At 42.2% G+C, this 144179-nt stretch overlaps 1 pseudogene; it reads right to left on the bottom strand.

Moving 5' to 3' along the window:
* Positions 1–31298: 31298 nt before the first annotated feature.
* LOC149991181 (TLE family member 5 pseudogene) lies at positions 31299–131333 on the bottom strand (annotated as a pseudogene).
* Positions 131334–144179: the final 12846 nt, after the last annotated feature.

The following is a 144179-nucleotide window of genomic DNA, read 5'->3' as shown; positions in this document are numbered from 1 at the left end:
TTTGTCTGTCTCCTTTAATTGTTAATCTATTCAATCTGTGATTAGCTGTCAGGCTTAAGGACCGTGGGCGTGGGAGCTTAATTCCTGTAGGCAGGGCCTTTGCTTCCCCTCAGGCTGACGCCACTTGGACGGGAATGGTCTGCCTGCAGTGTGGGGATGAGTCAGCCCAGGGACCCGGCCGGCCGCTTCCCCAGTTCTCCCCTCAAAGCCACCACACCATACTCTCCCCAAGCATCTCCAGTCCTCTCTGCCTTTCCTCCGCTTGAGCCCAGGGTAAGTGGGGGCCAAAATATTGTTGTATGTGATCCGCTTAAGAGCTCTTTTTCTCCAGCTGTTTCTCTCCGGCTAGCAAGAAACCCTGTGGCTTTTCACTTTTCTCAGCTGGATACTATTTTACTTTCCACTCTGTTGCTGTAGGCTGGGAAGCTCAGCTGGGGGTTTAGACCCTGCCCTTCTCAGGGGGAATCCCCGGCTGCTGAGCTGTTTCTCAGTCCCTTCAGCTGCCACCCGTGTGACGCCAGCCAGCCCTTCCGGGTCTCCGCACTCCCTACCGGTCACGTTGTGATGTAGCGGCCTTTTTTGTCTCTCCGTGGTTATAAGACTTCTCTTCAGTTGGTGTTCGGTTGGTTATTCCAGATGATTTCTCCAAAATTGCGTCGTAAATCCAGACTAGTTCTGGGAGGAAGTTAGTGTAGCTTCCACTTACTCCTCCGCCATCTTGTTTCTCCTCTAAAATATTTATTAATTTATTTTAAAGTAACAATAATAAACTCATTACATGTTAACATAAATAACTATATTTCCAAAACACAAATGATCGGTGAGAAGAGTGACGTTGGTTTGCATTTTTGCAAATCCTTTTAAAGTTAGGTTTAATATAGAAGACAGCCGGATTCTTAAATCTGCTTCTGCATTCAATCTGTTGTGATGTCACATTGTAACGGGGTACAGAGCATGGGTCCCCTGAGGGCTGGGGAGCCCCACCATCACCCCCAAATCCTGCAGAGGGGGCAGGAGTGGGGCAGGAGGAGTGCCCACAGAGCGGCAAGTATAGCATTTAAGACACATTGCATAACAAAGTCACGCCTTCCTGAAACGAAGATCTGGGAAGCTGCAAAATTATATTTGTGACTGTGAGAACATGCAGTGACTTGCAACTTAGCCAGGTGGGGAGCTTATACAGTGGCTGTGTGACCTGTGGGGAATGGGAGGCAGATGCCCTGGGAACTCTTGCCCTGACTAAAGATGGAAGCCAAAAGAGGGCCAAAGACACTGGGAAAATGACATAAATGACAGGCACTAATGCATCATAGAAAGAGCCGGATATTAGGTCACTCAGCAAGTTCTGAGCCAAGCATTTAAAATTGGAGCAGGAGGTCAGAAAGTCAGTCAGCCACGAGGTCTACAGAGGAGGCTGCCAGGAAGTCGAGGGGTCTGCCTGGAAGACTGCCTGGAGAAGACAGCAGCAGAGGTAATGGTGCTGCGAGGATCTGCCTGGCCAATGACACAGACTTGAGAGATGCTTGGAGCTGAACTGTGACTGGGAAGCTGAGCTGCAGACTCTCCTTTTCTGAAAGATGGTACCGCTGAGTGGCATATTCTGAAATTGGCTTGGTTTGGCAAAGGGAAGCAGGAATATGTGGGGTTTTTTTTAAAGATTTTATTTATTTATTTTTAGACAGAGGGGAGGGGAGGAAGAAATAGAGGGATAGGAATGTCAGTGTGTGCTTGCATCTCGTGATCATGGTATCTCCCCTGCCAGGTAAGTATGTGTGCTTGCATCTCATGTGCCCCCAAATGGGGACCTGGCCTGCAACCCAGGTATGTGCCCTGACTGGGAATCAAACCAGTGACACTTTGGTTCACAGGCTGGCACTCAGTCCACTGAGCCGCACAAGCCAGGTTGTTTTTGAGTGTTTTTGAAGGGAGTGGGGCATAACGGCAGAAATCTGCCATTATTCTAAACCCATATAATCTTTAAATACACAACCCCTTTTCTTTTTCAACAAACTCTTGCCTTGAGAGTCATGTTTCTTGGTAGTGAGCAATCGAACCCCATAGCTGTTTCAGAACAGCACTGGCTGGTTCTGCAACATCATATCGTGTTGTATCTAGAAAATAAAATCACTATGTAATTGTGAGAGAAGGAAATAAAAAACAAACATATCTTGGTATTATTGTGAGAAAAGTTTTGATCTTGTGGGCCCAAAAATGGGTCTTAGGGACCCTCATGGGTCTCTGGATCACATTGTGTGAACCACTATTCTAGAATCACCAATATTGTGTTTCTATGTTACTACATTATTGAACTCTGCACCCCTTCCCCTACTTCAGATCAAGTTCTAGACTAGGTGTCCTGCTCCTGGCAAGGTATTTATACATTGATGCTTGAGCTTTTTCTGGGAGAGGACAGCTTCCCTACCTCCAAACACTGAGAGAAGTGAGTTCTTTTATTTCCAGAATCCTTACTTGCGTTAAGGATGGGCCACACAGATTAATGTGTTCCTGTACCAACTCAGGGTCTGTAACTGGTGCTAAATTGCCTTACACAGTTCACAAAGAAAAAAAAACCCAATAGAAACAAGCTAACAAATATGCAAAAGGTATATTCAAGTTTATGTTTGAGAAATAGAATACCTAAGTCATACATCAAGGTAATTTGGCACATCATGTGGAGTAGGCCTTTGAAATGGTGGGGCTGCTCTAAAATGGAATTGTATTCAGAATGCACCTACAGGAGAGTAGGCCAATAATGCTTTTGCAAACACTACTGTGTGGCCTCCTGCATTTGGAAAAACATGAAGTGCTTCATCAAGTGCTAGACTATGATCCAAAGTCTTAGGTTTGGGTGGTGGGCAGCGAGCTGCTGTATCCAAGTATGTGTGCATCCTGGGCAACTTAATTCCCCTTGGCTCCAAACCCCCACTTGTAAAATGGAAAGTGTCATTGTACTGCTCATATTTAGGGTTGTAGGGCACCCCCACAGTAAAGTGGCTGGAAAAGGCCCTGGAAAATGGTGGTATTCTCTGATGGTGTCAAGGCAACCTCAGAAAGAGGCCACAGATCAGGACAGGAAAGCTACCAGTCTGGCTGTCTTGGGGAATGATAACTAAGTATGGTGGAGGTGCCTCGCACACCCTAGGCTCATTGGAAGTTGCTCTGTCCAACAGAGGCTTCGTGACCACGGTGGAACAAACTTTTGCTCAGGACATTTCATTATGTCTGGGGGAAGGAAGGTGGCTGCCTCTCTAGTGGAGAACAGCGATTAGACCTTCTTCCCTTATGCCTTTTATTGAGGAGGACACACATGAGAGATATAAGATCAAGATTCATGAATCATCAATAGTTTGGAGGCGATAGGATTACAGTCGACAGTGACAGATTACATGTACTAGTACAGAGGGTACAGTGACCAGTCTGTGTCAGGGTCTATGAAGCATCTTACACCACACTGGCATTAGGTGCAAAGTTTCATACATTTCTTGCTAGAGATTGTTTATGTTATATTAAGAAATAAGCAGAGTAAGTTCTAAAGCATAATAAGCATTCTTTAAATCCAATTCCGATGGAAACCCTCTGAGTGGCTTTCGGTTATGTCTCCCATGCAGCCTTATGTTGAAACTTAAAGACAAGCACGGTCAGAATGCTGGCAGTAGTCGCGCTCAGGCCGGGGCTACAATTCCCTAAACCACAAGGAGTGGTTCCCTACAGCTAAGTTCCCCCTACAGTTCTCCTCGTTCAGCCCTTGCTTCCTATGGATCCAGTCTCCATACTGGTATAATGAGGGTGTGAGAAGGCCATGTTGAGAAAGGGCCTTTCTGGTCTCAGTTTCTCACAGGCTTAACTGAAGCTCCCCCTCCTCCTCTAAGGTAGTATCAGATGTGACTTTCCTGGGTTTGGGTACAGGAATAAGTGATTGCCTTTGAAAGCTTGCTGGTAGTCTCCATGGTCTCTGACAAGCCCCAGGAACCAGCTTTGGCCTTGAGCCCAAGTAGTTTTGCCAATCTCTCCATTTGGAGCTTTGCTTCCCCTTGTCTACCTCCTATCAGCTTCTGGACAAAAAATGGTGACCTGTCCCTAGGCAGGTTGGCCAGATGAGGCTGACAATTGGGCCTGATCCATCAAAGTGACTGTGGAAAACAACTGGCAGAGGGCTGAAATGGCACCAATGCCAAGGCTGCATGCCATGATCTTACAACATCTTGAAGAGGAAGAAGTAAATGATGGTTCCAGAGGCAGCAAAAGGGTGACAAGCACAGACCGCTTTAACTACTACTCAGAAAGTACTTACTATGGGCCATTCCCTCTGCCCCAAACACTGTTCTAAGACTTTTATACTTAAAATCCCATTTACATATACATGGATCTCACTGGAACCACCACACAGCCAAGTGGGAATGGAAATATTGGGTAATTGAGACAATCACTGGCCTGTGCCTGGGATCAAAGCCAGAATGGCTGCCAACCACCCAGGGACATTCCACCTTTCAGTGTCACTCATTGGAACAGGGTGTGAGGAGAGAGCCAGGTTAGGGACAAGTTCAACTTGAAGAGTGTTTGTCAAGATATGCTGGAGGAGGTCTTGGAGACAAAGTGCCTGGGCTGTGGGTGACTGAACTGAGGGGACCTTGGCTTCATAGGAAGGGCAACAAGAACCAGTCTCAGTGGTGGAGGTTTTCACTCAGCAACCTACAAAATGCTATGACATCTACCATCTCCCTGGGACCTCCCATTAAGTCCAAGAGGTCAGTGGGGCAGAATCATCATCCCTTTTGTAAAATGAGGAAATTAATATTCAGAGAGGTTTGGTGACTTAGTTTCCCAAAGATCCATGCTTGAGATGGGAGGCTGAATACTGGCCCCAAAAGATATCCACGCCCTGGTTCCTGGAACCTGTGAGTGTTGTATTGCAAAAGAGACTTTGCAGATGTGATCAAATTTAGAATCTTGAGAAGAAGAGATGATCTTGGATTTTCCAGATGGGCCCTAAATGCCATCACAAGTCTTCTTATAAGAGGGATGCAGAAGAAGATTTGACACAGACAAAAGAGAAGGTAGTGTGATGTAGAAAGCAGAGACTGGACTGATACACTTAGAAGATGAAGGAAGGGGACATGGGCCAAAGAATGCAGGTGCCAGTAGAAGCTGAAAACAGTGAAGAAACAAATTCTATCCTCAGTCTCCAAGAGCAACCAGCTTTGCTGATACTTTGACTTTTAGCCTTGTGAAACTGACTTGAGGCTTATGCCCTCCAAACCTGTAAGAGAGTAAATTCACATTGTTTTAAGCCACTAAATTGGTGGTTGTTTGTTACAGCAACTATAGAAAACTCACATAGGAGGCTAGTGGCAAAGTTGGGACAGAAGGCAGCCCTCTCATTACCCAGACAGATGTAGAAGCCCTCCTTTGCTCTTGGCAAATCTCCCCCGGGCTTGCATGGGTGGGAGTTTTGGGGTCAATACATGGCCTTTCCCCATCCCATGACTGAGGGCTGGTCAGAGGGTCTTTGGCCAGAAGGAATGTATTGTTATGGGACTGGATTGTAACTCCTTCCTTATCTCCTTCTGGGAGAGGTTTCTTGACCTGTGACTGCTTCTTGACCTTTTCCACCTGCACATGCACACTGATGTAATGTAGCTCTGTACCACCTGTAGGTTTGTCCAAATTTTTACCCTTTTTTCCCTCTGCCCAGTACCCCTCTTGCCTCCAGCAATCCCTGCCTTAGTTTATGTCCATGGGTCATGCATATAAGTTATTTGGCCACTCAATTTCTTATATTATTCTTAACATCCCCCTGTCTATTTTTTCTTACTAATTATGCTTCTTAATTCCTGCACCACTTCCCCATTATCCCCCTTTTACCTCCCAGCTGATAACCCTCCAAATGATCCTCATACCTATGAATCTGTTCCTATTCTGCTTGTTTGCTTAGTTTGTTCTCTTTTCTTGATTCAGTTGTTGATAGTTGTAAATTTGTTGCCTTTTTAATGCTCATCATTTTGATCTTCTTCTTTTTCTTAAATAAGTCCCTTTAACATTTCATATTATAATGGCTTGGTGATGACGAACTCCTTTAGCTTTACTTTGTCTGGGAAGCACTTTATCTGCCTTTTCATTCTAGAAAATGGATTTGCTGGACAGTATTCTAGGTTGTAGGTCTTTGCTTTTCATTACATTGAATACTTCTTGCCAGTCCCTTCTTGCCTACAAAGCTTCTTTTGAGAAATCATATGATAGTCTTATACACACCCATTTGTAGGCAACTCTGTTTTCTCTTGCTGCTTTTAAGATTCTCTTTACCTTTCACCTTCGGTACTTTAATTATGATGTGTCTTGATGTGGTCCTCTTTGGGTCTAGCTTCTTTGGGACTCTTTGTGCTTCCTGGACATGTATGTCCATTTCATTTCCTTCACCAAATTTGGGAAGTTTTCCTTCATTATTTTTTCACATAAGCTTTCAATTTCTTGCTCTTCCTCTTCTGCTTCTAGCATCCCTATGCTTTGAATGCTGTCACGTTTAAAGTTGTCCCTGAGGTTCCTAAACCTCTCATTTTTTTTCAGTTCTTGTTTCCTCATTCTGTTCCAGAGTGAAAGGGGGTTCTTTCACGTGATGTCTTGGTGTAAAACCCAACAACTAGTGTTGAGGGAAACAGATATTTATTTACAATACTCCAACCTGGTAAGGGCAGCGAGCACTTCAGCTTAGAGCCCTATTCTCCCATGGGACCCAGCACTTCTCTTGCTCCCCAAAAGGCTGTAAGCCAAAAACATGCCCAGAAGTTCCCCATCCCTTATCTGTCAGCTGTTTCCTTCAGGATCTGGGGTACAATGTCATCAGCCTCCATATAACAGTCCAGGAAAACATGTGCCGTCTTGCATTGGATCATGCATGGTTCTCCCTTTGCCCTTTCAAAGCCACATGGATCTCCTCTTCTACCTCCCTGAAAACTGCGTGGATCTCTCCTCTCTGCAAACTGCATAGTTCTTCCTCTCTCCCCTCTCTCCAAGAAAAAAATGGCTGCTGCCTTATTTTTAAATCCCTGACTGTGGCCTGAGATGCAGTGGGCGTGGCAACCAGTTTTGACCATTCACAGAACCTTGCGCAGCCCCTGTTTGCTCTTTCCTCACCATTCCATGGTCAAAACCCCTCACATCTCCTTGGTGCCTTGGAAGAACTAAATCCATTTCCATAACTAAGATATTAGCTGCCAGCCATAGATATACAAAGGTATCTTGAAAGCTGACCCCTTCCTCCATTCCCCAACTGCAGGCTTTGGGGATTTTGGGGGGACCTCGCTCTGTAACAATTCTGTATTGGTTGACTGTTTTTTCTTCCTCATGTTCCAAATCATTGATTTGAACTCTGGTTTCCTTCCCTTTACCATTGGTTTTGTGTGGATTTTTCTTCATTTCATTTAGTATAGTCTTCACTTCTTCCTTTTTGTGTTTGTCATACTTAAGCATATATGTCAAGTTTGTGAGCATCTTTTTTTCTTAGATTTTACTTATTTATTTTTAGAGAGAGGGGAAGAGAGGGAGAGAAACATGAATGTGTGGTTGCCTCTCACACGCCCCCAACTGGGGACCTGGCCCGCAACCCAGGCATGTGCCCTGACTGGAAATTGAACCTGTGACACTTCAGTTCGCAGGCTAGCACTCAATCCACTGAGCCACACCAGCCAGGACAGCATCTTTAACAACAATGTTTTGAACTCTACATCTGTTAGGTTGACCTACCTCCTCATCACTTAGTTCTATCACTGGGACCTTGATCCATGCCCTCTTTTGGGCCATATGTCTCTGTCTCCTCATCTTGACAGGCTTCTGTATTTCTTTGTCTCTGTGTCTTAGGTAGAGCTGTCACACTTGTTACATTGTAAGGGGCAGAGCCTTAGGTATTCATCAGTATGGGTGACCCATTCACCACATTATGGTACTGTATGTGGGGGAGGGGACTGAGAGGGAACAATGCTGCTTGCTCAGCACTTGCCCCTTTTCCAGGCACTTCCCCCACTTCTGTATGGAACTGGAGCCTCCTTAGCTGTTGCCCTGGCCATCGTTCCTAGAGTGGGTGGGTCTGCGGACGTTCTAGGACCATGAGGGCCCTCTAAACAAGTGGACTCTGCTGAGAGACTGGTAGTTTCTTCCTCTACCCCATCCCCTGCTGGTTTGCACAGTCAGAAGCAATGAGGCTCTATTTTCCCTGGTAATGGAACCATGAGCTGTGTGGTTTGGTCTGGTGCTGGGAGTGCTACTTTTAAAAATGTGTGACTGCACTTTCCACTGGTCTGCCACCACCATACTTCTTCCTCTCCACCCTGGCTCCACCCCTCTTACCTGTCTGGATGAATATTTCATCTTTATATCTGTTTATTGGACTTCTATGTAGCTCAATTTTCTGGAATTTCTGTTGTCTATAGTTTTGAGATAGTTGTATTTCTTCTTAGTTGTGGAGGGAGATTCAGAATGTCTATCTAGGCCTCCATGTTGGTCAGAATTTTGGAATTTGATTTCTTCACAACAGAATGCATAAAGCCAGTTTCCAATTTTGATTTTATTAACGAAGACTTTGACTGGAATACCATGCCTAAAGGAAGATATCTGAATGCTGGTTGTTACCAGAAAGTCTTGAACAACTGAGATTTATTCTGAAGCCGATAAAAGCCTACTGGAGAAGTAGCCTGGTATGCCTGTGGTTCATGTCAAGGTAAGGAGCAAAGGTTGCTTTCCTGAAAGATGGCAAGGGGGAACCTTAAGACATGATGGGAACCTCAAGGACTTGAGGAATGTAGGTACTTACTGCCAACAAAGCCTGATGGCAGGTGTGTGTGGGCTGAATGAATTCAGTCTAAAGGTTCCTTGCATAACTTCCAGCAAAGGAGTCTTAAAGAGTCTATATGATCTATTGCTATTCCTGTTGTGTTTATGCAAGTAATTAGGCCAAATTGAAACTGGACTTAATGCAATAAATGAATTGTTCTTGATTTGGGTCTTTGATAAAAAGGAGGGTGATTTTAGGGGAAAATTATGTTTCAATAAAATCTATTATACATAATTATGGAAAGTAGACTCTAATTCAGTGAATTGTCTGTAGAATTTTATTTCTCACCTATGAAACTAGACTGGATCCTGAATTTCTCCAGTTTTCTTTCACCCTAGCATTTCATTTTTCCTTCATCCTTTGATTTGGAATTATTGAGAACTGCTGGTGCAGTATCAATCTTACAGAATTTACCTGAGCACCTGATGATGTCAACAGAGACATTTAAACTACAGATAAAGAGAATCTATTGGATTTTCACTGCTTAATTTCATTCTATCAAAAGCCTTGTATTTTGGAAGTCTTCTCATCTGACATTCTTGCAGACTCAGAAACTGGCTTATAATTTGCTGTGTTCATTAACCTTTGTGTTCTTTCTGTTTTCATAGAATGTATACTATTACCTTGTTTACCTGGTTTCTCTGTCAAATTCTCCGGAGTTGTCTGGCTGGATCTGCGGAAACAACACCTTCCCTCAATGGGTGGTAATGTTGGCTGCTGAGAATAACTGCTCAGACTGTTGGATCTGTACAGAGTCCTCAACCTTGGCCTGCCATGGTGGATTCATACTGCAAATGAGACACACTGGGACTGGCTGCAGGACTGGAAGGCTTCTGATCCCTTCTTCAAACAGACACTGAAAAGGTATTTTCCACCGTGAGAAAGCAGACTAACTGCACCAAGCCATAGCTCACATACACAGTTTGGAATGGTGTGGGATGGCTGTCAGCATCTTGGCCCATACCTGTATGTATTGCCCATACCCCTATGTATTAAACACAGAAACAGGACCACAAATGAAACTGTGCAACTCATGAGGTGAGTGGCAGCAACCTTGTGCAAGAATATTATGGTACTGACTGTTACACACTATTGGTGATATTCCCCCCTCCTGGGTCTCTTTGGCTTCTGTATTGCACTTTTAGACTTAAGGTTTGGCCTTTACTGTATCTGTAATATATGGATGTAAAGTACCAATGTGCTCACCACACAGGTCCCCTATTGGAAGAATTAACATAAAGAATGTGAGGTGAAAGAGCAATGTTGGAGTGCAGTGTGGGGTCAATACATGGCCCTTCCCCCTCCCATGACTGAAGGCTGGTCAAAGGGTCTATGGCCAGAAGGAATGTGTATTGTTTGGGGATTGTAACTCCTTTTTCATCTCCTTTTGGGAGCAGCTTCTTGTCCTGTGACTGCTTCTTGACCTTTTCAAGCTGCACGTACACACTGATGTAATGTAGGTCTGGGCTACACATAGGTTTATGAAACCTAGACCTATGCTGCTTTTTTCTGAGATTTCTTATAATGAGCCTCAGATTGCAGGAGGTGCAGTCTCTCTCACACTAACCTGCCGCTGTCAGTGCACTCCACTGTAATGTGAGTAATAGACGGCATGTCCACACTGGGTAGTCCACCGTGTGTTTTTTTGTTTGTTTGTTTGTTTTTGTTTTTAATATCACAAACACTTAAGCAGCTCCCTAGTTTGGAGATCCTATGCTACAGAAGTGGAGGACAGGAGAACTTCAGCAGGAAATGATAATGTTTCAGGAGCAGGAAGCTTCTGAGAGCCACCAGCTTGAAGTCCCTTCCTTGAGGCTTGTCACTTGACTTCTCTGAATGCTTCAAAGGAAGGGACTAGAAGAATAGAAGCCACAGCCCATGATGGGATTGTCAGTCCATTGCTGAGTAGATGTGAATCCTGCTGACAGAGATTGCACCAATGACATCTGGATTCTGTCACTGCCTCTTACACTGAATCCTAGGTGCCCCTGTCAACCTGAGGCGGCCTCTATCTGCTTCCATTCTCCTGTGGCAATGAGGTAAGTAAAGTCCAGGAGGGAGTTTGGGGCAGCACTTACCCCTCAGTGGGGGTAAAAATCAACCATTCCTCTAGAAGAGAGACTGATGGTAACTTCTGAGGGTCTCTTCCCTCCTTTGTGGCCTCCAGGTCAGGCCAGACCAGGAAGGAATGAGTTCTACATTCTTCCCTCCTCAAAATTACTTCCTGTAGTCATAGTAGGCAGCACAGGAAAGCATAATTGAACCTGGAAAAGCTGGTGTTCATGCTGCCTGTCTCTACCAGAACCAAAAAGCAGAGACAGCGATTGAATCTTTTTTTTATTCTATTTTTATTGTTTTTCTATTACAATTGTCCCACTTTTTCCCTGATTGCTACCCCCCACCCAGCCCAGCCCTTCTCCCACAGTCCATCCCAACCCCGTTGTCCATGTTCATGAGTTATTTATATTAGTTCCTTTGTTAAACCCTTCCCCTACTTACGGCCTTCTCTCCCTCCCTCCCCTCTCCCCCCTGATAACTGTTACTCTGTTCCTTGTTCAATTTTGTTCATTTGTTTGTGTTGTTCATCAGTCTTCTGTATTGGGTGATATCTTATGGCATTTTTCTTTCTTTGTCTGGCTTATTTCGCTAAGCATAATTCTCCCTAGTTCCATCCATGTTGTCGCAAATGGCAGGAGTTCCTTCTTTCTTTCTGCTACATAGTATTCCATTGTTAAATGTACCACAGTTTTTTAATCCACTCATCTACAGATGGGCACTTAGGTTGTTTCCAGCACTTGGCTATTGTAAACAGCACTGCTATGAACAGAGAGGTGCATAAGTTCTTTTGAATTGGGGTTTCAGGATTCTTCAGATGTAATACTAGCAGTGGAATCACTGGTTCAATAGGGAGTTCCATTTTTAGTTTTTTGAGGTAATTCCATATTGTTTTCCATAGTGGCTGCACCAGTCTGCAGACCCACCAATAGTGCAGTAGGGTTCCTGTTTCTCCACATCCTTGCCAACACTTGTTATTTGTTGATTTGTTGATGGTAGCCACCCTGACTGGTGTAAAGTAGTATCTCATTGTGGCATTTATTTTCATCTCTCTGATGGCTAGGGATGTTGAGTATTCTTTTGTATGCCGATGGACCCTCTGTATATCCTCCTTGGAGAGGTGTTTGTTCAGGTCCTTTGCCAATTTTTTAATTGGGCTGTTTGTCTTCTCTATGTTGATATATGTAAGTTCTTTATATATTTTGGAGATCAATCCCTTATCTGATGTATCATTGGCAAACATGCTTTCCCAAAGGGTTGGTTCCCTTTTCATCTTGCTGATGTTTTCTTTTGTTGAGCAGAAGCTCTTTAGTTTGATGTAGTCCCATTTGTTTAGTTTTTCCTTTATTTCCCTTGTCTTAGAAGATGTATCAGTGAAAATATTGTTATGTGGGATATTTGAAATTTTCCTGCCTATGTTTTCCTCTAGGATTTTTATGGTGTCACAGCTTACATTTAAGTCTTTGAGCCATCTTAAATTTATTCTGGTGTGTGCAGTAAGTTGGTGGTCTAGTTTCATTTTTTTACCCTTCCCTGTCCAGTTCTCCCAGCACTATTTGTTGAAGAGGCTCTTCTCATTCCATTTTATGTTTCTTTGCACTTTGTCGAATATTAGTTGACTATAGAGGCCTGGATTTATTTCTGGGCTCTCTATTCTGTTTCATTGATCTATATGTCTGTTCTTATGCCAGTACCTGGCTGTTTTAATTGCAGTGGCCCTGTAGTATAGTTTGGTATCAGGTGTTGCGATTCCTCCTATTATGTTCTTCTGTCTCGAGATTGTGGCTATTCAGGGTCTTTTTTGGTTCCATATAAATTTTTGAAGTATTTGTTCTAGGTCTGTGAAATGCATCGCTGGTATTTTAATAGAGATTGCATTTAATCTATAAATTGCTTTGGGTAGTATGGACATTTTAATGATGTTGATTCTTCCCATCCATGAACATGGTATGTGCTTCCATTTATTTGTATCTTCCTTAATTTCTTTCTTCAAGGTTATGTAGTTTTCTGAGTATAGGTCTTTTACCTCTTTGGTTAAATTTATTCCTAGGTACTTTATTTTTCTTATTGCTATAGTAAATGAGATTTTTTTCTAGTTTCTATCTCTGATATTTTATTGTTGGTTTATAGAAATGCCTTTGATTTCTGAATATTGACTTTGTACCCTGCTATTTTGCCAAATTCACTTATTAGGTTGAATAGTTTTTTCGTGGAATGTATAGAGTTTTCTATGTACACTATCATGTCACCTGAAAATAGTGACCATTTTACTTCTTCTTTCCCAATTTGGATGCCTTTTATTTCTTTTTCTTGTCTGATTGCTGTGGCTAGAACTTCCAAGACTATGTGGAATAAGAGTGGAGAGAGTGGACAGCCTTATCTTGTTCCTGATCTCAGGGGAAATGCTTTCAGTTTTTGTCCATTAAGTACGATGTTGGCTTCGGGTTTCTCACCTATGGCCATTATTATGTTGAGGTATTCTCCCTCTGTTCCCAGTTTGCTGAGTGTTTTCATCATAAATGGGTGTTGTACTTTATCAAATGCTTTTTCTGCATCTATTAATATGATCATGTGGATTTTGTCTTTCATTTTGTTTATGTGGTGTATTACATTTATTGATTTGCAAATATTAAACCATCCTTGCATCCCTGGGATGAATCCCACTTGATCATGATGTATGATCTTTTTAATGTGTTGCCGGATCCTGTTTGCCAATATTTTGTTGAGGATTTTAGCATCTATGTTCATCAGTGATATTCGCCTGTAGTTTTCTTTCTTTGTTGTGTCTTGACCTGGTTTTGGAATTAGGGTAATAATGGCTTCATAGAAAGAGTTTGGGAGTGTTCCCTCTGCTTGGATTTTTTAGAATAGTTTGAGAAGGGTAGGTGTTAGTTCTTCCCTAAATGTTTTGTAAAATTAGCCTGTAAAAGCATCTGGTCCAGGGCTCTTGTGTGCTGGGAGATTTTTTATTACTGTTTCAATTTCACTCTTTGTTATTTATCTGTTCAGGCTTTCTGCTTCTTCTTGATTTAATTTTGGAAGATTATATGTTTCTAGAAATTTGTCCATTTCATCTAGGTTGTCAAGTTTCTTGCCATATAGTTGTGTGTAGTAATTTCTTACAGTTCTTTGTATTTCTTTGATATCAATTGTGATATCTCCTCTTTCGTTTCTGATTTTGTTTATTTGGGTTCTCTCTATTTTTTTGTTGATGAGCCTGGTTAAAGGCTTGTGAATTTTGTTTATCTTTTCAAAGAACGAGCTTCTACTTTTGAATTGTTTGTTTAGTCTCTATGTCATTTAATTCTGCTCTGATTTTGATGATTTCCTTCCTTCTACTCGCTCTGGGCTTTGTTTGTTGCTGTTGTTCTAGATCTTATAGCTGTACGGTTAGACTTTTTATTTGGGATTCCTCTATCCTTTTTAGGTAGGCCTGTATTGCTATGAACTTTCCTCTCAGGACTGCTTTTGCTGTGTTCCATAGGTTTTGGGCTGTTGTGTGCTCATTATAATTTGTTTCCAGAAACTTCTTTATTTCTTCCTTGATGTCATTGTTAACCCATTCATTAAGTCCATTTTGTCTAGAGTGTGGTTGAATGCCTTAATATCCTTGGTGTTTCTTTGCTTTGAAGATCTGTCCATTGTTGACAATGGGGTGTTAAAGTCCCCTACTATGAGTCTGTCACTGTTGATATATTTTTTGTAGTCTTCCAATATTTTCCTTATATATTTCGGTGCACCTATGTTGGGTGTATATATGTTTACGAGGGTTATATCTTCTTGACAAATTGTTCCCTTAAGTATTATAAAATGTCCTTCTTTGTCTCTTTTTATGGCCTTTGCTGTGAAATCTGTTTTGTCTGATATAAGTATTGCTACCCCAGCTTTTTTTTCATGTCCATTTGCTTGAAATACATTTTTCCATCGCTTTACTTTCAGTCTGTGTAAATCTTTTGTTTTGAAGTGTGTCTCTTGTATACAGCATATATATGAGTCATGTTTTCATATCCATTCCGCTACGCTATGTCTTTTGATTGGAACATTTAATCCATTTACATTTAAAGTTATTATTGACAGGTAATTTTCATTTCCCTTTTTTCCTGTGTTTCTCTCTCTCTCTCTTTTTCTTCTTTTCTTACAGCATTCCCTTTAGCATCTCTTGCAATGTTCGTTTGGTGGAGATGTATTCTTTTAGTCTTCCTTTGTCTAGGAAACTCCTTATTTCACCTTTCATTTTGAATGAGAGCCTTGCTGGGTAGAGTGGTCTTGGTTGTAGGCCTTTGTTTTTCATTGCTTAAAATATTTTTTGCCATTCCCTTCTGGCTTGTAGTGTTTCTGGTGAGAAATCAGTTGATAGTCTTATCGGAGCTCCCTTGTATGTTATTTGCTGTTTTATTCTTGCTGATTTTAGAATTCTCTCTTTGTCTTTGAATGTTGCCATTTTAATTATGGTGTGCCTTGGAGTAGGCCTTTTTGGATTCATCCTCATTGGGACGTTCTGTGCTTCCTGGACTTGCATGACTTTTTCTCTCATCAAGTTAAGAAAATTTCCTGTCATTACTTTTTCAATCAAGTTTTCTATTCTTTGCTCCTCTTCTTCTTTTTCTTGTATCCCTATGATTCTAATGTTGTTTCGTCTTATGTTGTCCTGCAGTTCCCTTGAAGCCTCTTCACTCTGTTTTCAGTCTGTTTTCATTTTGTTGTAGTGTTTGGGAATTTTTTTCTACATTGTCCTGTAACTCACTGATCCAATTCTCTGCTTCATTTAGCTTGCTTTTGATTGATTCTACTGCATTCTTCAGTTCAGAAATTGTATTCTTCATCTCTTCCTGGCTCTTATTGATAGTTTCTATGTCTTTTTTTATGCTGGTGTAGTTCTCAGTAAGTTCCTTGTCGCTTCCCTGAAGTTCTTTATAGTTCCCTTGGAGTTTGTTATAGTTTTCTTTGAGTTTGTCGAGTTCATTAAGCTTCCTCATTACTATTGTTTTGAATTCCATGTCTGATAGCTTGCTTGCTTCTATGTCATCTATTCCTCCTTTTGGGAATTCCTCCTTTATTTTTGGTGGAATGTTGTTTCTGTTTGATGGAGTGTTACTCCGCGTCCCCATTTTGGGCACTGGTCTTGTTTCTGCCTCTTAGATTGATCTGCTTTTATTTTCTGCCTTTTTGGCGTGACCTTCTTGTATACAGTTGTTGAGCTGCTGCCTCCAGTTGACGCCACTTGGAGGGGAGCAGTCTGCTTAAGTGATTTCTCCTGTAGCACTTGGGATGCTTCTGTACTGGAGACCTAGTCCGCTGCTCTCCCAGCTCTTTCTCAAGAGCCAGCACCCAAAACTTATTACAAAGTGCCTCTAGTTCATCCAGAGGCGAGTGTATTCCCTTGTGAAGGCCAGGGGCAGGTGGGTCCAAGGCAGACTGGTTGCTCTCCTGTTCCGATGGAGGAGGAGGTCTCTACTCGGTGGTGGGCAGGTTTGTTATGGGTCTATTGGGGTGGCTGGCGCATTGGCTTCACCCATTGGGCGGGTCCGGGTGGTGCCTGTGCCCATGTGTGGCGGCTGGTGAGTTGGTTTGGTGTCCGTTGGGGCGGGGCCACGGGCACCTGTGTGTGACGGCGGTGGGTGCCTATGCATGGCTGGTCTTGCACCCACTGGGGCGTGCCCAGGTGGCACCTGGGTGTGGCAGCTGGCATGTTGGTTTGGCGCCTATTGGGGTGAGCCAGAGGTGCCTGGGTGCGGCAGTGGCGGTGTGCACCTGCGCACAGCGTTGTGTGTGCTAGCCTCACACCCGCTGGGTCGCGCCTGAGTGGCACCCATAGGCGGTGACCGGCACATTGGTTTGGCGCCTATTGGGGCAGGCTGGGGTGCTTGTGTGCGGTGCCTGGCGTGCTAGCCTCGCACCCACTGAGCTGAGACTGGGGAGTTGGTTTTTCGCCCGTTGGGGCGGAGCCATGGGCACCCGAGCACAGCAGAGGTGGGTGTCTGCCTGGCGGCTGGCGTGTTGATTTTGTGCCCGTTGGGGTGGGCCTGAGGGGCACCTGGGCTCGGCAGCCAGTGAGTTGGTTGCATGCCTGGGTGGGCGGATGCGGGCACCTCCCTGTGTGCACTCACACGACCCAGGGGAATGGTTGGGGAGTGGGCAAGTGCGCTTCTGTGCCTGCACTCCTCAAGAATCTTGTCCCACCCCTAACCTCTCCTCCCCTCTCTGCACAAAACAAAAGAGAAAAAGGAAAAGGAAAAACACATTCATACACACAGCAGTATGCTATTTCTTGCCTCTTAGTGCCAGATGCCACCTGGCCCACTCCTGGCTCTGCCAGTGGGCAGAGTCCCACTCTCCTCCTGATTGCTCTCTGGGGAAACCTGGGGTTACTAAAAAGTCTTTGTGCACTGCCAGCCTCAGCTTGGGAAGCCTACCCAGTCAGAAATCCCATCTCATTCCTTTCTCCTCCACTATCCTCACCAAAGAGGTCGCTCCCAGACAGTCTTCTCTGATCCAACAGCGCCAAGACTCAACTCCTGCCAGTATCCAGATGTTAACTGAGATGTTCTGTCTGCAATTAGTCCAAATTACAGACAGGTCTCAGGAGCAAGAAAGTGCAGCCTCCCCTCACTCCTTCACCATCTTCTTCTCTCTGGATTGAATCTTTATGGGTGCTTTATTCAAATGGTTGGGGATCTGAGAAAATGGTGAGTTATGCATCCTAAAAGACTGCTTTAAATTCCATTTAAAAATGACCCTTTTTGTAATGAGAAGAAAAGTGTGGGGAAGGGGTTTGGAATTCAGGGGAAAGGTTAATAGATAAAAGCTGCAGCATTCTTTCATCTGTGTCTTGGGGGTGGACAGCTCACCCAGTAGTATAATGGCTCTGATACCATCTTGATTGCAGTCTTCCTGTGGCAAAAAAGTGGAACTGCTTACAGTCTCCTGGAGTCAGATGGGTCATACCTTCAATTCTTGGAACAATAGCATTTTACATGCACTGATTACTAAGCTTATTAACTATTTCCTAAACTAAAATTTTCCAACTCTTGAGCCCCCATCATAATGGTTGACAACTTAGTGTTGCTTTGTGATGTGAAAATTAAAATTACCAAGAAATGTTGTCATTCTCTTTTGTCTCTCTTCCTCTGAGCATCTCTTTCTCTGTTCTTGTTCTTCCTCTATTCCCTTTATTTGCTGGTTCATTTTAAGTCCCTCAGAATTTCTAGCTCTGAGAACAACTCTTCAATTGAGGTGTGGATTTCAGAACTTTAAAAAACCACTTTGAATCCTTAAGGTGTCTACAAGTTGTGGGGGGACAAAGATTGCTTCTCAATTTAAACAATGACAGGATTTGGAAGGGATGAAAAATTAGGGGTGTACAGCCACCAGCACCACAAAGTTATATAGGAACTGCTCTCACCCCACTGTCACCTTCCACCTCCCCACCCCTCCCTCTCAAGAATATTCAACAGCTTTTCTTTGAAAGTTTCAGACAACAGTAGTGAAGGCCTAAGGGAAGGGAGTTGGGAATGAGTGAAGGCCAGAAAAGGGGAGGATAGGGACATCCGTAATAGTGTCAACAATAAAACATTAATTGATTAATTAATTAATGTGCTACTGGAAAAAAAGGGAAAATTAGTTTTAATTTCAAGACTTTATTTCTAATGAGCACTTCCATGTCATTTCTTTAGGTTCCTACTATTCCAAACTAAGATCCTGTTAAATTCTGTGAAACTCAAACTTTGCATTTTGGGAATCTGTTTTTATCTAAATTTCGCAATGCAGGGAAAGTGTTTACTTCCACTGAACATTGATTGGAATGGAAACATCATGGAGTTAACCAAGCTGGTCCCTGAAATATCTCAGCACTTGGCAGGCATGTGCCCACTCAGCATATTTCAGACTTCTGAGTGCTTAGATAGTATGGTAGGTGACTTTAAAAATGCCCCATTTAGAGGGAGACAGGCTACTTTCCCTCCCTCCACATCTCCAGCATCTGTAAAAGGTACAATTTCTAAAGTATTGCCACAAACTTAGTTTGTTTTCCCCATCACCATTATTGTGGACATTATTCAGGGCAATGTTCCTATCCCACTTTATAGGTCAAGGGCATCCCGGGGGCCTCCCAGTCTTCAGAGATTACTGTGTCAATCCTCCCTTGTTCTGTAAATGGGGCCACTTAGGCCCCAAAGACTGAATAAGATAGGAAAGTTGCTGATGGCTCAGCAGGACAGGAATTTGGGTCTCACCCACCCAACTCCTCCATCCCCCCTCATTACCCTTCCCTTCCTGGGATGGGGCACTTGGGCCATTGTATTCATCTTCAAAGCCAGGTGCCAGCCTGGGAAGCAGCGTTTGAGAAATTTCCAGGGCATGGTAAAGAAAGTGTGTGTGCTCATGAACTGGGAGAAAGATGGCTGGTGTCTTTGGCGATACAACAAATGCTGAGGATAGGAGGCAGGTCAAAAGTAAGTACAGATGCGCTGGTTTTACAAAGCAGAGCATGCTGTGCAAGAGTTGTGGGCAAATCACTGTTTTGTAAGTTAAATCTTTATCCCCCTCCCTCTCCAGCCCCAGTACTTCATCTATTGCAGCCCTGGGGAGAACTCCTTTTAGGAAGTAAGGGGTCTTTTTGTAATGCAAATCATCACCCTCTAATTGAACTCCTGTGTCTTCAAGTGCTTTAGGGGGCCATGTACCCTTTGTCACCAAGAGTACTTTTTTATTGTTTTGTACAAAACTGGGAAGGTGCCAAGATCAACTCAGACCTCGGTCAACTCACATCTCACTGCTGCTGCCTCCAGCCCTGCAGAAGGCCCACCTGGACCATGGAGCAGACCCCCTTGGCTTGCCACCTCCCTTCACCCAGCCCGTGGAAGTTTGTGCAAAGCAGTTAATCAGGAAGCTGGGAGTGCAGGTGACATTTTGTACCACCTGGAGCTGTCTCCCTGAGAGTGCCTGTATCCCCTGAAGCTGGTGAAGAATACCAATTGCATGGTTACTGGCCCCTCTCAAGAGCCCAGAAGATGAAATTAAAAGTCATATACATGCCTGGAATAAAGGGGCCTCTTCTTGCAGCTAATCACCAAAATTGGTTCCTGGGATGTCCCCTCCTCCCTTTGGTGAAAGAACGTGGTCTTTCTCCTGTTCTGTTCCATTGTTGCTGGCTCACAAATATGTGAGGTGGGCTAAGGTTTTATATATATATATACATGTATATATATATATATATATATATACATATATACATATATATAATTTCTTTTATTTTTTGGTTTTTCAATTACAGTTGTCCCGTTTTTCCCCCATTGCTCCCCCCACCCAGCCCATCCCTTCTGCCAAAATCATATCCCTCCCCGTTGTCCATGTCCATGAGTCATTTATACACGTTCCTTGACTAGACCCTTGCCTTACTTATCCCCCTTTTCTCCCTCCCCCCTCCCCCTACTGAATACTATTCTACTCTTTGTTCTATTTAGTTCGTTTGTTTGTGTTGCTCTTTAATTTCCTGTATTAGGTGATATCATATGGTATTCTGCTTTCCTTGCCTGGCTTATTTCACTAAGAATAATTCTCTCTAGTTCCATCCATGTTGTCGCAAAGGGCAGGAGTTCCTTCTTTCTTTCTGCTACATAGTATTCCATTGTGTAAATGTACCACAGTTTTTGGATCCACTCATCTACAGATGGGCACTTAAGCTGTTTCCAGCACTTAGCTATTGTAAACATTGCTGCTATGAACATAGGGGTGCATAAGTTCCCTTGAATTAGGGTTTTAGGATTTTTCGGGTAAAATACTAGCAGTGGAATCGCTGGTTCAATAGGCAGTTCCATTTTTACTTTTTTGAGGTAATTCCATATTGTTTTCCATAGTGGCTGCACTAGTCTGCATTCCCACCAACAGTGCAGTAGGGTTCCTATTTCTCCACATCCTCGCCAGCATTTGTTGTTTGTTGATGATGGCCATTCTGACAGGTGTAAAGTGGTATCTCATTGTGGTTTTTACTTGCATCTCTCTGCTGCCCAATGATGTTGAGCATTTTTTCCTGTGCCTATGGACCTTCTGTATGTCCTCTTCGGAGAAGTGTTTGTTCAGGTCCTTTGCCCATTTTTTAATTGGGTTGTTTGTTTTCTTGACGTTGAGTCATATAAGCTCTTTATATATTTTGGAGATCAGTCCCCTGTCTGTGATATCATTGGCAAATATGTTTTCCCATATGGTTGGTTTCCTTTTCATCTCGCTGATGTTTTCTTTTGCTGAGCAGAAACTCTTTAGTTTGATGTAGTCCCATTTGTTTATTCTTTCCTTTATTTCTCTTGCCTTAGGAGATGTATCCGTGAAGATATTGTTACGTGTGATATCTGAAATTTTCCTGCCTCTGTTTTCCTCTAGGACTTTTATGGTGTCACGGTTTATATTTAAGTCTTTAATCCATCTTGAGTTTATTCTTGTGTGTGGTGTAAGTTGGTGGTCTAGTTTCATTTTTTTGCACGTCCCAGTCCAGTTCTCCCAGCACCATTTGTTAAAGATGCTCTTCTTACTCCATTTTATGTTCCTTCCTCCTTTATAAAATATTACTTGACCATAGAGGCATGGGTTTATTTCTGGGCTCTCTATTCTGTTCCATTGATCTATATGTCTGTTCTTATGCCAGTACCAGACTCATTTGATCACAGTGGCTTTGTAGTATTGTTTGATGTCTGGTATCGTGATTCCTCCTGCTGTGTTCTTCTGTTTCAAGATTGCTTTTGTTATTCGGGGTCTTTTTTGGTTCCATATGAATTTTTGAACTATTTGTTCTAGGTCAGTGAAATATGTCATTGGTATTTTAATAGGGATTGCATTGAATCTGTAAATTGCTTTGGGTAGTATGGCCATTTTGATGACGTTGATTCTTCCCATCCAGGAACATGGTATTTGCTTCCATTTATTTGTATCTTCCTTAATTTCTTTCTTCATTGTTGCGTAATTTTCAGTGTACAGGTCTTTTATCTCTTTGGTTAAGTTTATTCCTAGGTATTTTATTTTTCTTGTTGCTATAGTAAATGGTATTTTCTTTTTTGCCTCTGTCTCTGCTATTTTATTGTTGGTGTACAGAAATGCCTTAGATTTCTGTATATTTATTTTGTACCCTGCTATTTTGCGAAATTCACTTATTATATCAAGTAGTCTTTTAGTGGAGTTTATAGGGTTTTCTAGGTATACTATCATGTCATCTGCAAATAGTGATAGTTTTACTTCTTCTTTCCCAATTTGGATGCCTTTTATTTCTTTGTCTTGTCTGATTGCTGTGGCTAGGACTTCCAACACTATGTTGAATAGAAGTGGGGAGAGTGGACAGACTTGTCTAGTTCCTGATTTCAGGGGGAATGCTTTCAGTTTTTGTCCATTGAGTATGATGTTGGCTTCAGGTTTCTCATATATAGCCTTAATTATGTTAAGGTATGCTCCCTCTATTCCCATTTTGCTGAGTGTTTTCATCATAAATGGGTGTTGTACTTTATCAAATGCTTTTTCTGCATCTACAGATATGATCATGTGATTTTTGTCTTCTATTTTGGTTAGGTGATGTATTATATTTATTGATTTGCGAATATTAAACCATCCTTGCATCCCTGGGATGAATCCCACTTGATCGTGGTGTATGATCTTTTTGATGTATTGTTGGATCCTGTTTGCCAATATTCTGTTGAGGATTTTAGCATCTATGTTCATCCGTGATATTGGCCTGTAGTTTTCTTTCTTTGTTGTGTCTTGACCTAGTTTTGGAATTAGGGTAATACTGGCTTCATAAAAAGAGTTGGGGAGTTATCCCTCTTCTTGGATTTTTTGGAATAGTTTGAGGAGGGTAGGAGTTAGTTCTTCCCTAAATGTTTTGTAAAATTCGCCTGTGAAGCCATCCGGTCCAGGGCTTTTGTGTGTAGGGAGATTTATGATAACTGTTTCAATTTCCTTCTTTGTTATTGGTCTGTTGAGACTTTCTACTTCTTCTTGATTCAGTTTTGGAAGGTTGTATGTTTCTAGAAATATGTTTATTTCTTCTAGGTTGTCAAATTTCTTGCCATATACTTGTTTGTAGTAATTTCTTACAGTTGTTTTATTTCTGAGGTATCAGTCGAGATTTCTCCTCTTTCATTTCTGATTTTGTTTATTTGGGTCTTCTCTCTTTTTTTCTTGATGAGCCTGGCTAAAGGCTTGTTGATTTTCTTTATTTTTTCAAAGAACCAGCTCCTAGTTTTGTTGATTTTTTGGATTGTTTGTTTATACTCTATGTTTTTTAATTCTGCTTTGATCTTGATGATTTCCTTTCTTCTTCTTGACCTAAGCTTTGTTTGTTGTTGTTGTTCTAGTTCTTGTAGCTTTAGGATTAGATTTTTTATTTGAGGTTCTTCTGATCTTTTCAGATATGCCTGTATTGCTATAAACTTCCCTCTTAGAACTGCTTTTGCTCTGTCCCATAGGTTTTCAGCTATTGTGTGTTCATTGTCATTAGCTTCTAGAAATTTCTTGATTTCCTCTTTGATGTCATTGTTTACCCATTCGTTATTTAATAGCGTGTTATTCATTCTCCATGAGTTTGGGTGTCTTTGATTTTTTTCACTGAGGTTGATTTTCAGTTTCAAGGCATTGTGGTCTGAAAAGATGCTTGATACGATTTCAATTTTTTAGAATTTGTTGAGGCTTGTTTTGTGTCCTATTATGTGGTCTATCTTTGAAAATGTCCCGTGTGCCTTTGAAAAAAATGTATATTTTGCTTCTTTGGGGTGAAAAGTTCTATATATATCAGTTAAGTCCATGTGGTTTAGTGTGTTGTTCAATGCCTGTATATCCTTGGTGTTTCTTTGCTTGGATGATCTGTCTGTTGTTGATAATGGAGTGTTGAAGTCCCCTACTATGAGTGTGTTGTTGTTAATATCCTTCTTGTGGTCTTCTAGTATTTTCTTTATGTATTTGGGTTCTCCTATGTTGGGTGCATATATGTTTATCTGTGTTATATCTTCTTGATGGATTGTTCCTATAAGTATTATGAAGTGTCCTTCTTTGTCTCTTTTTATTGCTCTTGCTTTGAAATCTGTTTTGTCTGATATGAGGACTGCTACCCTAGCTTTTTTTTCAGGTCCATTTGCTTGAAATATTTTTTTATATCCTTTTACTTTCAGTCTATGCAAATCTTTTGTTTTGAGGTGTGTTTCTTGTAGACAGCAAATATGGGGGTCCTGTTTTCTGATCCATTCCGTTACCCTATGTCTTTTAATTGGAGCATTTAATCCATTTACATTTAAGGTTATTATTGACATGTATTTATTCATTTCCCTTTGTACCTGTGTTCCTCTCCTCTTTTTTTCATCTTTTTTAAAAAACATTTCCTTTAGCATCTCTTGCAATGCTGGTTTCGTGGAGATGTATTCTTTTAGTCTTCCTCTGTCTGGGAAACTCCTTATTTCACCTTCCAATTTGAATGAGAGCCTTGCTGGGTAGAGTAGTCTTGGGTGTAGGCCTTTGTTTTTCATTGCTCGAAATATATTTGCCATTCCCTTCTGGCTTGTAGTGTTTCTGCTGAGAAATTGGTCGATAGCCTCATCGGAGCCCCCTTGTATGTTATTTGCTGTTTTTCTCTTGGTGCTTATAGGATTCTCACTTTGTCTTTGAATGTTCCCATTTTAATTATGATGTGCCTTGGAGTTGGTTTTTGGGGGTTCCTCTTCATTGGAACTCTCTGTGCTTCTTGAAGTTGCATAACTTTTTCTCTCATCAGGTTCGGAAAATTTTATATCAATACTGCTCCTATCAGTTTTTTAATTCCACGCTCCTCTTCTCCCTTTCTTATTCTGATGATCCTGATATTGTTTCTTTTCATGCTATCTTGTAATTGCCTTACATTTGTTCATATTTTTTCATTCTTTTTTTATTTTGTTGTATTGTCTGGGAATTTTTTTTTTACATTGTCCTCTAACTCACTGATTTGATCCTCTGCTTCGTTTAGCCTGCTTTTGATTGATTCTACTGTGTTTTTCAGTTCAGAGCTTGTATTCTTCATTTCTTTCTGGTTCTTGTTAAGAGTTTCTATATTTTTTTTATGTTGGTTTAGTTCTCCATAAGTTCCCTGTAATTTTCTTGCAGCTGTTGGTAACTACCTTGGAGGTTGTCGTAGTTTGTGAAAATGTCAAGTATATTGAGCTTCTTCACCACCATTGTTTTGAATTCCATGTCTTACATTTGAGCTATGTCTATTCCATCTACCTCTCTTTCTGGGGATTCGTCTTTTCTTTTCATTGAGAGGTTCTTTCTGCATCTTACCATGTTGGATTTTTCTTGTTTGTTTTTCGTTTTTGGGTTTGTCTGCTTTGACTTCCCACCTTTGTGGTATGAGATTCTTTATAGGAGATCTGGGGGTTTCAGTGGTGCAGTCTCTTCGATCTCCTGAGCCTGATGTTCTCAGGATACCCTTTATGTTGTTTGTTTATGCTGTCTGGTTATATTTCAGATGCTGTTTGGTAGGATCTTCCCTCTGGCTCGTTGATTGAGAGTCACTCTATCCACTTTGTCTTGAGTTCTTTTGTGGAGATGCTGGTAAAAACATGAACACACAGCCCAGGCAGGGAACCCACACCCTCAAAAATATTCCCCACCCTCTATCTCGCTATCATCAGCCAATGAGCCAGTATTAATATAAATGTAGAGAGATTAGAGCTTTATACTATAGGAAGAATAGATAAGAGTTGTTTTTAAAGAGGAAAAATATGATTCATGAGAGAGGGGATAATTCATTAATAATAGTAGCAAGTAGTGTTGAGACTATGCAAGTCAGTAGGTTATATTTACATCGTATGTTAATAATAATAAAAGAAAAGGAGGGAACAATGCAGAATATAGTAAGAAAGTGGGATTGTATAGTATTAGATTTATGTAGTAGTTATGTTCTATTTATTTAGTGTGAAAGGGAGGCTAAACTAGACAGACAAACAAATAAACAAAAATTAAAGAGGAATGATGAGACGGAGAGACGGTATGAAACAAATTAAAGATATAGTTTTCTAAGGAAAACATTTTTAAAACAATTAAAATTAAAATTAAATTAAAAATTAAAAAGACATTAACATAAAATAAAATACAAATAAAAATACTAAAATGGAAATAAAAATTTAAAAAATATATAAAAGGAAAGTTTTTACTCAGTTCAGCCTTTGTGTGTCATCTTCTTTTTCTGGATCCACAGCTGGTCTAATGAGGCGGACCAGAGGTTCCTGTTCCTTGCAGCAGCAGTGTGCGCCCGCGGTGGCCTGCGCATTCCTTTGGCGCCTGTTGGAGCCGCCCCGGGTGCCTTTGTGTGCGCACCTGTGTGCATGCAAGGCGGTCTGAGTGCTAGCCTCAGGCCTGCCGAGCCATTCTCCGGGAGTTGGTCTCTCGTCACTTGGGGCGGGGCCCCAGACACTTGTGCACAGTGGAAGTGAGCATCTGTGAGTCTACGCCGCCCACTGTTCCCGCACCCACCTGGGCAGGTGCAAGCAGAATCCTAGAAAGTGGTCTGCGTTCCGGCCTGGTGCCCACTGGGGCTGGCCAGGGGTGTTTGTGCACAGTCTTCTGCGTGCTCAGCGGGCCCTCCCTGCACCCATTGGGGCACTAATCTTATGTCTGTTGGGGTGTGTCCAAGGGGCACCTGGACGCGCAGCCTTGCACACCTGGGCCAGTGAATGAGGGCACTTCCCTGTGCGTGCCTGCGTGACCCAAGGGGAGGGTTGAGGAGTGGGTGAGCGCACTTCTGTGCCTGCGCTCCTCAAGAATGTCCTACCACCCCCAATCTTCCCTCCCCTCTCCACAGTTCACAAGAAAAAAATATAAAGGAAATCACGTTCTCACATGCACAGCACTATGCTGTTTCTTGTCTTTTAGCGCCAATGCCACCTGGTCCAGTCCTGTCTCTGTCAGCAGGCAGAGATCTGCTCTCCTCCCAATTCCTCTCTGGGGAAGCCTGTGGTCACCAAAAAGCCTTTGTGTACTTCCAGCCGCAGCTCGGGTAGCCACCCCAGTCAGAAACCCTGTCTCATCCTTTTTTCCTCCCCTTCCTCACCAAACAGGTAATTCCCAGATGGTTTTCTCTAATCCAGCAGTGCCAAGGCCCAACTCCTGACAATGTCCAGCTGCTCACTGAGATGTTCTGTCTGCAATTAGTCCAAACTACCCACAAGTCTCGGGAGCCAGAAAGCGCAGCCTCCCCTCACTCCTCCACCATCTTCTCCCTACTTTCTCTTTGCTATCCTAATGGCTTGGACAGAAAGGACCTAGAGGTCTGAGAGGGGGGAAACCTGAAATATTTCCCTCAGCCCAAACTAAGTATAATGGGCAAAAGGGTTTTGACAGGCGTGACATGCCTGGCACACCTTCCTCCAAAGAAGCCCCTTTTTTCCATAATGTGGGGCATTGAAAAATTAATACCTGTCTTTTTGTCATCTAGTGGTTATTGATTGATGTCTTTTAACCCTGTTGCCAAATCTGTTGCCCCTACAATACAACAAGAATGCCAGGCTGTTAAACCAAGCATGCCATTGTCCAGGGACAGCCAACCAACCTACAGACTGCAAGATCCTTCCCCATGTGGGAAGGCCACCCTCCCCTCAATACCCCCACTATTATTAGGGATTTCTGGACCCAAGGGTGAATAAGAAAATGACCATGCCCAGCTTGAAGCAGCTAGAGGAGCACGAGACCATCACCCATTGCCCTGTATAAGATTATAAAGGATCTTAAGTCTGAGAGGGAGGGATTGTTATAAAAAAAATAATTAATTATTAAAAAAAATAATAATAATATTGGAAAGGGAGAAGCCAGAGAACTTGTATTCATGACCCAGGGGCATGGACTGGGGGGCGGTTGGGACTGCTGGGGGAGGAGGGTGCTGGGTGGAGGGGAGCAAAGGGGAAAAATTGGAACTATTGTTACAATATAATCAATAAAATTTACTTTAAAAAGAAAAGAATCCTAGGTAAAGAAGAAGTGAGCAGAAGCCTGAAGGTAGAGGAAGGTGGAGTATTCTGTGAAGAAAGGGCCAGTCTGGGATACAGATGTGTGTGAGGATGCATGGGAGATGGGGAGAAGAGAGCTACAGAGGTAGATTGAGTCCACCTGACCCTGAGTGCCACACCAAGCAGTTCAGCAGCATATCATAGGCACCAGGGTTGCCATCAAAGGCTTGTCAGAAATGGTGGAGCCAGGTGGCCTTTGGGAAAACACTTCTGGTGGCTGAATGGAGAAATATGCATGTATCCTGTGTAAGGAATATTTTTCCTCTCTTTTATTTTTGTTTCGTTTTTTTCTTTTTGCTGGGGTGTGGCTTGGGGAAAGAAATAACCAACTCAGAGGAAATGCACATTCCATTATGTAACACACAAAAATTCAGGTGACATATGGATTGCTAATGCCACAGCAGTTGTGTGGCAATATGGCCTGGTCAAGCAGTAGCAGCAAGAAGACTGAGTAGTGGAAACTGTGTGTTTCCCAGTGCTTTTTTTTTTTTTTTTAACCTTCTCACATCTTTATTTGAAAGACACAGCTAAACCCACCCTTGATATAGCATTTTCACTTCTCTATAGGGTTTAAACAACTGAACACAACAAAAGCTGACAATCTAAATTATAGTGTGGGTGTTGCTTTAAAAACAAAACAAAACATTTTTCTATCTTAAAAAAAATCACAACAACTGTAATAGAAGAACAATAAACAAACAAACAAATAATATATCCCCTTTCTTAAAAGACAAGCTAATATACTGAAAAAAGAAAAAAAATCAAAAGAACAAGACAACCTGAGTACCCTAATCTTTATTTAGGAAAGAAAGAAGGGGAATCTTGGGCTGCCCACCCCCATTCTTCTCATCCCGTCTGGGAAAGTAGAGAGAGCCAGGTTGGCATGAGCGTCTGGAACCAGCAGAGGTGAATGCGGTGGGGGGTGGAGGAAGAAAGGGATGCTCAGGGCATGAAGGGGCAACTAGCATTGTGATTGCATGCAGTGCCAGCATGGGAAGCTGGGGTGTTCCCTGAAGGGGCCCAGCAGGCAGACTGTCACTTATACATGTGGGAAATGGGGAAGTGCAGGGCATGTTAGACTTCGTGAGGTTTTCCCTCCTTCTGACCTGGCCTCCCATTTTCTTTTCTTTTCTTTTTATTTTTTAAGTATATTTTATTGATTATGTTGTTACAGTAGACCCATTTTTTTTCCTTTTGCTCTTCTCTTCCCAGTTCCCACCTTCCTTCCAGCAATCCCACCCCTCTTAGTTCATGTCCATGGGTGGTGCATATAAGTTCTTTGGCTTCACCCTTTCCTATATTATTCTTAACTTCCCCCTGTCTATTTTGTACCTACCAATTATGCTTCTTAATCCCTGCACCATTTCCCCATTTCTCCCCCTTCCCTCTCCCAGCTGATAGCCCTCCAAATGATTCCAATACCTATGATTCTTTTCCTGTTCTGGTTTGCTTAGTTGGATTTTGTTTTTATTTTTTAGATTCAGTTGTTGATAGTTGTGAGTTTGTTGTCATTTTAGTGTATAATTTTGATCGTATTTTTCTTAAGTAAGTCCCTTTGACATGTCATATAATAATAGCTTGGTGATGAGTAACTCCTTTAGCTTTCCCTTGTCTGGGAAGCACGTTATCTGCCCTTCCATTCTAAATGATAGCTTTCCTGGATAGAGTAATCTTGGTAGTAAGTCCTTGCTTTTCATCACCTTGAATAGTTCTTGCCAGTCCCTTCTTGCCTGCAAAGTTTCTTTTGAGAAATCAGCTGACAGTCTTATAGGCACCCCTTTGTAGGTAACTGCTTTTCTCTTGCTGCTTTTAAGATTCTCTCTTTATCTTTCACCTTTGACATTTTAATTATGATGTGTCTTGGTGTGGACCTTTTTTGGGTCTAGCTTGTTTGGGACTCTCTGTGCTTCCTGGACTTGTATGTCTATTTCCTTCACCAAATTTGGGGAGTTTTCCTTCATTATTTTTTCACATAAGCTTTCAATTTCTTGCTCTTCCTCTTTTCCCTCCGGCACCCCTATGGTTCGGATGTTGTCATGTTTAAAGTTGTCCCAGAGGTTCCTAAGCCTCTCCTCATTTTTTTTCAATTCCGGTTTCCTCATTCTGTACCGTTGACTGTTTATTTCTTCCTTATGTTCCAAATCATTGATTCGAACCTGGTTTTCTTTCCTTCACCATTGGTTTTGTGTGGATTTTCCTTCATTTCAGTTAGCATAGCCTTCATTTCTTCCCTTATGAGTTTGCTGTACTCAAGCATATCTTTCAAGCCTGTTAGCATCTTTACCACCAGTGTTTTGAATTCTGCATCTGTTAGTTGGCTATCTTCTTGTCTTTTAGGTTATCTCCTCATCGCTTAGTTCTCCCACTGGAACCTTGATCTGTTCCCCCTTTGGGGCAATACTTCTGTGTCTCCTCATCTTGGCAGGCTCCTGTGTTTGTTCCCCTTTGTGTCTTAGGTAGAGCTGTTGCTCTCGTTACATTTTAAGGGGCAGAGCCTTAGGTATTTATCATTATAGGCTGACCCATTTCACCATGTTGTGGCACTTTATGTGGGGGAGGGGTCTGAGAGGGAACAATGCCGCTTGCTCAGCACTCGCCCCTTTTCCAGGCACTTCTCCCATTTCCGTATAGGACTGGCTCCTCTCTAGCTGTTGCTCTGGCTGTCATTCCCAGAGTGGGGTGGTCTGTGGATGTTCTAGGACTGTGAGGGCCCTTTAAACAAGCACTCTCTGCTGAGAGACTAGCAGTTTCTGTCTCTGCCTCAACCCCTACTGTTTTGCACTGTCAGAAGCAATGAGGCTTTATTTTCCCTGGCACTGGGACCATGAGCTGCACGGTCTGGTCTAGTGCTGGGATTGCTCCCCAGGTGTCCCTCCCAACTTTTTAAAAGGTATGACTGCACTTTCTGCAAGCCTGCCGCTGCCACTGCCACTGCTGTCACCACACTGGGTCTTCTCCAGCCTGACTCCGCCCCTCCTACCTGTCTGAATGAGTATTTCATCTTTATATCTTTGTTTGTTGCAATTCCATGCAACTCAATTTTCTGGAACTTCTGGTTGTCTCTAGTTTTGAGGTAGTTGTATTCCTTCTTAGTTGTGGAGGGAAACACAGTGTGTTTGTCTAGGCCTTCATCTTGGCTGGAAGTAGCCTCCCATTTTCATCTCCTGGCCTCATCTTGCCTTATCTGTGGTACAAACTGGTATTCACCCATTCATGCTGCAGAGGAGAGGAGGAGCAAGGCCAGGAGCTAGAGCAAAGCCATGGGGTGGCATACAAGCAGGGCTAAGACCCCAGCAGCTACCATAAATACTACCAGGAATTTAGCCAGTCTGGAGCTATACTGTCTTATGGTGAATATTCCTGCCTCTTTGTGTCTTGTCTCCTCTTTGCCCCCTCACCCTCCCCATCCCAGCCACCTGCTAATACAACTTCTCATCGTCATCCTCTTGGTTAATGTCACTGTCGTGCCCATTCTTGTCTTCCTTGGAGACGTAGACCTGGAAACCCAGCACAGACAGAAAGAGGAGGCCAGGGCCTGCGCTGACTGCTGACAGTTGACAGTGAAGGCAGCTGCAGCCCCATGGGTAGCTGGGTCAGTCAGGGGTATGACCAAAGCCTGAAGCTGAGGCAGCTGGTGGGCTTGGAACTGCTGTCAGGCTTGGGACTGCTGTCAAGTGATGGAGTTCAGCTCTGGAGCCATGACCTGCTAAGCTCTTGATGGCTCCCAATACTTGCCACTTGTGCTCTTTGGAAAGGTAGGGGAGCACTTGGGCGTAGGTTCCATTCAGCCTCTTCACAATTCCAGCCTCCTTGTGCATCTCAATATTCAAGCCATAGGATATCTATAATATATCACATAATGGTGCAGCATCTCTGACTTCTCAATGGCCAGTTTTTCACATTCGAGCTTCAGGCTGCGGTATTGAGCCTGAAGCAGCAAAAACTTATTTTTGATGTGGTCGCAGGAACAGGAGTTGGAGGTGGTGAATTTCAGTTGTTGTGGTAAGTGTGAGAGCCAGTGTGAGGAACCTGAATGCCTGCTCTGTGGAAATATTGTGTCAGTCCCTCCAGGGGGCTATGGCTGCACCCAAGCTGTGCACTCAGGTTCTGGCACTGGGCACCCAGAGCTGTGCCTTTGTTCAGGTTCCAATGTGCAGCTCTCGGGGCCATGGCCGGAGCAGTTGCTGCTGTGTTCGATGCCAGCCTTCACTGTTTCCTGCACCCTCCCCAATGCTTTTAATGTTCAGGGTGCAGTGCAGTGAATGGTGGCCCCCAAAGATGTGTCCACCTGGAACCTGTGAATGGGACCTTATTTTGAAAATGGGTCTTGAAAGGTGGCATCCACGTAAGTAGCAGTGTTGTCTGCTTGCTCGTATCACAGAAGGACTTGAAGTACAAACATGGAGTGAAGTGAGTGAGCGCAGCTTTCAGATAGGGTGAACAGGGATGGGAGAGTGGGAGCACAGTGGGAGAGGGCAGAAAACATGACCTGCACTCTCCAAGCGCAGTCGTTGGGCTTTCCAGCCCAGCATCTCTGCAGCACCTAAAGGGGCAGCTGCTGACTGGCTTATTAGCTGGGAACTGCTTGGAAACCGCGCCCCCAATGTAGGCGCCCTGACCAGCAAAGACCCAGAGAAAGTCAGCAAGAAGGTTTGGTGAAACAGCCAGAGGCATGGGAAGACAGAGAACAGCTCTAACTATGAGAAACTGAGTGAATTGAGTCTTGGTGGGGACTACCTGGGCTGGCAACCATGCGCCCTCAGGTGTGCACACCAGGGCTCTACCAAACAAAACCGCAGAACTGAACCGCAGAGAAGTGCCTACACGGGGAAAGCTGAGGTGGAACCCCAGACCTGGTGGGGACCCCAGGCAGGCAACTCTGTGCACATGTGCGTGCACCAAGACTCTGCCAAGCAGGGATGTGGGACAGTGCTGTGGTTTGGAGGCAACACAGAGACATTTTTGGAGGAGGAGCAGAGACAGGACCTGAGGCTGGGCAGGGACTATGGGCATGCACACTTGCTCACCAGCAGAGTAGCATTGCTAGACAAGTGCGAGGAGTGCTGGAGGATGCTGCAGAACCAGTGTGTGTGTGTGTTGGGGGGGAGCAAATCAGTGCGGCTCACAGCAGAGACCTGCAACAGAGCCATGAGTGAGAGAATAGCAGCCCCAGAATCCAGCTAGGTTTCCTCACAGACAACCAGCCAGAAAGGAAGATATGAAACCCATGGAATTTTGACCAGGGGCGGATCCAGAAAAAGAAGACAGTGCCCAGAGGCTGTACTGGGGAAAAGCTCTTTCTTTAATCTCTTTCCTACCTTCCCTCCCTCTTGTTTTCCTTCTTTAATTTTTTGGTTTGTTTGTTTTGTTTATCCTCTCTCTCGCTATAAATATATAATGTATAATGGCTGTATAAACCTAATACTATATGCTTCCACTTTCTCACTTCATTCTGCCTTCTTCCCTCCCTTTTTCAGCATACACTGTAAATATTTCTTACAGCCTCTCATTGCCTTGTCCCTACTTGCTGCTATTATTACTCTACCACCTTCCCTCTCAAAAAGCATCTTTCTTTCAGTTAGCCAACTCTTATCTACTTTTTCCTTTAGTATAATAGTCTCAATCTCTTTACATCTATATTAATACTGGCTCATTTGCTGCTGATAGTGTGATTGTGGGTGGGGGATATTTTGAGGGTGTGGGTTTCTTGCCTGGATTGTGTATTTATGTTTTAACAGCATCTCTACAAAAGAATTTGAGATGTGGTGGGCAGAGTGACTCTCAATCAACCAGCCAGAGGGAAGATCCAGCCAAAGAAAAACAAAACAACAACCAAAACTGAAATTCAACCAGACAGCTTAAACAAATAGCATAAAGGAGATCAAAGAGACTGCACCACTGAATCCCCCAGGTCTCCTATTACAGAAGGTTACACCACAAAGGTGGTAAATCAAAGGAGACAAATATAAGAAACAAAAACAAACAACAAGAGGCATCTGAAATGGGGAGACAAAGAAACAACCTCCCAACGAAAGGAAAAGAGGAAATCCCCAGAAAGAGTGCTAGATGAAACAGAGGCAAGAAAACTATCAGACATGGAATTCAAAAGAATGGTTATAAGGAAGGGAGAGAGACTCTGGGTCCCTCAGAGTGGATGAAGAAACTACTCAGGCACTCACCATCTGAGGAAGAAAGGGAGGGGGTTTTCTTTCAGGAAAATCGCCCCAATTTCTTTATTAGCCAGGGTTTTTGTCTACTTTCTACATGGGAAATGCATAAGGAAAAACATGCAGCCCCTCACCAAATGGTTGGGAGTAATAACAAAGGGAAATGCAGATAAATACAGGGTTGAGGCGCCCAGGTATTTTACACAAGTTCGAAACATTTACTCTTGCTCAGTCGTTCTGTTTTTTCACGTCCTACTGAAAAGAATTTGGGGCTGTTTAGAGAAAAATAGAGTAGGTTCCCTTTTCCGTAAAAGCCACTTTGTATTTCTATTCTATTTTTAAAATCTCCCAGAGGGTGGGATTCAGAGCAAGCCTGGAAGACAACCTGCCGGCTAAGGGGCCAGCGGGAGGTGGCTCCGCACAGCTGTCAAAGTCTTTTAAACCAAGCCTGTGTGTTTCCCACATCTCCCCGTGCCTGACTGTCCCCCACATCTCCCTCTCTTTATTAAGTACCTGAGATATTGAGGTAAGGCCAATGAAACCTGCTACTTGTTTTTCATGTACTTTGTCATGAGCAAACAATTTGCAAAGGCATCTCAACACACAGAGTATAACAATAACTAGAATGCATCCAACAGCTCCCATTACCCAAAGTTTTAAATTTAGTTCATTAAACCAGTTTTTAGGGCTGAGTCATTGTAAGTTTTCTTGCAAAGCTTGAAAAATCTTTTGTTCAGTCAGTTTTTTAATATCCTGAAGTTGCTGCTGGAGCTCAAACTGTAACTGGTTTACCTGGCCTTTAAAGTTAGTGGAAAAGACCCCTTTCAGATGACGCTGGACCTCATCCCATGAATGCTGGCTAGAGTTCCATTTTAAAGGGGTGACACAGAGTCTGGAAAACTCTGGATCACAGATGAGCCATTGGCGGGTGACTAGGGCATCCTGCCAGTCCCCAAACCATATCATTGCAGACTCCACGGCTGAAAGCTGGGCAAGGATTTCCTCATCAATCTGTTTGTTGGAGCATTTCCTGTGTGGAGTTAGTAAGGAGAATGTCTATTCTATGAGCTGTCTGAATAGACTCCGTCAGGGCAGTGGCAGCAGTGGCAGCTGTCGCTGCAATGGCAATAGCAGAGACAATGCATGCAATGAGAACACCTAGAAATCGTTGCACTCACACCAGGGAAAGAGCATGGTTAATGGCTGTGAGTCCTCCTGGGTTCTACCATTCTCTGGTGACATTAACTAGCAACCACCCCTCGGCCTGTTTACGGATCATAAAAACAGTGGTTAAATTGAGCTGGGTAACATTGCTGTGAGTAAGGCAGCTGGCATAAATGGAACCTGTTGAGAGAGTAAGGTTATATAAGTTAGAAACATGGTTATAAGCCATTTGAGGCAGTCTGAAGTGGCTAAAAAGAGATATGGGTGAGAAGTACAAACGGTGACCCAGGAATTATCAGTAGTATTAAGAGTATAGGACATATATGGTCCTTCTGCCTCATAATGGGCATGGCCTCTAACACATTCAATAAAGGGAAGGCCAATATGCCACAAATTACTGTGCCAAGGACTGGTATGTTCTGGAGCAACAATTCTAATGATTGGACCTCCCAACCCTCCTTTACTTCAGCCAAGGTCAGAGCATTTTTCTTTTCTTTTCTTTTTAATGTATTTTATTGATTATAAAGTTACAATAGTTCCAATTTCCTCCCCTTTAGTCACCTTCACCCAGCATCTTCCTCCCCCAGCAATCCGCCCCCAAGTCCATACCCCTGGTCCGTAAAAAATAACTATCCCTCCCTCTCAGATATTAAGACCCTTTGCATTCTTGTAAAGGACAATGGGCGAAGGTCTCAAGCTCCTCTAGATGCTTCAAGCTGGACATGGTCGTCGTCCTACCTACCCTTGGGTCCAGAAAACCCTAATAAGAGTGGGGGTGTGGAGGGGAGGGTGGCCTTCCCACATGGGGAAGGGTCGTGCAGACTCCATGTCTGTTGGCTGTCTCCGATCAACGGTGTGCTTGGTTTAACAGGCTGGCATCATTGTTGTGTTCTGGGGGCAACAGATTTGGCAAAAAGGGTTAAAAGACATCATTCACTTCATAACTACTAGATGACAAAAGGCAGGGATTAATTTTTCAATGTTCCATATTACGAGAAAGAAAAAAAAAAGAAAAAAAGGGCTTCTTTGGAGGAAGGTGTGCTAGTCACATCTCACCTGTCCAAAACCCTTTTGCCCATTATACTTAGTTTGGGCTGAGGTAAACAGTTTAGGTTTTCCCCCTCTCAGACCTCTGGGTCCTTTCTGTCCAAGCCATTAGGATAGAAAAGAGAAACCAGTTTTAAAGTGAAGCCCACAGACCACCCCATTCTTCCCCAACCCAGACATTTATTTCAGCCAAACCGTTGAGTCTCAGGAGGCAGCGCTGCAGAGGATTAAGTGAGGCTTATGCGTACAGACAATCACTCAGGTAATGCGATCATAGGCTTATGTCCTTTGAAAACAGAAAACACATGTTAATTTATGTAACATAACCCACAAACAAGTCTCTAAATCTGTAAGACTGTCTTATTGGGAAGACATCCAGTTGCAAGGAACTTGACATTCTACTTGCCTGCAACTTGATTATCTTTGATGATATCACAGACATGGTTTAATTTTCAAGTGAAACCATATTTTAAACGAGAAGAAACTTTTAAGATGGTTAGTTGCCCTGTTTTATAGTCTACTACTGATCATTGTGATTTTCCTTGAATAATGATTTTTCTCCCTAAGATTACCCTCCTTGTCTTTAAAGGGACTACATTAAGTCCATTTTTAATTTATCCTGTTAATTTGCATAAACATAATAAGAGCAACAAATGATCACTTATGATCTTTAGTTCTGATTTGCTGGAACTTACCCAAGGAATATTTAGGGTGACCCTCAGTCTGTTCTTCAGGGCACAGAAGCTGAGCCACATACCTGGCATTCATCCTTGCCTGTACACACCTGTCCTTTCCAAGTCTTTCTGGTTTTTCATTGTGCCTTAAGGTTTCTTCTAGCCATCTTTCAGGAAAACAACCTTCGTTCCTTCCCTGGAAAGATTGCTGTGGACCGCACAACTAACCATGGTAACAGGCTTTTTATCTCACGGGCTTTTATTACCTTTGAAAGTCATTCCCCATTCCTCAGGGCTTTTTGGTAACAACCTGAGCCCAAGTATGTCTCCTTTAGGCTTGACATTCCAGTCAAAGACTTGGTCAAAAAAATAAAAATAAAAAAAAAATAAAAAAGAACCTCTATTAACAACTGGTCTTATTAGTTCTATGCAAAGAAACTTATGTCATTACTTACTTGTTTAGAATGCCAAACTCTGGAGGGATCAAATAGGGAGAAAAATATACAACGTGAAGGAAAATCTTTGTCCTAATATTCACTGAACTGGCATTTCCATTCTTCATATTTTCATTTTTCCCCCACTAAAAAAAAATGTTCTGTTTGTTTTTCCATTACAGTTCTCTCACTTTTTTAGCCCTCTTGTTTCCCTGCACCCTGCCCCTCCCTTCCCCCACATTCAGTCTCCACTCAGTTGCCCATGTCCGTGGGTTGTTTATACATGTTTTTTGACTTGACCCTTCCTCTTCTTACCCCCTTCTCTCCCTCGCACCTCCCCCCTTGTTACTGTTAGTCTACTTCTTCTTTACATAGCTCTGGTCCAATTTTGCTCATTTGTTTGCGTTGTTCATTAGTTTCCTGTAACAGGTGACAGCATAAGGTATTTTTCTTTCGTTTCCTTGCTTATTTCGCTAAGCATAATTTTCTTTTTTTTTTAATGTTTTTTATTGATTATATTGTTACAACAGTTCCAATTTTCTCCCCCTTGCTCCTCTCCACCCAGCACCCCCGCCCCCAGCAATCCCCCCCAAGTCCATACCCCTGGTTCATAAAAATTAACTATCCCCCCCCTCTCAAATATTAGGACCCTTTGTAATCTTGTAAAGGACAATGGGCGAAGGTCTCAAGCTCCTCTAGCTGCTTCAAGCTGGACATGGTCGTCGTCCTACCTACCCTTGGGTTCAGAAAACCCTAATAAGAGTGGGGGTGTGGAGGGGAGGGTGGCCTTCCCACATGGGGAAGGATCGTGCAGACTCCAGGTCAGTTGGCTGCCTCCGGTCAACAGCGTGCTTGGTTTAACAGGCTGGTATCATTGTTGTGTTCTGGGGGCAACAGATTTGGCGAAAAGGGTTAAAAGACATCATTCAATCCATAACTACTAGATGACAAAAGGCAGGGATTAATTTTTCAATGTTCCATATTAGGAAAAAAAAAAAAAAAAAAGGGCTTCTTTGTAAGAAGGTGTGCTAGGCACATCTCACCTGTCCAAAACCCTTTTGCCCATTATACTTAGTTTGGGCTGAGGTAAACAGTTTAGGTTTTCCCCCTCTCAGACCTCTGGGCCTTTTCTGTCCAAGCCATTAGGATAGAAAAGAGAAACCTGTTTTAAAGTGAAGCCCACAGACCAGCCCATTCTTCCCCAACCCAGCCATTTAGTTCAGCCAAACCGTTGAGTCTCAGGAGGCAGCGCTGCAGAGAGGATTAAGTGAGGCTTATGCGTACAGACAATCACTCAGGTAATGCGATCATAGGCTTATGTCCTTTGAAAACAAAAAACACGTGTTAATTTATGTAACATAACCCACAAACAAGTCTCTAAATCTGTAAGACTGTCTTATTGGGAAGACATCTAGTTGCAAGGCACTTGACATTCTATTTGCCTGCAACTTGAATATCTTTGATGATTTCACAGACATGGTTTAATTTTCAAGTGAAACCATATTTTAAATGAGAAGAAACTTTTAAGACGGTTAGTTGCCCTGTTTTATACTCTACTACTGATCATTGTGATTTTCCTTGAATAATAATTTTTCTCCCTAAGGTTACCCTCCTTGTCTTTAAAGGGACTACATTAAGTCCATTTTTAATTTATCCTGTTCGTTTGCATAAACATAACAAGAGCAGCAAATGATCACTTATGATCTTTAGTTCTGCTTTTCTGGAACTTACCCAAGGAATATTTGGGGTGACCTTCAGTCTGTTGTTCAGGGCACAGAAGCTGAGCCACATATCTCGCATTCATCCTTGCCTGTACACACCTGTTTTTTCCAAGTCTTTCTGGTTTTTCCTTGTGCCTTAAGGTCCCTTCTAGCCATCTTTCAGGAAAACAACCTTCGTTCCTTCCCTGGAAAGATTGCTGTGGACCGCACAACCAACCATGGTACCAGGCCTTTTATCTCACGGGATTTTATTACCTTTGAAAGTCATTCCCAGCTCCTCAGGGCTTTTTGGTAACAATCTGAGCCCAAGTATGTTTACTTTAGGCTTGACATTCCAGTCAAAGATTAGTCAAAAAAAAAAAAAAAAAAAAAAAGGAACCTCTGTTGACAACTGGTCTTATTAGTTCTATGCAAAGAAACTTATGTCATTACTTACTTGTTTAGAATGCCAAACTCTGGAGGGATCAAATAGGGAGAAAGATATACAACGTGAAGGAAAATCTTTGTCCTAATATTCACTGAACTGGCATTTCCATTCTTCATATTTTCATTTTTCCCCCACTAAAGAAAATTTTTGTTTGTTTTTCCATTACAGTTGTCTCACTTTTTTAGCCCTCTTGTTTCCCTGCACCCTGTCCCTCCCTTCCCCCACATTTAGTCCCCACTCAGTTGCCCCTGTCTGTGGGTCATTCATATATATATATATTTTTTTTTACTTGACCCTTCCCCTTACACCTTTCTTTTCCTCCCTCCCGCCCCCGTTGTTACTGTTAGTCTACTTCTTGTTTACATACCTCTGGTTCAATTTTGCTCATTTGTTTGCGTTGTTCATTAGTTTCCTGTAACAGGTGACAGCATAAGGTATTTTTCTTTCGTTTCCTTGCTTATTTCGCTAAGCATAATTTTCTCTAGTTCCATCCATGTTGTTGCAAATGGTAGAAGTTCCTTCTTTCTTTCTGCTACATAGAACTCCATTGTGTAAATGTACCACAGTTTTTTGATCCACTCATCTACAGATGGGCATTTAGGTTGTTTCCAGCCTTGGCTATTGTAAATAGTGCTGCTATGAACATTGGAGTACATAGGTTCGTTTGAATTGGTGTTTCAGGATTTTTCAGATATAACCCTAGCAATGGAATTGCTGGTTCAAAAGGCAGTTCCATTTTTAGCTTTTTGAGGAAATTCCAAACTGTTTTCCATAGTGGCTGCACCAGTCTGCATTCCCACCAGCAATGCACCAGGGTTCCCGTTTCTCTGCATCCTCTCTAGCACAAGTTGTTTGTTGATTTGTTGATGATTGCCATTCTGACTGGTGTGAGGTGGTATCTCATTGTGGTTTTTATTTGCATCTCTCTGATGGCTAGTGATGTTGAGCATACTTTCATATGTCTATGGCCCTCTGTATGTTTTCTTTGGAGAAGTGCTTGTTCAGGTCCTTTGCCCATTTTTTAATTGGGTTTTCTGTCTTCTTGGTGTTGAGTCTGATGAGTTCTTTACATATTTTGGAGATCAATCCCTTGTCTGAGATATCATTGGCGAATATATTTTCCCATATGGTTGGTTTCCTTTTCATATTGCTGATGTTTTCTTTAGCTGAGCAGAAACTTTTTAGTTTGATGTAGTCCCATTTGTTTATTCTTTCATTTCCCTTGCCTTAGGAGATATATCAGTGAAAATGTTGATACGTGTTGATATCTGAAATTTTCCTGCCTATTTTTTCCTCTAGGACTTTTATGGTATCACGCCTTACATTTAAGTCTTTGATGCATTTTGAGTTTATTCTGGTGTATGGTGTAAGTTGGTGGTCTAGTTTCAGTTTTTTGCATGTCCCTGTCCAGTTCTCCCAACACCATTTGTTGAAGAGGCTCTTTTCACTCCATTTGATGTTCTTTCCCCCTTTGTCAAATATTAGTTGACCATATGAACCTGGGTTTATTTCTGGGCTCTCTATTCTGTTCCATTGATCTATATGTCTGTTTTTATGCCAGTACCAGACTGTTTTGATTACCGTGGCCTTGTAGTATAGTTTGATATCAGGTATTGTGGTTCCTCCTACTGTGTTCTTCTTCAAAGTTGCTGTGGCTATTCGGGCTCTTTTTTGGTTCTACATACATTTTTGAAGTATTTGTTCTAGGTCTGTGAAATATGTTGCTGGTAGTTTAATAGGGATTGCCTTGAATCTATAAATTGCTTTGGGTAGTATGGACATTTTAATGATGTTGATTCTTCCCATCCATGAGCATGGTATACGCTTCCATTTATTTGTATCTTCTTTAATTTCTTTCTTCAGTGTTATGAAGTTTTCTGAGTACAGGTCTTTTACCTCCTTGGTTAAGTTTATTCCTAGGTATTTTATTTTTCTTGTTGCTATGGTAAATGGGATTTTTTTTTTCATTTTCTATCTCTGAGTTTTTATTGTTGGTGTATAAAAATGCCTTCGATTTGTTATTCTTGACTTTGTATCCTGCTATTTTGCCAAATTCACTTATTAGATTGAGTAGTTTTTTTGTGGGGTCTATAGGGTTTTCTATGTACACTATCATGTCATCTGCAAGTAATGACAGTTTTACTTCCTCTTTTCCAATTTGGATGCCTTTTATTTCTCTTTCTTGTCTGATTGCTGTGGCTAGAACTTCCAAGACTTTGTTGAATAGGAGTGGAGAGAGAGGACATCCTTGTCTTGTTCCTGATCTCAGAGGGAAGGCTCTCAGTTTTTGCCCATTGAGTATGATGTTGGCTTCAGGTTTCTCATATATGGCCTTTATTATGTTGAGGTATGCTCCCTCTATTCTCATTTTGCTGAGAGTTTTTATCATAAACAGATGTTGTACTTTATCAAATGCTTTTTCTGCATCTATTGATATGATCATTACCCTGGCTGGTTTGGCTCAGTGGATTGAGCGTCGGCCTGCAAGCTAAGTGTTGCTGGTTTGATCTTCCCGTCAGGGCACATCAGCGAAGGAAAACTCTGACTCCAAAAAACCTCCGCTGCCTTGCGGCATACCTCTTCAGGGGAAAGGCTAAGGGAGTAAACCCCGACAGAAAATCCGGAGCTGGAGTCCCTAAGGCGGTTTGACGTTGTAGTCAACACCGGCAACTCCTGCGGCGCACCTGAAGCCAAGCTGTATTGACTCCGTCTTTCCCTTGGACCCTTCAGCTGCGAAGAGAGGGGGGGGTCTGCTGCATGGGCAACAGCAGACCCTCCATATCACCCTGCCCAGGCTCTGTAGCTTCAGCTTCACTGGAGAGGACACTCCAGCGTCATCGCAAGATGTCGATTCAACATGGGAGGAGACAGATACCGTGTCACTCCCGAGTTGGACTGCACAGCCATTCTCGGCGGTGCAGATAGACTCTTAAGAAGCTACACCATCGTCTCTCGAAACGGACGGCTGCTGACGACGACGATTTGTTAGGGATATTGCACCTAAATAGCCTCTTTGTTTCTGGGGATTTGGTTTGCCAGCCAAGGCGGGGCATGGGGATTGACAGGGCTGGAACTCAGCAAGGAAGGAAGAGTAGCAGGGGTTGCCAAATTAAGATGTATTTGCAAAGCCCAGGGATGCACCTGGACCGCCTGGTGTTTCACAGCCTTCCTTTGCCTCCAGCGTCCTCTCTCACCTTGGAGGTGTCCAAGGTTTTTTAAGCTCAAGACTGAGGTCTTAGGGGACTGTCCTTGAACCTCAGAGCTCAAAAGCCAAAGATCTGAAGTCAGGTAGATCTCAGAACGCCTCCTGGCTTCTTCATGAGCCAGCTGAGGGGGCTTAGACAAGCCCTATCCTGGATCACCAGTCCATGAAAGCAAGGATGCTGAAAAGAAAAACAGCCTCACAAGGTGGATGGCAGGAAGCTATGACAAGGAGAAGCGAGGCTCAGGACAGGCAGGTGCTGGTTCTGCTGTGCCTGTGACCTGTGCTTGGAGTTGCCTGGCTGCTGGGTCCTCACTCAACTGTGCTGGGTTGAAGGAACCACCTCAGGCAAATGCTTTCTGAAACAAAGGAAGAAAGGTGCCCCTCTAAAGCACTAACGTTTTCCTAGGGCAGGAAAGCTCCTTTAACATACATCTGCTTGGAACTGTATTCATTTTCTTGTTTCACAGTCTTCCTGTTCTCACCATGTATTTGCTGACTGATCTGACAAAAGAGAAAAAGAAAAAAGAAAGCTTCTATACAAATTAACAACGTTTTCGTTTGGTTTGTTTTATTAGTGTGAAAGGTTTAAACATAAAGTATCCATGTTACATGGATTAATCAGATGATTTATGATAAAAAATGCCAGAAAATAAGTTGCAGCTTATAATACTCAGTGAGCTTCGATTTTCTGAAATGTAGCTATTCAAAAATAATAATTAAGACATGAACAGTAAACTGATTCTATACATAAATTAGAGCTATCAAATGCAAATATTTGCCTTTAGATTGTCATGTATGGAGATTTAGTCATAAACTATGAGCTGGAGATGTTAATTGCGCTAAACCTGAGCTTTAATCAGGCACTAGGGCAGGATGAGCCTGGGGGCTAGTGTAGGGCTTCCTTCCTTCCCAGCCAGCGCCACCCGTCTAGATGGAGCAGGCTGAGTGAGCAAGACTATTTAAATTGTCAGGCTCTCCCAAAATCCCTTCTCTAGGAATTGAAATGCATATTGCTGGGTCACTTTAGCAAGGCAAAGAACTCTCCTGGGAGGGATGCCAGGTTTGGGTTGTTTTTCTCCAGTTATGTTCTGCAAGCTAGTCTTGCTCCAGGAAGAACTCAGTTATGTCTACACATGTTCTTAAACTGTCTTTCATTAGTAGGCTGCAGAGACAGCAGCCCATACTCCTAAAACCACAAGTAGGCTGCTGCAAAGTTTAAACATGCTTATTGATAAGCATCCCCAAACATTGCCATTATAGCAGACTAAATACAAGGGCACCTAAAATGCAAAGAGCTTGCTTGGAAACAGCTAAACATTTGGAAGTTTCTAGTTTTCTTTAATACAAACAAGCAAACAAACAAACTAGGTTTAGACCCTTGATAATGTCCCTAAGTCTGAGCTGGGCTGGAGGCAGGTATCTGCAATCCCTTTCCCAACCTCTGCTGCCTACTGCCAGACTGACCCCTTGGTAGCCTCACTTCTACCTGTCATCCCCACTGGGAAGGCAGTGGCAAGATCTGGGTGGATTTGAGCTGGTATGGTCCTCCCTCAAAGAGAGGTTTATCCTGTCAGGTCAACCTTGCTCTGAGAAATCACCCGGAGACCATTGTGGGATTAGGCAATGGGTTTACTGAGGGGAAAGGGGGGGAGGGGAGAGGCAGCTCCCGGACCAACTCAAGGGCCTGTAGGAGCAAGGGGAATAGGGAGAAAGGGAATGGGGAATGCGGACTCCCGGTCCTCCTCGTGGGCCCGTAAGAGTCCCACCTGCACTTCTGCAGGCACCTTTTTTATTTATACTTGTCAACCACACATTTTGGTGAGGGTGAGTTTGCTTATCAACATATTCAGTAGGTTATTTACATCTGATTGCTTGCCCCCCACACACACCAGGTTAGTTAACACATTGGGCTAGGTTCATTACCATTTCCCCTGGGAATGGTTTCAGTCCATCAACACATTCTTTGGGAAATGCTAAATCCATCAGCGTACCTTTGGGAATGGCTAAATCCAGGGCCAGGTTGATCAGCATATACCAAAAGTCCAGGTTTGCATTCTAGCTGCCTCCTTCCTAAACCAACTCCACAGGGTCCTCTGAAGCCCACAGACAGGGGCCTTGGTGTGGCAGCTACACAGAGGGATCTGGGCCAGGGTGGTCTACTCCCCAGGGATGCTTCCAGGGGCTGGGGCAAAGAGGAGAGTGGACTTTTAGGCTTGGGAATGCCACCTTCCTGCATAAAGAGAAGGAACCCCTGCCCTGGCTCTGGTCCCAGCCTGGCCACTTCACTTCCCGTGTGGGCCCCAGCACCTTCTACAGCTGGTAAGGGAGGGGTGAAGAGGAGTCCCCTTGTCTCCAGGTGTGAAATGCTTTTGTGATTGCCCACCCACATTTTTCACAGGCTCTTTCGGTTTTTTGTTTATCTTGATCCTCACCACCAACAGCCCAATTAACATGAGAGAACACAGACCTTGCAAGCTGTCCCATAGCTACTCTCCAAGCCTCTCAGTGCTTCCCCCAACCCCCCAGCCTCCCACCCATGGCAGTCTTGGAGAGGTCTGTGGCTATTGATTATTTCTTACTTTCAAGGCTGGAAATACACCAACTCTTTTTATCCAGAGATTCACAGCTGTCCCTGGAGGGTTAAAATATAAATAGCAGTTTCTGAGCATGCTAATAAATAGATGAAGCCAAGCAAACAATTTGTCTGCTGATCTCCCAGACCCTTGGTAGACCCATTGGGCTGGCCACCTTGCTAATGTGTCCACCAGTTCCCCTGGGCATGCTCTTGTTCTGCCAATGCTGGAATATAGCTGGCAAAGTGGGCTAAAAATAACACGAACAAGAGACAACAAATAAGCAGCCTCCACCCACGCAAAAGATACTGTCTGCTCACAGATTCCTCAGCCCCAGGAACCCACACTTGGAGGTCCAAAAGGGGTTTGGTCTCTGTCTGAGGTGTGTCCACACTGGTGTTGTCCTAGGGAGGAAGGAGGACAAGCTGGAAACAGTACTCTTTATCATCCTGGTGGTAGGAAAGCACCCTGTCCCTTGAGATGTGATGGGACTGAAGTAGGGACAGAGGGATCCAAGGTTGGCATGGTATCTCATCCTTGTGCAGCAGGCAGCCAGTGATGACCCAGGTGGCCCAAGGGGCATTGGTGCACCTGGAGCCCTGAACTGGCCAGTCCCTGGGAGCCTGTGAGTGGGATAGGCAGGGATCTTCATGTCAGCCAGACCCCAGGCCCAAGCTGCTGATAGAGAGACTAGACCCACAGGGGGCAGGGCTGTGCCCAAGGTCACATACAAATCAGGTTCTACCCAGGCTCCCTGTTTCTTTGGCCAGGACTCTCAGCAGGGCCTCCCCAGGCTCCTATAGGCTCTGGAGGACCCAGCAAGTGACATCAAATATCAGCAGGAATAATAGGTCTAAAGCAGGCACTGCCATGAGATTTTCTCCTTGGGTACTCATGGCCTGCTCTGGTAATTCTGGTCACTCACTGAGGTGAAATCTACTGCGCACATGGCCTCCAAGAACACAGGATGCATCTCAGAAGCAGCTACCTTGGCCTAGAGTTGGTCCTAAAGCTGACTGACAGGGCATTTACAGTGGGTGTCCAGGAAAGGCATGGGAAACCTCTTCCTTCCTTCCCTTCTGTCCTTTCTCCTACCTTCCCTGGCTGTCAGAGGACTTATTCCCCTCATCCCCTGGCCCCAAGCACTAGAGCATTGCCATTTGCAGGCCAGTGGCTTTCCCAGCCTCCCCAGGTACTGGTCCTCTCTGTAAAGGAGAGCAGGCCACATTGGTTACTGGCCCACAAGCAGGTCCATGCCTAGTAATGGCACTCGCAGTGTATTTTATGTAACCAGCGGCAGCTCTAATGGCAGAAGTCCATACCACTATATCACAGAGATAGCTCAGCTACATCCCGAACATGGTGTTACAAAGCAGGGTACCCAAGTAGATGGGAGGGGCTTTAACCATAAAATAGAGTTTATGGGGACTATGTAAAATTCTACAAGTAGCTGCAATTAGTCACCCTGCCCACTGCATCACAGGATGCAGTCAGGGATTTAAAAATAAGGCAGCAGGCATTTTGGCTAGGAAATTACCATGTGGCTTTGAAAGGAAAAGAAAAACCCCATGATGTTTACAAGGAGGCTGGAAACTCCACATGGTTCTGCATTAAGAGTTGGAGAGTACTGCGACACAGGCTCGAATGATTAGGAGCTGCATGTAAAACTAAACTGTGTTTGGAAAGTAGGAAAACTGTATCTCTGACTTTTCTAAAACTAGCCTGGTTTGGTAGGGGGAGGCAGAACTATGTGTTTGTGAGTGTTTTAAAGAAAATAAGACTTAATGGCAGAAATCCACCAATAATTTAAATCTATATAATCTTCAAATAAACAATTATTTTTCTATTCACCAAACTCTGGTATTAAGAGTTATGCTTCTGGAGGTGGGCAATTGGGCTCCTCATGACTGAAAAGCTCATGGGTTCTATTAAAATGGCAGGAATGCATTGCAGAGACAAAGCCTGCAGTCCAGACCTCTCCTTCCCACAGAGATCTCACCTGGCCATCCAAGGAAAGCCGGCAGGAAGCAGGAGCCACAGAACAGAAGACAGGCTTTAGAGAGTGAGATCTCCATAGGATGAGTCTGAGGACATAGGCACTAAGGCAGGAAGAGGCTGGACTGGCAGGGGTCCTTGGACCCCACTAGGGGCAGGCAGTTGGACCCCCAGGACTTCTCCAGGGCAGTGGGTGGAGGGACCTGAAGCTCTGGGCACAGGGCTCTAGAAATGTGGTGGCAGTGGTGACAAAGGAGAGGGTGAGGGTGAGAGAGAGAGCCAGCACTTCATTGGACTCTCAGCACAACCTCATCAGCCCTCCCTCTCCTGAGCACTAGAATTGTATATCCAACAGCATGCTGGACATTTCTACCTGGCTGTTTCTTAAGCTCCACCAACCAACTGTAGCCAGCCATGAACTTCAGCCTTCCCTGCCCCCTTACCCCCGCAAATGACCACTGAGTTGGTGCTTGAAGGAAGTTCCCCAATCTCTGTCTGGAGCCCAGAACTGTCTTCCCAACTCCTTCCTGGCTTCTCCCCTAGGACGATCCATGGACTCCTCAGTCTTATAGGGCTCTGCAGCTAGAGCCTGTGCCTTTCACCTCATATTCCATCCCCGCTCCCCATCTAGCAGTGGTACCACTAGCACCAGCACCAAGGCTGATTCCCTGTTGGGTCTTGGCCTCCTCCCTCTCCTCCCACCCCTTCACATCTTGTCCCTCTGCAATGATGGGGCACTTTGAGTTTCAACCTTTAATATATTGAGTGGCTTTGCTGCGCCTCCCTGGTGTTGGCATTCAGCTTGGACCATGCCACAGTCACACTTTTCAGGCAGTGGAATTCAAACTATAGAAATAAAAAATTAGAGTGCATTTGAGGTGTGAATTTATTCTATTTTTCATGACTACTTCTGGTGATTTTCTAGTAATAGTTGTTTGACTGGTCATAGACCTTTTCCCTAAGCTGGTTTCTTCCTAAAGGAACAGCTACAGTGTGAGGAATGAGGCCCAATGCCACAAACCTCCCATGGGCCCCACTTGCTTACATTCAAAAAGGGAAGCCCAGCTGAGCTTTTGGGAATGGGGACTTCCCTTTCAGCTGTTTGTAGAATTGACTTTTGTGAAAACTGAGAGATGTTTATGATAAGAGTGGTGACATAGTCCATTGGGCCACAGCTCTGCATTTCTTTCTTTTTCTTTTTCTTTTTTTAAATATGCTTTATTGATTATGCTGTTACAGTTGTCCCAATTTCTTTTCCCTTTGTTCCCCTCAACCCAGTGACCCCCCTCCCTCCAGTTGTCCCCTCACCTTAGTCCATGACCATTGGTTGTGCATATAGTTCTTCTCAACATTTTCCTGTCTACTCCACTCCCTCTTACTATGCTTCTTAATTCCTGCACCATCTCCCTCCCTTTCCTCCCTTCCCCTCCCTGATGACCTCCCCCCAAAATGTTCCCCATACCTATCATTCTTTTTCCACTCTCGTTGCCTACTTAGGTTGCCTTGTTTTGGTTCTCTAGCTTCTGTTGTTGGTTGTTGTGATGCAGTTTTCATTTTAATGTTCATAGTTTTGATCCTCCTTATCCTAAACAAGTCCCTTTAACATTTCACATAACAGTGGTTTGGATCTGATGAACTCCTTCAGTTTTACTTTGTCCTGGAAGCACTTTCTCTGCCCTTCTATTCTGAATGACAGCTTTGCTGGATAGAGGTTTTTGCTTTTTATTACTTTGAATATTTCTTGCCAGTCCCTTCTTGCCTGCAGTTTCTTTTGAGAAATCAGCTGATAGTCTAATTGGGACCCCTTTGTATGTAATTCTTTTCTTCTCTCTTGCTGCTTTTAAGACTCTCTCTTTATCCTTAATTTTTGACATTTTGATTATAATGTGTCTTGGTATGGTTCTCCCTGGGTCCAGTTTTTTTTTGGAACTCTCTGTGCTTCTTGTACCTGTAAGTCTATTTCCTTCCCCATGTTGGGGAAGTTCTGCCTCATTATTTTTTTACATAATTTTTCAATATCTAGTTCTTCTTCTTCACCTTCTGGCAACCCTATGATTTGGATGTTGGCCTGCTTATAGCTGTTGGATAAGTTTCTGAGCCTCTTCTCATTTTCCTCACTTTTTGTTTCCTCTTTCTGCACTGGTTGACTGTTTGTTCCTTCCCTATATTCTGATTTGTTGATTTGATCCCTGGTTTCTCTTTCCCTCACCACTAGTTTCATATGTGTTTTTGTTCATTTCAGCAGGACTAGCCTTCATTTCTTTCCCATCTTGTTTAAGATCTGATGTTAGGTCTGTAAGAATTTTTATAACCAAAGCTCTGAACTGAGCCTCAGAAAGATTATCTATCTGCTGGTCCATTAGATTAAATGTTTGCTGTCTGGTCAGCTGTGCCACCACGATCTCTATCATGATCTGTGCCATCCTGACAGTTTAGTGTTTACCTTTGCTTCCTGGACAGCTCTGCCTTTCTTATTTGCTTTTTGGGTAGTAAAGTTTGGAAGAAACATGGTCTTTGATTTCTTTTTAGTCTATAGGACATTTCCTCTTCATAATGTAAAAAGAAAAGATCAGGAAGCAAACACCAGACCTTTGTCTCTGTAAAGGCTGCTGTTCTGCATTCCTGAAAGTGCTGCTAACATCTAGAAGCAAATAAGTTCTATGACAGACAGTTAGGCTGATGCAAGCTCTCTGGATTTCCAGTCCATCTCTTTTAAACTGATTCAGTGCCAGCTGAATGACCAGCTCTGGGAAATAAAATTGAACCCAAGGATTTTCCCAGCTATCTGGAATGAAACTTTCACTTCTATAATTAGAGTTCCAGAATGTCAGGGCTGCAAGGGCCTTTAGGATTAGCTGACCCATCCCCATCATGGGACTGACAGCCAGACTAGGAGGTTCAGCTTGAGGTTTACCCCCTACTTCTCTCCCTGATAGGGCCATTTCTGCTATAACTTCTGCTACTAGTTTTTTCCACTATGTTTGTCTTTTCTCACAGATATAGTAGGTACTCACTAGGTCCTTGGTTGGTAAAGGGAATCAGAGCTCTTCTACAGTCTTCCAAGGTACAGGCTTTGGATCCACCAGGAAGTTAGTCTTTTCAGTAAGTGGGTGTCAAAATTCTTTCTCTAGAGACCTCAACACTTACAGGAGAATACACAGCACCACCACCTGGCTTTGAATGCTCTCAGTGATTTGCTTTCAACCTTATCTGGCACCTTCCTCACCTGGTGTCCTATATTCCTCTATGCCTGACAATTCTGTTCCCTTCACACACCATACAATTTCCTACCCTCCCAGTTCCAGCTATTCCCAAGATGCTATTCAATTCTGGTTGTCTATGAAGACCTTTCTTTTTTGTCAAGGCCTATCTTCAGGATTCTCTCCTCTGTGAAGCATTTTTCAAAGAGAGCTCCATCAATGTTTTCCTTTCTTCCTCTACCATTTACTCATTTATATCAGAGATATTTTTCCAGGTACCCATCACCTGGCAGGCACTGTTCTAGGCACAGGGGATACAGCAGTGAACAAAACAGAAGAACCTCTGCCCTAACAAAGCTGATATTCTAGTGGGGAAGAGAGGCAAGGAAAGAGACAGCTAAATGATGGAGAACTTTAGAGGTGAAGTTAATTTTTCCTTCTGCACTCTGTGGATAGTCTTACCTCTGTGTTGCCCTATTTTCTTCTGCCCTGTGGTGTGGTTACTTTGCACTTCTGTTTCATAATCCCAAGGGGGTGACCTCCATGAGAGTAGGTCCAAGGCCTGTTCTGCTCTGCAGCCCCCTCAGCACCAGGCCTACAGCAATCATTCAAGATAATGTTTATGAAATGAGTGAGTAAATGAATGAGGGAGGGAATGGATGGATGAGTGAGTGAGTGGATGGATGAGTGAGTGAGTGGATGCATGAGTGAATGAGTATTGAATCTCAGAACACTTGTGTGTTTTGGCTTTTCTTTTTTAAAAAAATTTATGTTTGTTTGTTTATTTATTTTTAGAGAGAGGGGAAAGGAGAAAGAGAGGGAGAGAAACATCACTGTGTGGTTGCCTCTCACTCGCGTCCCCAACTGGGGACCTGACATGCAATCTAGTCATGTGCTCTGACTGGGAATCAAGCCAGGGACACTTGGCTCGCAGACCAACGCTCAATCCACTGAGCCACAGCAGCCAGGTGTTTTGGCTTTTCTGAAACAAGTTTTCTATGTTGGAAGGTTAGGTGGCTTGAGCATAGGATTTCTGAGACCCAGGAGAAAAGTAAACATTGGCTCTCATACCACAGAAAAAAATGAAAGATGGCTACAAAAACTCAAGATCTCAATTTCATGGCCCATGCCACACTTGAGCCTCATTTGACAGTAGACTCTGTCTTCCAGTGGAAGATTTTTCCAACGGCCTAACCTTACTGACTCAGCCCCTCATGCCCAAAACATAACTGCACAGTGCCTTTGATTTCTTCTGCAAATATCAGTAGTACTAAAAATGAGAGGCTTTTGTATTTTCATATAGAAAAAAAAAGTAAGTACCAATTCTTCCCATAACCAATTCTTTATTTAGTCCTTTGAGTGCCAACGTCGCTGTCAGTGACTTTGACAAATTTTCCCAAAAGTGCCAGCGTTGCTTCCAGCGATTCTTTTTTGATGGCTATAAATGTAAATAACAATGGAATAATTCATATTTTATGTTTTGTTCTTTTTTTGGTACCTGTGATATAACTTTTTCTCATGTTGATCCAAATTTTGAATTAGGCATGGCACTCAAAGGGTTAATATGTGCTAGAATTAACCAGTTATTATGTCACCAAAGTTCTTGAAACTATTTGCCAAAGATTCTCATATCATTTTTAATCAAGTGAATTTTATCCTAAATCTTAATTTTATTTGATGTCTAAGTGATTATGGGAATGATTTTATGAACTAAAATAGAAATGGCTTCTTTTTAAAAATCTAATTGGTGGTGTACTTGAGTTACAAACACTATATTAGTCTTTTCACAACATAATCTGATATGGAATTTTATTTTCCTAAGAGACTTGATTTAGCTGCTCTTCATACATATTCAGTCTTTGTAAATATGTTTTTGGCTTTTCAGTAATATTAGATCTGAATATTTTGGCACATATCAGCAGGGGTAGGAGATTGAGTGGAAGGTTGCTACATGCATTAAACATACTAGTCCAATAGAAAAAATAGCATTTATAAGTATTTACAGGTATTCAATGTATCCTTAGATATGCTTTATAGTTTTCCACGAATTGGCTTAGGTTTAGCTGTTTTATTTCTTTTTTATTAGTTTTTCCTTTAGTTTTTATCACTATCTTTTAGTTGCTATTATTTTCACCTGTTTTTTTAACCTTTTTAAAGGTAGTTGCTTACTATAAAATTGTGTGTTTTAAGATATCCTAAGATCCATCTGTATTCAGACTGCAAAGCAGATCCAACCAACAATGCCCAAGGGGGTCTGAATGTGGCTCAAAGTCTGGATTCAACTATCAAAAGCCCAAAGCTATGGGTGACATGTCACTGTTCAACAGCCTGGCTGAGCGAATCTGTGTACAGTCAGGACTACTTTGATTAATTTTCTGGAACATGAACTGAACTTTCAGGATTGAGTGGCAGAAAACACTCCACCAACTACTTTAAGAGCTTCTTTCATCAAACAAGAATCCTTTCTCAGTTTCTGGGCTGCAAAGTTTGGAATCATTTTTCAGTCTCCAACACCCTTGGTCTTCCACTGAATCATAACAAAGGGTCATCAAGTCAACTTTCTCTTTTAAATGTCTCTTGGATGCATCACTACTTCCTTTCTGTTTCCATTGCTACCTCCTTTATACTGGACCCTAACCCTGATGCTAAACAAAAATTTTCTCAAAAGTGAAAAGCAAGTAAATGGGAGACAATCAGGTCTTATGGGCCTTCATTAAGAAAAATACTCTGGATCATTTCTAACCTGTAAACTATCATGATCCAAGTTTTGTTGTCTATCTTACTTTTCTATATTTTGCATCTAGTTGGAGGGAAGGGATCCAGAACACATAAGACTGACAAGGTGTGTATATCCAAAATACATTTTTAAATATATTTTATTGATTATGCTATTATAGTTGTCCCAATTTCTATTCCCTTAGCTTCCCTTTGTCCAGTACCCCCCCTCCCTCCAGCAATGCCCCCCTGTTGGTTCATGTCCATGGGTCATGCATATAAGTTCTTTGACTTCACCCTTTCCTGTACTGTTCTTAACATCCCCCTGTCTATTTTGTACCTACCAAATATGCTTCTTGATCTCTGCACCATTTCCCCATTTCTCCCCTTCTGCCTCCCAGCTGATAACCCTCCAAGTGATCTTCATATCTATGATTCTGTTCCTGTTCTGGTTGTTTGCTTAGTTTTTCTTGTTTTTTTTTTTGTTTTTTTTTTTTTTTTTTTTTTTTAGATTCAATTGTTGATAGTTTTGAATTTGTTGCCATTTTAATGCTCATGGTTTTGATCTTCTTTTTCTTAAATAAGTCCCTTTAACATTTCCTGTAATAATGGCTTGCTGATGAACTCCTTTGGCTTTACCTTGTCTGGGAAGCACTTTATCTGCCCTTCCATTCTAAGTTATAGCTTTGCTGGAAAGAGTGGGTGGGTTTGTGTATGTTCTAAGACTGTGCAGACACTTTAAGTGGAGTCTCCTGAAAATGTGGTAGTTTCTTCTACTGCCTCAACCCCCACTTGTCAGAAGTTATGGGGATTTATCTTTCCAGCACTGGAATCCTGAACACTGTGGTCTGGCTGGTGGCTGAGATCGCTCACTCCCAAGCATCCCTCCCAATTTTTACCCACCACACATGAATGTGGGGCCATGTGTCCTGCCACTGCTGCCGCCTCTCCTCACCACACCATGTCTCTGCGACTTTCTGCCCATTTTCGTGACTCCATGCCTCCTACCAGTTTGGATTAATGTAACTTCTTTAAATCCTTGGTTGTTGGACTTCCATACAGCTTGATTTTCTGATGGTTCTGGGTGTTGTTTTGAGATCTAGTTGTAATTCTTTCTGTGGTTGTGCAAGGAGATGAATCATGTCTACCTATGCCCCCATCTTGACCAGAACTCCCCCCAATACACTTTTTAAAGTGCTGCAAGTTATTAACAAAAAGATGATTTAATACAAAACTTGGCAAAAAACTTAATAGGTGATTTACAAGCGAAGAAATCCAAATGGCTAATAAATGTATGAAATGCAGTTTGAATTCTAGTAATGAGAGAAATACACATGAAAACTACAATGACATCCACTACTTACCCAATAGAATGACTAAAATTAACAAGTGTTGGTGAAAATCTGGAGTTCCTAGAACACTCATACACTGCTGGTGGGGAGTATACAATGGGACAGGCATGTGGGAAAAGTTTATATTATCTAGTAAAGTTAAATATAGCCACACCCAATGACCCAGAAATTCCACTTCTAGTTATATATGCTAGGGAAATGGGAACATACATGCATTAAGACACACCGACAGCCGTGTTCAGAGTGTCCAAAGCCTGGAACCACCCAACTGTCCATTGCAGTAGAACGGATCAATAGAGTGTCACATTCACATGAAAATTAAACTATGAAAATGAATACTGAAGAATCTTAAAAGCACAACATTAAGTGAAAGAGGGATAAAAACAAATAGAGAAAGCCTCAATCTTCTTAGAGAATATTTAATAATCCTGAATAAAATGTAAGTATAAATACAGATGGTAAAGGCCATTCTGATGAAGTTTCATATGAAAATGAAGAACATGTTATTGGAAATTGAAGAAAAGGTGTTATTTTTTATAAAGTGGCAAGGAAGTTGGCTGAATTGTATTTATGTTCTAGTGTTTTGTGGAAGGTAGGACTTGAAAGTGATGAAAATGAGTATCTAGCTGATGTAAAGCAAAGTGTTGAAGGTATGGCATAGTTCATTTTAATTGCTTATAGTAAAATGTGAGCAGCAGAGAGAGATGACTTACTTAAATATGAAATTGTTAAACAAAAAGGAAGCAAAACTTGAAGATTTGGAAAATTATCCATCCATGATGTAGAAAATGAGAACACTAAGGCTGTGGCCAAGCAACCATTTGATAAAGATATTAGTATGGATGTAAATTATGGACTTAATCAACTATCTCAACAAAGGCCAGGAATAGAGATAGAATTATACCAACAGAAACACTGCCAACTGAGACTAAAGGAGAACATGAAGCAAAATGAAGGAAGAATGTTGGATTTCTTAGGCTCTACAAAACTGGATATAATGCTATTCAGCTACAAATACTGTTCTTCAAAACAAGGGACCTGGCAGTTGATTCAGAGATCATCAGGGTTGCCCAACCAGCACAGGCTCAGAATGTAGAAGGGGATGGATATGGTTGCCTCCACCTAAGTTTCAAAGGATAGTGCAGCCAAACCTTGGAACTGCAGCCCAGGAGAACCTTCATGGAAGCAGAGCCCAGACAGAGAGCTAGCTACTGTGGGCTTGAAAGGCAGAGCATCAAGCTAAAGAAGATTACAGTATTCTGGAGCCTTGCTGTTTATTGCTGTTTGCCTTATTAGATTCGGGACTTACTTGAGATCCATTTACCCCTTCCTTCTTTCCTATGTCTCTCTTTTGAAATGGGACTGTCTACCCTGTGCTTATCCCATCAGTGTCTTATGTACACACAGACATTTGGTTTCACAGGCTCATGGCTGGAAAAGAAGTTGCCTTAGGATGAATCAATTGTGCCTTGAGTCTCACTCATAGATGATTTAGATTTAGATAAAATTAGGTGGGATTTTGGACTTAGACTCTACAGTTGATGCTGATGTGAATTAATACTTTGAGGGTTATTGGGTAGAATGAATGTATTTTGCATATGAGAAGGACATGAATCCTAACCTCCAAGGCTGATGGTATTAGGAGGTGGGGCCTTTGGGAGGTGATTAGGTCATGAGGGTGGGGCTTTCATAGATGGGATTAGTGCCTTTTTAAAAGAGACCCCAGAGAGCTTCCTTATTCCTTTCACCATGTGAGGACACAGCTAGAATACAGCCATCTATGAATGTCACCAGATACCAAATCTGTTGGTGCCTTGATCTTGGACTTCTGAGCTTCTAGAACTCTGAGACATAAATGTTTATTGTTTAAGCCACTCATTCTATGGTATTTTTGTTATAATAGCCCACATGGACTAAGACAATGCACTTAGATACAGTGTAACCTTGATACTCCTGGTTAATTCATTCTGGAACTCATTTTGAGTACTGAAACTGACAAGTACCAAACAATGAAGCATTTTCTCTCATGGTGCAGCATCATGACTCATACAAGTTTTGGCAAGTGTGATGAGTCTCCAGCAAGCACCAGGTGCTGAAACATTTTTTTCTCATCAAAATGTGATGAATATGGGGTTTGATGAGTTCTGAAGCTGACGAGTACCAAGGTATGACTGTATTTTCTGTTATCTTTTAAAAATTTTTGTCACATGTTTCTAAATATATGCTGCTGAAGACTTACTAGCTTGTCCTGTCCAGTGTGGCTCAGTTGGTTGGGCATTATTCTGCAAAATGAAAGGTTGCTAGTTCAATTCTTAGGCAGGGCACCTGCCTGAATTGCAGGTTCAGTCCCCAACTCGGGTACATACAAGAGGCAGCTGATTGATGTTTCTCTCCTTCTCTTTTTCCCTCTCTTCCCCTCTCTCTAAAAATAAATAAATAAAATCTTTTTTAAAAAGACTTGCTAACTTAATTGTAGGACCACTATATGTGGGTCACAGGTAGCAGTTTGAACAGTTCTAGATGCTTCCAGTGCATCTAGGCATCTGCTAAGCTCCAGGACATCGAAGGGTTTTAGAGGCTTGGGCTGATAGCCTACTTCAAAGTGGTTTCCTCTGAGTATGGACCCATGGAGGTGTGTTGTTTCCCCTGTCCTGGGAAGGTAAAAACATTTACTTTTCCCACTCCCAAGAAACTAAAGCAGAATCCTCTTGACTGGTCCCTATCTCACAACACCTAAGACTCCAGAATCTAGAAAGCCAGGACTCCCCAGTGAGGCCAATGACAGTGCTCACTTTTGACCATTGTTTACAACTGATGTGACAGGACAGGTGCTGGCAGCAAGGAACCATAAGCTGGGCGGAGGATCCCTGGGTAAGTGTGTCACTCTGTCTACCTGTCTACCTAAAGGATCAGATACTGAGCTCTGGGGTTCAGGGTCCTTTCTAGCTGAAAACCTGACTAAGGCCTTCTTGGTTGGGGAGGCAGAAGAACAATTACAGGGGATTCAAGTGGTCAAATAAGCCAGTGAGGCCTGACCTTAGCCAATGTGGCATGGGTAACATGATGGTTGGAATATAGTCCCCAGTTACTCAATCACTTATCTGAGTGTTGCTGTGAAGGTATTTGTAGTTGTAGTTAATATCTACATTCTATTGTCTTTAAGTAAAGAACACTATTAATCCTAGACAATGTGAGGCAAGCCTCACATTAGTTAAAGACCTTCAGAATGAAGAATGAGGTTTTCCAAAGAAGACTGCCTCCAGAATGCATCATCAAACCTTTCCTGAGTTTCCAGCAGGCTGACCTGCCCTATAGATTTGGGACTAGTCAGGCCCCACAATTGTGTGAACCATTTTCTTTAAATAAATCTATCAATTTATTTCTCTATCCATCTCCATTTGTCTATCTAATCTCCTATTGGTTCTGCTTCTCTGTGGAACTCTGAGCCAGGTGATAACTCTGTGAACATTCCTAGGGCACTGATTATAACCCCGTGACCACAGCTTCACAGTTCTATGGAGGTTTGGGCAACCACGGTTCTAATCAGAATTAGTGGTTAACATTTAGCTGCACTGTTCCAACACTTCAGCTCTCTTCCCAGTGACCTGGAAATAGCTGAGGAAGATTTCAGGCAAAGATTGAAGGCAGGTGGAGGAGGCTTTCCTCTCAAGTGTAGGGGCTTCTCTGTCTGAGGTCTCCTTCGCAGGAAAGTGCAGTGAAATGGACTTCTTATTTTGAAACCTCAGCCTCTTTTTGTGGAAAATTGGGGGAAATTCACCATTCTGGCTACCTTTGGAACTTGGTGGTAGTGATCAGAGTCAGAAATGAGATGACAAATGGGAAAGTGTCTTGGGAAAGGGCAGAGCATATGTCCATATCAGACATTTTCACTGTTCAGGATGTTAGTGGACCCTGGGCACTTTTTCCTTTGTGGGCCTCTTCCTCAGTAAAAAAAAAAAAAAAAAAAAAAAAATTATATTTTGATTGTGTTGGTATAAAGATGAATACATTAATTCATATTAATATATTAATTCACAGTAATAGTATATATTAAAATATTTTCTGCCTTCTAAAAATTCATTTTTTCTTCTGATTTTAAAAGAAATTTAAATATTTTCATGAGCCTTTAAAAGTATCATGGCCCTAGTTCCTACTGAGCCTAATGGAGAAGTCAGCCCCAACGAGGTCTTGGCCTCACTAGCACACAGCCCTGGGAGGAGATTAGAGAGTGTCCAGGCCTTGAGGGAGCAGCCTTCTTCCATGGAATAGCTGAGTCAGTCCAAAGAAAAGGGTGGATTGGTTGCTTTTCTTCTTTGTCATTAAAAATAAGTCCGTTGAGTTCCTTAGAAAAAGATAAAGTCTTACAATATATATGACCAGTTATGTGGGAAAGAAAAAGATCCATGAGAATAACCAACACTGCTTTTTTATTATTTAAAATAATATTGTAATTATAGATAACTTTACTGAGCACTTATTATAAGCTAAACACTAGGCTAATCCTCATTCATTAATCTTCGCATGAAACCTATTTTAGAGACCAAAAGTTGATGTGCCAGGCTGGAGGGAAGTGGGGAAGTCAGAGGGAGTGAAGGGCATAAAGCAGAAGGGACCAGTAGGGGAAAGGGGCTGAGGAAGAAACTCTGAGGTTTCCATGTATTGTCATAATTTGCCCTTCTATAACCACCTTCTTTTCTTTAGGTTGGCTATCTCCTTGTCACTTAGTTCTCCCACTGGAACCTTGACCCGTTCCCTCTTTTGGGCCATACTTCTCTGTCTCATCAACTTGACAAGCATCTGTGTTTGCCTCTGTGTCTTATATAGAGCTGTCACACTTGTTACATTGCAAGGGGCAGAGCCTGAGGTATTTGTCAGTGTGGGGGTGACCTATTTCACTACATTATGGCACTTTATGTGGGGGAGGGGCCAGAGAGCAAACAAGGCCACTTGCTCAGCACTTGCCCCTTTTCCAGGCACTTCTTCCACTTCCCGTATGGGACAGGCGCCTCTCTAGGCTGTTGCCCTGGTTGTGGTTTCCAGAGTGGGTGGATCTGCAGACATTCTAGGACTATGGGGGCCTGCTAAACAAATGGACTCTGCTGAGAGACTGGCAGTTTCTTCCTCTGCCCCAAATTCCACTAGGTTTTCACAGTCCAGAGCAATGCAGCTTTATTTTCCCCGGTGCTGGAACCATGAGCTGTGCGGTCTGGTCTGGTGCTGCGATTGCTCCCCAGGTGTCCCCCTCTACTTTTTTTTAATGTGTGACTGTACTTTCGGCTGGCATTCCACTGCTGCTGCACTGTTTACTCTCTGCCATGGCTCTACCCCTCTTACCTGTCTGGATGAGTATTTCTTCTTCGTATACTTGTTTGTTGTACTTCCATGCAGCTTGATTTTCTGAAACTTCCAATTGTCTCCAGTTTTGCGGTAGTTGTACTCCTTCTTAGTTGTGGAGGGAGATGCAGCATGTCTACCTATGCCTCCATCTTGGCCAGAAGTTCATAACCACTCTCTATTTATAGTTTAATAAACTTGGAACAAAAGCACAGAAGATGCAAAGTTAACATTTTCCTTAACACTTTTCAGGAAAAGAGACTGCTCATGGCTCTAATTTGTTCTCTAAATGATTTTCATCTCCCCTAGGCCAACAACAGGAGCCATTAAATAAGAACATATTTTTTATGTTTCCTGTTGTTGAATTAGATGAGGATGATCCCTCTGGAAGTCTCTTGGAAGTCATAGGAATTGCAGTCCTTCCCACCTTACCATAGGAGTGCTTTAGTCCTCTGAGAGAAAACTGCTTCTTGGCTCTACAGCAGAGAGATTCCAGGGCTATTGGCTCAGTTCGATGGGCCTGGAGGTGCAAGATTGTTGTTAGCAGTAGCATTTTAAGTACAAGGAAATGATGGCTCCTAGGGTTGAAGTTGGGATAAGAAGCCAGGCAGTGCGACTCCAAAGAGTTGACTTTGTCACTTAGCTGCATGGCCAAGAACAGATCACTTCACTCTTAAGAGCTGCCCTTTCCTTGTGCCAGGGAAAGGAGCTAGCACAAACTATACACTTACTATGTGCCAGGGCTTTCCACATACTGTCATGAAAAGCAGCTTCCAAGAGCTCAGAAGTGCTAGGAACTAGAGAGAGGTGCATAGATACCAAAGTGTTCAAAACTGGCAAGAAGCCTGCACATTTTTCGGTCCAGCCTCCCATCTGCTGCTTCTGAACCTGTTGTTCTCCACTCACTTTTTAAAAATGTAGTTAATGTGTGCATATGTGTGTGTGACGAAATTTGCCATTTAACATTTTCTGATATGTTTTATCGATTTTGCTGTTACAGTTGTCCCAATTCCTTTTCCCTCTGCTCCCCTCCACCCAGGGACCCCCCTCCCTCTAGTTGCCCCCCTTACTCCATGCCCATTGGTAGTGCATATATTTCTTCTCAACATCTTCCTGTCTACTCCATTCCCTCCTACTATGTTTCTTAATTCCTGCACCATCTCCCTCCCTTTCCCCACTCTCCCTTCCCCAATATGTTCCCCATACATATCATTCTTTTTCCACTCTCGTTGCCTACTTAGGTTGCCTTTGTTTTGGTTCCCTAGCTTCTGTTGTTGGTTGTTGTGATGCAGTTTTCATTTCAACGTTCATAGTTTTGATCCTCCTTGTTCTAAACAAGTCCCTTTAACATCTCATGTAACAGTGGTTTGGATCTAATGAACTCCTGCAGTTTTACTTTGTTCTGGAAGCACTTTCTCTGCCCTTCTATTCTGAATGACAGCTTCACTGGATAGAATAATCGTTGCTGTAGGTTTTTGCTTTCCATTACTTTGAATATTTCTTGCCAGTCTCTTCTTGCCTGCAGTCTCCTTTGAGAAATCAGCTGATAGTCTAATTGGGACCCCTTTGTAGATAATTCTCTTCTTTTCTCTTGCTGCTTTTAAGATTCTCTCTTTATCCTTAATTTTTGACATTTTGATTATATTGTGTCTTGGTGTGGTTCTCCCTGGGTCCATTTTACTTGGAACACTTTGTGCTTCCTGGACCTGTAAGTCTATTTCCTTCCCCATGGTAGAGAGGTTCTGCTTCATAATTTTTTCACATAATTATTTTAAAAATATGTTTTATTGATTATACTGTTAGAGTTGTCCCAATTTTCCTTCCCTCTGCTCCCCTCCACCTGGTGGCCTCCCTCCCTCCAGTTTTCCCCCCCTTTTAGTCCATGTCCATTGGTTGTGCATATAGTTCTTCTCAACCTCTTCCTGTCTATTCCATTCCCTCCTACTATGCTTCTTAATTCCTGTACTATCTCCCTTCCTCTCCTCCTTCCCCCTCCCTACTGACCTTCCCCCCAATATGTTCCCCATACCTATAGTTCTTTTTCCACTCTCGTTGCCTACTTAGTTTGCCTATGTTTCTTTTTTTTTTTCAGATTTAATGTGTTTTATTGATTAAAATATTACATTTGTGCCAATTACCCTTCCCTCTGCTCCCCTCCACCCGGTGGCCCCCCTCCCTCCAGTTGTCCCCCCCTTTTAGATTATGTCCATTAGTTGTGCATACAGTTCCTCCCAACCTCTCTCCGTCTATTCCATTCCCTCCTACCTTGATCCCCAATTCCTATATCATCTCCCTCCCTTTCCCCATTCCCCCTCCCTGTTGACCTCCCCCCAATATGCTTCCCGTACCCACAGTTCCTTTTCCACTCTCGTTGCCTATTTAGTTTGCCTTTGTTTCATCTCCCTAGCTTCTGTTTTTTAAACCAGTCCCTTTAACATCTCATATAACAGTGGTTTGGATCTAATGAACTCTTTCAGTTTTATTTTGTCCTGGAAACACTTTCTCTGTCCTTCTATTCTGAATGACAATTTCGCTGGATAGAGTATTCGTGGTTGTAGGTTTTGGATTTTCATTACTTTGAATATTTCTTGCCAGTCTCTTCTTGCCTGTAGGGTTTCCCTTGAGAAGTCAGCTGATAGTCTAATTGGGACCCCTTTGTACATAATTCTTTTCTTCTCTCTTGCTGCTTTTAAGATTCTCTCTTTATCTTTAATTTTTGACATTTTGATTATAATGTGTCTTGGAGTGGTTCTCCCTGGGTCCAGTCTCTTGGGAACTCTCCTTGCTTTCTGGACCTGCAAGTCTATTCCCTTCCCCAAGTCTGGGAAGTTCTCCTTTATTATATTTTCACTCAATTTTTCAAGTTCTAGTTCATCTTCCTCATTCTCTGGCAAACCAATGATTCTTATGTTGGGCCTTTTATAGCTGTCCCAGAGGTTTCTGATCCTCTCATTGTTGCTTCCCATTTCCTCTCGCTGCATTGGTTGACTGCTTGTTCCTTCTCCATATTCCAGTTTGTTGAAATGAACTCTGGATTTTTTCTCACCTTCTATCTCGTATGCGGTTTTGTTCCTTTCGTTATGAAATTTTTTCGCTTCTTTCTTATCTTTTTCCTGCTCTTTTGTGAATTCTGTAAGCCACCTGATAACAATGGCCCAGAACTGAGCCTCTGACAGGTTTCTTATCTGTTCATCTGTCAGGTTCTCTATCTGCTGCCTGGTGAGTTGTGTCACCGGGATTTCTATAGTTGTCTGCCTCATTTTGACAGATGCGTTTTGTTTTCTTGGGCCGGCTGTCCGGGGCAGTGCCTGTGTACTCGTAATGACCCAGCGACCGGCGCCGTTTGGCGTCACAAATCAGCGACTGGCGCCTGCCTGTCTGCGACCTATTTCGCAGCCCTGTGGCGCTTTCTTTCTTTGGGGGCGGGGGTCCAAGATGGATTCACACAGTTATTCAGCTAGGAGACCGGGATCCGTCCTCCCGCCTCCCTGGGCCTCACTGTTCAAGGCGATGCGGCGGCCGCTCTCCCCAGCGCCGGAGTCGCGCACCGCCAGGGGCTTGCGCAGCCGGGATTCCTCGCCGCCCCGCCGCTGTCCAGGTGCGACCGCAAACAGCACTGCCCTCTTTAACTCTTACCTGCCCAAATGGCACCGCTGGTTTATAACTTCATATGTTGGACTTCCGTGTAGTTTTATTTTCTGGAATTTCTAGTTATCCTTTGTTTTGAAGTAGTTGTATTCCTCTCTAGTTGTAGAGGGAGACCTAGCGTGTCCGTCTAAGCCTCCATCTTGGCCGGAAGTCCACAAATGCTCCTGCCTATGTTTCGATTCCCTAGTTTCTGTTGTTGGTTCTTGTGATGCAGTTTTCATTTTAATGTTCATAATTTTGATCCTCCTTTTTCTAAACCAGTCCCTTTAACATCTCATGTAATAGTGGTTTGGATCTAATGAGCTCTTTCCGTTTTATTTTGTCCTGGAAGTACTTTCTCCGCCCTTCTATTCTAAATGAAAATTTTGCTGGATAGAGTATTCGTGGTTGTAGGTTTTTGATTTTCATTACTTTGAATATTTCTTGCCAATCTCTTCTTGCCTGCAGGGTCTCCCTTGAGAAATCAGCTGATAGTCTAATTGGGACTCCTTTGTACATAATTATTCTCTTCTCTCTTGCTGCTTTTAAGATTCTCTCTTAATCTTTAATTTTTGACAATTTTATTATAATGTGTCTTGGAGTGTTTCTCCCTGGGTCCAGTTTTCCTGGAACTCTCTGTGCTTCCTGGACCTGTAAGTCTATTTCCTTCCCCAAGTTCGGGAAGTTCTGCTTCATTATTATTTCACATAATTTTTCAATTTCTAGTTCTTCTTCTTCACCCTCTGGCAATCCTATAATATGAATGCCCATTCTCTTATAGCTGTCCCAGAGGTTTCTGAGCCTCTCCTTACTTTTCTTGCTTTGCACTGGTTGACTGTTTGTTCCTTCCCTATGTTCTGGTTTGTTGATTTGATTTCTGAATTTTATTTCCTCACCACTTGTATGTGTTTTTGTTCTTTTCGGTATGAGTGGCTTTCAATTCTTTCTCATCTTCTTCCAAATCTTTTGTTAATTCTGTAAGCCACCTAATGACTATTGCTCTGAATTGAGCCTCTGAAAGGTTTCTTATTTGTTTGTCTGTCAGATTCTTCATCTGTTGCCTGGTGAGCTGCGTCACCGGGATTTCTATAGTTGCTGCCTCATTTTGACAGCTTTGTTTCTTGGGCAGGCTATAGGGGGCGGAGCCCGTGTACTCATCACAACCAAGCAATCGGCAGCGATCTGCTATTTTTTTTGCTGCGCCGTGGCGCTTTGTCGTCACTACCCAGCGACCGGTGGTGAACTGTAACCTTTTTCACGGTGCTGTGGCACTTTGTCATCACTATCTGGTGACCGGTGGTGATCTGAAACCTTTTTTTGCGGCGCTGTGGTGCTTTCTGTGGGGGCGGGGGTCCAAAATGGGTTCCTGCCATTATTCTCCATTAGGAGACCAGGATCCATCCTCCCACCCTCTGGGCCTCACCGTCCGAGGCAATGCGGGGGCTGCCTTTCCCAGCGATGGGGTTGCGAGCTGCCACGGCTTGACTGCAGCTGGGATTGCTCTCCCTGCCACTGTCCCTGGTGCTACCACAAACAGCACCGCCCGATTCGCTCTTCCTTCCTGTCTGGTGAGCACCGCTGGTTTATAACTTCGTATGTTGGGCTTCCATGTAGTTTTATTTTCTGGAATTTCTAGTTATCTTTTGTTTTAGTTGTGTTCCTTTCTAGTTGTAGAGGGAGATTGAGTGTGTCAGTTTAAGCCTCCATCTTGGCCGGAAGTCCCCTCACATAATTTTTCAATTTCTAGTTCTTCTTCTTCACCTTCTGGCAACCCTATAACTTGGATGTTCACTCTCTTATAGATGTCCCAGAGGTTTCTGAGCTTCTCCTCATTTTCTTCAATTTTTGTTTCCACTTTCTGCACTGGTTGAGTGTTTGTTCCTTCCCTATGTTCCAATTTGTTGATTTGATCCCTGGTTTTCCTTCCCTCACCACTTGTTTCGTATGTGTTTTCATTCATTTCAGCAGGACTAGCCTTCATTCCTTCCCCGTCTTGATTAAGTCCCGCTGTTATTTCTGTAAGCTGTCTTATAACTATGGCTCTGTAATCAGCCTCAGAAAGGTTATCTATCTGTTCATCTAATTCATGTATTTGCTTTCTGGTCAGCTGCGTTATTGGGATCTCTATCATTGTCCCTGCCATCCTGGTAGTTTTTTGCTTCTTGAGTGGGGCTGTTATACCTCCTACACTATAGGGGGCAGAGCCCCACGCACTCGTCACTACTGGGTTACCCTTCTGGGCCTCACAGTCCAAGGTAATGAAGGTCTGCCTTCCTTGGCTTTGGGATCGTGAGCTGATGAGTTTGGTCTGCAGCTAGGGGTGCTCCCAGGCACTTATCGCCTCCCCTTAAACATGGGTATCCGTGCTTACCACAGTCCCAACGGTGGTCGCTGCTGCTGCCACCACCAACACAGTTTGACCTCTCTGCCTCAGTTTCGCCCCTCCTACCCATCTGGACGAGCACCACTTGTTTATAACTTCATACCCTGGACTTCCATGTAGCTTTATTTTCTGGAACTTCTGGTTATTTCTGGTTTTGCAATAGTTGTAGTCCTTCTTAGTTGTGGAGGGAGATGGAGCGTGTCAGTCTAGGCCTCCATCTTGGCCAGAAGTCACCATTTAGCATTTAAGGGTATAATTTAGTGGAATTAGGCACACTAATAGAGTTATGCAACAATCACTACTGTTTATTCATCACCCCCAAAAGAAACCCCATATCATCATCCAGTCACTCCCCACTCCCTCTTCCCTTAGCACCTGGCAATCATTTATCTTCTTTCTATCTCAACGAACTTGCCTCTTCTGGATACTTCATCTAAATGGAATCACATACTTAGTGGTATTTTGTGACTGGCTTCTTTCTACTTAGAATGATATTTTCAGAGTTCATTCTCATTGTAGCATGTATCCATACTTCATTCTTTTTAAAGCCTGAATAATATTCCATTATATGGACATGCTGCATTTTCTTTATCCACTCACCAGTTGATGGACATTTGGGTTGTTTCTACTTTTTGGCTATTATGAATAATGCTGATATGAGCATTAGTTGTTTTGTTACAGATTGGGGGTCCCCCCAAAATCCCCAGAGCCTGTGGGTTGGGGGATGGGGAGAAGGGAGCAGCTTTTCAGTTGCCTTTGCATAACTATGGCTAGTAGCTAGTGTCTTGGTTATGCAAATGGCTTCGGTTCTTCCAAAGCCCCAAGGAGATGGGAGGGGTTTGACCATGGAATGATGCAGAAAGAGCATACAGAGCCTGTGCAAGGTTCTGTGAATGGTCATAAATGGTTACCATGCCCACTGCATCACAGGACGCAGTCAGTGATTTAAAAATAGGTGGCAAGCATTTTGGTGAGGAAGAACTCCATGCTGCTTTGAAATGGAGGATATCATGTGGCTTTGAAAAGGACAGAGAGAGAGAACCATGCGTGATCCAGTGCAATGCAGCACGTTTTCCTGAACTGTTATATGAAGGCTGATGACATCGTACCCCAGATCCTGAAGGAGACAACTGACAGATAAGGGATGGGGAAATTCTGGGCATGTTTTTGGCTTCTAGCTTTTGGGGGAGCAAGGGAAGTGCTAGGTCCCATGGGAGAACAGGGCTCTGAGCTGAAGTGCTCACTGCCCTCCCAAGGTTGGAATAGTATAAAGACCTGTTTTCCTCAACACTAGTTGTTGGGTTTTACACCAAGGCACCATGTGAAAGAACCCCATTTTTCCCTGTAACAGTTTGAATACCTGTTCCATTACTGGACTGGAATTGCTGTGTCGTATGGTAATTCTGTGTTTAACATTTAGAGAAAAAATTAAACTGTCTTCAACAGAGACTGTACCATTTTATATTCCTACAAGCAATTGCATGAGATTCCAATATCTCTACTTTCTCACCAACACTTACCTTCTGGGTTTTTAAAAAAAATCTTAGTGGATATGAGGTGGTATCTCACTGTGTGTGTGTGTGTGTGTGTGTTTAATCCTCACCCAGGGATAATTTTATTGATTTTAGAGAAAGAAGAAGGGAGTGAGTGAGAGTGAGAGAAACATCTATGTGAGAGAGAAACATTGATCTGTTGCCCCTTGTATGTACCCGAACCAGGGACCAAACCCAAACCTAGGTATGTGCCCTGACCTTGGATTGAACCTGCAACCTTTTCATGTATGGGATGACATTCTAACCAACTGAGACACTTATCCAGGGCTCATTGCGGTTTCGATTTGCATTTTTCCAATCACTACTGATGTTGAACATCTTTTCATATGTTTGTTGGCCCTTCCTATTGTTCTTAAGATAAAATAAAGCAACCCTAATTAGGGCCTCAAAGGACCTACCCCTCCCTTATTGCAGCCTCCCTGTGCCCCACTGCATGCCCCTCTGGTCCTGCACTTCCACTCTGGGTGCCAGCCACACCAGCCTCCCTCTTCCTCATGTGCCCCAGAGGCCGCATACACAAAGCTCTCTGTCTGCAATGATCTTTTTCTCCTAGCCCCACCCCAAAGACTATCCACTCATCCTCCTCCATTTGTCTGACTTCCCATCAGATCAGGTGGACCCCTGTCTACATGTGCAAAGGCACTCATGCACTGCCCTTTACCTCACCTCATTTGAGTGATGGGCTTCCTGCTCCTGAAAGCATGCCACTGCCATTGCTTGGGCTCCTAGTTGACTCCTGGGGAAACAGTATGTTTGGGTCCAAATCAACAGACAGAAGACTAGACAGAAAGACTAAAGGATGTGCAGGTTTCATGCCAAGAGACTGCAGCCCGATCCAAGGAACACAGGCCATTGTGCCTCAGGCAGCAGCATATATAAGGCATCCCCAAACTTCTCCTGTTGATATCTTTGAAGTTGATCATTGTCAGCTGGGGTATGTTATGACTCATGCCCTTGAGGCAGAGTGGCTGTTGTCAGCAAGTGACTCAGAGATGTAGCTCCTCAGCCTTGATAACCAGCTGTGCCTGATAACATAGTGGAGAAAGTTCCACCATGGGAGCCAAGAACCAGAGTGGTCACTGTGCAACCCAGGGCCCTGGCCTCTCCAATCTGCTCAATATATCAGAATCACCTGTATTTTTGAAAATGCACACAGAGATTCTGATTTAGTAGCTCTGGAATAGGACCCAAGAAATATGCATTTTATTCAGTAGCCCTAGTGCCCCTGATGCTCAACCTGGCTTGAAGACTGCATAAACTACTTTGAGGACCCTGTACACTGCCCCAGACTTTTGGTTCTAGAACTCTAGAATGTCTGTCCATTGGAGTATTTTCTGAGTAAGTTCCAAGAAGTTCCTTGAAGGAAGGGCCAGCTTACTTTCTGTTCCTTGAGCACCTACTCTGGACCAAGTCCTGGGGGTACCCAGCAGTTGGTATACTGATCCAGGTCAAGTTGGTTACTGCCTGAATGCACATCCTACTCTTCTAGAGTAGACAGACCTACCACCTGCAATGCACTTTCCCTCGAAGTCACACATTCTGTGACAAGGGCTGTAATACTGAGATGCAAACTGAGGGTGCTAGACAGGCAGAGGGAAATGGCAAAACTCCTCCTGATGAGCATACCAGGAAAGCCAGGGTGGTAGGGTGTGGCTTTCAACAATACACTGGGAAGTGTATTGGGTAGGAGATGGCAGCTTATGGTCCTGGCTTGGGAGATTGAGGGTGGAGGTGCAGGGAAGTGTAGAAGACTGGTGGGAGTAGCACTGTGAAGGAAAAATGAGGTTTCTAGAATATGAGGTGGGAGAGATGATCATAGCCACATACTGGAGGATCTTGGATATTGGGGTGGTGAGGTAGTAGGAGATGGGGTAGGGGACTGTGCTTTTGCAGCTAGGGAGTCCAGTCTAGCTTGAAATCAGGGGACATGGGTAGCAGAGCTTTGGGAGCTCAAGGATATAGCACTGGGGAGGGTCTAGGAATGGGGGCACACCGTGCCTCTCAACTCAGAGTTTCTCTTCCTCAGGTTTCCCCCATTTAGCAGTATGCACCCAAAGACATTGCCTTCCCGTTTGAGACAGCCCTAATTGCTTGAAGCTGGACTTCAGGCTTCCAGCATGCCTTCTGTCCCATCTGCTGGTTTCTTTTTAAAAACAACATTTTAATTTACTTTTGTTTTTATGAAAGTTATACATTATCATAGTTTACATAGTTAAATAGTTGTACAAATTTTATTATGAAAAACAATGCTTTCCCCTTCCTTCCCCACCATTTCCCATTCCCCAGAGTCAAGAATTTTCAACTCTTTCAGCTAATTCTTTTGGTACTTACCTTGGTTCTCTAAATAACATTATCTTATTGCTACTTCTTGAATTTTAAGTTTTGGGCATTGTCTATGGGCTTACCTACACACAAGCTGCCCCCCACCTCACACAAGGATACTTCCTATCTTTACATTTTCCAATATAAGCATATCATGATTTTGGGTAGACCACTATTCAGTGGCTAAGTAGACATTATTTGTAATTGAGCCATGAAGTATCACAAATACTTTTCCTTAGTGATACAATTTTTGTTTTTCCTGGAGCTCATAATTACTTTATTTTTCTTTATTTTTAATTGAACTTATTGGGGTGACATTGGTTAATAAGATTACATAGGTTTCTAGTGTACAATTCTAAAATATGTCATCTATATTACATTGTGTGTTCACCATCCAAAGTCAAAACTCCTTCCATCACCATAGATTTAACTGACTCCCTTTACCCTTTATTACCTCACCCTACCCCGCTTTCTTTTCTGGTAATCACCATACTGTTGTCTGTTTCTATGTATTTTGGTTTTTCTTGGTTGTTCATTTGTTGCTTTCAATTTTATCATATATCCCACATATACGTGAAGTCATATGGTGCTTAACTTTTCCCTTTAGACTTATTTTGCTTAGCATAATATTCTCAAGATCCATCCATGTTGTCACAATGGCAGTTTTTCATTTTTTTATGCCTTTGTAGTATTCCATTGTATGTATGTACCACACCTTCTTTATTCAATCATCTATCAAAGGACACTTTATTTCCATGTTTTGGCCATGGTGAATAATGTTGCAATGAACAAAGGGATGCATATATCTTTGCAAACAAATGTTTCAAAATTTTCAGGTAGGTACCCAGAAGACGGGTTGCTGGGTCATATGGCAACTCTATTCTTACATTTTGAGGAATGTCCATACTGTTTTCCATAGTAGCTGTACCAATTTACATTCCCACCAGCAGTGAATGAGGATTACTTTTTCTCTACAACCTTTCAAACACTTGTTATTACTTGTCTTGTGGATAATAGACATTCTAACAGGTATTAGGTTGTATCTCATAGATTTATTTATGAGAAGCATTGATTTGTTATTCCACTTATTTATGCATTCATTGGTTGATTCTTCTATGTGCCCTGACCAGGGATCAAACCAGCAACCTTGGCATATTAGGATGACACTCTAACCAACTGAATTATCTGGCCAGGGCCTCATTGCAGGGTTGTTTTTTTAAAAAATATTTCATTTATTTATTTTTAGGTAGAGGGAAAGAGAAGTAGAAAGAGTGAGAGAAATGTCGATGTGAGAGAGGAACATCAACCAGTTGCCTCTTGTATATGCCCAAGCCAGGGACCTAGCCCACAGCCCAGGCATGTGCCCAAACTGGGAATCTGACCAACGACCATTTGCTCTGTTTTGCCCAGCCAACTGAACCATACCAGTCAGGTCATAGAGTCTTGATTTTCATTTTCCTAATAGCTAGTGAAGTTGAGCCTCTTTTCAGATATCTGTTGGCCATTTATATATCTTCTTGGGAGAAGTGTCCACTGGTGTCTGTTTAGAGCAGGGAAGAGATCCATTCTTCCCCTGGTATGCCCAGATGAGGTGCTAGCACAATCCCAAGGTGCTGAGTGGTAGGGCTCTGAATTTCCAGCCCATTTCTACCTCCTGTACCACCTTGGGCAAGCTGCCCACCCTGTCCAAGGCTCAGTCTATTTCTCTGAAATAATAATGTGATCCATACCTGCCTTAGGATTGCAATGACATTAACTGAGAGGCTGTGCAGAAAGCCCGAATGCTGGTAGCATCTCATCCAAAAACTCTGTACTACTCTTCTTGTTCTTCCTGGCAGAAGAGAAACCCCACTAGACCTGCTGAGATGGTGGCCCAAGGTGAACCCCTGAGTTCTAAGTGTGAATCCCTGAGTTCTAAGCATGCCCCCTTGGTAACTTAATTATACCAAGATGAACCAAGAGGAGGGGCTGAAAAGAGCATGCATTCCCAAGCACAGGGGCAGGCTGCTTGCTGCAGCTTTTTAGAGTCATTCTCAGCTAGTGCCCAGGGAACACACAGAAGATGAAAGAGCACCAAAGAAAGTTTCATTGTTTGGAAAAGAAGATTGGGGAGAGCTAGAAGAAAAGGACCCCTAGGGTGAGTGACCCGTGTGTGTGTGTGTGTGTGTGTTGGGGGGATATTTGCACAAATCTGGGTTCCCCATATTGAGTATTGTGCATGTTCCTGGCTTTGGCCTGCTCCCTGGAACGTTGTAGATGTTAGACACTGCTCTCTTCCCTTGATGGAAGGTAAAGTTGTGGGCTATAATCCAAGGGTGTGGCTACCATGCACTGGGCAAGGGTGAGATGCAAAGATGGGTATCCCCAGGAAGGAAGGAAGAGTATGCCCAAGCCATAGACCCCCAATCCTAGGACCCAACAGAGACTCTGTCCCTACTAGTTCAACTCATAAGCCAAGGACAGCTACAGGAGGTGGAGAGCCAGGAGAGTAGCTGCCAAAGGGCCTCATGCTGTTCAGATCCTGGTCAAGGTTACATCCCCTGACTTTACCAGCAGACCACCACCCAGCAGCATCTTCTACTCTTCTCTGTCTTTGATTTATGACACACACCTAGAGAAACCAGCAACTCTAGGCCCTTGCCTACAGGTCCCCTAAATATCCTCCAGAGCATCCCTCCAAACTAAGTGTGGCCAAGTCATCTCCTGCTAAAATCCTCCATGGACCCCCTCTCTTAGGAAGAGCCCAAAATTTAGGCTTTGGGATCCCTCTCCATGAGAACTTCTTCAGGAGTCACTTCTAATAGTCCATGTTTCCTGGACATAGGAGCACTTGCTTCTTCTGCCTGGGCCACACCTTCTACCAACTGACCTTTTACTCCTCAGCTCTCCCTGTGCTGCACACCCTCCTCTCCCATACTTAACTTCTGACCTACTTGACTCAAAGCCAACAGTTGCTTCCTTAGGTTGTTGTGAAGGAGATTATGGATGTGATGGCTAAATTTATTTGTCAACTTGGCCAGGTAATGGTGCCCATTGATTGGTCAAATACCATTCTAGATGTTGTTGTGAAGGTATTTTATAGATATGATTAACATTACAATCATTAGACTTTGAGTATAGCAGATTATACTTGTAATAAGAGTGGTCCTCCTCCAATAAGCAGAAGGCTTTAAGAGCAAAGACTGAGGTTCCCCAAAGAAAGAATTCTGTCTTATGATTGTAACATAGAAATCCTGCCTGAGTTTCCAGTCTTTAGATTCAAGACTGTAACAACTCCTTCCTGAATCTGTAGCCTGCTGACCTGCCAATTGATTTTGGACTTGCCAGCCCCAATAATCTCATTAGACAACTCCTTAAATTGATTTTTCCTTGGCCGTTCTAGCTTCTGGTGGTTTCCAGCATCATTGGTATTCCTTGGCTTGTGACTGCATTACTCAAATCTCTTACTCCTTCATGTGACCTTCTCTTCTGCTCTATATTTTGCTTCTCTTCTGTTTCTGTAAGGATAGTTGTCATTGGATTTAGGGTCCGTAAGAATAAATCCAGAATGATATGATCTCTAGATCCTTAACTTCATCACATCTACAAAGAGCTTTTTCCAAATAAAATCACATTCACTGGAGGTTAGAACTTAGGTATATCTTTTTTTGTAGATCATTATTCACTGTATCCACTCCCATATGTAAATTGCAAGTCACTGAATTCCTAGAAGTCTGGCTGTTCAGGCAGAGTGGTCATCGAGAAGACCAACTGCCACCTTCTCCTTTCAGAACCAAAGTAGGCCTCAGGGGAGGAAGCTTCCTTCCTAAGGTCCCGTGGCAAGTGAGGGACAGAGCTGATGCTTGTTACCAAGTCCCTAGGCTCCTATTGCTTGGGTAAGCCTGTTGTACTCATGGCCAGGCCCAAATCATTTAGATGGCATGGGCGTTTGCAAGGGTAGAAAACTCTCAGGATCCCTGCACACAAGACAGGGCTGGGTTTGCAGGGGTTACTCTGTTCCTACACCTTAACGTGACATTAGGAGTCCATACTACTTACAGGCCTTGAGGCCTCAGCTGGAAAAGGAGAAGGCTAGAGTAAGGATCTCGGCCGGTGGGGCGGGGGTGTCTCCCAGCTCAGATGTCCATGGCTGCCCAAGAGACCACAGTGGTCCATTGCTTTTAGTATGGCTGCCAACCTGCTAGGTGAGAGGAAGCCCTAGGATCCACCAGACTCCAGCTGCTATGGCACCAGGAGCAGACACACTGGCATCTTTGATGCCACTGAAATTCCAACAGGGATGCCCTTGACTAGCCTGTGACTCATGGGTCTTTAGGAATGGCCTGTACCCTTCACAGTGTGCCAAGCAGGAAAAAAAAAGCCTTTGGAGCTTGCAGTCTTGGGTAGGGACAGAACAAGTTGTGCTTTAGCACCCCCAGGGCCTGGGCCTGGCTGTAACTTGATGTCACCTTCTCCTATAACATCTAGTTTCTGCTGGTATGCATCCACAAAAAGGAACCTCAGTCCTAACCTCCCTCACTCCTGAGGCAACCAATACTACTGTGACTAACTTCTTGAGACGTTTTCTCCCTATTATGCAAGAACCTGCATTTCAGTCACTTCTGCCTTTCCCATTCTAGTCCTCAAGTAAACTGCCAGCCATATTAGGAGATATTTTTTCTGTAACTGAGAAAATGACACTTATTCTGCCCCTCCACTAGATATGCTCTATTTTGTCAGGGTCCTTCTGAGTGTGGGGCCCAGACGTAGTCAGAATATTTGGTTAGTGTTTCACCAGAGCAGAGCAGAAGGGAACTGTATATCAGACACTGCTAACCACTTGACATCTAGTATCCCACTGAATCTGCCTAATAGAACTTTGAGGTAATTTCTATTATTATGCCATTTGAAAACATAAAAAAAGATCATCTGAGTCTCTCAGGGGTAACAAATTTGCTCAAAGTCACAGAGGGTCAAATATCTAATCAGAAAATCTGGTTCCAAAGCCCAAATCTTACAAACTAATTTGCAGGAGGCAGCACATTCATATCCCTTGTTTTGAATGCTTTGCTTCTATTGATACAGCTCAAGGCCCTGAATGCTTATCTGGGTACTCCATTGTGCTACCAATTCTTAGTGAGCAATTGACTATTCCCCCCTATCTCTATGTGTTCTTTGGGCCCTGATTCAGAGTTCCCTCGGTCTCCATTGCCAAGGTCTTCTCCTTTATGAGCCATGCTTTAGATTGTGCAGGTCCCTCCTTCTCCCCGCTCCATGCTCCTGTCAGCCAATATGATCATTAGAGCACAGCAGGCAGGCTAAAGGCTGGTGCACAGAGCTGTGAGCTGGCAACCACTAAATTGAGAGCAATTCCTGGAAATCAGGAAACAAATATTGAGGCCAAAGGCATCAAAATTAAACCGGCCTTTGAAACAAACAAGTGCATCTCTGCAGGCATCTAATATGATTCTGCAAGGTTCTAAGACAAATGTTAAATGAGATAAAGTCTTCCAGCCTGGGTAGGGCTGCACCCACGGGGGCAGAATGTTGGGCAATTAATGGGAGCCATTAGAATGATCTTGTGTGAATTGAAAGCCATTGAGGGAAGTTGGGAGGGAAGCGTCTGGACCTCAGGCCCAAATCACCAAACCTTCCTGCAAGGGCATGAACTGTATCCTGAAAAATGTGGGGCAGGCAAAAGAAATAGCACCTTCCATACAGCCTGGTGCCAGGGAGACTTTCTTCCTCTCAAGGAGTCTTCCAGCCTTAGGAGCTGAGATTCTTAGGGTTGGAGTAGTCCAGAAGTGCAACCCCCTTTTCCCTATATATGAAATAAGATAATTTTAAAGAAGCATGAAAAAATATGCATTACCAATGATGACATTTCTTTTGGACTCAAAAAAAGCAAAACATGAGCTTTGAGCATTCACAGCTGCAGCCATATGACATTTCCAGTTTTACATTCTGGGCACTGGAGCTGAATCCTTGCAATCTACTACAATTCAACAAGTGGCCCCTACTCCAGTGATAAACAAGGCTGTAGTGCAGGGAAATGGTAAGGAAAGACGTGGTGTCTGCCCTTGGGGAGCTCACAGATAAGGAAACCCTTCCTTTTAATATAATACCCAGTCTGCTAAATACTAGAGAAGATGTTCTGAGAGTAGGCTTAGAAAGTTCAGAGAAAAACATGATTTTTTTTCACTTAAAAACCTTGAAAGGCTTCCTGGAAGAATCAGAGGTTGACCTGGTTCTTGGAGGTTAAATACTATTTCAATAGCCAGAGATGGTGATGAGAGTATTCCCACTGCAGGGGAGAGCCTGGGCAGAGGGTGGAAGGACGTATTTGGGTAATGGGGAGGTAGATCATTTGGCTGGAACCCTGTGTCCTGAGGTGACAGCGTGGACTGAGGTCAGGCCTGATTTTCTAAGTGATAGGAAACCATTAAGGATCCTGATTAAGGGAAGTGGCATGAACAGATGTATGCATTACAGTTCTCTCAGAGTGAGATCCATGGACCCCTGGAAGTCCCCAAGACACTTTTAGAAGATCTGCAAGGTCAAAACTATTTTCACAATAACACTAAAATGTTTTTGACTTTTCCACAGGGTTGACATTGGCACTGATGATGCAAAATCAGTGGTGGTTAAAACAGCAAGCAGGTGCCTGGGCATGCACCATAGCAGTGGCACCAAATCGCACTGGTTACCATTGGATTCTTTTTTTTTTAAGTGTATTTTATTGATTATGCAATTAGTTTTCCCAGTTTTTTTCCCTTTGCCCCCCTCTGCCCAGTACCTCCCTTCCTTCCAGCAATCCCCACTCCCCACCTTAGTTTCATGTCTATGGGTCATGCATGTAAGTTCTTTGGCTTCACCATTTCCTGTACTATTCTTAGCATTTCCCTATTTTGTACCTACCAATTATGCTTCTTAATCCCTGTCCGTTTCCCCATTTCTCCCTCTTCCCCCTCCTATCTGATAACCCTCCAAATGGTCCCCATACCTATGATTCTATTCCTGTTCTGGTTGTTTGCTTAGTTTGTTTTTGCTTTTATTTTTTATTTTTATTTTTTCATGTTTTTGTTTTTTAGCTCATTTGGTAATTGTGAGTTTGTTGTCATTTTAGTGTTCATAGTTTTGTTCTTCTTTTTTAAAAAATAAGTTCCTTTAACATTTCATATAATAAGGGCATGGTGATGATGAACTCCTTGTCTGAGAAGCACTTTATATGCCCTTCCATTGGAAATGATAGCTTTGTTGGATAAGGTACTCTTGGTTGTCATTCCTTGCTTTTCATCACTATGAGTACTTTTTGCTAGCCACTTCTTACCTGCAAAGTTTCTTTTCTTTTTTTTTTTATTATTGATTATATTGTTACAACAGTTCCAATTTTCTCCCCCTTGCTCCCCTCCACCCAGCACCCCCCGCCCCCAGCAATCCCCCCCAAGTCCATACCCCTGGTTCATAAAAATTAACTATCCCCCCCTATCAAATATAAGGACCCTTTGTAATCTTGTAATGGACAATGGGCGAAGGTCTCAAGCTCCTCTAGCTGCTTCAAGCTGGACATGGTCATCGTCCTACCTACCCTTGGGTCCAGAAAACCCTAATAAGAGTGGGAGTGTGGAGGAGAGGGTGGCCTTCCCACATGGGGAAGGATCGTGCAGACTCCAGGTCAGTTGGCTGTCTCCAGTCAATGGCGTGCTTGGTTTAACAGGCTGGTGTCCTTGTTGTGTTCTGGGGGCAACAAATTTGGCGAAAAGGGTTAAAAGACATCATTCACTCCATAACTACTAGATGACAAAAGGTAGGGATTAATTTTTCAATGTTCCATATTAGGAAAAAAAAAAGGGGGGGGGGCTTCTTTGGAGGAAGGTGTGCTAGGCACATCTCACCTGTCCAAAACCCTTTTGCCCATTATACTTAGTTTGGGCTGAGGTAAATAGTTTGGATTTTCCCCCTCTCAGACCTCTGGGCCTTTTCTGTCCAAGCCATTAGGATAGAAAAGAGAAACCAGTTTTAAAGTGAAGCCCACAGACCAGCCCATTCTTCCCCAACCCAGCCATTTAGTTCAGCCAAACCGTTGAGTCTCAGGAGGCAGCGCTGCAGACAGGATTAAGTGAGGCTTATGCGTACAGACAATCACTCAGGTAATGCGATCATAGGCTTATGTCCTTTGAAAACAGAAAACACGTGTTAATTTATGTAACATAACCCACAAACAAGTCTCTAAATCTGTAAGACTGTATTATTGGGAAGACATCCAGTTGCAAGGCACTTGAAATTCTATTTGCCTGCAACTTCAGTATCTTTGATGATATCACAGACATGGTTTAATTTTCAAGTGAAACCATATTTTAAATGAGAAGAAACTTTTAAGACGGTTAGTTGCCCTATTTTATAGTCTACTACTGATCATTGTGATTTTCCTTGAATAATAATTTTTCTCCCTAAGGTTACCCTCCCTGTCTTTAAAGGGACTACATTAAGTCCATTTTTAATTTATCCTGTTCATTTGCATAAACATAACAAGAGCAGCAAATGATCACTTATGATCTTTAGTTCTGCTTTGCTGGAACGTACCCAAGGATTATTTGGGGTGACCCTCAGTCTGTTCTTCAGGGCACAGAAGCTGAGCCACATATCTGGCATTCATCCTTGCCTGTACACACCTGTTTTTTCCAAGTCTTTCTGGTTTTTCCTTGTGCCTTAAGGTCCCTTCTAGCCATCTTTCAGGAAAACAACCTTCGTTCCTTCCCTGGAAAGATTGCTGTGGACCGCACAACCAACCATGGTACCAGGCCTTTTATCTCACGGGCTTTTATTACCTTTGAAAGTCATTCCCTGTTCCTCAGGGCTTTTTGGTAACATTCTGAGCCCAAGTATGTTTCCTTTAGGCTTGACATTCCAGTCAAAGACTTGGTCCAAAAAAAAAAGGAACCTCTATTAACAACTGGTCTTATTAGTTCTATGCAAAGAAACTTATGTCATTACTTACTTGTTTAGAATGCCAAACTCTGGAGGGATCAAATAGGGAGAAAAATATACAACGTGAAGGAAAATCTTTGTCCTAATATTCACTGAACTGGCGTTTCCATTCTTAATATTTTCATTTTTCCCCCATTAAAGAAATTTTTTTTTCCATTACAGTTGTCTCACTTTTTTACCCCTCTTGCTTCCCTGCACTCTGTCCCTCCCTTCCCCGACATTTAGTCTCCACTCAGTTGCCCCTGTCTGTGGGTCATTCATATATATATATATATATATTCTTTACTTGACCCTTCCCCTTCTTACAACCTTCTCTTCCTCCTCCCCTCCCACCTTGTTACTGTCAGTCTACTTCTTGTTTACATACTTCTGGTTCAATTTTGCTCATTTGTTTGTGTTGTTAATTAGTTTCCTGTAATTGGTGACAGCATGGGGTATTTTTCTTTTGTTGCCTGGCTTATTTCACTAAGCATAATTTTCTCTAGTTCCATCCATGTTGTTGCAAATGGTAGAAGTTCCTTCTTTCTTTCTGCTACATAGAATTCCATTGTGTAAATGTACCACAGTTTTTTGATCCACTCATCTACAGATGGGCATTTAGGTTGTTTCCAGCACTTGGCTATTGTAAATAGTGCTGCTATGAACATTGGAGTGCATAGGTTCTTTTGTATTGCTGTTTCGGGATAGTTTGGATATAATCCTAGCAATGGAATTGCTGGTTCAAAAGGCAGTTCCATTTTTAGTTTTTTAAGGAAATTCCAAACTGTTTTCCACAGTGGCTGCACCAGTCTGCATTCCCACCAGCAATGCACCAGGGTTCCCGTTTCTCCGCATCCTCTCTAGCACAAGTTGTTTGTTGATTTGTTGATGATGGCCATTCTGACTGGTGTGAGGTGGTATCTCATTGTGGTTTTTATTTGCATCTCTCTGATGGCTAGTGATGTTGAGCATACTTTCATATGTCTATGGGCCCTCTGTAGGTCTTCTTTGGAGAAGTGTTTGTTCAGGTCTTTTGCCCATTTTTTAATTGGGTTGTCTGTCTTCTTGGTGTTGAATCGTATGAGTTCTTTATATATTTTGGAGATCAATCCCTTGTCTGAGATGTCATTGGTGAATATATTTTCCCATATGGTTGGTTTCCTTTGCATCTTGCTGATGTTTTCTTTAGCTGAGCAGAAACTTTTTAGTTTGATGTAGTTCCACTTGTTTATTCTTTCCTTTATTTCCCTTGCCTTAGGAGATATATCAGTGAAAATGTTGCTACGTGGGATATCTGAAATTTTCCTGCCTATTTTTTCCTCTAGGACTTTTATGGTATCACGCCTTACATTTAAGTCTTTGATCCATTTTGAGTTTATTCTGATGTATGCTGTGAGCTGGTGGTCTAGTTTCATTTTTTTGCATGTCCCTGTCCAGTTCTCCCAACACCATTTGTTGAAGAGGCTCTTTTCACTCCATTTGATTTTCTTTCCCCCTTTTTCAGATATTAGTTGACCATATGAACCTGGGCTTATTTCTGGGCTCTCTATTCTGTTCCATTGATCTATATGTCTGTTTTTATGCCAGTACCAGACTGTTTTGATTACCGTGGCCTTGTAGTATAGTTTGATATCAGGTATTGTGATTCCTCCTACTGTGTTCTTCCTCAAAATTGCTGTGGCTATTCGGGCTCTTTTTTGGTTCCATATAAACTTTTGAAGTATTTGTTCTAGGTCTGTGAAATATGTTGCTGGTATTTTAAAAGGGATTGCATTGAATCTATAAATTGCTTTGGGTAGTATGGACATTTTAATGATGTTGATTCTTCCCATCCATGAGCATGGTATATGCTTCCATTTATTTGTATCTTCTTTAATTTCTTTCTTCACTGTTATGTAGTTTTCTGTGTACAGGTCTTTTACCTCTTTGGTTAAGTTTATTCCTAGGTATTTTATTTTTCTTGTTGCTATGGTAAATGGGATTTTTCTTTCAGTTTCTATCTCTGAGTGTTTATTGTTGGTGTATAAAAATGCCTTCAATTTCTTAATGTTGACTTTGTATCCTGCTATTTTGCTGAATTCACTTATTAGGTTGAGTAGTTTTTTTATGGAGTCTAAAGGATTTTCCATGTACACTATCATGTCATCTGCAAATAATGACGGTTTTACTTCCTCTTTTCCAATTTGGATGCCTTTTATTTCTCTTTCTTGTCTGATTGCTGTGGCTAGAACTTCCAAGACTATGTTGAATAGGAGTGGAGAGAGCGGACATCCTTGTCTTGTTCCTGATCTCAGGGGGAATGCTCTCAGTTTTTGCCCATTGAGTATGATGTTGGCTTCAGGTTTCTCATATATGGCCTTTATTATGTTGAGGTATGCTCCCTCTATTCCCATTTTGCTGAGAGTTTTTATCATAAATGGGTGTTGTACTTTATCAAATGCTTTTTCCGCATCTATTGATATGATCATGTGGTTTTTGTCTTTCATTTTGTTTATGTGGTGTATCACGTTTATTGATTTGCGAATATTAAACCATCCTTGCATCCCTGGGATGAATCCTACTTGATCGTGGTGTATGATATTTCTAATGTGTTGCTGGATCCGGTTTGCCAATATTTTGTTGAGGATTTTAGCATCTATGTTCATCAGCGATATTGGTCTGTAGTTTTCTTTCTTTGTTGTGTCTTGACCTGGTTTTGGAATTAGGGTTATACTGGCTTCATAGAACGAGTTTGGGAATCTTCCCTCTTCTTGTATCTTTTGGAATAGTCTGAGGAGGATAGGAGTTAGTTCTTTCCTAAATGTTTTGTAGAATTCACTTGTGAAGCCATCCGGTCCTGGGCTTTTGTGTGCTGGGAGTTTTTTGATTACTGCTTCCATTTCACTAGCTGTTATTGGTCTATTCAGACTTTCTGCTTCTTCTTGATTCAGTTTGGGAAGACTATAGTTTTCCAGGAATCTGTCCATTTCCCCTAGGTTGTCAAATTTCTTGCCATACAGTTGTTCATAATAATTTCTTATAATTCTTTGTATTTCTGTGGTATCAGTTGTGATTTCTCCTCTTTCGTTTCTGATTTTATTTATTTGGGTCCTCTCTCTTTTTTTCTTGATGAGCCTGGCTAAAGGCTTGTCAATTTTGTTTATCTTTTCAAAGAACCAGCTCCTACTCTTGTTGATCTTTTGAATTGTTACTTTAGACTCTATGTCATTTAATTCTGCTCTGATCTTGATGATTTCCTTCCTTCTACTTGATCTGGGTTTTGCTTGTTGTTCTTCCTCTAGTTCTTGTAGCTGTAGGGTTAAATTTTTTTTTAGAGATTCTTCAAGCTTTTTTAGGTAGGCTTGTATTGCTATGAACTTTCCTCTTAAGACTGCTTTCGCTGTATCCCTAGGTTTTGGGTTGTTGTGTGTTCATTATCATTGGTTTCCAGGAACTTTTTGATTTCTTCCTTGATGTCATTGTTGACCCATTCATTATTTAACAGCATGTAATTCATTCTCCATGAGTTTGAATGTTTTTGAGTTTTTTCCTTGAGGTTGTTTTCCAATTTTAAGCCATTGTGATCTGAGAAGATGCTTGATATAATTTCAATTTTCTTGAATTTATTGAGGCTTGTTTTGTGTCCTACCATATGGTCTATCTTTGAAAATGTCCCATGTGCACTTGAGAAATATGTATATTTTGCTTCTTTGGGGTGAAAACTTCTATATATATCGACTAAGTGCATTTGATCTAAAGTGTTGTTCAGTGCCTCAGTATCTTTGGTGTTTCTTTGCTTTGAAGATCTGTCTATTGTTCACAATGGGGTGTTAAAGTCCCCTACGATGAGTGTGTTGCTGTCCATATCTTCTTGGAATCTTTCAAAATTTTCCTTATATATTTGGGTGCTCCTAAGTTGGGTGCATATATATTTATAAGGGTTATATCTTCTTGATGGATTTTTCCCTTAAGTATTATGAAATGCCCTTCTTTGTCTCTTTTTATGGACTTTGCTGTGAAATCTGTTTTGTCTGATATAAGTATTGCTACCCTGGCTTTTTTTTCATGTCCATTTGCTTGAAATACTTTTTTCCATCCCTTTACTTTCAGTCTGTGTAGATCTTTTGTTCTAAGGTGTGTCTCTTGTAGACAGCATATATGTCGGTCATTCTTTCTAATCCATTCAGCTACCCTATGTCTTTTAATTGGAGCGTTTAATCCATTTACATTTAAGGTTATTACTGATGAGTACTTATTCATTGTCATTTTCCCCCTTTGTACTCGTGTTCTTCTCTGTCTCTCTCTGTTTCTTTATCTTCTTAGAGCAGACCCTTTAGCATCTCTTGCATTGCTAGTTTGGTGGAGACGTATTCTTTTAGTCTTCCCTTGTCTGAGAAACTCCTTATTTCGCCTTCCATTTTGAATGAGAGCCTTGCTGGGTAGAGTATTCTTGGTTGTAGGCCTTTGTTTTTCATTGCTTGGAATATTTTTTGCCATTCCCTTCTGGCTTGTAGTGTTTCTGCTGAGAAATCTGAGGATAGCCTTATTGGAGCTCCCTTGTATGTTATTAGTTGTTTCTCTCTTGCTTCTTTTAGGATTCTCTCTTTGTGTTTGAATGTTTCCATTTCAATTATGATGTGTCTTGAGGTGGGCCTGTTGGGGTTCACTTTCATTGGGACCCTCTGTGCTTCCTGGATTTGTGTGACTCTTTCTCTTCTCATGTGAGGGAAGTTTTCTGTCATTAGTTTTTCAAAGAGGTTTTCTATCCCTTGCTCTTCTTCTTCTCCTTCTGGAATTCCTATGATACGGATATTATTACGTTTCGTGTTGTCCTGCAGCTGTCTTAGAGCCTCTTCAGTCTTTTTCAGTCTTTTTTCATTTTGTTGCATTGTCTGGGAGTTTTTGTGTACGTTGTCCCCCAGCTCGCTTATCCGATCTTCTGCTTCCTCTAGCCTGCTTTTTATTCCTTCTACTGTGTTCTTCAATTCAGAGATCGTATTCTTCATTTCCTCCTGGCTCTTATTGATAGCTTCCATGTCCTTTTTGATGCTGGTATAATTCTCAGTAAGTTCCTTATAGTTCACTATAGTTCACTCACTTCTGGAGTTCACTGTAGTTTTTCTGGAGTTCTTTGTAGTTTCCGCTGAGCTCATTTAGCTTCTCCATAATCCATGTTTTAAATTCCGTATCTGATATTTTGCTCCCCTCTATTTCATTTAGCACTCTTTCTGGGGATTCTACCTTTCCTTTTGATGGGGGGTTGTTTCTCTGTCTCCCCATTTTTGTGATTCCTTTTGTTTGTTGGTGCTTCTTAGAATGATCAGTTCTTCCTGGATCTGCCTCTGGTAGCGTCAGATCATGTACCAGACTGGCCCTAGGCAGCCTATTAGAGACTTCCAGTAATCTACTGTCTTTGTCTCTCTTCTTTAGTTGTTACTATACTCAATCTGTGATTGGCCGTCAGTCTTAAGGACCGTGGGTGTGGCAACTTAATTCCTGTATGCAGGGCTTTTATTTCCCCTTAGTATGACACCACTTGGAGGGGAATGGTCTGTCTGCTGTACTGGGGCTGAGTCAGCACTGGCTGGTCCTGGGAGGGGGTTAGTGTAGCTTCCACTTACTCCTTTGCCCTCCTGGATCTCTGTCTGCGTTGTCCTTGAAGATATTTCTTTAATCTGTCTTGTTGTATTTCAGCTACTTTTTGGTGGATCTTTTTCTCTGGTTAGTTGATTGAGAGTCACTCTGCCCACCTTGTCTTGAGATCTTTTGTGAAGGTGCTGCTAAAACATAATCACACAACCCAGGCAAGAAACCCACACCCTCCAATGTCTCCCCCAAATACAATCCCACTATAGACTGCAAATGAGCCCGTGTTAATATACTTGTGGAGATACTGGGACTCTTATTTTGTAGGAGAAACAGAAAGGAGTTGTTTTAAATGAAGGAAGGGTAATTTTTGAGCTTGAATTTGATAGAGTATTAATATTAGCAATTGGGATCAAGATTATGTAAGAGAGCTATTAACACTTACAGTGTATGTTTGAAAAGGAGGGGAGGGTTACAGTGTGGAGAGAGAAAGTGGAAGTGTATGGTGTTAGGATTATATAATCGGTATATACTATATGATTAGTGTGGGAGGTAGGGTAGACACAATAGACATCCAGGTAGACAGACAGCCAGAAATTGAAGGAGAGGGCTGGGGAGGTTAGAAGGTAGGAAACAGATTGAGAGAGAATATTTTAAGAATAAAAGTACAGAGTAGAAAATAGCAAGACAGGAAGGGAGAGAGGAAAGAGAGAGAGAAAGTAGAGAAGAGAAAGGTAGGGGAGAGAACGAAAGAAGAAGGGGAGGTAGAGGAGAGGGGACTGGATTAAAATTCTTTTTTTAAAAAAAATTATATATTATAAAAAAGATTAGGAGATTAAAACATGGTATAGAGTTGCAAGATAGAGAGAAAGGGTGAATATAGAGAGAGAGGAATAGGAGATAGGAAAGCAAGAGGGTTTGGGAGGAAAAGAGCTCAGAGGAGGGAAGGAAATCAGGAGGAAGAGGAGATATTAGGGAGGGGAGGGTTGAAATTGAAGAGTTGACAAAAGATAGGATGAAGGAGAGAAATACAAGAGGTAGAGAAAGAAGTGAGGGGATGGGGTAGAAAAAGAGAAGGGGTAAGAATGGGAGAGTAAAGGGAGAGGGGGATAGATTAGCATTATAATTTGAATATTAAGAGATTTGAATATAAAGTGGAATAGGGAGAGAGAGAGAATATGTATAGGGAGCGAAGGAAAATAAGGACAAGAGATGAAAGAAAAACTAATATAGACTGAAGGGGGACAAAATAAAGAAAGAAATTTAATAAAGTTGAAGGTGCGTAGCACAGAGAAAGGAGAGGGTGAGAAAGGAAGAGAACTTAAAATTATAAAATTAGCTGAGAATAGGATGAAAGGGAGACACGCTAAGGGGAGAGAAGGGAGGGAAGGGGCGGGGAGAAAAGGAGAGAGAATAAGAAGGGACTGACGGTAGGGGTAGTTAGGGAGAGAGTGAGAGATAAATGAATGAGGATTTTAACTCAATTCAACTTTTATGCACAGTCTCTGGGTATTTTTGGTTTGTTTGTTTTTTGGTTTTTCCTTGCTTCCTTCCTGAGTCTGTTCCTATTCAAAATTCCATGAGTTTCAAATCTTTTCTGGTTGGTTGGCTGGCTGTGGGAGGGTTCTGCTTGATTCTGGGATTGCTAGTCTTTTTTTTTTTTTTGTGGGCCTACCACCGCTCTGCTGTGAGCTGCCTTTAGTTGTCCCCTCCTGAGGCAGCCTCAACCCTCCTCAGGCTTGTCCAGCTACTCCTCCCCTCTGTTGGTCCAGCCTGTGCCTGCCAACAATCCCCGCCCTGCCTCCAGTCCTGTCTCTATTCCCAGGCTACAGCTTCTGCTCTCTTCCCTGTCTATATGCCTGCGCACCCTACCTCTCTCCCTTTCTCAAGATGGTCCTTTTGTTCTGCAGGACTCTGGCACAGTTGGTCAAAGCACCGGGCCCAGTGGCCCTTTCCTGCCCAGGGCCTCTCCCCTAGTCTGGAGCTTTGCAGTGGCTTTCCCACGTGGGCTCTTCTCCTTGCCCCAAAACTCTCTATTCTGAGCTACAGCTTCCGCTGGGTTCCCTGTCTATCGGCCTGCGCACTCTATCTTTCTTCCCGCCACAGCACCGTCCCTTTGTTTTGTGGGATTCTAGTGTGGTCGGTCAGCGCAGCACTCTCCTTCCCCGGGGCTCTCTGCCAGTCTGGAGCTCCGCAGCAGCCCTTCCCTGTGGGCCCTTCTCCCCGCCCTAAAACCATCTCCCCTCCAGAACCTCCGCCTCCACTCTCTTCCCTACTTACACACCCTGCCCGTCCTATTTCCCTCCTAGTCCCAGACCGGCCTTTGTTCTGTGGGATTCTAGCAGGACTAAAGAGCAAACACTGGTTTCAAGAACGCAGTTCTCCCCCGGTCCGGAGTTCCACAGCAGCTTTTCTGTGCTGCCGTTCTCCTTGCCCCAAAACTGCTCCTTTGTTCTGTAGGGCCCTAGCGCTAGAGCTGGGCTCGCCCGGAGTGCCGAGCTTTCGGTCGGAGGTTGTAGCTGAAGATATTTCCTTCTAGACTCAGATCAGTTTCTCCCAGTCCTGGTTGTTCACTGTTCTCTCCCTCCTCTGGCTTTTTTGGCCAAATCCTCTCCCTAACTCCCTACAAGAATTCACTCCGGGTTAGTGAGCTCTCCGGCTTGATACTGCAAACGCATGGAGTCTCGGAATGACTCAGCCTGCAGTTTGTGATAAACCCCTCCACCCCCCTCCACGCTGCTCCCACGATCTCCTCCCCTGGTCTCCTCCCCGTTTACGTTATCAGATATCCAGACTGACTCAGTTACTCACTCCTCTCCGCATTTGTTCCTGGATTCTGTCCTTAACAGGAGCGAGCTGAGAACACTGTCCCTATTCCGCGGCCATCTTGGTCCAAAGTTTCTTTTGAGGAATCAGCTGATAGTCTTATGGGGACTCCTTTGTAGGTAACTCTGCTTTTCTCTGCTGCTTTTAAGATTCTCTATCTTTAAGCTTTGGCATTTTAATTATGATGTGTCTTGGTGTGGTCCTCTTTGAGTCCAACTTGTTTGGGACTCTGTGCTTCCTAGACCTGTATTGTCTATTTCCTTTGCAAAATTAGAAAAATTTTCTTTCATTATTTCTTCACATAGCTTTCAATTTCTTGCTCTTCCTCTTCTCCTTCTTGACCCCTATGATTTGGATGTTGGTACATTTAAAGTTGTCCCAGAGGTTCCTATTCCTCCCCTTGTTTTTTTTTTTTTTTTTTTTTCAATTCTTGTTTCTTCTTTCAGTGAAGGTTTATTTTTTCCTCTTATTCCAAATTGTTGATTTGAATCCTGGCTTCCTTCCCATCACTGTTGCTTCCCTGTATATTTTTCTTTATTTCACTTTGTATAACCTTCACTTCTTCCTTTATTTTGTGACTATACTGAATCATTTCTCTGAACGTCCTGATCACCAGTGTTTTGAATTCTGCAACTGATAGGTTGGCTATCTTCATTTCATTTAGTTCTTTTTTTCTGGGGTTTTGTTCTGTTCTTTCATTTGGGCCATATTTTTTTCCCTCCTCATTTTGGCAGCCTTCCTGCTTTGATTCTGTGTCTTTTTAAAGTATATTTTATTGATTGTGTTGTTACAGTAGTTCCAATTTTTTTCACCTTTGCTCCTCTCTGCCCAGTACACCCCTTCCCTCCAGCAATCCCACCCCTCTTAGTTCATGTCCATGGGTCATGCATATTAGTTCTTTGGCTTCACCCTTTCCTATATTATTCTTAACATCCCCCTGTCTATTTTGTACCAACCAATTATGCTTCTTAGTCCCTGCACCTTTTCCCCATTTCTCCCCCTACCCCTCCCAGCTTATAACCCTCAAATGACCCCCATACCTATGATTCTGTTCCTATTCTGATTTGCTTAGTTGGATTTTGTTTTTATTTTTTAGATTCAGTTGTTGACAATTGTGAGTTTGTTGTCATTTTAGTGTTCATAATTTTGATTTTCTTTTTCTTAAGTAAGTCCCTTTGACATTTCATATAATAATGGCTTCGTGATGATGAACTGCTTTAGCTTCACCTTGTCTGGAAGCACTTCATCTGCCCTTCCATTCTAAATGATAGCTTTGCTGGAAATAGTAATCTTCGTTGCAGGCTACTTTTCATCACATACCGCTTTCCAGTCCCTTCCTGCCTGCAGGGTGTCCTCTGAGAAATCAGCTGATAGTCCTATAGGCACCCCCTATAGGCAACTCTCTGCCTTACTCTTGCTGCCCCAGGACTCTCTCTTTATCTTTCACCTTTGGCATCTCAGTCATGATGCGTCCTGATGTGGCCCCCTCTGGGTCCAGCTCTCCTGGGACCCTTCGTGCTTCCCAGACCTGTATGTCCAACTCCTTCGCAAAATTTGGGAAGTTTTCCTCATTTTTTTCAACTCTTGCTTCCTCATTCTGCACTGGTTGACTGTTTTTTTCTTCCTTATGTTCCAAATCATTGTGTTGAACCCCAGTTTCCTTCCCTTCACCATTGGTTTTGTGTGGATGTTTCTTTGTTTCCCTTAGCATAGCCTTCACTTCTTCTCTTATGCGTTTGCCATACTCAAGCATATCTGTCAAGCCTGTGAGCATCTTTATCACCAGTGTTTTGAACTCTGCATATGTTACATTGTCTATCTCCTCATCTGTGAGGTTGGCTATCTCTTCATCGCTTAGTTCTCCCACTGGAACCTTGATCCATTTCCACTTTTGGGCCATACTTCTCTGTCTCCTCATTCTGACAGGCTCCTGTATTTGTTTGCCTTCTTGTCCCAGATAGAGCTATCACTCCTGTTATATTGTAAGGAGTGGAGCCTTAGGGATTTGTCAGTACAGGGCGACCTGTTTCACCATGTTGTGGCGCTGTATGTGGGGGAGGGGTTTGAGAGGGAACAACGCCACCTGCCCAGCACTCGCCCCTTTTCCAGGCACCTCTCCCACTTCTGCACTGGACTAGTGCCTCTCTAGCTGCTGCCCTAGCCATCGTTCCCAGAGTGGGTGGGCCTGCGGATGTTCTAGGACTGTGGGGGCCCTTTAAACAAGTGGACTCTGCTGAGACCGGCAGTTTCTGCCTCCACCCCAAGTCCCACTGGTCTGCACAGTTAGAAGCAATGAGGCTTGATTTTCCCCAGTGCTGGGACCTTGGGCTGCGCGGTCTGGTGAGGAGCTGGGAACACGCCCCAGGTGTGCCTCTTGACTTTTTAAAACGTGTGACTGCGCTTTCCGTTGGCCTGTTGCTGCTGCCGTGCTGCTGCTGCTACCACACTGTGTCCTCTCCATCCTGGCTCTGCCCCTCCTACCTGTCTGGATGAGTATTTCTTCTTTATATCTTTTTTTGCTGGACATCCATGTAGTTGAATTTTCTGTAACTTCTGGTTGTTTCTAGTTTTGAGGTAGTTGTATTCCTTCTTAGTTGTGGAGGGAGATGCAGCGTGTCTGTCTACACCTCCATCTTGGCCGGAGGTCTCTGATTCCGTGTCTTGATAGTATGGCCTAATGTAGCAGGTGTCCTGTGGAGTCCAGTGGCACAGGGTCCCCTATCACCGAAACTGGTTAGTCGAAGTGCGCTCTTCATGTGGGATGAGTACACCTTCCTCTTGTAATTTAACCTTGGTTGCTGTCCCATTGGATTCTTCACTGTCATGCACTTGCAGTTAAAAAACAGAAAGCCAGATTCAATTAAGAATGTTGTTAGCTAAGCAGTAACAATTAAGTTTAGTAAGTATTGACCCTTGAATGGGAAACCTGATTCAAGCAATTCTGCTGGAAAACACAGTGCAGTGGTTGACTCAAGGGAAAGCACTCATGTGTTTATTTGAGTTGTGAGCTAAACTGGCTGATGTTTCATACAACATCATATTTACTTGAAAAAATAACTTATTTAACTCAGATTTGTGTATTTGGCTGGCATTTTCTCATAAACTAATGAAGCAAGTCCATTACTTCAAGTGAAGTAAGTGACAGCATTTTTCCCAATGATAAAATATGAGTTTTAAAGAAAAAAATAGAAGTTTGAAAAGCTTGGATCCACCACTGTGAGCTTAACATCTTCCCAATATTTAAAGACTTTTCCAACGAGATGGGTGGTTATAGGAACAAGTGTGAGTTTTTGATGTTGTAGAATGGAATGTGTCAACATATGGAAGCTCTGCCTCAGGTAGGACATTGATATCTTCCAAGTGACCAATGCATGATATTATCTAATAACAGGTGAAAGATCCATTAAAGGACAAGAAAGTCCTGTGAAGTTAAATAAAACCTTTCGAGGTATGGAAAGGTCAGTGACACACATTCCACAGTGCACTTAACCTGTAAGAAACAATCATGGTCCATTTTTTTTATTGTTGTCTTTCAATTACTGTTGTCCCATTTTTCCCTCATTTCTCCCCCCCACCAAGCCCACCCCTTCACCCACAGTCATATTCCCCCCCATTGTCCATGTCCATGAGTCATTTATACATGTTCTTTGACTAAACCCTTCCATTACTTATCCAGTTTCTCTCCCTCCCCCACCCCCCATAACTGTTATTCTGTTCCTTGTTCAATTTTGTTCATTTGTTTGTGTTCCTTAGTCTCCTGTATTAGGTGATATCATATGGTATTTTTCTTTCTTTGCCTGGCTTATTTCACTAAGCATAATTCTCTCTAGTTCCATCCACGTTGTTGTAAATGCCAGGAGTTCCTTCTTTCTTTCTGCTGCATAGTATTCCATTGTGCAAATGTACCACAGTTTTTTAATTCACTCATCTACAGATGGGCACTTAGGCTGTTTCCAGCACTTAACTATTGTAAACAGCGCTGTTATGCACATAGGGGTGCATAAGTCCTTTTGAATTGGGGTTTCAGGATTTTTCAGGTATAATCCTAGCAGTGGAATTGCTGGTTCAAAAGGCAGTTCAATTTTTAGATTTTTGAGGTAATTCCATACTGTTTTCCATAGTGCCTGCATGAGTCTGCATTCCCACCAACAGTGCAGAAGGGTTCCCTTTTCTCCACATCCTTGCCAGCACTTGTTGTTTGTCGATGGCCATTCTGACAGGTGTAAAGTGGTATCTCATTGTGGGTTTTTTTGCATCTCTTTGATATTTAGTAATGTTGAACATTCTTTCATGTGTCTATGGACCCTAAGTGTATCCTCCTTGGAGAAGTGTTTGTTTCGGTCTTTTGCCCATTATTTAATTGAGCTGTCTGTCTTCCTGTTGTTGAGATGTGTAAGTTCTTTATATATTATGGAGATAAATCCCTTGTCTGAGGTAGCATTGGCAAATATGTTTTCCAATCTGGTTGGTTTCCTTTTCATCTTGCTAATGTTTTCTTTTCCAATTTGTTTATTTTTTCCTTTATTTCCCTTAGGAGATGTATTGGTGAAAATACTGCTATGTGGAATATCTGAAATTTTCCTGCCTATGTTTTTCTCTAGGACTTTTACGGTGTCACAGCTTACATTTAAGTCTTTATCCATCTTGAGTTTATTCTGGTGTGTGGTGTAAGTTGGTGGTCTAGTTTCATTTTTTTGCATATCCCTGTCCAGTTCTCCCAACACCATTTGTTGAAGAGGCTCTTCTCACTTCATTTTATGCTCCTTCCCCCTTTTTCAAATATTAGTGAACCATATAGTTCTGAGTTTATTTCTGGGCTCTCTATTCTGTTCCACTGATCTATATGTCTATTCTTGTGCCAGTACCAGACTGTTTTGATCACAGTGGCTTTGTAGTATAGTTTGATTTCTGGTATTGTGATTCCTCCTGCTGTGTTCTTTTGTCTCAAGATGGCTTTGACTATTCGGGGTCTTTTTTAGTTCCATATGAATTTTTGAAGTATTTGTTCTAGGTCTGTGAAATATGTTATTGCTATTTTAATAGGGTTTGCATTGAATGTGTAAATTGCTTTGGGTAGTATGGACATTTTAATGATGTTGATTCTTCCCATCCATGAACATGGTATTTGCTTCCATTTATTTGTATCGTCCTTAATTTCTTTCTTCAGTGTTACATAGTTTTCTGAGTACAGGTCTTTTACATCCTTGGTTAAGTTTATTCCTAGGTACTTTTATTTTTCTTGTTCGTATGGTAAATGGGATTTTTCTTTAGTTCCTATTTCTCGTATTTTATTGTTGGTGTACAGAAATGCCTTCGATTTCAAAACATTGACTTTGTACCCTGCTATTTTGTCGAATTCAGTTATTAGGTCGAGGAGTTTTTTCATGGAGTCTATAGTGTTTTCTATGTACACTGTCATGTTTGCAAATATTTGCAGTTTTACTTCCTCTTTTCCAATTTGGATGCCTTTCATTTCTCTTTCTTGTCTGATTGCTGTGGCTAGAACTTCCAACACTATGTTGAATAGGAGTGGAGATAGTAGACATCCTTGTCTTGTTCCTGGTCTCAGGGGAAACGCTTTCAGTTTTTGTCCATTGAGGATGATGTTGGCTTCAGGTTCCTCATATATTGCCTTAATAATGTTGAGTTATTCTCCCTCTATTTTCATTCTGCTGAGTGTTTTCAACATAAATGGCTGTTGTATTTTATCAAATGCTTTTTCTATATCTATTGATATAATCATGTGGTTTTGGTCTTTCATTTTCTTTATGTGGTGTATTACATTTATTGATTTGTGAATATTAAACCATCCTTGCATCCCTTCGATGAATCCCACTTGATTGTCCTGTATGATCTTTTTAATGTGTTGCTGGATCCTGTTTGCCAATATTTTGTTGAGGATTTTAGCATCTGTGTTCACAGTGATATTGGTCTGTAGTTTTCTTTCTTAGTTGTGTCTTGACCTGGTTTTGGGATTAGGGTAATACTGGCTTCATAGAAAGAGTTTGGGAGTCTTCCCTCTTCTTGGATTTTTTGGAATAGTTTGAGAAGGGTAGGAGTTAGTTCTTCCCTAAATGTTTTGTAAAATTCACCCATGAAGTCATGCGGTCCACGGCTTTTGTGTGCCAGGAGATATTTGATTACTGTTTCAATTTCATTCCTTGTTATTCATCTGTTCAGACTTTCTACTTCTTCTTGATTCAGTTTTGGAAGGTTATATGTTTCTAGAAATTTGTCCATTTCATCTAGGTTGTCAAATTTCTTGCCATACAATTGTTTGTATTAATTTCTTACAATCTTTTGTATTTCTGTGATAACAGTCGTGATTTCTCCTCTTTCTTTTCTGATTTTGTTTATTTGGGTCCTCTTCTTTTTTTTCTTGATGAGCCTAGCTGAAGGCTTGTCAATTTTGTTTATTTTTTCAAAGAACGAGCTTTTACTTTTGTTGATCTTTTGAATTGTTTGTTTAGTCTCTATGTCATTTAAGTCTGCTCTGATCTTGATGATTTTCTTTCTTCTACTGGCCCTGGGCACGCTTTGTTGTTGTTGTTGTTGTTCTAGTTCTTGTAGCTGTAAGGTTAGATTTTTTTATTTGAGATTCTTCTATCCTTTTCAGGTAGGCCTGCATTGCTATGAATTTTCCTCTCAGGACTGCTTTCACTGTGTCCCACAGGTTTGGGACTGTTGTATGTTCATTATCATTAGTTCCCAGAAACTTCTTGATTTCTTCATTGATGTCTTTTTTAATTCATTCATTATTTAATAACATGTTATTCATTCTCCATGAGTTTGAATATTTTTGAATTTTTGCCTTGAGTTTGATTTCTAGTTTTAAGGCATTGTGATCTGAAAAGATGTTTGATATGATTTCAATTTTCTTGAATTTGTTGAAGTTTGTTTTGTGTCCTATCATGTGGTCTATCTTTAAAATTCTTCCATGTGCATTTGAAATCAATATATATTTTGCTTTCTTGGGGTGAAAAGTTCTATATATATCAGTTAAGTCTATTTGGTTTAGTGTGTTGTTCAATGCCTCAATATCCTTGGTGTTTCTTTGCTCCGAATATCTGTTCATTGTTGTCAATGGGGTGTTAAAGTCCCCTAATATGAGTGTGTTGCTGTAGATATCCTTGTAGTCTTCTAGTATTTTCCTTATATATTTGGGTGCTCCTATGTTGGGTGCATATATGTTTACCGGGGTTACATTTTCTTGATGGATTGTTCCCTTAAGTATTATGAAATGTCCTTCTCTATCTCTTTTTATGGCCCTTGCTGTGAAATATATTTTGTCTGATATAAGTATTGCTACCCCAACTTTTATTTTTATGTCTGTTTGCTTGGAAAACTTTTTCCATCCCTTCAATTTTAGTCTGTGTAAATCTTTTGTTTTGAGGTGTGTTTCTTGCAGACAGCATATACGTGGGTCATGTTTTTGTATTCATTCTGCTTCCCTATGTCTTTTAATTGGAGTGTTTAATTCATTTACATTTAAGGTTATTATTAACGTGTATTTATTCATTTTCCTTTGTACCTGAGTTCCTACCCCTCTCTTTTTTTCATCTTTTTCTTAAAACATTCCCTTTAGCATCTCCTGCAATGCTGGTTTGGTGGAGATGTATTCTTTTAGTCTTACTTTGTCTGAGAAATTCCTTATTTTACCTTCCATTTTGAATGAGAGCCTTGCTGGGTAGAGTATCCTTGGTTGTAGGCCTATGTTGTTCATTGCTTGAAATGTTTTTGATATCGTCAAATTTTGATGTCATACCAAAGATAATGTACACAATTATATGAAAAGTCCATTAAAAAATCCCCCCTTTTTCAATTACATATCTGTGTGAGGCTGAATTTCCTTTCTATAGTTAAACTATAACAAGATAGCATAACTAGTGTCAATAGAAAATTGGATGTGAGACTCTAGCTATCTTCTATGAAGTCAGATATTGGGAAAAAAATTTTTTAATGTAAAATAATGCAACTCTTTTCGATACAAGTTTTTGTTTTGCAAAATATTAATTACACATAAATATAAATTATATGTTAGTTAATATTATTTATATTCATGTAAAATAAATTTATTTTAATTTCATTATTAATAGGTAAGTAAACATTTTAACAAGTTTGTTTCTAAAATGTTTGACATGAGAGATATAAGTCACATAAAGAAAAGCTCTTTGGGCTCAACAATTTTTTCTTGTTGTTGATTTACTTCATTGCATTCTGCTTTTTTTATTGAGGTGAAATTCACATGACATAAAATTAATCATTTAAAATTGCACAATTCGTTGACATTTAGTATATTCACAATGTTGTGCAACTATAACCTTTATTTATTTCCAGAGCATTTTCTTCACCCCAAAAGGAAACTTCATACCCATGAAGCAGTCACTCCACTTCCTGTCATCCTCCCCATCCCTGGCAACCAGTAATCTACTTTCTGTCACTGATGATTTACCCTCAATAAGTTTTAAGATTATAAAGTGCATTAGACAAAATATTGGCTTAGTGGTTCAAATCCCAGCTTTGCTTTTATTAGCTGTGATACCTTGATTAAATTGTTTAACTTCCAGGAATCTAATTTTCCTCACCCCTAAAATAGATATAATAGTAGCATCTTAATGTGGGCTATTGTGGGGATGAAATGGAAAATGCATGTAAAGTATTTGGAGCATCACAGATACTCAGTAAATGGGAGTTCTTATGAACTCCTGGAGGAAGCATTGATTCCATTTTTATACATCCTGTCTCTAGACGTAGCTGGCAATATCTTGAGAACAAGAGCCAGGTCTTATTCACCTCATTACCACTGGCTTCCCAGCCATGAGATACTGGTAACTGTATCTCTCTGAGCTTTGCTTTCCTCATGTATAAAATGGAGCAAATTATAATACCCATCTCAAAGGGTAGTTGTGAGAATCAATGTAGAAGTGAATGCTTACAACATTCTCAGTACACAGGAGGCATTCAATGGCAGGTAGTTGTTAAGGAGGTTGTGATAATTACAATGATGTTGATGATAATACTGACACCGTGCTTCTTGGCTCACACACCTTGTGTGCATCTCAGAAGCTGCCGCTGAAGCTTGGTCCTTCCTCTAAGCTATTTGGTCCTATAACACCCTCTTCCCAGGAGATGGCAAGATCATGGTAGCACTGTCTGCCCAGGTCCCTAAGGGCCTTAATCTTTGCTTGATGTGTATATATGCACAGGCTTCTTGGGCTTTGGAAGAGCAAATAAGCTTATATTAAGCTTTCCTGCTAAAGCCATAGCTCTGGTTCCAGAGGACATTTCAGTTCCTTGGTTCTGTACTCAGCTAGATTAAAAGGCACTTTGACAACTGGCTGGTGGAAGCTCCCAAGATACTCTGGAAAGGCCCTAGGCACTCAAATTTGGAAGTGCTTTTATATATGCCTGGTAGCTCCTCATTGCCACTCCCATACAACACTTTTTCTTATCAAAGGAAAGAAACTTGCTTTGTTAGTGGAGTCCATTCCAATGATTCAGGGATCCCTAGGATCAACCCGTATCTGCTGTCATTGGTACATGGATCCAGACCTGCCAAACCTGTAGTTGTTGGCTTTGGGCTTTACAGTTAATTATAGGCTAACCCCCATGAAACTGAGATGCCACCATTCAGCCACCCTTCACTGCCACATTTACCATGCTATGAAATCTTTGTTCTTGTCAAAGTTATTTTAAGAGTGGTAAGTTGAGGAATGCTGGCCCTTCAGCCACATCCCAAAAGACCAAGTAGAATGGTAGGGTGGGGAGAAGATAAGACTGGTAATCAAGAGACTTAGAGTCAATCCTGCTGAGGACCGAAGACATGACCTTCCTGGGCCTCAGTTTCCCCACTTGGGGAATGAGAAGTTTGGACTGTCTCTGGGTTTTTGAATTTTAGTCAGCATTAGTCAGGGACCAATGACCACTGAATATTCATGTTCCTGAGCCCTGGAGAGGCTTGTTCTAGTCCTAAGGACAGGCAAGGGACAATTTTACCCTGAGTGGGTGACATAAATCATTACATACTAAAGAGAAAGCTGGCAACCTCCAAGATTTACCCAAATTGGAAGGGGGTATCTTCCTGCTCTATACACAGACTGGGTACCCATAGGGGCAGTGATCCAAAGGCAGATTGGTATATCTGTTGATGGGGGATGGTAGCAAATGAGTGTCAAGAATATACTTCAGTTAAGGCTTGGTGCAACTTATTGGGTGGTCCTAGGGACTTCTGGAAACTTAGCCTGAGGATAATATGAACTTGGTCCCTCACATACTACTCACATCATGTACTATTGAGATAGGGTAGTGAGAAACTACAAAAATTCTTTGGTAAGTGGAATAGCAAAACAGGCAGATAGCTGAACATGATGGCAAAGCAATTTACAGCCAGGAGCAGATGGTCAACAGGGCAGAAGACCTCCACTGTCTGGCAGGGGGCAAACCAGGGAAACAAAGACTTCCCCCCAGGGTAATCTCTACTCCCCTGGCCTTTCCTCCCTGGAGATAACATCTAGGTATCCATTGTGTTTCAGCTCCATGCCCAGAAAAGTAGCAAAACCAGGTGGGCCACCCAGGACTTATTACAATGAGTAAAGACCTGCTGCCTTGCCACTGACCAGTCAATGGAGACCATGGCCCTAAAAGAGCACAACTGGAAAACTGATGAATATTCTGCTGAAACCCTCCCCTGAGACCCTTCCTAAGATTCTTGCTTGCAAGGGATAGATAAAGGCCTCAAGACAAAGGACCCAGCATGGGCCCTCCGACTCTGGGTAGCAACCAGTGGCACCATTCCCTTTCCCTTCTTCTAAACTCTAAGGCAATGGGCAGTGGCAGCTTGTCCCAGGCTGTCCCCAAAAGCCACTTTTTTTTTCTGACTTCACAGTGAGTTAAGGCAGCCCAGCTAGGCTCTTTTGTTACTTCTTCTATGCTAAGCCCTTCCTTGTTTCACTGTCCCCAGCTTTAATAAATGTATCCTCATAATCACCTGGACTTGTGTTGTGAAATCTTTCCTCCATGAAGTCAAGAACCCACACACTACAGCTGGCCCTAGGCAGACACACTCAAGGCCAAGTGCCTGTCCGGTAACACTATGGGCTCTGAATGTATGGTTTTCAGCCCCCCTGGCATTCTATCTAGCACCTGCTCTGCTCTCTTAAGGGTCCTTCCTCCAGAGTCAGTGGACCTGGATAGGGCCACAGTTCAGGTGCGGTCTACTCCTTTTGAATAACTCTCCAGGGCTGCCTTAAATCCATTCTGCAGGTAGGCAGGCTGAGAAATCAAAGTCACTCACATGGAACATTCCAGGCTTCATTCTGACCAAGGCTGAAGCCAGTAAGGGAGTTGCAGGGGATTTCTGCCATCTTCTTTCTCATTGTATAATGAGAACCTGTTCAGCCACAGTGTGCACTCTCGGCTCATCTGGCTAGCACTTGGGTCCTCCTCTCAGCTGGTTGGCTCTACTCTCAGCTCTCCTCCTCACCCCTCTCTCTGTCCAGTCCCTGATCCTCTACTCTGTCTTTTGCTTTCTGGCCTCTCAGTGTTCCCTGCTCCTCTCAGCTGCTCACTCTTTTCTCTACCACCCCACTCTTGCTGGCACTCTTGGAAACCTTCAAAGGCCAGTGTCTCTGACCTAGTCAGACAGAACAGAGATGCAGGCAGACTGTGCTACCACCAATCCCAGGCTCTAAGGGGGCAGAGGCCCTGAGCAGGGTCTAAGGCCTCAGTGCTGAGCTGAGCCCACAGCTGCATGATCTGATGTTGCAGCAAAGAGAGCAACCTGGAAGGATGGAGCCCAAGTTTCAGGGACCGAGCCACCTAAGTGACATGGGAGAGTAGTCAAGGCAGTCAGTCCAGAAGCAGCCTGGATCGACAGGTAGCCCCACTCCACAAGACCATATCTACACAGACTGAGCCTCCATGCAAGGGTAAGGACAATATTTACATGCTGAGGCTTTTCCAGGAGATACATCTGCATGGAGCCTGGCTCTCTAAGGAGATGCAGATGGTGTTCAAGCATGGGGAGACTCCCCAAAGAAAATGGGGCTGTGTCCCCAAGGTACAAGAGTCTGCAGAGATACAGGCTACATCTACATGGAGCTCAGCCCAGTAGGCAGATGTAGCCTGTGTCTACACAGAGCCAAGATTTTCCAGAAGATGCAGACAGAACAAATGCAGAACATTGCTCATCCTAGAGACACAGGCTGCTCCAACACCAGCAACTGTGGCTCTTCTGGGTTACGCAGACTGAAATTGCATGAACCACAGCCCTGCAGTGCACAGATGGCTGGTCCACTCTAGAATGAGGCGTTGCCAGGTGGTAAAGTTTGCAGCATGTATTAATGCAGCTCTCAGGACCTCTGGGGGCTCTCTGTGGTGCACAGACCTGCATGATAGTATTGGGTGGGTCAGCATGGAGTGAAGATTCATAAAGAGGCAGAGGCACATTCCTGCAAGGGAGCTCAGTGGAGAGGCACATAAAACATTTGCACAAGATGAGCCTTAGCAAGCTGAGACAGGCCATGGCCACAATGGAGGTGGCTCTATTCCAGATGCAAACCTTGTTTACCAAGAATTCCAGCTACAACTATACAGGAAGAGACTCCACAAGAGGATGTCATTTGTGTAAACAGCTGCTCTGTAAGTGGACAGAAATTGTGTCTACACAAGCCAGAGCTCTGTGTGGGCACACAGACTAGTTTTTCACAGAACCATCCCATGGATTCCCAGGACAAGGTGGCACGTTCCTCAGATGGGGCTGCATCTACCCAAGACAAGACAGTGTCTGCCTGGGATGAAGCTGTGTCCCTCCAGAATAAAGTTGTGCCTGCAGAGAATGAGGCTATGTCTACTCATAATGAGGTTGCTTCTGTAGAGAACTAGGTAGTGTCTACCCAGAAACACACAGCTTCCACAGAAAATGAGGCTTCAGGGAGAATTTCTACCTGGTCCAACATAGGTCAAGTCCTTGCCTACATAAACATACCAGGCTATCCAATGGAGACACAGTTCATAACAACAGTGTTCACAGCCCCACTGGGAACTGCCACCTGGATCAGCACAAAATCCTCCTCTGCACCCAATTACAGCCAGTATATGGGTAAGCCAGGACTGCTGGTGGATATGCAACCTGTGCCTACACAGACTGTGGCTCCAAGCTGGATTGGCATGGAGTAACACTTTGCAAGTGGTCTCCAAGTGTTCATTGACAACCCCAGGCTCTACCTGCCAGCGTTGACTGCCTCTATGGCCAGCACTTGGATAAGCTCAGAACTAGCTATTGCAAAAGAAAAGTGGTTGCACTTAACTGTGGATCTTTGCGGAGACTCACTCTGTGTCCACACCAAGTGGGGCTCTTCAAGAAACTGCAGCCTGGGTAAGGCAAGCAGAAACAGCTGCTGTAAGGGGCCACTGGCAGCATCCACCTAATACAAGGAGTGCAACTCTTCACGGAAGTATTATCTGGACTGGCGGAGCAGAAGGAGGTTCTGCAAAGGGTCACTGGCTAATTCCACCTGAACCAGGGTGCCAGCTGGAGGCTCAACCCATGCCCACTTTGAGCTCAGCTCAGCAAGGACTTGGATGTAGGCTTATCAGAGCTTCTACCAGGGCACAGAGGCTGCACCTTAGTGGAGCAGAGATCCATGTGCAGGACAAGCCTGCCTCCATGCTTCCCACAGCACTACTAAGAAACACAACCTGGATCAGTGCAGCTGAATACGTTTCTATCTGAGGCTGCTGGCAGCACCTAACTATTGCTGAACTCCAAATGCAAGTACAGGATACACGTAAACAGAGCAGAGATGGGCCATATTCTAGTCCTGACCTCTTCCACCCTCAGGTGTAGGCAGCTGGCAGAGCACTGCTAGTGCATGCATCCTTGCCCAGGGATGGACCCAGCCCTCCCAGTCAGTGTGTTTGATGTGCACCATTCTTTGCTACCACTGCCTGCAGACCTCTCCCCCAGCACCATTTCAGTCCTTCCCGCTCTCTCTGAGCCTCATGACTGACCCCAAAGCCACTCTGCAGGTCCTTCCTCCTTCTGGGTTCCAGAAGCCTTGTGTTCCCAAATTTAGACAGAATCTAAAACATACACAAGGGTACAGAGTTGATTCCAATGTACAAACCCTTCTTCAGGTCTTAATCTGTAAAAAGTCTTTCTGATAAACCTGAAAAACCCACCAGTGCCTGGTTCTGTTTCTCCCTGATTGGGAGATTCTGGATTTATGGCCATGTGGGGAGGGGCTGTGTGGGGTCTTACACTCTGGGCAGCATTTGGACAGGGGTGGGAGTGGCAATAGGAGTGTTCCCAGAAGAAGGCATGCCATAAATACAGGGCTGGGGTGTGGAGTGAGTAGGAAAGCATGAACTATTTTGAGGAAACAGTAAGTCATGCATACTATCTGATACAGTTGGTTGCTGTCTCCTGGGTTTCCTTAGCACTTTGTATAGCTCCCGTTAGCATTTATCTCCCTGGTCCCCATTGCAGTCTCCTCTTCTGCTGTCCTGAACTCAAAGGCCGAGCTTCTTACATGGCTGTCCCAGTCCTCTTCCCTTATTCTCTCTCTCCACACTTCCCAGTAACCCCAGTAACTCCCAGGGCTCCAGTTACTATCTACAGTGGTGCTGTTCAATAGAAATTTCTGTGATGATAGAAATATTCCATATCTGTACTGTCCACTATCATAGTGATGTTACATGTAGCTATTGAGCTACTGGATATATATGGCTAAGTGAGTGAATTTTTTATTGTAATTAATATTTTTTTCTATTTTAAGGTTGTAATATATATAATATAAACTTTGCTATTTTAGTCATTTATTGTATACAATTCAATGACACTAATTACATTCAAGTGTTGTGCAAACATCATCATATATTTCCAGAACCTTTTTAATTAAAAAAATTTCTTCACCCAGGGATATGTCTATTGATTTTAGAGAGAGAGGAAGGGAGAGAGAGATGGAGAGAGAGAGAGAGAGAGAGAGAGAGAGAGAGAGAGAGAGAGAAGAGAGAGAGAGAGAGAGAGAGAGAGAGAGAGAGAGAGAGAGAGAGAGAGAGAGAGAGAGAAATTGGTTGCCTCATGTATGTGCCTCGAGCAGGGATTGAACCTGCAACCTAAGTATGTGCCCTAACTTGGAATTGAACCTGCAACTTTTTGTTGTATGGGATGACACTTCAGCCAGCTGAGCAACCTGACCAGAGCTATTTCCAGAACTTTTTCATCACTCCAAACAGAAAGTCTGTATTCAGTTTTTTAAAAACTATAATTAGTTTAAACTTGAATAGTCACATGTGGTTAGTAGCCACCATATTGGACAGCTCAAGCCTAAAAGCCAGTGGTTTCTAGAAGCAAACAAACACAGGATACTTTCGGCCAAGATGAAGGCCTAGACTGACACGCTCCATCTCCCTCCACAACTAAGAAGGAATACAACTACCGCAAAACCAGAAATAACCAGAAGTTCCAGAAAATAAATGGAGGTCCAATGTATGAAGTTATAAAGAAGTGGTGCTCATCTGGACAGGTAGGAGGGGCGGAGCCTGGGAGGAGAGTTTAATCTGTGCTGTCCGTCGCAGCAGCAGCAACGGAGGCAGGACAGCAGTAAGCAGAGACACCTGTATTTAGAGAGAGGAGAGAAGCACCTGGGGAGCACCCTCGGCTACAGACCAGACCCATCAGCTTGCAATTCTAAAACCGGGGAAGGTGGACCTTCATTGCCTTGGACTGTGAGGCCCGGAGGGGGTGGGGATGGAGGAGAAGGCTCCCCAGTCTCTCAGTGGAGAGTGAACATCAGAAATCTATCTTGGACCCCCACCCCCACAGAAAATGCCATAGCGTGGTGAGAGGGGTCGCCCGGTTGTGACGAGTGCACGAGGCCCCGCCCCCTATAGCGTAGGAGGTGTGACAGCCCTGCCCAGGAATCAAAGGTAAACACAAAACGGTCAGGATGGCACAGATCATGATAGTAATCCCGGTGACACAGCTAACCAGACAGTAAATATCTAATCTAACAGCTCAGCCGATAGGAAATCTTTCTGAGGCTCAGTTCAGAGCTTTGGTTATAAAAATGCTTACAGACCTAACAGCAGATCTTAAACAAGATGGGGAAGGAATGAAAGCTAGTCCTGCTGAAATGAACAAAAACACATACGAAACTAGTGGTGAGGGAAAGAAAACCAGGGATCAAATCAACAAATCGGAATATAGGGAAGGAACGAACAGTCAACCAGTGCAGAAAGAGGAAATGAGAAGTGAGGAAAATGAGGAGAGGCTCAGAAACTTATCGAACAGCTATAAGTGGGTCAACATCCAAATCATAGGGCTGCCAGAAGGTGAAGAAGAAGAACTAGAAATTGAAAAATTATGTGAAAAAATAATGAAGCAGAACTTCCTGAACCTGGGGAAGGAAATAGACTTACAGGTCTAGGAAACACAAAGAATTCCAAAAAAAACTGGACCCAGGGAGAACCACACCAAGACAAATTATAATCAAAATGTCAAAAATTAAGGATAAAGAGAGAATATTAAAAGCAGCAAGAGAGAAGGGATCCCAATAAGACTGTCAGCGGATTTCTCAAAAGAAACTCTGCAGGCAAGAAGGGACTGGCAAGAAATATTCAAAGTAATGAAAAGCAAAAACCTACAACTACAATTATTCTATCCAGTGAAGCTGTCATTCAGAATAGAAGGGCAGAGAAAGTGCTTCCAGGACAAAGTAAAACTGAAGGGGTTCATTAGATCCAAACCACTGTTACATGAGATGTTAAAGGGACTTGTTTAGAACAAGGAGGATCAAAACTATGAACGTTGAAATGAAAACTGCATCACAACAACCAACAACAGAAGCTAGGGAAACCAAAACAAAGGCAACTTAAGTAGGCAATGAGAGTGGAAAAAGAATGATATGTATGGGGAACATATTGGGGAAGGGAGAGGGGGGAAAGGGAGGGAGATGGTGCAGGAATTAAGAAGCATAGTTGGAGGGAGTGGAATAGATTGAAAGATGTTGAGAAGAACTATATGCACAACCAATGGGCATGGACTAAGGGGGCGGACAACTTGAGGGAGGGGTGTCACTGGTGTAGGGGAACAAAGGAAAAAGAAATTGGGACAACTATAATAGTATAAACAATAAAGCATAATAAAAATAATAAAATTAAATTTAAAAAAATCCAATGGTTTTCAAACTGATATCTTCAACCTAGACCTCCCCTCTGCCATGAGCCTCAGTCCTGGACACCCAACTGCCTAATGGGTACCTCCACCTGGGTGCTCTACTGGCACCTCAAACTCTACAGACTTTCAAAAATTGAACTAACCTTCCAATATGACTCCTTCTGGGTTCCCTTTCTTACAAATTAGCACCACCAGCCACCCAATGGCCTGAGTCAGAAACCTGGGAGTCACCTCAGACAGTTCCCATTTACTTTGCTTCCACAGCCAATTATTTCCAACCTCTGCAGATTCTTCTCCTTAACTATCTTCTCTGGACCCCATTTTCTCTTCCCATTGCCATTCTTAAAGGGCTGGCTCTCTCCTCCTCACTGTCTGACCATGACTTTCTTCCTCTCATCCCTTCACCACCATACCCTTGCCTTGCTCCCTTCCTAAGCTTTGCTGCCAGAGGCTGATGAGGCTCCTAATCTTGTCCCTTAGTATTGGGTACTTGGCAGAGAGCTACAAGGTCTCATTATTTAGATTCTGCTTTATGCCCACCCCAGCCTCAGTGTGAGGAACACAGAGGGGTACTCTCTGTGAAGATCAGGACTTTGGCAAGTTTGGGAAAATCAGAACAAGGGATGGAAACATGCTATCCAGGTTCCTGAGACAGTTCATCAGGCTAGACAAGAGACAGTGGGAGACAGGGGACAAGCACAGAAACTATAGAAACTGGCTTCAAACAGCCAAAGGCCTTTCATGTGAAGGAAGAGGAAGTGGATTTTATCTGAATGATCTGAGAGGTTCCTTGCTAGCTAGGTGATGGAAGCTGGAGCCAAAGTGGAGGACTGTTTCTAATCACATATATAAGAGAAGAGAGAATTTCTTATCATGGGGGAGGGTTCAAACCAAGACTGGACTATCATGGGAATGTCAGGGAATGCCTGCCAGGGGTGGGAAGCTAAAGACAAGGTGCTGCAGGGCTGTCCTCCCTGGGATGCTGACATTGTTTGGCTTCTGGGCTAGAGCCAGCTGGGTGGCTAATTGCCATTTTGGAGGTCTGTAACCACTAGTATAAGACTGAGTTTCCATGGATTTCTGCAAGCTGTCTTGCCCCAGGGCTCCATACAGGCGTGATGTTCTATCTAATCTAGTGTAGGGATGGAGGTGGCAGGTTCCATCTCAGGTCCTTGGGCAAGGTGGACTGGGTCTACCTTGTGACTTGTGATAAGAACAAAAATAGGCTCCAAAGGGTTCCACAAGACTGGGACAGCCTTGGGGTTCCCAACCACAGTGGAAGCTTTGGATACCATAGCTTTGTAGATGTAAGGTTGGTCTGGGGCCTGTACCCCAGTGGAGTCATGCTGCTGACAACCTGGGCAAGCTGATAGTCTTATGGGTAGATTTACTAAACTATGGGAGTGGCAGCCCTTGGTGTTCCACTTTTCTCTGTGTCCCACTGTTCAGGCTTCAGTACTCTCTTTACAAAGAAGTAATGTCATTAGCAGTTACAAGATAAATTTCTTCTTCATTCCTCTTTTGCCAGCCTATGCTATCAAAGGTTCTAACATGCCTCAGTGACCAGCCTGAACCAGGTATGAGATGCTTTGTTTCTCCAACATTCTCCTCTGTGAGTTCATGTTTGGCTCAAGTAGGCTGAACAATGTCCCTTACCACGATGTTCTCATCCTAATTCCCAGAACCTGTGACTTTGTTACCTTATACGGCAAATGCAACTGTGCAGATGTGATGACGTTAAAGGTCTTAAAAAATGAGAATGATCCCAGATTATCTGGGTGGGCTCAATATCACAGGGGTCCATAAAAGATGGAAGAGGGAGGAAAAAAAGTCAGAGAAGGTGATGTAATGATAGAAGCAGAGATTAGTAATGCCTTGCTGTATTTAAAGATGGAGGAAGGGACCATAGGCCAATGAATCAGTGGACTCTAGAAACTGGAAAAGGCAAGAAAATGATACTCCCCTAGAGCCTCCAACAAGCCCAGTGCAATTTATGTGTATTTTGGACTTCTGACTTCTGAAACTATAAGATAATAATTGCATGTTGTTATAAGCCACTGAATGTGCAGTAAATTTGTTACAGCAGCAACAGGAAATTGATATAGTGGCCAACAGTATTTAAACACCAACAACATGCACAACCACCAACTGTCAATGATTGAAGCAATGTGCTAAAGTGGACAGAGCATGCAGACAACCCTGAGTTCCACTTCCTGAAAGTGGAGCCTAAGGTAAAGTCACTTCACTTCTCTGAGCCTCAGTTTCCTCATCTCTAAAACAGCAAAATAAAATCACAATCATCAGGTCTGTAGTTTAGTTAATAGTATTGTATCAATTTTGATTACCTGTTTTGTACCAAAGCTACTTAAGATGTTAACTTTAGAGCAGCTGGGCAAGAGATATATAAAGTTTGTATGGAAAAAGTCTAGCCATTGTTAATATAATGAGAATGGTTTGCGCAACATTCATATAACCTGGCAGCCAAGAAGAGTGAACTGGAATGTGCATGCATGAACAATGATGACTTCACTGTACTAGTCACTGGGAGTAGTAGACACCATTGAGTGAGCATGTGTACTGTGTGGCTGTCGCATTCAAAATGATTAAGAGAGTAGAGCAACAAATCTGCAACAAATTTTGCATTAACACTGAACATTACTCTGCAGAAGTTATTTGGATGATGCAGAAGACCACAGCTATGGGCACCTGGTGACTGACAGCTTCATCATAACAACACAGCCACTCAGGCATCATGTCTTGTGCAGAGTTTTTTTGGCAAAACATCAAAAAACCCAGGTGACTCAGCCCCACTATAGCCCAGATTTGGTGCCCTGCAATTTCTGGCTTTTCTCAAAACTAAAATCACCTTTGAAAGAGAAGAGATTTCAGACCATTGATGAGATTCAGGAAAATATAATGGGGCAGCTGATGGTGTTTGGGAGAATTGTGTGAGGTCCCAAGGTGTCTACTGTGAAGGGGACTGCAGGGCCATTGTTCTGTGTACAATGTTTCTTGTATTTTCTATCTTTAAAAAAAAATTATTGTTGTTCTACTATAGTTGTTCCAATTTTTCCCCTGTTGCACTTCACTGTCCCCCACTCCTCCCCTACAGTCAATCCCTGCCCTGTTGTCCATGTCCATCAGTCATTTATACTAGTTCCTTGACTAGACCCTTCCCCTTCCTTCCCCCCCCACCCCCAGTCATGGTCAGTCTGTTCCTTGTTTCCATGCCTCTGTTTTATTTTGCTTTTTGTTTTCTTACTTAGGCTCCTCTGTTAGGTGAGATCACATGGTATTTGTCTTTTGCCACATGGCTTATTTCACTAAGCATAATGCTCTTCAGTACCATCCATGCTGTTGTGAAGGGTAGAAGTTCCTTCTTTCTACCTGCTGTGTAGTATTCCATTGTGTAACTATACCACAGTTTTTTGATCCACTCATCTACTGATTGGCACTTAGGCTGCTTCCAGCACTAGGCTATTGTAAACAGCACTGCTATGAACATAGGGGTGCATAGGTTCTTTTGAATTGGTGTTTCAGGATACTTTGGGTATAATCCCAGCTGTAGAATTGCTGGGTCAAAAGGCAAATCCAGTTTTATTTTTTTGAGAGAACTCCATACTGTTTTCCATAGTGGCTGCACCAGTCTGCATTCCCACCAACAGTGCACTAGGGTTCCCTCTTCTCCACATCTTTACCAGCACTTGTTTTTTGTTGATTTGTTAATGATGTCCATTTTGACTGGTGTGACGTGATATCTCATTATGGTTTTAATTTGCATCTCTCTGATGGCTAGTGATGTTTAGCATCCATTGATATGCTTATGGGTCCTCTGTATGTCCTCCTTGAGGAAGAGTCTGTTCAGCTCGTTTGACCATTTTTTAATTGGATTGTTCATCTTCCTGGTATTGAGTCATATGAGTTCTTTATATATTTTGAAGTTCAAACCCTTTCTTCTTTTTTTTTTTTTCCAATGGTGATTTTATGTTTAATTTTTTTGAAGAATTATCATATTGTTTTCCACAGTGGCTGCACCATTTTACATACACACAACGTTGCATAAAAGTTGTAATTTCTTTATAACCTCAGCACTTGTTATTTTCTTTTTGTTGTTGTTGTTTTTCTTTTATTTTTTGGTTTTTCAATTACAGTTGTCCCATTTTTCCCCCATTGCTCCCCCCACCCAGCCCACCCCTTCTCCCTCAACCATATCACTCCCCGTTGTCCATGTCCATGAGTCATTTATACACGTTCCTTGACTAGACCCTTCCTTTACTTATCCCCCTTCTCTCCCTCAACCCTCCCCGCTATTGAATACTATTCTACTCTTTGTACTATTTAGTTCATTTGTTTGTGTTCTTCTTTAGTTTCCTGTATTAGGTGATATCATATGGTATTTTTCTTTCTTTGCCTGGCTTATTTAACTAAGCATAATTCTCTCTAGTTCCATCCATGTTGTCGCAAATGGCAGGAGTTCTTTCTTTCTGCTACATACTATTCCATTGTGTAAATGTACCACAGTTTTTGGATCCACTCATCTACAGATGGGCACTTAGGCTGTTTCCAGCACTTAGCTATTATAAACAGTGCTGCTATGAACATAGGCGTGCATAAGTTCCCTTGAATTAGGGTTTTAGGATTTTTCGTGCATAATCCTAGCAGTGGAATTGCTGGTTCAAAAGGCAGTTCCATTTTTAGTTTTTTGAGGTAATTCCATACTGTTTTCCATATTGGCTGCACTAGTCTGCATTCCCACCAACAGTGCAGTAGGGTTCCCATTTCTCCACATCCTCGCCAGCATTTGTTGTTTGTTGATTTGTTCCTGATAGCCATTCTGACAGGTGTAAAGTGGTATCGCATTGTGGTTTTTATTTGCATTTCTCTGATGACCAATGATGTTGATCATCTTTTCATGTGTCTATAGACTTTCTGTATGTCCACTTCAGAGAAGTGTTTGTTCAGGTCCTTTGCCCATTTTTTAATTGGGTTGTTTGTTTTCTTGATGTTGAGTCATATAAGCTCTTTATATATATGGGAGAACAGTCCCCTGTCTGTGATATCATTGGCAAATATGTTTTCCCATATGGTTGGTTTTCTTTTCATCTTGCTGATGTTTTCTTTTGCTGAGCAGAAACTCTTTAGTTTGATGAAGTCCCATTTGTTTATTCTTTCCTTTATTTCTCTTGCCTTAAGAGAGTATCCATGAAGATATTGTTACATGGGATATTTGAAATTTTCCTGCCTATGTTTTCCTCTAGGACTTTTATGGTGTCACAGCTTACATTTAAGTCTTTAATCCATCTTGAGTTTATCCTTGTGTGTGGTGTAAGTTGGTGGTCTAGTTTCTTTTTTTTGCATGTCCCAGTCCAGTTCTCCCAGCACCATTTGTTAAAGAGGCTCTCCTCACTCGATTTTATGTTCCTTCCCCTTTATAAAATATTAGTTGACCATAGAGGCCTGGGTTTATTCATGGACTCTCTATTCTGTTCCACTGATCTATATGTCTGTTCTTATGCCAGTACCACACTGTTTTGATCACAGTGGCTTTGTAGTATTGTTTGATGTCTGGTATCGTGATTCCTCCTGCTGTGTTCTTCTGTTTCAAGATTGCTTTTGCTATTCAGGGTGTTTTTTTTTGGTTCTATATGAATTTTTGGAGTATTTGTTCTAGCTCAATGAAATATATCATTGGTATTTTAATAGGGATTTCATTGAATCTGTAAATTGCTTTGGGTAGTATGGCCATTTTGATGATGTTGATTCTTCCCATCCAAGAACATGGTATTTGCTTCCATTTATTTGTATCTTCCTTAATTTATTTCTTCAATGTTATGTAATTTTCAGTGTACAGGTCTTTTATCTCTTTGGTTAAGTTTATTCCTAGGTACTTTATTTTTCTTGTTGCTATAGTAAATGGTATTTTCTTTTTTGTCTCTGTCTCTGATATTTTATTGTTGGTGTACAGAAATGCCTTAGATTTCTGTATATTTATTTTGTACCCTGCTATTTTGCCAAATTCACTTATTATATCAAGTAGTCTTTTAGTGGAGTTTATAGGGTTTTCTAGGTATACGATCATGTCATCTGCATATAATGATAGTTTTATTTGTTCTTTCCCGATTTGGATGCCTTTTATTTCTTTGTCTTGTCTGATTGCTGTGGCTAGGACTTCCAAAACTATGTTGAATAGGAGTGGAGAGAGTGGACAGCCTTGTCTAGTTCCTGATTTCAGGGGGAATGCTTTCAGTTTTTGTTCATTGAGTATGATGTTGGCTTCAGGCTTCTCATATATAGCCTTAATTATGTTCAGGTAAGCTCCTTCTACTCCCATTTTGCTGAGTGTTTTCATCATAAATGGGTGTTGTACTTTATCAAATGCTTTTTCTGCATCTATTGATATGATCATGTGACTTTTGTCTTTCATTTTGTTTAGGTGATGAATTATATTTATTGATTTGCGAATATTAAACCATCCTCGCATGCCTGGGATGAATCCCACTTGATCGTGGTGTATGATCTTTTTGATATATAGCTGGATTCTGTTTGCCAATATTTTATCGAGGATTTTAGCATCTATGTTCATCAGTGATATTGGCCTGTAGTTTTCTTTTTTTGTTGTGTCTTGACCTGGTTTGGGGATTAGGGTAATACTGGCTTCGTAGAAATAGTTTGGGATTTTTCCCTCTTCTTGAATTTTTTGGAATAGTTTGAGGAGGGTAGGAGTTAGTTCTTCCCTAAATGTTTTGTAAAATTCACCTTTGAAGCCATCTGGTCCAGGACTTTTGTGTGCAGGGAGATTTTTGATTACTGTTTCAATTTCCTTCTTTGTTATTGGTCTGTTGAGACTTTCTACTTCTTCTTGATTCAGATTTGGAAGGTTATATGTTTCTAGAAGTCTGTCCATTTCTACTAGGTTGTCAAATTTCTTGCCATACAATTGTTTGTAGTAATTTCTTATAATTGTTTGTATTTCTGTGTTATCAGTCATGATTTCTCCTCTTTCATTTTTGATTTTGTTTATTTGGGTCTTCTCTTTCTTTTTCTTGATGAGTCTGGCTAGAGGCCTGTCGATTTTGTTTATTTTTTGGAAGAACCAGCTCCTACTTTTGTTGATTTTTTGGATTGTTTGTTTAGTCTCTATCTCATTTAATTCTGCTCTGATCTTGATGATTTCCTTCCTTCTTTTTGCCCTAGGCTTTGTTTGTTGTTGTTGTTCCAGTTCTTGTAGCTTTAGGACTAAATTTTTTATTTGAGCTTCTTCTATCCTTTTCTGATATGCCTGTATTGCTATGAACTTCCCTCTTAAGACTGCTTTTGCTGTGTCCCATAGGTTTTGGGCTCTTGTGTGTTCATTGTCATTAGTTTCTAGAAATTTCTTGATTTCTTCTTTGATGTCATTGTTAACCCATTCATTGTTTAATAGCATGTTATTCATTCTCCATGAGTTTGGGTGTCTTTGATTTTTTTCTCTGAGGTTGATTTCTAGTTTCAAAGCACTGTGGTCTGAAAAGATGCTTGATATGATTTCAATTTTCTTGAATTTGTTGAGGCTTGTTTTGTGTCCTATCATGTGGTCTATCTTTGAAAATGTCCCATGTGCCTTTGAAAAGAATGTATATTTTGCTTCTCTGGGGTGAAAAGTTCTATATATATCAGTTAAGTCCATGTGGTTTAGTGTGTTGTTCAATGCCTGTATATCCTTGGTGTTTCTTTGCTTGGATGATCTGTCTATTGTTGATAATGGTGTGTTGAAGTTCCCTACTATGAGTGTTTTGTTGTTAATGTTCTTCTTGTGGTCTAATAGTATTTGCTTTATGTATTTGGGTGCTCCTATGTTGGGTGCATATATGTTTATCAGTGTTATATCTTCTTGATGGATTATTCCTTTAAGTTTTATGAAATCTCCTTCTTTGTCTCCTTTTATTGCCTTTGCTTTGAAATCCGTTTTGTCTGATATGAGGACTGCTACCCTAGCTTTTTTTTTTCAGGTCCGTTTGCTTGGAATATTTTTTTATATCCCTTTATTTTCAGCCTATGTAATTTTTTTTGTTTTGAGGTGTGTTTCTTGTAGACAGGAAATATGTGGGTCCTGTTTTCTTATCCATTCCATTACCCTATGTCTTTTAATTGGAGCATTTAATCCATTTACATTTAAGGTTATTATTGACATGTATTTATTTATTTCCCTTTGTACCTCTGTTCCTCTACTCTTTTTTTCTCTTCCTTTTTCTTAGAACATTACCTTTAGCATCTCTTGCAATGCTGGTTTGGTGGAGATGTATTCTTTTAGTCTTCCTTTGTCTGAGAAACTCCTTATTTCACCTTCTATTTTGAATGAGAGCCTTGCTGGGTAGAGTATTTTTGGTTGTAGGCCTTTGTTTATTATTGCTTGAAATATTTTTGACCATTCCCTTCTGACTTGTCGTGTTTCTGTTGAGAAATCAGTCAATAGCCTTATCGGAGCTCCATTGTATGTTATTTGCTGTTTTTCTCTTGCTGCTTTTAGGATTCTCTCTTTGTCTTGGAATGTTGCCATTTTAATTATGATGTGCCTTGGAGTGCGTTAGGGGGGGTTTCTCTTTATTGGAACTCTGTGCTTCCTGGACTTGCATAACATTTTCTCTCATCAGGTTGGGAAAATTTTCTGTCATTATTTCTCCTATCAGTTTATCTATTCCTTGTTCTTCTGATGCCTCTTTGATTCCAGTTACTCTTATATTGTTCTTCCTTATGCTATCCTGTAATTCCCTTACCTCTTCTTCATACTTTTTCAGTCTTTTTTCATTTTGCTGTATCATCTGAGAATTTTTTTTTACATTATCTTCTAACTCACTAATCCGATCCTCTGCTTCATTTAGTCTGTTTTTGACTGATTCTACTGTGTTTTTCAGTTCAGTTCAGAGATTGCATTCTTCACTTCTTCCTGGTTCTTGTTGATAGTTTCTATGTCTTTTTTTATGCTGCGGTAGTTCTCTGCAAGTTCCCTGTAATTTTCTTGGAGCTGTTGTTAACTTCCTTGGAGGTTGTCATAGTTGTTTTTAAGGTTGTCGAGTATGCTGAGCTTCTTCACGACCATTGTTTTGAATTCCGAGTCTGACATTTGGGCTATGTCTATTCCATCTACCTCTCTCTCTGGGGATTCCTCTTTTCTTTTCATTGAGAGGTTGTTTCTGTGTCTTACCATGTTGGATTCTTCTTGTTTATTTTTGTTTTTTGGGTTTGTCCGCTTCGACTTCCCACCTTTGTGGTATGAGATTCTTTATGGTAGATCTGGGGGCTTCAATGGTGCAGTCTCTTTGATCTCCTAGCCTGATATTCTTCGGGTACCCTTTATGTCATTTGTTTTTGCTGTCTGGTTATATTTCAGATGCTCTTTGTTAGGATCTTCCTTCTGGCTAGTTGATTGAGAGTTACTCTATCCACTTTGTCTTGATTTCTTTTGTGGAGATGCTGTTAAAAACATAAACACAGGGGTGGAGGGGTTTATCACAAACTGCAGGCTGAGTCATTCTGAGACTCCGTGCGTTTGCAGTATCAAGCCGGAGAGCTCACTAGCCGGGAGTGAATTCTTGTAGGGAGTTAGGGAGAGGATTTGGCCGAAAAAGCCAGAGGAGGGAGAGAACAGTGAACAATCAGGACTGGGAGAAACTGTGTGATCTGAGTCTAGAGAGAAACATCCTCAGCTGCAACCTCCGACCGAAAGCTCGGCATCCCGGGGGCGCCCAGCACTTGCGCTAGGGCCCTACAGAACAAAGGAGCAGTTTTGGGGCAAGGAGAACAGCAGCACAGAAAAGCTGCTGCAGAACTCCGGACCGGGGGAGAACTGTGTTCTTGAAATCAGTGTTTGCTCTTTAGTCGCGCTAGAATCCCACAGAACAAAAGGCCGGTCTGGGGCTAGGAGGGAAATAGTACGCGCAGGGTGTGTAAGTAGGGAAGAGAGCGGAGGCGGAGGTTCTGGAGGGGAGACGGTTTTAGGGCAAGGAGAAGGGGCCGCAGGGAAGGGCTGCTGCAGAGCTCCAGACTGGCAGAGAGCCCCGGGGTAGGAGAGTGCTGCGCTGACCGACCACACTAGAATCCCACAGAACAAAGGGACGGTGCTGTGGTGGGAAGAAAGATAGAGCGCGCAGGCTGATAGACAGGGAAGCCAGCGGAAGCGGTAGCTCGGAATAGAGAAAGTTTTGGGGCAAGGAGAAAAGCCCACTCAGGAAAGCCACTGCAAAGCTCCAGACTAGGGGAGAGGCCCTGGGCAGGAAAGGGCCACTGGGCCCGGCACTTTCACCGACTGTGCCAGAGTCCTGCAGAACAAAAGGACGATCTTGAGACAGGGAGAGTGATAGGGTGCGCAGGCATATAGACAGGGAAGAGAGCAGAAGCTGTAGCCTGGGAATAGAGACAGGACTGGAGGCAGGGCGGGGATTGCTGGCAGGCACAGGCTGGACCAACAGTGGGAAGGAGAAGTTGGACAAGCTTGAGGAGGGCTGAGGGTGCCTCAGGAGGGGACAACTAAAGGCAGCTCACAGCAGAGCGGTGGTAGGCCCACGAAAAAAGACTAGCAACCCCAGAATCAAGCAGAACCCTCCCACAGCCAGCCAACCAACCAGAAAAGATTTGAAACTCATGGAATTTTGAATAGGAGCAGACTCAGGAAGGAAGCAAGGAAAAACCAAAAAACAAACAAACCAAAAATACCCAGAGACTGTGCATAAAAGTTGAATTGAGTTAAAATCCTCATTCTTTTATCTCTCACTCTCTCTCTAACTACCCCTACCGTCAGTCCCTTCTTATTCTCACTCCTTTTCTCCCCTCCCCTTCCCTCCCTTCTTTCCCCTTAGCATTCTCCCCTGCACCCTATTCTCAGTTAATTTTATAATTTTAAGTTCTCTCCCTTTCTCACCCTCTCCTTTCTCTGCGCTACGCACCTTCAACTTTATTAAATTTCTTTATTTTGTCCCCCTTCAGTCTACATTCATTTTTCTTTCATCTCTTGTCCTTATTTTCCTTCTCTCCCTATACATATTCTCTCTCTCTCCCTATTACACTTTATATTCTAATCTCTTAATATTCAAATTATAATTCTAATCTATCCCCCTCTCCCTTTACTCTCCCATTCTTACCGCTTCTCTTTTTCTACCCCATCCCCCCACTTCTTTCCCTACCTCTTGTATTTCTCTCCTTCATCCTATCTTTTGCCAACTCTTCAATTTCAATCCTCCCCTCCCTAATATCTCCTCTTCCTCCTGATTTCCTTCCCTCCTCTGAGCTCTTTTCCTCCCAAATCCTCTTGCTTTCCTATCTCCTATTCCTCTCTCTCTATATTCACCTTTTCTCTCTATCTTGCAACTTTATATCATGTTTTAATCTCCTAATCTTTTTAATAATATATAATTTAAAAAAGAATTTTAATCCAGTCCCCTCTCTTCTACCTCCCCTTCTTCTTTCGTTCTCTCTCCTACCCTTCTCTTCTCTACTTTCTCTCTCTCTTTCCTCTCTCCCTTCCTGTCTTGCTATTTTCTACTCTGTATTTTTATCCTTAAAAAATTCTCTCTCAATCTATTTCCTACCTTCTAACCTCCCCAGCCCTCTCTTTCAATTTCTGGCTGTCTGTCTACCTAGATGTCTGTTGTGTCTACCCTACCTCCCACACTAATCATATAGTATATACCGATTATATAATCCTAATACTATACACTTCCACTTTCTCACTCCACACTGTAACCCTCCCCTTCTTTTCAAACATACAGTGTAAGTGTTAATTGCTCTCTTACATAACCTTGATCCCAATTGCTAATATTAATACTCTATCAACTTCCAGCTCAAAAATTACCCTTCCTTCATTTAAAACAACTCCTTTCTGTTTCTCCTACGAAATAAGAGTCCCAGTATCTCCACAAGTATATTAACACGGGCTCATTTGCAGTCTATAGTGGGATTGTATTTGGGGGAGACATTGGAGGGTGTGGGTTTCTTGCCTGGGTTGTGTAATTATGTTTTAGCAGCACCTTCACAAAAGATCTCAAGACAGGGTGGGCAGAGTGACTCTCAATCAACTAACCAGAGAAAAAGATCCACCAAAAAGTAGCTGAAATACAACCAGACAGATTAAAGAAATATCATCAAGGACAACACAGACAGAGATCCAGGAGGGCGGAGGAGTAAGTGGAAGCTACACTAACCCCCTCCCAGGACCAGCCAGTGCTGACTCAGCCCCAGTACAGCAGACAGAGCATCCCCCTCCAAGTGGTGTCATACTAAGGGGAAATAAAAGCCCTGCCTACAGGAATTAAGTTGCCACACCCACGGTCCTTAACCCTGAAGGCTGATCACAGATTGAGTATAGTAACAACTAAAGAAGAGAGACAAAGGCAGTAGATCCCTGGAAATCTCCAACAGGCTGCCTAGGGCCAGTCTGGTACATGACCTGACACTACCAGAGGCAGATCCAGGAAGAACTGATCATTCTAAGAAGCACCAACAAACAAAAGGAATCACAAAAATGGGGAGACAGAGAAACAACCCCCCATCAAAAGGAAAGGTAGAATCCCCAGAAAGAGTGCTAAATGAAATAGAGGGGAGCAAAATATCAGATATGGAATTTAAAACATGGATTATGGAGAAGCTAAATGAGCTCAGCGGAAACTACAAAGAACTCCAGAAAAACTACAGTGAACTCCAGAAGAACTATAAGGAACTTACTGAGAATTATACCAGCATCAAAAAGGACATGGAAGCTATCAATAAGAGCCAGGAGGAAATGAAGAATATGATCTCTGAATTGAAGAACACAGTAGAAGGAATAAAAAGCAGGCTAGAGGAAGCAGAAGATCGGATAAGCGAGCTGGGGGACAACGTACACAAAAACTCCCAGACAATGCAACAAAATGAAAAAAGACTGAAAAAGACTGAAGAGGCTCTAAGACAGCTGCAGGACAACATGAAACATAATATCCGTATCATAGGAATTCCAGAAGGAGAAGAAGAAGAGCAAGGGATAGAAAACCTCTTTGAAAAACTAATGACAGAAAACTTCCCTCACATGAGAAGAGAAAGAGTCACACAAATCCAGGAAGCACAGAGGGTCCCAATGAAAATGAACCCCAACAGGCCCACCTCAAGACACATCATAATTGAAATGGAAACATTCAAACACAAAGAGAGAATCCTAAAAGAAGCAAGAGAGAAACAACTAATAACATACAAGGGAGCTCCAATAAGGCTATCCTCAGATTTCTCAGCAGAAACACTACAAGCCAGAAGGGAATGGCAAAAAATATTCCAAGAAATGAAAAACAAAGGCCTACAACCAAGAATACTCTACCCAGCAAGGCTCTCATTCAAAATGGAAGGCGAAATAAGGAGTTTCTCAGACAAGGGAAGACTAAAAGAATACGTCTCCACCAAACCAGCAATGCAAGAGATGCTAAAGGGTCTGCTCTAAGAAGATAAAGAAACAGAGAGAGACAGAGAAGAACACGAGTACAAAGGGGAAAAATGACAATGAATAAGTACTTATCAGTAATAACCTTAAATGTAAATGGATTAAACGCTCCAATTAAAAGACATAGGGTAGCTGAATGGATTAGAAAGAATGACCGACATATATGCTGTCTACAAGAGACACACCTTAGAACAAAAGATCTACACAGACTGAAAGTAAAGGGATGGAAAAAAGTATTTCAAGCAAATGGACATGAAAAAAAAGCCAGGGTAGCAATACTTATATCAGACAAAACAGATTTCACAGCAAAGTCCATAAAAAGAGACAAAGAAGGGCATTTCATAATACTTAAGGGAAAAATCCATCAAGAAGACATAACCCTTATAAATATATATGCACCCAACTTAGGAGCACCCAAATATATAAGGAAAATTTTGAAAGACTCCAAGAAAGATATAGACAGCAACACACTCATCGTAGGGGACTTTAACACCCCATTGTCAACAATGGACAGATCTTCAAAGCAAAGAAACACCAAAGATATTGAGGCACTGAACAACACTTTAGATCAAATGGACTTAGTCGATATATATAGAAGTTTACACCCGAAAGAAGCAAAATATACATATTTCTCAAGTGCACATGGAACATTTTCAAAGATAGACCACATGGTAGGACACAAAACAAGCCTCAATGAATTCAAGAAAATTGAAATTATATCAAGCATCTTCTCAGATCACAATGGCTTAAAATTGGAAATCAACCTCAAGGAAAAAACTCAAAAACATTCAAACTCATGGAGAATGAATAACATGCTATTAAATAATGAATGGGTTAACAATGACATCAAGGAAGAAATCAAAAAGTTCCTGGAAACCAATGATAATGAACACACAACAACCCAAAACCTATGGGATACAGCGAAAGCAATCTTAAGAGGAAAGTTCATAGCAATACAAGCCTACCTAAAAAAGCTAGAAGAATCTCTAATAAAAAATTTAACCCTACAGCTACAAGAACTAGAGGAAGAACAACAAGCAAAACCCAGATCAAGTAGAAGGAAGGAAATCATCAAGATCAGAGCAGAATTAAATGACATAGAGTCTAAACTAACAATTCAAAAGATCAAGAAAAGTAGGAGCTGGTTCTTTGAAAAGATAAACAAAATTGACAAGCCTTTAGCCAGGCTCATCAAGAAAAAAAGAGAGAGGACCCAAATAAATAAAATCAGAAATGAAAGAGGAGAAATCACAACTGATACCACAGAAATACAAAGAATTATAAGAAATTATTACGAACAACTGTATGGCAAGAAATTTGACAACCTAGAGGAAATGGACAGATTCCTGGAAAACTACAGTCTGCCCAAACTGAATCAAGAAGAAGCAGAAAGTCTGAATAGACCAATAACAGCTAGCGAAATTGAAGCAGTAATCAAAAAACTCCCAGCACACAAAAGCCCAGGACCGGATGGCTTCACAAGTGAATTCTACAAAACATTTAGGAAAGAACTAACTCCTATCCTCCTCAGACTATTCCAAAAGATACAAGAAGAGGGAAGATTCCCAAACTCGTTCTATGAAGCCAGTATAACCCTAATTCCAAAACCAGGTCAAGACACAACAAAGAAAGAAAACTACAGACCAATATCGCTGATGAACATAGATGCTAAAATCCTCAACAAAATATTGGCAAACCGGATCCAGCAACACATTAGAAAGATCATACACCACGATCAAGTGGGTTTCTTCCCAGGGATGCAAGGATGGTTTAATATTCGCAAATCAATAAACGTGATACACCACATAAACAAAATGAAAGACAAAACCCACATGATCATATCAATAGATGCGGAAAAATCATTTGATAAAGTACAACACCCTTTTATGATAAAAACTCTCAGCAAAATGGGAATAGAGGGAGCATACCTCAACATAATAAAGGCCATATATGAGAAACCTGAAGCCAACATCATACTCAATGGGCAAAAACTGAGAGCATTCCCCCTGAGATCAGGAACAAGACAAGGATGTCCGCTCTCTCCAATCCTATTCAACATAGTCTTGGAAGTTCTAGCCACAGCAATCAGACAAGAAAGAGAAATAAAAGGCATCCAAATTGGAAAAGAGGAAGTAAAACCGTCATTATTTGCAGATGACATGATAGTGTACATGGAAAATCCTTTAGACTCCATAAAAAAACTACTCAAACTAATAAGTGAATTCAGCAAAATAGCAGGATACAAAGTCAACATTAAGAAATTGAAGGCATTTTTATACACCAACAATAAACACTCAGAGATAGAAACTGAAAGAAAAATCCCATTTACCATAGCAACAAGAAAAATAAAATACCTAGGAATAAACTTAACCAAAGAGGTAAAAGACCTGTACACAGAAAACTACATAACACTGAAGAAAGAAATTAAAGAAGATACAAATAAATGGAAGCGTATACCATGCTCATGGATGGGAAGAATCAACATCATTAAAACATCCATACTACCCAAAGCAATTTATAGATTCAATGCAAGTCCTATTAAAATACCAGCAACATATTTCACAGACCTAGAACAAATACTTCAAAAATTTATATGGAACCAAAAAAGAGCCCGAATAGCCACAGCAATTTTGAGGCAGAACACAGTAGGAGGAATCACAATACCTGATATGAAACTATACTACAAGGCAACGGTAATCAAAACAGTTTGGTACTGGCATAAAAACAGACATATAGATCAATGGAACAGAATAGAGAGCCCAGAAATAAGCCCAAGTTCATATGGTCAACTAATATTTGACAAAGGGGGAAAGTACATCAAATGGAGTGAAAAGAGCCTCTTCAACAAATGGTGTTGGGAGAACTGGACAGGGACATGCAAAAAAATGAAACTAGACCACCAGCTCACACCATACACCAGAATAAACTCAAAATGGATCAAAGACTTAAATGTAAACCGTGATATCATAAAAGTCCTAGAGGAAAAAATAGGCAGGAAAATTTCAGATATCCCACGTAGCAACATTTTCACTGATATATCTCCTAAGGCAAGGGAAATAAAGGAAAGAATAAACAAATGGGACTACATCAAACTAAAAAGTTTCTGCTCAGCTAAAGAAAACATCAACAAGATGCAAAGGAAACCAACCATATGGGAAAATATATTCGCCAATGACATCTCAGACAAGGGATTGATCTCCAAAACATATAAAGAACTCATACGACTCAACACCAAGAAGACAGACAACCCAATTAAAAAATGGGCAAAGGACCTGAACAAACACTTCTCCAAAGAAGACCTACAGAGGGCCCATAGACATATGAAAGTATGCTCAACATCACTAGCCATCAGAGAGATGCAAATTAAAACCACAATGAGATACCACCTCACACCAGTCAGAATGGCAATCATCAACAAATCAACAAACAACTTGTGCTGGAGAGGATGCGGAGAAACGGGAACCCTGGTGCATTGCTGGTGGGAATGCAGACTGGTGCAGCCACTGTGGAAAACAGTTTGGAATTTCCTTAAAAAACTAAAAATGGAACTGCCTTTTGAACCAGCAATTCCATTGCTAGGATTATATCCAAACAATCCCGAAACACCAATTCAAAAGAACCTATGCACTCCAATGTTCATAGCAGCACTATTTACAATAGCCAAGTGCTGGAAACAACCTAAATGCCCATCTGTAGATGAGTGGATCAAAAAACTGTGGTTGGTACATTTACACAATGGAATTCTATGTAGCAGAAAGAAAGAAGGAACTTCTACCATTTGCAACAACATGGATGGAACTAGAGAAAATTATGCTTAGTGAAATAAGCCAGGCAACAAAAGAAAAATACCTTATGCTGTCACCTATTACAGGAAACTAATGAACAACACAAACAAATGAACAAAATTGAACCAGAGGTATGTAAACAAGAAGTAGACTAACAGTACAAGGGGGGCGGGAGGGAGGAAAAGAAAGGTGTAAGGGGAAGGGTCAAGTAAAAAAAATATATATATATATGAATGACCCACAGACAGGGGCAACTGAGTGGGGACTAAATGTGGGGGAAGGAAGGGACAGGGTGCAGGGAAACAAGAGGGCTAAAAAAGTGAGACAACTGTAATGGAAAAACAAACAAAAATTTTTTTTAGTGGGGTAAAAATGAAAATATGAAGAATGGAAATGACAGTTCAGTGAATATTAGGACAAAGATTTTCCTTCATGTTGTATATTTTTCTCCCTATTTGATCCCTCCAGAGTTTGGCATTCTAAACAAGTAAGTAATGACATAAGTTTCTTTGCATAGAACTAATAAGACCAGTTGTCAACAGAGGTTCCTTTTTTTTTTTTTTTTTGACCAAGTCTTTGACTGGAATGTCAAGCCTAAAGTAAACATACTTGGGCTCAGATTGTTACCAAAAAGCCCTGAGGAACTGGGAATGACTTTCAAAGGTAATAAAAGCCCGTGAGATAAAAGGCCTGGTATCATGGTTGGTTGTGCGGTCCACAGCAATCTTTCCAGGGAAGGAACGAAGGTTGTTTTCCTGAAAGATGGCTAGAAGGGACCTTAAGGCACAAGGAAAAACCAGAAAGACTTGGAAAAAACAGGTGTGTACAGGAGAGGATGAATGCCAGATATGTGGCTCAGCTTCTGTGCCCTGAACAACAGACTGAAGGTCACCCCAAATATTCCTTGGGTAAGTTCCAGCAAAGCAGAACTAAAGATCATAAGTGATCATTTGCTGCTCTTGTTATGTTTATGCAAACGAACAGGATAAATTAAAAATGGACTTAATGTAGTCCCTTTAAAGACAAGGAGGGTAACCTTAGGGAGAAAAATTATTATTCAAGGAAAATCACAATGATCAGTAGTAGAGTATAAAACAGGGCAACTAACCATCTTAAAAGTTTCTTCTCATTTAAAATATGGTTTCACTTGAAAATTAAACCATGTCTGTGATATCATCAAAGATATTCAGTTGCAGGGAAATAGAATTTCAAGTGCCTTGCAACTAGATGTCTTCCCAATAAGATAGTCTTACAGATTTAGAGACTTGTTTGTGGGTTATGTTACATAAATTAACACGTGTTTTTTGTTTTCAAAGGACATAAGCCTATGATCGCATTACCTGAGTGATTATCTGTACGCATAAGCCTCACTTAATCCTCTCTGCAGCGCTGCCTCCTGAGACTCAACGGTTTGGCTGAACTGAATGGCTGGGTTGGGGAAGAATGGGCTGGTCTGTGGGCTTCACTTTAAAACAGGTTTCTCTTTTCTATCCTAATGGCTTGGACAGAAAAGGCCCAGAGGTCTGAGAATGGGAAAACCTGAACTATTTACCTCAGCCCAAACTAAGTATAATGGGCAAAAGGGTTTTGGACAGGTGAGATGTGCCTAGCACACCTTCTTACAAAGAAGCCCTTTTTTTTTTTTTTCCCTAATATGGAACATTGAAAAATTAATCCCTGCCTTTTGTCATCTAGTAGTTATGGATTGAATGATGTCTTTTAACCCTTTTAGCCAAATCTGTTGCCCCCAGAACACAACAATGATGCCAGCCTGTTAAACCAAGCACGCCGTTGACCGGAGACAGCCAACTGACCTGGAGTCTGCACGATCCTTCCCCATGTGGGAAGGCCACCCTCCGCTCCACACCCCCACTCTTATTAGGGTTTTCTGGACCCAAGGGTAGGTAGGACAACGACCATGTCCAGCTTGAAGCAGCTAGAGGAGCTTGAGACCTTCGCCCATTGTCCTTTACAAGATTACAAAGGGTCCTAATATTTGAGAGGGGGGGGATAGTTAATTTTTACGAACCAGGGGTATGGACTTGGGGGGGATTGCTGGGGGCGGGGGGTGCTGGGTGGAGGGGAGCAAGGGGGAGAAAATTGGAACTGTTGTAACAATATAATCAATAAAAAAATTAAAAAAAAAACATAAACACACAGCCCAGACAGGAGACCCGCACCCTCAAAAATATCCCCCACCCTCTATCACGCTATCGTCAGCCAATGAGCCAGTATTAATATAAATGTAGAGAGATTAGAGCTTTTATACTATAGGAAGAATAGCTAAGAGTTGTTTTTAGGGAGGAAAAATATTATTTTTGTGAGAGGGGATAATAGGTTAATAATAGTTGAGACTGTGCAAGACAGTAGGTAATATTTACATTGTATGTTAATAACTACAGAAGAAAAAAGGGAAGAGTACAGAATACAGTAAGAAAGTGGAATTGTATAGTATTGAATTTATATAGTAGTTATATTCTATTTATTTAGAGTGAAAGGGAGGCTAAACTAGACCCACAAACATAAACAACAATTAAAGAGGAAGGATGAGAAGGAGAGATTGTATGAAACAAATTAGAGATATAATTTTTTTTCCACTTCAGGAAGAAAAAGAAAAATGAGAAAGTAAAAAAAAAAAAAAGGAATGTTTTTACTCAGTTCAGCCTTTGTGTGTCCTCTTCTTTTTCTGCTTCCACAGCTGGTCTAATGTGGCGAGTCAGGGGTTCCTATTCCTTGCAGCAGCGGTATGCGTGCAGTGACCAGCCCGTCGCGTTCCTTTGGCGTCCGTTGGAGCTAGCTGAGGTGACCCTGTGCGCAAGGCGCCCGAGAGTCCACCTCAGGCCTGCCAAGCCACTTGCCAGGAATTGGTCTCTCACCTCCCAGTGCTGGGCCCCAGACACTGTGCACAGTGGAAGTGAGCAATTTGCGGGTGCTTTTGTGCTCATGTGCCTGTGCCCTCCCGTGCACGCCCAAGGCAGCCAGCTGGGGAGCTAGCCTCAGGCCTGCTGTGCTGCGCTCCGGAGCCAGTCTCTCACCTCTTAGGGCGGGGCCCCGGACACTTGTGCTCAGCAGAAGTGAGTGTCCATGAGTTGCTGCTGCCCGCTGTTCTCAGGCCACAGCCACCCACCGTTCCTGCGCCCGCCTGGGCAGGCATGAGCAGAGCCTGAGCAAGTGCTCTGCGCTCCAGCCTTGCACTCCAGCCTGGCGTCCACTGGAGCTGGCCAGGGGCAACTACGGACAGTTTTCTGCGTGTCCAGTGGGCCCTCCCCTCACCCTTTGGGGCACTGACCTTATGTCTGTTGAGGTGTGTCCAAGGGGCACCTGGACAGACGGCCCTGCGCACCTGGGTCAGTGAATGAGGGCACTTCCCTATGCGTGCCTGCGTGATCCAAGGGGAGGTTTGGGGAGTGGGCGAGTGCACTCCTGCGCCTGCGCTCCTCAAGAATGTCCTATCACTCCCAAACTTTACCCCCCTCTCCGCAGTTCACAAGAGAAAAATACAAAGGAAAAATTACGTTTTCACTTGTACAACAGCACGCTGTCTCCTGTCTTCCAGCGTCAATGCCACCTTGTTGAGTCCCATCTCTGCCAGTGGGCAGAGATCCGCTTTCCTCCTGACTCCCCTCTGGGGAAGCCTGTGGTCGCCAAAAAGCCTTTGTGTCCTTCCAGCCGCAGCTCAGGCAGCCACCCCAGTCAGGAATCCCGTTTTGTCCCTTTTTCTTTTGCTATCCTCACTGAACAGGTTGTTCCCAGATATTTTTTCTCTAATCCAGCAGTGTCAAGGCTGAACTCCTGCCAGTGTCCAGCTGCTCATTGAGATGTTCTGTTTGCAATTAGTCCAAACTACAGACTGGTCTTGGGAACCTGAGAGCACTGCCTCCCCTCACTCCTCCACCATATTCCTCCCCCTCAAACCCTTTCTGAGGTATCACTGGCAAATATGTTTTCCATATGGTTGGTTTCCTTTTCATTTTCTTGATTTTTCTTTCATTGAGTAGAAACTCTTTAGTTTGATGAAGTCCCATTTGTTTATTTTTTCCTTTATTTCCCTTGCCCTAGGAGATATATCAGCAAACATATTGGTGTGTGGATATCTGAAATTTTACAGCCTATGCTTTCCTCTAGTAATTTTATGATGTCACGGCTTACATTTAAGCCTTTTATCCATCTTGAGTTGATTCTGGTGTATGGTGTAAATTGGTGATCTAGTTTCATTTCTTTGCATGTACCTGTCCAGATCTCCCAACACCATTTGTTGAGGAGGCTATTTTTATTCCATTTTATGTTCCTTCTCTTTTTGTCAAATATTAATTGACCATAGAGACATGGGTTTATTTCTGGGATCTCTATTCTGTTCCATTGACCTATATGTCTATTCTTATGCCAGTACCAAACTATTTTGATTACAATGGCCTTGTAATATAGTTTGATACCAGGTATTGTGATCCCTCTTACTTTGTTCTTCTTTCTCAAGACTGCTGAGGCTTTTTGGTGTTGTTTTTGGTTCCATGTAAATTTTTGAAATATTTGTTCTAGGTCTGTGAAATATGTCATTGGCATTTTAATAGAGATTGTATTGAATCTATAGATTGCTTTGGGTAGTACAGACATTTTAATGATGTTAATTCTTCTCATCCACAAACATGGTATATGACTCAATTTATTTGTATCTTCCTAAATTTATATCTTCAGTGTTCTCTGATTTTCGAAGCATAGGTCTGTTACTTTCTTATTTTTCTTCCCATGTACTTTATTTTTCTTGTTGCTATAGTAAATGGGATTTTTTTCCTAATTTATATCTCTGATATTTCATTGTTTGTGTACAAAAATGCTTTGGATTTAAGATATCGTCTTTGTATGCCGCTATTTTGCCAAATTCACTTATTAGGTTGCATAGTTTTTTCATGGAGTCTATAGGGTTTTTTATGTACATTATCATGTCATCTGTAAATATTGACAGTTCTATTTCATCCTTTCCAATTTTGATGCCTTTTATTTCTTTCCCATGTATGATTGCTGTGGCTAGAACTTCCAATATTATGTTGAAAGAAGTGGTGAAAATGGACACCCTTTTCTACTTCCTGATCTTAAGGGGGAAGCTTTATTTTTTGTCTTTCGAGTAGGATATTGACTGTAGGTTTCTCACATATGGCCTTTGTTATATTGAGCTATGCTTCCTCTATTCTCATTTTGCTGAGTGTTTTTATCATTAATTGGTGTTGTACTTTATGAAATGTTTTTGAGCATCTATTGATATGATCATGTAATTTTTATCTTTCATTTTGTTTATGTGGTGTATTATGTATATTGATTTCTGAATATTATATCATCCTTGCTTCCCTGGGATGAGTCCCATTTGATCATGGTGTGTGGTCTTTTCAATGTATTGCTGGATCCAGTTTGCCAGTATTTGGTTGAGGATTTTAGCATCTCTGTTTATCACTGATATTAACTTGTAGTTTTCTTTCTTTGATGTGTCTTGACTTGGTTTTAGAATTAGGATAATACTGGCCTCATTGAAAGAGTTGGGAGTCTTCCCTCCTCTTGAATTTTTTGGAATATTTTGAGAAAGGTAGTAGTTAGTTCTTCTGTAAATGTTTGGTAAAATTCACCTGTGAAGCCATCCAGTCTGGGGCTTTTGTGTACTGGATTTTTTTTTTTGATTACTACTTCAATTTCACTAGTTGTTATTGTCCTACTCAGCCTTTCTTCTTCTTGATTCAGTTTTAGTGGATTATATGTTTTCAGAAATGTTTCCATTTCACCCAGGTTGTCAAGTTCCTTGGCATAATGTTGTTTGTAGTAATTTCTCATAATCCTTTGTATTTCTATGGTATCGGTTGTGATTTCTCCTCTTTTGTATCCTGTTATTTCCAATAGGGTCTCTATTTTTTATAGTAAATGGCTATATATCTTCTGGATAGACCTCATACATGAAGTCTCTGTACTATTTTGCAAGTTCTCTAAAATTATGTCTAATTTGAGTATATTTATTTATTTTAATTAATTTTTAATTGTTTTTAAAAATCAGAATTCTTAGGGATATTGTCAGTACTGTCGTTGAGTTTTTGGCACACCATAGGTGATCAATGAACAAACTATACCAGTTACAACTGATGCCTACCTTTGTTGTTAGATGACATGCAAACATTACAGAAACATTACAGAGAAAACCCCAAAGTTGCACTTCCTTCATGGGTATTGCCATCAAAAATACCGAGTGAACAGAGAGTCAGGGATACAGTACTGTACATATCCTTTCCAGGTTTGGGTTGCAATTAAAATAGTTGGTAACAGATCCAGCCAGAGTGAAGAGAGATGGGTGTTTATGGGGAGTCTTCTTGCATGGGGGGTTCTTGGAATGGTTTGGCCTGCTGTCCTATTGGGAAACTAGGTGGTGTGCCACGCCTTGGGTAAGGATAGCCATCATCATAGCTGGGGTAGTGTAGCCCTTGTTCTTAGCAACTTGTCCCTCACAGTCTGCATCTTGGCAAGAGATGATACTGAAGGTATTATCTCTTCAGAAATCATAGTCAACAGTCTCTTATTGGTTCTTTCTTTTTTATCATAAGCAGTGTATCATGCTTTGAACACCCATGGTCAACAGATGTCTATTGGCCTTTTCTTTCTTAACATAAACAGTTTACCATGTAGCTCCCAGGACCTGAAGGGATATTTGCTCTTGAGCAAGATGTTTTGCTTTTAAAAGTCCCATTGTGGACTCAGGGCCCTTAAACTAGGAGCAGACTGCCTCAGACCAGACTTGAGCCTCCCAATCTAGAAAGAACTCCATAGGCTGGAAGACATTCAGCAGCCTACCAGGCAGCTTGAGACTTGTTGGCACTTCCCCTGGGTGTCATGGGTTACCAGGTTTTGCAGTGTTTAAAAAGCACAGGTGTATGGCAGTCCCCCTTCACATTCATTTAATGCTGTTATCCTAGAGATAATGCAAAATGTGTGAAGAGGTCCAGGAATAGGGCTCAGACCCAGGTCCTCAGTGGGACTTATCAAGCCCTGCTTGCGCTGGCTCTGCACTGTCACCCACCAAACCTCAGCCCCAAACATACTAGCTTGACTGTTCTCCACCCTTCCAGTATCATTCAACTTTCACTACACCCTATACCATTGTTCCCGAACACAGTCACACACCACCTCCTGATCTGGCAAAGTTCCACTTCTTCCAGGCACTCTTTAAAGTCACCTTTCTCAGGCTAAGTGAGCTAGCCTTCTCGGGGATCCACCCCCCAATCCCATCCCAGCTTTTATCATGGTGAACTAAGATTATTTTAAGGCCTGACTCTCCATAGATGATGAGTTCCTTAAGGTGAGAGGCCAAACCTTGGTCTCCAGCTCCTGGCACAGACTGGAGGGTAGGAAATGGTGCTGAAATGAATGAGGGAGCCAGTGAGTGAGGCAGGGGTGGAGGGAGTGTTGATCCATGCCCACTAAAGAAGCCCAATTCAGGAATTCTCACCAGGATCATCCTTCATTTGTCTCATTCATAGGTGAGGAGTCAGGAGTGAGGTAAGACAGATTTCTATGCATGGCATGACTAATGCAGGGTCTTTTACTGTTGATTACAAAAATAGCCCACATGTATGGAGACCCCCTAGGGATAGATGACACCATGCTGGTCTGTATGGAGTCTGCTGCTTTGGGTGGGGAATTCACATTATTAGCTATTTTGACTATGCAGAAGATAGATTTCTTGGTGAAAGGCCAGCCTTCATTATCCTACCTGCTTGGGTCCCAGAGGCTGCAGGCTCCACTGGCAAGGAGTGACCATCCAGTCCTCTGCCACATACCCCAGTCCTGGGGTCTCTGAGCATGGTAGAATGGCTTCTACTTCCTAGGAGTCATGCCATGGCCATCCTGGTACTGATGGAGTTCCCCATCTATATTCAGGGAAAAATGGAAGATATTCTCCTTGGGGGTCCTCTGAGCAGCTTGGCAGTCATGTACCTTGTCATAAAGCATCTTCTAGTCACTCTGTACATGGCTGAAAAGATAGAGCAGTCTCAGAGATTCTTGCCAAACACCAGCTCCAGCTCCATTGCAAAATCAGTAGTCACATAGTGGTATCTTTGCTTAAAAGAAACTTGGTTGTGACAGGCAATGTGAAGCTGCTCTATTTTCCTCCCTCAACAGAGGTCTTAAAAGATGCACCACTCTGCCACTTGCAATAGATCTGGCCAGGTTGAACATATCTTTCCAGATAAACCAATCCCAGGCAGCCATTCCCCAGGTGAAAGGGAGGCAACACATTAAGCAGTCTTTGTGGGAAAGACAGGAAGAGAGCTTGCTTCACTGGGGCTCTCAGCAGCATGCACACACAGCAGGACCAGAAAGCTTGTCCCTGAGGTGAAGCCCTGGCCCCCAGTGTGGCCAAGGGCCAGCTCTGGTTCTGGATAACACTATCCCACCTTTCAGTGTGTCTGTCCTGCACACCTCCTGCCTTCTTAGGCTGTCTGCCTTGTGTCACCAAGGACAAAGTCGGGGACAAGCTCCTGGAGAAAGCACTTGGGGCATGACTCCTCCCCATTGGGGGTCTATTACTACCCAGGGAGTAAAGTTACTTCACTTTATGGAGCTTCATTTTCCTCATCTGTAAAACATCAAAATAGCCCTGGTTGGTGTGGCTCAGTTGGAGGGAGTGTCATCCCATAGCCTGAGTTTGATTCCTAGATTGCAGATTCAGTTCCTGGTCTGGGTGCAAGTGAGAGGCAACTAATTGATTTTTTTCTCTCACATCAATCTTTCTTTCCCTCTCTCTCTCTTCCTCCCTTATCCTCTCTCTAAAATCAATAAGCATGTCTTCAGGTAAGGATAAAAAATGAAAAAGAAAAATAACAGCAAAATACAACCACAATCCTAAAGTCTATAGTTTAGTTAATAGTATTGTACTAATTTGATTACCTACTTTTGATAATTGCACCAAGGTTACATCCCCAAACTCAGTCCTTGTGCTGACAGTCTGAGTGACCCTGGGAACTATGCTGCCTCTTTCCTCCCTGTGAAATGGATGTGCAGTTTGTGGTCAGACCAACCTGAAGAATTGTTGCTCAAGGCCCTCCTTGGTCCTCAGCAGTCAGTGTTCTGGCATGGAAGACCTGGAATGGCCCTCAGAGATCAGCTACTCCAATAGTCCCATCTTACAAAGAAGGAAACTGAGGCCCAGAGAACAAAAGGATTAGACTAAGGTGCCCCTAGCCAGGAAACTACTTCCTTTCATATCTCTTTTTTAAATAAATATTTTTTTTATTTTGAGGTAATAGATTCATATGCAGTTGTAAGAAATAATACAGAGATGCCATGTACCCTTCACCCCAGTGAAACATGTTTCATTCTGAAAGTGAGTCTGAGATGGGGGAGGAGTATGTGCATGTGCTCGTGTAGGAAGGAAGAAATGAGAAAAATAGAAAAGACTATTGTTCACTTGAAGTCAGGTCTGATATGCTTTATCCCAATGTAAAACTGCAGAAAGAATCTTTTCTTTCTCTTTTTGCAGTATCCACTACTATTGAGAAACCGAGTTCTGAGTAGTCCTCTTTGCGCATTTACCCATTTGGCTCCTCCCAGCCCATCTTCCATCTCCCATGTCACCTCCTGCTCCTGCCCCCACTGCGCTTCATTTGAAAATGGGAGGTCCCATAAAGGGAAGCCACTGGACAGCTCAGCATCCACCCTACATAAGAGATCTGCCAGCTGCCTCTGAGCAGGCAGCTCTTTACCCCACTGAGCCAGAAAGTTCCACCTCGATGAAACAAATGTCTTGTGAATCACCAGCTTTCCATGGGAACAACACTTCTTTCCTTTACTGCTCATCGCCCAAGTCCCTGCAGACACAAGTTCTGAACTGTCAGGCCTCAATGGTCAAGTCTCATCTTTATTTTCTATCAAATTTTTTAATACTAGGAGGTAATTTGAGTTCATCTTGACAGACAACAGCACTTAGAAACATTTTTTGGCTTAAAAAAGCTGTGGTCATCTTTTCTTTCTTTCTTTTTAAAAAGACTTTATTTGGTTTAGAGAGTGGAAGGAAGGGAGATAGAGAGGGAGAGAAACATTGACATGAGAGAGAAACATCAATCCATTGCCTCTCGTATGCACCCTGACTGGGACCAAACCCACAACCTAGACATATGCCATGATCTGGAATCAAACCTTTTGGTTTATGGGATGACACTCCAACCAACTGAAACACTCCAACTAGGGCTAAGGAATATTTCTTATAAGCATAAGGTAGAAGGGTAGGCTTTCTCAGACCTAGAAAGAGAAAGGAAGTTTGGGCCATGGCAGCATAGAAAGAAGGAGAGGATGACATTAGGGAATCTCAGGTAGGCCGTGAGCAGTAGATTATATCATGAGACAGGACACTGAGCATACTGACTCAACACAGATCACAGAAGGTTATGTGGGGGTGGGGATGGGTAGGCATGGAATAATTTGAGCAAGGGAATTGTGTTGGGACAACATGGACAGTGGAAAATCAGGAATACATTTGAATGGCTCATTCTGTCAGGCTTCCTGGGGAGACATCCTGATAATTCATAGCCCTGCAAAACTCCCAGGGAAGAGGAGCCAAGTGGAGCCTGATTTTGTGGCTGCATTCTCAGCCTGATCACTTATGAAATCTTTCACCACCTCTTGAACTCTCATTTGTACTGTGAGAGGCAGGATCTGCACTGGGTAAGAGCAGGTAATCAGGAGCCAGATCCCTTGAATTAGAAACTTACTCATTGTGTGAGCTGTGACAAGTCTTTTAATCTCTGTTTGTTTCTTCTTCTGCAAAATGGGGATGGTAATAGAATCTATCTCAGGATTGTTATGAATTAAATGAAATAATACATATAAAGTGTTTATAACAGTACTTGCCACACATTATGGACTATAAAAGTGTTGGATATTATTTTTTTAACTTTTATCTGGATCCACAAGAGCCTCCTGAAGTGGGAAGAGCAAGATCATTGGCTCATTTGATAGATCAGAAAATTGAGGCTTGGGGAGATACAGTGATTTGCTTGGTTTTATATAGCTAGTCAGTGGTAGAGTTGAAAATTAATCCCACATTTAGATTCTACACTTGGGGACCTTTCCAACAGACTGACCACATCCTATGAAGATCCTTCCTGCTTGCTCACCCATCTCATTTATAAATAAATTCAAGGAACCATGCCCCACCACAATTGCAGTAAGAAAAATATCACTTTATACATAGATCTCTAAAGATCCGAGTGGAACTAATCCTTTGAGAGAGAAGTCATAAACTTTGAGAGAAATAAAAGAGGTAATTTCTCTGACACCCAAAGGTGAGATCACTGAGACCAAACTACACTTGGCTCTGAGACACTTGGTAGCCAGCCAACGGGAGCAATGAAGCCAAATTCTGACCATCATGGTCAACAGGAAAGTTTCTGGATCAAGAAGTGACCAGAGCTGGCAAGGTGTGGGAAGGCAGTGCCACATCACTGCTAAGCCTGCCCCATAGCTGGGTTGCACAGACAGAGAAAAGGGAGTCCATGCATGCCCAAAGGCTCCATCCTAGAGATGCTATAGTATATAGATCCAGACCTACCCTAGGGGAACCTGTGCCAGAGACCTCAGAGACAACTGGGTCACACAAACTGTCTTAATCAGAAATTTTTTTAGGGTAGGCATGTAATAGGCCAGGTCCAGCAAGACTGCAGAGGCCAGGAGCTGAAAAGTGTTCATTCATGAGATGCTCAGGCCACAGCAGCACAGAGAAGGGGACAGAATAGAATTAGCTCAGAGAGTCAGGAGAGCACTGTTCTGGTTTAGGCAGGCAGGTGTGCAGGGTTATGAAGCTTGACAGTTCTCTGGCCTTCCATAGGTCTCCTTTCTCAGCTGCCTGACCCCTGGATGGAGCCCAGACTTCATTTCATCTGTGCCAGAACTAGGGCACCGGGGATGAGAAAACACTGAAGAATTGGAAGAGTAAAGAGGCCCCAATGATTTGGAAAACAGGAACTCCAGTACCCTTAGAAGAGAGTGTTCATCCAAATATACACATACAGATCTGGGTTGAATTTTATCCACCCCCACACTCATATGTTGAAGTTCTTATCCCCATACCTCATAATGTGACCTTATTTAGAGATGGGTTACTATGGATGAGATTAGATAAGTTAAGATGAGGTCATAGTGGAGTAGATGGGTCCAAAATCCAATATGACTGGTGTCCTTATTAGCAGGGTAAACATGAATACAGACATACATTCAGGGAGAATATGGCCCTGTGAAGATGAAGGCAGAGATTGGAGGGATGCTTCTATAAGGAGGAATGTCAAAGACTGCCAGCAAAACACCAGAATCTAAGAGAAAGGTGCAGAACACATTTTCCCTCACAGAGCTCAAAATGAGCCAACCATGCCTACACCTTGATCTTGGACTTCCAGCCTCCAGAACTAGGAGACAATACATTTCTGTTTTTTAAGTTCCCCAGTATGTGGTACTTTGTTATGGTAGCCCCAGCAAATTTATCCATTTGAGTGCATGTGTGTACACATATACACACCTCACACAAATTCTCTTTTCCAGGCCTGCAACACAGAAGAAACATATTCCTGGAAAAGGAAGGCACAGTAGGGTCTGTGTGAGTGCAAAACGTTAGCTGGGTTTAAGTCAACTTCCCATTTATATTTTATGTTACTGGAGATGCAAAATAGAAACAAACCCCTACCTTTCTATTAAATGCTTTATGGACTCAAAGGCACTTTCACATTCACAATGTTACTTAAGCCTTTATCAACAGAGAGTGGTGGGTGCTACTATCCTGAGTTTGCAGATAAATAAAAGGACAACACTGAAAGGTGGAACACAATGTGACTAGAAAGCCAGGGGCCAAGTGCAGTCTTCTTTCTGCCAGCCCAGAATGTGAATATTCTTGCACTCTGGTGTAGATGCAGAGGTAATGGGCACTTGCTAAGAGATGGCAGGACTCACATTATTGAAGAAAAAAACCACCTGACTTAGCACTCTTCCCTTAGTGTTCTCCCAGCCAGCATGATGGCATTCTGTTTACTTTGGCTGTGATCATTTTTGCCACCTTGGCTCAGTATGACTATCTTTCTTTCTTTCTTTCTACTCTGTCCAATCCTCTTTCCAACCGGGGTAACACTTGATAGGATTCAAAGCCTTTTTATGTTTTTTATTTCATTTTCAACTCACTGAGTTCTAAGGTGGAAGGTGGGGTATGTGGTGTTTCTCCTTCTTGTTCAGGCAAAGAAAGGGGGCAGTGATTTGTTCATCATTATTGAGGTAGTAGGGGCTCAAATTCCAGGCTTCAAGTCCAGTGTTACTTTTATAACAATGAATTGTGATTATTAAACACCTACTCTGAGCAAGGCACTGCCATAGTTGCTTGGTGGACACTTTCATTGACTATTTCTGTTTTCCAGATAAAGAGATAAGAGTGAAAGAAGGGAGGCAACCCTCCCAAAGTCAGAAGGCAAGTAGGTGGTGAAGCCAGGATGCAACTTCAGGTCTGGCTTACTCTGTAGCCTGGTTTCACAATCACTCAATGCTGTCCCCTCTGAGTCACCTTCATTGATAAAGACTTGAACAAGTGGCCAGGCTGACAATTTTTTTCCAGCCCCCAATAGGTGCTTGTAAGGAATGGCCCCAAATGTCCATCATCCAGCTGGTAAGCCAGTAGTCCATGAAGGAAGTCCCCTGGCTCAGGGCCCAGCTTCTGATGGCTACTTAGAGACAGTCTCATTCCCTCCTTGTAATTCCTGAAATCTGAGTTTCAGCTCTCTTGGGGTTTGGTGAACAGCAACCACCCAGGAATGCTTCAGTGATAATGTTCCTCATGCCCAGAACTGGCCTGGAGCCTCAATAGTCTAATCATTACCCAGTTCAGGTGACAAGAACCCTTGCAAGTGAGTCATCTGGGAACCATTCTGGGCTTGACATAAAAGGGTCCATGGAAGCAGCAGTCACTCTGGCCTAGGACTCCTCCCTCTGCCGAGGAGAGGGACACTTAGTGACCCCATCTGCTGGAGTTGGTAGCATAGCTCACCCATGTGTGATGCAAGAGTTTAGCCCTAAAAGATAGTTAAGGGGAAAGAAGAAAATCTTTCTAGAGATAAAGAAATCATTTCCTCTAAGAACTATAAGCTCTAGAGATTTGCAAGAGAACAGCACAGATGCTAAACTAACATGCTGGGGAAGAAGGCAGGTGCCAGGCTAAATAAAGAAATGTGAGTACATACACAGAGAACATGCTCCTTCATTTCCTCAGGAAGGCACACATGTATATTAATGAGGATGTCGAATGCCAAGAAATCAAATAACGACATAACCATCACAGTAAACACCAAAGCCATACAGTTGCCTGCAATCATTTACTATCAGTGTCTGCCCTGTTCTGCAGTTCTCCAAAGCTTCACAAAATGCAATGGTTCTGCTTGTAGCACCAGGACTTGATGCTCTATAAATAAGAGAAACTCCTGGCTTCAGCCCTTCATACTGGAGATAAACTCAAGGAAAGCACGGCATGTACTAATGGCACAAGAACAAGGACAGGGGCTGGGATTCATGTTATAGGCAAGGAGATCTGTATTACGACTTCAGGCAAGCTGGCTTCCTAAACCCAAGAGGCACAAACACCTCCAGATGTGGTAGGAAGTGTATGGGGAGAGGGAATTTAAAGAGAACAGCCTCTTTGTATAACCCCCACACACAAAAGGAAAGATTCTTAGTGCATAGAATGGGAAGGCATGAAAGTGAGAGGCTGCTTCCATCCAGGCCTATAGCTACACAATCCTGACTTAAGCTCTTTGTGAGTATCTTTTTGGCTTCCCATCTTAACCCTCTTCCCAAGTTTGAAGAAGCTGAAAGCACTAGTTACTCATCCTCTTAGTTTCCTTTTGAATCTAGGACACAGTATATGACTGAGGTTTGGACCATTAAATTCTGTATTGTTGCTAATGATGAAGAGTAGGAGCAGTAGAAAATCTGCCACAGCATCCCATTTCCTGGTGCAGTTGTACCAATGGCACCAGCAGCCATCAATGGTAATGTTAGTGGACAAACTACAAGGTCTACTGCTCAGTGGTGCCAACAGAGGTTTCTCACCAGACTAATTCTGTACCATGATGGAGAAATCAGAGTTGAAAAGTTGGGACTTCCATTTTTGATAATGGAGAATTAGATATTGCACTAAATAGAAATAAAAAGTCTAGTTAAAACATTTAAAATATTAAAAATCGACTAAGATAATAAGGATTATTGGGGCAAGATCTGTAGGAACACAGAATCAGAATATTGAGTACAACATTTTGGGCTTTAGATAAAGAAAGTTATAGGAAGTATATTGGGTAACTTGCAGAATTGCTTGGAAAATAAAAAATCAGGCTTGTTGGCCATATGACCAGATCCACAAACAAAATTATGGTACAGAACTAGTCATAGGTACTGGTAGTTAGGACTTCAACATATGAATTGAAAGTGGAACACAATCAACATAAAAGTTCAGGTGGAGTCCCCTAAAAGTTTTTGGCTGAGCTTGAGCTATGAATACACTGGGCAAGATATCATCTGTGATGACAAGTATACAATAAAAAATTACTATACATAAAAGGAACTATGAAATTGTGAAATAAGCAGTCAATTGAAACCAATTCTGAGATGGTCCAGATATTGGATTTAGGAAAGACATTCTGTTTAAATCTTTTTTTCAAAGTATATTTTATTGATTATGTTCTTACAATGGTTCCAATTTTTTCCCCTTTGCTCTCTTCCACACAGTACCCCGCTTCCCCCAGCAATCCCACCCCTCGTAGTTCATGTCCATAGGTCATGCATATAAATTCCTTGGATTCACCCTTTTCTATATTATTCTCTTTTTAAAAATAAATCAATTATTTTTTATAACAATAAAAAAATAATCCCCCACATCTCAGACTTAAGACCCTTTATAATCTTATGAAGGACAATGGGAGAAGTTCTTGTGCTCCTCTAACTACTTCAAGCTGGACATGGTAGTCATCCTACCTAACCTTGGGTCCATAAATCCTTAATAAGAATGGGGGTGTGGAGGGGAGGGTGGCCTTCCCACATGGGGAAGGTTCTTGCAGACTCCAGGTCAGTTGGCTGTCCCTGGAAAATGGCATGCTTGGTTTAACAGGCTGGCATCCTTGTTGTATTCTGAGGGCAACAGATTTGGCAACAGGGTTAAAGGGCATCATTCAATCCATAACCACTAGATGACAAAAGGCAAGTATTAATTTTTCAATGTCCCAAATTAGGGAAAAAAAAGGCTTCTTTGGAGGAAGGTGTGCAAGGCATGTCGCACCTTTCCAAAACAATTTTGCCCACTATACTTAGTTTGGACAGAGGGGAATATCTCCGGGCCCTTTCTGTCCAAGCCATTAGGATAGAAAAGAGAAGCCAATTTTAAAGTGCACAGGAGCTGAGCCACATAACTGCCATTCACCCTTGCCTGTAAACACCTGTTTTTTCCAAGTCCTTCGGGTTTTCCATTGTGCCTTAAGGTCCCTTCTAGCCATCTTTCAGGAAAGCAACCTTCATTCCTTCCCTGGAAAAATTGCCATGAACCGCACAACCAACCAAGGTACCAGGTCTTTTTTCCCATGGGCGTTTATTACCTTCCAAAGTCAATCCCAGTTCCTCGGGGCTTTTTGGTAACAACCGGAGCCCAAGCGTGTCTCCTTTAGGCATGACATTCCAGTAAAAGTCATGGTCAACAAAACCTCTATTGACAACTGGTATTAGTTTCATAAAAAAAACCTTATGTCATTACTTACTTCTGGAGGAATAAGGTAGGGAGAAAAATATACAGTGTGACCGATAATCCTTGTCCATCTAATATTCACTAAATTTGCATTTCTGTACTTTACATTTCATTTTGTTCACTTTCCTACATATGAGGGTTTTTGGAGGTGAGGGAGACTTGCTGGCTCATTTATTAATTTATTTTGCTTTCATTTTTTTCGCCCACTAAAATTTTTTGTTTGTTTCTTTTTTGGTTACAGTTTTCCAACATTTCCACCCATTGCTTCCCCACACTCTGCTCACTCTTTTCCCACAGTCAGTCCCAACAGAGTTGTCCATGTCCATGGGTCACTTATACATGTTCTTCGACTAGACCCTTCCCATTCTTATTCCCTTCTCTCCTGTCCCCCTTCCCCTTTGTCACTGTTACTCTACTCCTTCTTTACATACCTCTGGTTCAATTTTTCTCTTTTGTTTGTGTAGTACATTAGTCTCTTGTATTAGGTGATATCATGTGGCATTTTCCTTTCTTTGCATGGCTTATTCCGCTAAGCATAATACTCTCTAGTTCCATCCATGTAAATGCAAATGGTAAAAGTTCCTTCTTTCTCTCTGCTACATAGTAGTCCATTGTATAAATGTACCACAGTTTTTTGATCCACTCATCTACAGATGGGCACTTAGGTTGAGTCCAGCACTTCACTATTGTAAATAGTGCTATTATGATCATAGGGGTGTATAGGTTCTTTTGAATTGGTGTTTCAGAATTCCTTGGGTATAATTCGAGCAATGGAATTGCTGGTTGAAAAGGCAGTTCCATTTTTAGTTTTTTGAGGAAATTCCATACTGTTTTCCAAAGTGCATGCACCAGTCTGCATTGCCACCAGCACTGCACTAGGGTTCCCTGTTCTCCACATCTTCACCAGCACAAGTTGTTTGTTGATTTGTTGATGGTGGCCATTCTGACTGGTGTTATGTGCTATCTCATTGTGGTTTTATTTGCATCTCTCTGATAGCTAGTGATGTTGAGCATTTTTTCATGTGTCTATGGACCCTCTCTATGTTCTCTTCAGAGAAGTGTTTCTTCAGGTCCTTTGCCCATTTTTTAATTGGGTTGTTTGTTTTCTTGATGTTGAGTCATATAAGCTTTTTATACATTTTGGAGATCAGTACCCTGTCTGAGATATCATTGGCAAATATGTTTTCCCATATGGCTGGTTTCCTTTTCAACTTGCTGATGTTTTCTTTTGCTGAGCAGAAACTCTTTAGTTTGATGTAGTCCCATTTGTTTACTTTTTCCTTTATTTCTCTTGCCTTAGGAGATGTATCTGTGAAAATATTTTTACATGAGACATCTGAAATTTTCTTGCCTATGTTTTCCTCTAGGACTTTTATGGTGTCACGGATTACATTTTAGTCTTTGATCCATCTTGAGTTTATTCTGGTGTGTGGTGTAAGTTGGTGGTCTAGTTTCATTTTTTTGCACATCCCTGTCCAGTTCTCCCAGCACCATTTGTTAAAGAGGCTCCTCTCACTTCATTTTATATTTCTTCCTATTTTATCAAATATTAGTTGACTGTAATATTCTGGATTTATTTCTGGACTCTCTACTCTGTTCCATTGATCTATATGTCTGTTCTTATGCCAGTACCAGACTGTTTTGATCACAGTGGCTTTGTAGTACTGTTTGATGTCTGGTATTGTGATTCCTCCTGCGGTGTTCTTCTGTCTCAAGATTGCTTTTGCTATTTGGGGTCTTTTTGGGTTCCTTATTAATTTTTGGAGTATCTGTTCTAGGTCTGTGAAACATGTCATTGGTATTTTAATAGGGATTGCATTGAATCTGTAAATTGCTTTGGGTAGTATGGCCATTTTGATGATGTTGATTGTTCCCATTTAAGAATATGGTATTTGCTTCCATTTATTTGTATCTTCCTTAATTTTTTTCTTCAGTGTTATGTAATTTTCAGCGTACAGGTCTTTTATCTCTTTGGTAAGTTTATTCCTAGGTACTTTGTTTTTCTTGTTGCTATAGTAAGTGGTATTTTCTTTTTTGTCTCTGTCTCTGATATTTTATTTTTGGTGCAGAAAAATGCCTTAGATTTCTGAATATTTATTTTGTACCCTGCTATTTTGCCAAATTCACTTATTATATCGAGTAGTTTTTTAGTGGAGTTTATAGGGTTTTGTATGAATACTATCATGACATCTGCATATAATGATAGTTTTACATTTTCTTTCCCAATTTGGATGCCTTTTATTTCTTTTTCTTGTCTGATTGCTGTGGCCAGGACTTCCAACACTATGTTGAATAGGAGTGGAGAGAGTGGACATCCTTGTCTTGTTCCTGATTTCAGGGGGAATGCTTTCAGTTTCTGTCCATTGAGTATGGTGTTGGCTTCAGGTTTCTCATATGTAGCCTTAATTATGTTAAGGTATGCTCCCTCTATTCCCATTTTGCTAAGTGTTTTCATCATAAATGGGTTTCGTACTTTATCAAATGCTTTTTCTGCATCTATTGATATGATCATGTGACTTTTGTCTTTCATTTTGTTTAGACGATGTATTATATTTATTGATTTGTGAATATTAAACCATCCTTGCATCCCTGGAATGAATCCCACTTGATCGTGGTGTATAATCTTTTTGATGTATAGCTGGATCCTGTTTGCCAATATTTTATCAAGGATTTTAGCGTCTATGTTAATGAGTGATATTGGCCTGTAGTTTTCTTTCTTTGTTGTGTCTTGACCTGGTTTTGGAATTAGAGTAATACTGGCTTCATAGAAAGAGTTTGGGATTTTTCCCTCTTCTTAAATTTTTTGGAATAGTTTGAGGAGGGTAGGAGTTAGTTCTTCCGGTCTAGGGCTTTTCTGTACTGAGAGATTTTTGATTACTGTTTCAATTTCCTTCTTTGTTATTGGTCTGTTGAGACTTCTACTTCTTTTTTTTAAATGTATTTTATTGATTATATTGTTACAATAGTTCCAATTTTCTCCCCTTTACTCCCCTCCACCCACCATCTCTCTCCCCCAGCAATCCCCCCCCAAGTCCATACCCATGGTTCGTAAAAAATAACTATCCTTCCCTCTCAAATATTAAGACCCTTTGTAATCTTGTAAAGGACAATGGGCGAAGGTCTAAAGCTCCTCTAGCTGCTTCAAGCTGGACATGCTCATCGTCCTACCTATCCTTGGGTCCAGAAATCCCTAATAAGAATGGGGGTGTGGAGGACAGGGTGGCTTTCCCACATGGGGAAGGATCGTGCATACTCCAGGTCCGTAGGCTGTCTCCGGACAACGGCATGCTTGGTTTAACAGGCTGGCATCCTTGTTCTGTTCTGGGGGCATCAGACTTGGTGAAAAGGGTTAAAAGACATCATTCACTCCATAACTACTAGGTGACAAAGGGCAGGGATTAATTTTTCAATGTTCTATATTACGAGAAAGAAAAAAAAAAAGAAAAAAAAGGATTCTTTGGAGGAAGGTGTGCTAGTCACATCTCACCTGTCCAAAACCCTTTTGCCCATTATACTTAGTTTGGGCTGAGGGAAATAGTTTAGGTTTCCCCCCTCTCAGACCTCTGGGTCCTTTCTGTTGAAGCCATTAGGATAGAAAAGATAAACCAGTTTTAAAGTAAAGCCCACAGACCACCCCATTCATCACCAACCCACCCATTTAGTTCAGCCAAACCGTTGAGTCTCAGGAGGCAGCGCTGCAGAGAGGATTAAGTGAGGCTTATGCGTACAGACAATCATTCAGGTAAAGCGGTCATAGGCTTATGCCCTTTGAAAACAGAAAACACATGTTAATTTATGTAACATAACCCACAAACAAGTCTCTAAACCTGTAAGACTGTCTTATTGGGAAGACATCCAGTTGCAAAGAACTTGACATTCTACTTGCCTGCAACTTGAATATCTTTGATGATATCACAAACATGGTTTAATTTTCAAGTGAAACCATATTTTAAATGAGAAGAAACTTTTAAGATGGTTAGCTGCCCTACTTTATAGTCTACTACTGATCATTGTGATTTTCCTTGAATAATGATTTTTCTCCCTAAGATTACCCTCCTTGTCTTTAAAGGGACTACATTAAGTCCATTTTTAATTTATTCTGTTCGTTTGCATAAACATAACAAGAGCAGCAAATGATCACTTATGATCTTTAGTTCTGCTTTGCTGGAACTTACCCAAGGAACATTTAGGGTGACCTTCAGTCTGCTCTTCAGGGCACAGAAGCGGGGCCACTTACCTGGCATTCATCCTCTCCTGTACACACCTGTCCTTTCCAAGTCTTTCTGCTTTTTCCTTGTGCCTTAAGGTCCCTTCTAGCCATCTTTCAGGAAAACAACCTTCATTCCTTCCCTGGAAAGATTGCTGTGGACCGCACAACAAACCATGGTACCAGGCCTTTTATCTCGCGGGCTTTTATTACCTTCGAAAGTCATTCCCCGTTCCTCAGTTCTTTTTGGTAACAACCTGAGCCTAAGCATGTCTCCTTTAGGCTCTACATTCCAGTCAAAGACTTGGTCAAAAAAAAAAAAAAGAAAGAAAGAAAAGAAACCTCTGTTAACAACTGGTCTTATTAGTTCTATGCAAAGAAACTTATGTCATTACTTACTTGTTTAGAATGCCAAACTCTGGAGGGATCAGATACGGAGAAAAATATACAACGTGAAGGAAAATTTTGTCCTAATATTCACTAAACTGGCATTTCCATCCTTCATATATTCATTTTTCCCTCACTAAAAGAAATGTTTTGCTTTGTTTTTTCCATTAGAGTTGTCTCACTTTTTTCCCCCTCTTGCTTCCCTGCACCCTGCCACTCCCTTCCACCACATTCAGTCGAGGCTCTGTTGCCCATGTCCATGGGTTATTTATACATGTTCTTTGACTTGACCTTTCCCCTTCTTATCCCCTTCTCTCCCTCCCACCGCCCCCCTTGTTACTGTAAGTCTACTTCTTGTTTACATAGCTCTAGTTCAATTTTGCTCATTTGTTTGTGTTGTACATTAGTTTCCTGTAAAAGGTGACATCATAAGTTATTTTTCTTTCGTTGCCTGACATTTCGCTAAGCATAATTCTCTCTAGTTTCATCCATGTTGTTGCAAATGGTAGAAGTTCCTTCTTTCTTTCTGCTACATAGTACTCCATTGTGCAAATGTACCACAGTTTTTTTATCCACTCATCTACAGATGGGCATTTAGGTTGTTTCCAGCACTTGGCTATTGTAAATAGTGCTGCTATGAACATTGGGGAGCAGAGCTTCTTTTCAATTGGTGTTTCAGGATTTTTCAGATATAATCCTAGCAATGGAATTGCTGGTTCAAAAGACAGTTGCATTTTTAGTTTTTTGAGGAAATTCCAAACTGTTTTCCATAGTGGCTGCACCAGTCTGCATTCCCACCAGCAATGCACCAGGATTCCCATTTCTCCGCATCCTCTCCAGCAAAAGATGATTGTTGATTTGTTGATGATGGCCATTCTGACTGGTGTGAGGTGGTATCTCATTGTGGTTTTAATTTGCATCTCTCTGATTGCTAGTGATGTTGAGCATACTTTCATATGTCTATGGGCCCTCTGTATGTCTTCTTTGGAGAAGTGTTTGTTCAGGTCCTTTGCCCATTTTTTAATTGGGTTGTCTGTCTTCTTGGTGTTGAGTCGTATGAGTTCTTTATATATTTTGGAGATCAATCCCTTGTCTGAGATGTCATTGGTGAATATATTTTCCCATATGGTTGGTTTCCTTTGCATCTTGCTGATGTTTTCTTTAGCTGAGCAGAAACTTTTTAGTTTGATGTACTCCCATTTGTTTATTCTTTCCTTTATTTCCCTTGCCTTAGGAGATATATCAGTGAAAATGTTGCTACGTGGGATATCTGAAATTTTCTTGCCTATTTTTTCCTTTA

This window comes from Furipterus horrens, unplaced genomic scaffold (assembly GCF_987537825.1).
Source record: "Furipterus horrens unplaced genomic scaffold, mFurHor1.1.pri manual_scaffold_17, whole genome shotgun sequence".
Taxonomy (NCBI): domain Eukaryota; kingdom Metazoa; phylum Chordata; class Mammalia; order Chiroptera; family Furipteridae; genus Furipterus; species Furipterus horrens.
The sequence above is the reverse complement of the archived record's forward strand: the minus strand, read 5'-3'. Positions and strand labels throughout refer to the sequence as shown.